The sequence below is a fragment of the Salvelinus fontinalis genome, chromosome 12 (genome assembly GCF_029448725.1).
Source record: "Salvelinus fontinalis isolate EN_2023a chromosome 12, ASM2944872v1, whole genome shotgun sequence".
Classification (NCBI taxonomy): domain Eukaryota; kingdom Metazoa; phylum Chordata; class Actinopteri; order Salmoniformes; family Salmonidae; genus Salvelinus; species Salvelinus fontinalis.
The window spans coordinates 5058875-5203053 of record NC_074676.1 but is presented as its reverse complement, the minus strand read 5'-3'; the positions used below and the strand labels follow the sequence as shown (position 1 = coordinate 5203053).

At 43.6% G+C, this 144179-nt stretch overlaps 4 protein-coding genes across 7 annotated transcripts; 3 read left to right on the top strand and 1 right to left on the bottom strand.

The window, feature by feature from the left end:
• The first annotated feature begins 24147 nt into the window (after nucleotides 1-24147).
• Nucleotides 24148-75799, top strand: LOC129866682 (prickle-like protein 1). Of its 2 annotated transcripts, none has more exons than XM_055939487.1 (8): nucleotides 24148-24723; nucleotides 65207-65404; nucleotides 67286-67399; nucleotides 68619-68756; nucleotides 72149-72352; nucleotides 72536-72722; nucleotides 73012-73929; nucleotides 74121-75799. In XM_055939487.1, the coding sequence occupies exons 2-8, from the start codon at nucleotides 65225-65227 to the stop codon at nucleotides 75065-75067; spliced, it is 2688 nt and encodes an 895-aa protein (XP_055795462.1). In that variant the 5' UTR covers nucleotides 24148-24723; nucleotides 65207-65224; the 3' UTR covers nucleotides 75068-75799. The 2 variants fall into 2 exon arrangements, with proteins under 2 accessions (XP_055795462.1, XP_055795463.1); XM_055939488.1 differs by lacking the exon at nucleotides 24148-24723 and adding an exon at nucleotides 49612-50035.
• A 112-nt stretch (nucleotides 75800-75911) lies between these two features.
• LOC129866684 (periphilin-1-like) lies at nucleotides 75912-114088 on the bottom strand. Of its 2 annotated transcripts, XM_055939491.1 has the most exons (11): nucleotides 113905-114088; nucleotides 113371-113424; nucleotides 110986-111050; nucleotides 110514-110750; nucleotides 110241-110311; nucleotides 98232-98324; nucleotides 97692-97903; nucleotides 97339-97377; nucleotides 93968-94041; nucleotides 92838-92981; nucleotides 75912-77177 (listed from the first exon to the last, which is right to left on the bottom strand). In XM_055939491.1, the coding sequence occupies exons 1-11, from the start codon at nucleotides 113999-114001 to the stop codon at nucleotides 76986-76988; spliced, it is 1278 nt and encodes a 425-aa protein (XP_055795466.1). In that variant the 5' UTR covers nucleotides 114002-114088; the 3' UTR covers nucleotides 75912-76985. The 2 variants fall into 2 exon arrangements, with proteins under 2 accessions (XP_055795466.1, XP_055795467.1); XM_055939492.1 differs by lacking the exon at nucleotides 98232-98324.
• Nucleotides 114089-115793: 1705 nt separating this feature from the next.
• LOC129866685 (YY1-associated factor 2) lies at nucleotides 115794-120563 on the top strand. Its single transcript, XM_055939493.1, has 4 exons — nucleotides 115794-115947; nucleotides 116275-116400; nucleotides 117132-117284; nucleotides 118950-120563. The coding sequence occupies exons 1-4, from the start codon at nucleotides 115922-115924 to the stop codon at nucleotides 119191-119193; spliced, it is 549 nt and encodes a 182-aa protein (XP_055795468.1). The 5' UTR covers nucleotides 115794-115921; the 3' UTR covers nucleotides 119194-120563.
• Nucleotides 120564-122547: 1984 nt separating this feature from the next.
• On the top strand, nucleotides 122548-142123 carry LOC129866683 (glucoside xylosyltransferase 1-like). 2 transcript variants are annotated; one of them, XM_055939489.1, is made up of 8 exons: nucleotides 122548-123265; nucleotides 126725-126805; nucleotides 132490-132679; nucleotides 132842-132973; nucleotides 133233-133484; nucleotides 135591-135714; nucleotides 135976-136148; nucleotides 138954-142123. In XM_055939489.1, the coding sequence occupies exons 1-8, from the start codon at nucleotides 123021-123023 to the stop codon at nucleotides 139113-139115; spliced, it is 1359 nt and encodes a 452-aa protein (XP_055795464.1). In that variant the 5' UTR covers nucleotides 122548-123020; the 3' UTR covers nucleotides 139116-142123. The 2 variants fall into 2 exon arrangements, with proteins under 2 accessions (XP_055795464.1, XP_055795465.1); XM_055939490.1 differs by lacking the exon at nucleotides 126725-126805 and having other exon boundaries at nucleotides 122555-123265.
• Nucleotides 142124-144179: the final 2056 nt, after the last annotated feature.

Sequence of the window (144179 nt, the reverse complement as noted above, 5' to 3'; positions counted from 1 at the left end):
ACAACAAAATCTTTCAACATGTACCTGGCAAGACCTGGCTACTGCTCAAGCTTGGTAAGTCGCTTGGTGTGTCCACAGTCGTATGTATTCATGTATGTGTCCAGAGGACCTACCCTCGTGTATAAAACCGTTGGCGCTTACAGAATACTCACTTCATGTAAGGCTTTTATGTTCTTCATAACTTCAGGCTATAGTAGAGTCTTCCAAAAGCAAGAGAGTTTCCTGGTACATCTCTTCAGCTGCAAAAGAGAGGGTAAAATGGAAAGGGTGTAAATAATCAGTTGCACAACTGAATGCATTAAACCGATATGCGTCTTCCACATTTAACCCAAGCCTTCTGAATCAGAGGTGTGGAGGGCTGCCTTAATTGACATCCACGTCTTCGGCACCCAGGGAGCAGTTGTTGAAGATGAACTGCCTTCCTCAAGGGCAGATTTTTCCACCTTGCTGGCTCTGGGATTCGAACCAGCGACAGTTACTGGCCCAACGCCCTTAACCACTTTTAAGGGACAGTTTCACTCACATTTAGAAATTAAATACGTTGAGGGGAAGGTTGACAAGCCAGGTCAAATGTTTGAACAAAGGCAAGGGAGTGAAGAAGGAGCTAAATGAATAGGGGTGGCAGTAGCTCAAAGATTAGAAAGGCAGACCGATATTCAAACGCCCAAGCTGCTGCGGGGAAATCTGCAGGGAGTGATCCGTCAGTCAGAGGGTTACCAGCTACACCATATCTGTATACTACCTACTGATGTGGTGCCCTTGAACAAGGCACTTTAATCTAAGTGCCCATGAGCTGCTCCCAGCCTGTGATGTGTGTGTCACTGACAGAATATCTGTGCAAATGACCAATATAGCAAGTATGGTAAAAGGAGCGCCAGATTATCTATGGCAGCTGTGCATGTAATGTATCTAGTCCCAACGTGGCTGTCTTTCAACTTCCCATTAAGGTGGTACTATTGGTTATCAATGCTGTTTTACACAGGGTCAATGAAAATCAATGTTTTCTCCTCCCAAAGCTCTGTCCCCACTCTCAAAAAGGAATTTCTCAGTTTTACTTACCCTCAAATTTTGGAATCAAAGAGGCCAGGTTCCACTCATTCAGCGTATTTTTACAAAGCTGTCACTTTATTGGCCTTGACATCTGCATTTAAGTACAGAAATAAAGAAATATTAGAAACATAACTAGCTAGCTAAACTAAATTGACTACATAAAATTTAACTTAAACTCTAATGTTAGCTAGCTAACATAATTTGCATCCATCCTCCTCAACTTCACAAGTCCGACTAAAGGTGTCACTAGCCAGCTCACTTAGCTAACAAGTGAAACAGTGTCCGAGACAGTCCAGAAGAAGCGTCAGACTTAGCTAGCGACCGTTACAGACACTGACATAGTTAGCTAGCCAAAAGTCGACAACATCCATACATTTTAGTTATATTCAGCGACAACACTTCAGTATGGTCATGAGGCTAACGTTAGCTAGCTACTGTAACGTTACCACAGCCAGAGATATTTGCACAGAAAATGGCTAGCTAGCTAACGCTTAACTAGCTATTTCTCAAGTTAACGTTAGTTAGCTACCTAAATATGATAGGAATACCCATTTAACTTGAACGACCATCAAATTCATAATTCGTAACGTTTGTTTCCATTTTCAGTCAACCTTAGCCTGTCAAAATAACATTAGCCATTTTCCACTCGTCAGTCCTCTTTTTCTTCTATGGTATAAGGGCTTCGCAACAATTGGATATGTATTCCACCACTTACTGTGCGGGTGTATAATAAGGATCCCCCAAAAAATAATAATGTGGGTAAAAAAAATATATGTATAGTACCAGTCAAAGGTTTGTACACACCTACTCATTCAAGGGTTTTTCATTATTTTTACTATTTTCTACATTGTATTGAAATGCATTCCGGGTGGCTACCTCATGAAGCTCGTTGAGAGAATGCCAAGAGTGTGCAAAGCTGTGTGCAAAGGGTGGCTACTTTGAAAAATCTTAAATATAAACTATATTTTGATTTGTTTAACACTTTTTTGGTTACTACATGATTCCATATGTGAATGAGTAGGTGTGTCCAAACGTTTGACTGGTACTGTATTTATATATCATACAGACTATCAAAAAATAAATTAAACAAACTCAACCTGCTTTTCTGTAAAAAGAATAATAGATCTAATCGACTCCATACACAGGCTCAGCAGATTCCTGTGAGGTCGGGAGAATTCTTAGCGACAATAACCAAAACATAACCGCTTCTAGTCACCTTGATTGAATCCACCTTTCCCACTGCTTTCTTCACAGTCCCAGATATTACAAAAGGATTTCCCAAATGAACCTCCTTGTCAAAAAAACGGTCCTTGTCTTCTACTACAACTTTGCTAGTTAGGTTCCAATCTTTGATTTTCACTATTTTCCATTCATTATCACTCACTTGCTGCACTTTCAGATTAAAACACATTCAGTATTTACGTCTCTTCCACCAGTCAGTTTTCCTGGCAACGTTCTCAACTGCACATCTCGTCCACTCGTCAGTCACTCAATTGTACCGGAATACTTGCAAGTATTCTGATGGAGTTCAACAGCTGGTACCGGGAGAATGAACCCACTGGCTTGGTCAAATATCCATAGCCCAACCTTAAAAACCCACCACCAACAACCCAACCTTGCTGTATTTACAGAAAACAACACAGCTATTGACCCAATGCCTGCAACCCAGTAATTGGATCACACAAACCACCACTCAACAGCCTCTGTTTGATTGAAGGCGTTAATCTGTATTTTTGCCTTGTAACTGATTGCTTCTAGAAAGAGAGAAGGAACAACACATGATGAAGATGAGCTACTACTTTAAAGCAATGAAGGATCTAATTGTGAGTGGATGGGCTACATTTATGAGAATAATACATGCATTTGCTTAACTTATCAACCTTGAAGAAGATACACTCATCACAAACATATTTCCAGGGTGTTGAAACATCTTCCTCCCAATACAGCCTCTTCCAACACCACGGATAGGGAGGGTGGGTCCATCTGCAAAAGTGAAGTTTTGGTCTGATGTCAAATCAACTGATATTGTTGCTAGCTAACTTAATAAAAGTTGTGCTAGCTAACATGCTACTGAACAGTGACACTAGCATATTGACATGCATATTGATATTAAAATACAGCAACGTATTCGCCTAAAGGTGTATAAGCAAATCATTAGTTAGCTAGCTACCTATTACATGGATTGTGCAAAAATATGATAGCTAACGTTAGCTAGCCAGTCAGTCATTGGTGCTGACAGAATGAAACTGGCACCAACAAAATGTTTTTCACTCTATCCCATTAAAAAAATGACATTGCTAACTAGGCATCATTTAGCTAATAAATGTTGAAGATTAGTTGTTAAGTAAGACACTCACCAGACAACTGTTAGGTACTGTAGCTAACTAGGTAGCTTGGTGTCCATTTTCCAACAGATGTTTCTAAACCCCTTGATTGGTCATCAACGGTTACTGGTCTTGGAACTCATATGTTCACCAGAAACAGCTTCTGGTAAACTGTTTGCAACTAGTGGCAATAAAATTATTGTTGCCAAAGGTTTGATGCAGATTCACAGCAAATGGCAAACGTTTGCAAACTTCTGGCAACATTTTGTGGCACACGATTTAGTTTACAGCACATTTCCCACAAACTTGCTCAGCAACAAATTTATTTTTGTAAGGGTATACCTACTGCTGAACATTATCATTCTTAGTTTATCTTGTGTAAATTGCATTTTGATACTGGTACACTGCCCCTGCAGCCATAAGAAGTTAAATAGGCGATGAGTCGAAAATCGACCAACCTCAGATTTCTCACTTCCTGGTTGGATTTCTTCTCAGGATTTTGCCTGCCATATGAGTTCTGTTATACTCACAGACATAATTCAAACAGTTTTAGAAAATTCAGAGTATTTTCTTTCCAATACTAATAATAATATGCATATATTAGCAACTATGACTGAGGAGCAGGCCGTTTACTCTGGGCACCTCTGTGCACCTTTCATCCAAGCTACTCAATACTGCCCCTGCAGCCATAAGAAGTCAATGAGATTTGTCCCATTGTTCTTGATTTCTTGCCTTTTTAATGTATTTTTCTTTACATTTTAGTTGTTTGACATTTGACTGCATGGTTGGGTGCTAGAAACATAATTATTTTGTGACACCGCTATACCACCTGCTAAACTGTGTATGTGACCAATAAACTTTGATTTGATTTGATGTCAACAATCCTTCCTCCAAAAGACCATTCTATGGATTAAATCTCATGAAAATCATGGTCCTTGTTCTTTTGTCCTGGTTTCTTGGAACATCACTATATTATTCTTAAAGTGAAACCATATACAGTGCCTTCGGAAAGTATTCAGACCCCTTGACTTTTTCCACATTTTGTTAGGTTACAGCCTTATTCTAAAATGTATTAAATCTTTTTTTTCTTCTCATCAATCTACACACAATACCCCATAATGACAAAGCAAAAAACAGGATTGTAGAAATGTACATAAGTATTCAGACCATTTATTCAGTACTTTGTCAAAGCACCTTTGGCAGCGATTACAGCCTCTTGGGTGTGATGCTACAAGCTTGGCACACCTGTATTTTGGGACTTTCTTGCATTCTTCTCTACAGATCCTCTCAAGCTTGTCTTGGCTGTCTGCTTAGGGTCGTTGTCCCCAGTCAGGTCCTGAGCGCTGTGGAGCAGGTGTTCATCAAGGATCTCTCTGTACTTTGCTCCGTTCATCTTGGCCTCGATCCTGACTAGTCTCCCAGTCCCTGCCGCTGAAAAACATCCCCACGGCATGATGCTTCCACCACTATGCTTCACCGTAGGGATGGTGCCATGTTTCCTCCAGACGTGACGCTTGGCATTCAGGCCAAAGAGTTCTTGGATTCGTCAGAACAGAACATTTTGTTTCTCATGGTCTGAGAGTCTTTAGGTGCCTTTTGGAAAACTCCAAGTGGGCTGTCATGTGCCTTTTACTAAGGAGTGGCTTCAGTCTGACCACTCTACCATAAAGGCCTGATTGGTGGGCTGCGGCATAGATGGTTGTCCTTCTGGAAGGTTCTCCCATCTCCACAGAAGAACTCTAGAGCACTGTCAGAGTGACCATCAGGTTTTTGATCACCTCCCTGACCAAGGTCCTTCTCCCCCGATTGCCTAGTTTTGCCGGGCAGCCAGCTCTAGAAAGAGTCTTGGTGGTTCCAAACATCTTCCATTTAAGAATGATGGAGGCTACTGTGTTCTTGGGGACTTTCAATGCTGCAGAAATTTCTTGGTACCCTTCCCCAGATCTGGGCCTCGACACAATCCTGTCTCAGAACTCTACAGACAATTCCTTGATGGCTTGGTTTTTGCCCTGACATGCACTGTCAATTGTGGGACCTTATTTCGACAGGTGTGTGCCTTTCCAAATCATGTCCAATCAATCAAATTTACCCCAGGTGGACTCCAATCAAGTTGTTTTTACATCTCAAGGATGATCAATGGAAACAGGATGGACCTGAGCTTAATTTCGAGTCTCAGAGCAAAGGGTCTGAATACTTTTGTAAATAAGGTATTTCAGTTTTTTATGTTTTATAAATTTGCAAAAATGTCAAAAAAACTGTTTTCAATTTGTCATTATGGGGTCTTGTGTTTAGATTGCTGAGGATTATTGTTTTTTTGTGCATTTTAGAATAAGGCTGTAATGTAACAAAATGTGGAAAAAGTCAAGGAGTCTGAATACTTTCCGAAGGCGCTGTTCTCCCTGCTATATGTCTTCTGCTGTAACATACCATTGGGAGTCTCAAGTCTCAGCATCGAGTCTACCGTTCACTTAACTACAATAATAATAGAATACAATACAACTTCACTTGTCCATTGTGAAACGGCAGTGTCTTTTTGAAACCTTATTACTTTTCCCAACCCCCGACACCACATGCTGTGTTACAGGTCTGTTATGATGTTGAAACTATGATAGACCGCAAGTCTCCAACGATCTTCTCACATTTGTAAGAGCTTAGATAGCCTCTCTCTCTGTGGTTATTAATGTGATGTTCCTCAACCACAAAGAGAGCAGAGATTACATCCCTCCGCGTTTCACCATCACCCTTCTGGCTGCTCCGTTTTACATACTTGCATTTGTTCGTTGACAGATTGCTGTCAGAAGACACAGCCATGTGAAGCCACCATGTAGGTTCAGCTATGGCATGGCCGGGGGAGTTAGGAGTACTACATGGTTCCATGCGAACTCAAAAGCTGCATCCCAAATGGCACCCTATTCCCTATATAGTGCACAAGTTTTGACCCCTATGGGCCCTGGTCAAAACTAGTGCACTATATAGGGAATAGGGTGCCATTTGGGATGCAGGCAAACCGTCTGACGATACCCCTCAGGCATTTGCGTATCATATCTCTGTCTAGAAGAAAAGCTATGCTGGTCCTAACTCTCAGTCCCAACTCTCATCATTATATTAGCCAGATTTGTATCTTATTAAGATAAGACTGCTAACTGAGGCTTACATTAACATTATTCAATGTTACCAACATACTACATATAATTTATATTTTAATGAACTAATCTACACAAAAGCATGGTTAACTTGTCAGCTGTAGAACTCTACTCAACATACAGAATCAGAGAAGTCAGTCAACCATTCTCTACTGAGTAAGAAAGATACTGTAGATTCACTAGAGTTGTAAAAGTGTAGAAATTGAGTGTTTTGCATTTAGATTATTTTTGTGTAATTTCTTTACCAATTTAGAGCAACCATGCATCAATGCTCTCTGAGACAATTGTTTCCATAGGTCTCCTTTTCAACAGATCCTCCCTGTCATTATTCATTGGTGATATTCAATTTGTCATAGTCATTCTGACTCATCTATTCATGTCTGGATGTCTGGATCCAGACCAAACCAGATGCTACCAGAGGGCCCCTGGGCGTACACCATTCTGACACAGGAACATCTCTATGTTATGCAATACCTTAATTCCCTGTGCTTTTGTATTCAATTTTCTCTCTGCCTCTCTATCTCTGTCTCTCGTCCCTCTCTTTCTCCCTCGCAATCTCGCTCTCTCCGTCTCTACGTTTCTGACATAATATCAAAATCACATTGATGTGGCTCAGTAGGGAGAGCGTGATGTTTGCAAGAACAGGGTTGTGGGTTCGATTCCCACAGGGGACCAGTATGAAAATGTATGCACTCACTAATGTATGTCACTCCGGATAAGAATGTCTGCTAAATGACAAAAACATTTTTTTTTTTTAAACATTAAACGGAAACCATAAAGTTATAGTGTCCAATAACAATGGTAGACACAAATCAACATTTATTGCTCAAAAACAAGAACTATGAAAAACTGAATAATACAGTTGACTGTGAGGCACCACATCAGCTGGTCAATCCAGGGATCCACACTACATCTTTTCAGTCAGTCTCTGCCTCCCTGCCTGCATCAGAGGGCCTTACTTGTCAGAGGGGAAATGGACGGGTCAATGGATCTGCACATGTCAACGGCAGAGACTAGAGGAGAGGGAGAGGGCTCTGTGGGCTATACCCCAGCTGACCCCAGCTATCTACTGCCCTACTCCCCAGGCTCAAGTCCCCAACTCCAGTCCCGGTTGCCCGCACTCTCTTCATCCCCAGCCCTAACCACAGCCCACTATCCCCAGCCCCAAACCTATCTATTATCCTACTCCCCTGCCCCTGCCCCTGCCCCTGCCCCAACCTCAAACCCCCAACTCCAGCTCCAGCCTCAGCTCTATCCCCGGCTCCAAACCCCCAGCTTCAGCCCCAGGCCACCCTAAAACATAAAATGGAATTGCTTTTATTTCCAAATTCCAAAACATTCTCAGTAATGCAATAAAAGGTTGGCCGTAATTCATGTCACTTATTACTATACAAGAGTTCAGAAATTAGTCACTGATTGCTTGAGGGGTTTGGAGAGTCGAGGAAAGTTATTTCGGCAGTGTTTTATGTTCATAAACATGCATAAATCCAGAATACACGATCCTGTCATAAACCCAGACATCTGAGCATGCCTTCTACCCTGAAGGGTTTCCCTTTAGGCTGTACCTTTCATAATAACAGTTATTTCTAAATGAAAAATGGAAAACTATTTGGAAGGGGTAGGTTACCACGTACCCAATGAATGAACAGCTGATTAGGCCTAATTGATGAAATGAGCAATGGGACCATTTGAAATGGTCAACTGCATTGAGGCAGTTCAAAGAACAATGACTTGTAACAGCCTGCATCCTATTGATTATTGATGTCAAGTCACTTTGAAATACAGCCTATACCGAATAGATGTAGTCTTTTTCAACAGCCAGCGTAGTATTGTTGAACTGCTATTCATTTAACTATTCGCTTCAATCATTACATTTTATGTACAGCACTTTAGAATGCATCAACACACTATGTTTGTGAACCCATCCTCATCCACACACACACACACACACACGCCACCAATTGTGCAAGTTCTCCCACTTAAAAAGATGAGAGAGGCCTGTAATTTTCATCATAGGTACACTTCAACTATGACAGAAAATGAGAAAAAAAAATCCAGAAAATCACATTGTAGGATTTTTAATGAATTTATTTGCAAATTATGGTGGAAAATAAGTATTTGGTCAATAACAAAAGTTTATCTCAATACTTTGTTATATACTCTTTGTTGGCAATGACAGAGGTCAAACGTTTTCTGTAAGTCTTCACAAGGTTTTCACACACTGTTGCTGGTATTTTGGCCCATTCCTCCATGCCGATCTCCTCTAGAGCAGTGATGTTTTGGGGCTGTTGCAGCAGGAGGGTTAATCGCAGCAGGAGGGTTAACTCAAGACATTTCAGCTTTTCATTTATCATTAATTAGCAACATTTCAAAAAATAGAATTCCACTTTGACATTATTGTGTCTAGGCCAGTGACACAATCCATTTTAAATTCAGGCTGTAACACAACAAAATGTGGAAAAAGTCAGGGGCTTTGAATACATTCTGAAGGCATTGTTTATAGACTGTGTGTAGGCCTGTCTCACACTTGAATCTTCTCTTTGTGCCAGACTGGGTTCACTGTAAATCATTGTAATGTTTGTTTATGTGTCAATTCATCTCGTAAGGGATGACTGGAAATTTGACACGAAAATAAATAAATGAATTCACTCACTCACGCACACGCGCACGCACACGCACACGTTCACGCACCTCTGCCTCGTGAAACTTTCTCGGGGATCAGAAACCCAAACCCAATCTCCAAATAAAATGCAGCAACGGAATTACGTCATGGCTTGAGGTTTTAATTACACCATTAGGCGCTGCATCTTAGTTGTCACAGAATTACTCCATTGCTTGACATCTAAATTACGCCGTGTGGTGCACTATCTTAGCTGTCAGTCAAACTCCGTAAAAGTTAAACTAACATTTTTAAGTTTAGGCATTAATTCCAAATTGTTAAGTTTAGGGTTAAATCAAATCAAATTGTGTTTGTCACATGCGCCGAATACAACAGGTGTAGACCTTACCGTGAAATGCTTACTTACAAGCCCTTAACCAACAATGCAGTTAAGAAAAATAAAAGTGAAGAAAAGGAATTGACTCAATAAACTAAAGTACAAAATAAAAGAGCAACAATAAAAGAACAATAACGACACTATATGCAGGGGGTACCGGTACAGAGTCAATGTGCGTGGGTACAGGTTAGTCGAGCTAATTGAGATATTATGTACATGTAGGTAGGGGTAAGGTGACCATGCATAGATAATAGATAATAAACTGGAAATAGTCAATGCAAATAATCCGGGTAGCCATTTGATTAGATGTTCAGCAGTCTTATGTCTTGGGGGTAGAAGCTATTCAGAAGCCTTTTGGACCTAGACTTGGCACTCCGATATCGCTTGCCGTGCGGTAGCAGAAAGAACAGTCTATGACTAGGGTGGCTGATGTCTTTGGCAATTTTTAGGGCCTTCATCTGACACCGCCCGGTATAGAGGTTCTGGATGGCAGGAAGCTTTGCCCTAGTCATGTACTGGGCCGTACGCACTACCCTCTGCAGCGCCTTACGGTCGGAGGCTGAGAAGTTACCATACCAGGCGATGATGATGAACACCAACAAACTAACAAAGTCCAAGCACACCAACACAGTCGTGAAGAGGGCACAACAAAACCTATTCCCCCTCAGGAGGCTGAAAAGATTTGGCATGGGTCCTCAGATCCTCAAAAGGTTCTACAGCTTCACCATCGAGAGCATCCTGACTGGTTGCCTGGTATGGCAACCGCTCGGCCTCCAACCACAAGGTACTACAGAGGGTAGTGCAAGCGGCCCAGTGCATCACTGGGGCCAAGCTTCCTGCCATCCAGGACCTCTATACCAGGCGGTGTCAGAGGAAGGCCCGAAAAATTGTCAAAGACTCCAGCCACCCTAGTCATAGACTGTTCTCTCTGCTACCACAGACAAAAAAAGTTTGAGGAAAATCTCCCTCAGTCTTCTGAATATCTAACCCTGGGATAGAGTTTTATTTACCAGCTGTACAAATGGTAATGCCAAAGACACCAGAATGGCTTTCTAAGACGTGTTGAGTGCTGCTGAGTGGTCCAGACTCAGTCCTGACTTGAATCTGCTTAAACGTCTGAGACAAGGTTTGAATATGGCTGTCCGTCAATGATTCCCAACCAAATGTACAGAGCTTGAGCAATTTTGACAAAAAACAATGGTTATGTTAACCTAAAAATTGTGCAAAGTTGGTAGAATCTTATTCAAAATGATTCACAGCTATATTGGCTTTTATTTTTTCTTTAAATTTGTATTCATTTTGAAAATGTGGAGCAGGTTGTGTAGATCAGAAGGAAACAAATAAAATATAATCCCTTTTTTTAGATGTCATTTTAAGGCAGCAAAATGTGAAGACTGTCCAATTTGGTGTGAAGACTAGACACTGTACAGCTCAACTTCTCCACAGCCCTGCTGGCTAAACATTGAGTCAGAGGAGACTGAAGAGGAGCAGTCGGGAGTCACAGTCCACGGTTAGGGGGACTCACGTCTTCTCTGATCTGTCTAATCGCTGCTTCACTCTACTATTCACGGCAAGTCTCGTTCAGAATGACGTAAGCCCTGGAGTTGTATTGCACAGTTCACATGCCTGCTTTTTCTTCTACTCATGAAAACTCCGACTGAAGTTCGAAGGTCATGTTTCACATCATACTGCTTACCTGAATTACTGTTGTGTTCCAAATATATTGTTGCGATAGAATATACTGTACTGCATACTATAATGCGATGTAATGCAAGTCAATGTACGTAAGCCAAATATGAGAGGCTTTTAACGCTGACAGTTCTGTAAGTCGCTTTGGAAAAGTGTCTGCTAAATGACCACAATGCACAGAACAGGTTCTTAACCATGTTTACCATGGCCGTACTGCTGTTCTTTTAAGATATTGCTAACGATATAACATCTAGTACTTTAAAATACAGTACTGTAATGTAATGTTTATTAACCATGTTTACCATTGCATGCACAGTGAGTAATGGTCAGAAGAATTCGTCTCAACACTGGCTATAGTATATTGGTTCATTCTGTTATGTAGGTCACGCTATAACTACAAGCCCATCCATCACCCAAATGGCACCCTATTCCCTATATAGTGCACTACTTTTGTCAAAAGTTTGTCTAAAGTTGTGATCTACCAAGGGAATAGGATTCCATTTGGGATGCACAAAACTATATATCTCTCTCTATTCAACGCAGGTTAAAGAGTCCGTAGAACATTTCTTGAGTTGATTAAAAAAAATATATATATGTTGTTCTCTAATAAGTGCTATCTAGCCCTCCTCCTGTGAGGAGACCTTCTCTCTTTGGAACATTTTGAACAGGGAAGTGGACCAGTCAAAGACTTTATCTGTGGTTCTCTGTAGGGTTTAATCTCTTATTGTGAGACTGAACACACTAAAGTAAAACGTCCGTGTCCAAATATAGCCCAGATCAATGCGTACGATTTGACATTGAATTATATTTCCAGGCCGCTGGTCCACCTTACATTTATATCTCCAGTGACAAGGCTCATTAGGCCTATTGTCCACTTCTATTTCTGTGCCGAGGTTTTAAATAGTGTGTGTGTGTGTGTGTGTGTGTGTGCGTGAGAGAATTGAGAGAATAACTGTGTGCATGAAAGAGCAGAGCAGCAGAGAATGTGAACAGTAGGATTTGCTTACACAAGTCTTCTCCTTTGGGGGTTTTGTTGCTTGGTGGGGGTTTTTCTTCCAAGCATAGTTGTAAATCCCATCCCAATATGATGTTGACAGGCTGTATCCCGGGTGACGAACGCAGTTGTAACAGCCCCCAATTGCTGTATTGCTTTTGGTGTGTGTGGTGCGCGTGCATCTGTGTGTAGATGTGTAACTGAAGTCATGCACAGCTGAGAGTCTCAAGTGCTTGTCCCTGGAGGGGCACACAAGAGGGTAACGTAGTCCCAAATACACACACACACACACACACACACACACACACACACACACACACACACACACACACACACACACACACACACACACACACACACACACACACACACACACACATAACAACAACAACAACAACAACAACCACACACACACACACACACACACACAAACACATCCACATCATGGCTGTGCATTATTGCTGAGCTCAGGAGGATCACTCCACACGGTCCTGAAATGTGTGAGACAGCACAGGCTGTGTTTTGTTAGCATGATGGATGGACACTTGGAGAAGAGAAAGAAAGAAGACAGGAGGAGAAACAAATCAGTTGGCAGGAATCTATACACAGCCGTTATGCTACACCACATGAGCGACAACACCTACAGATGTAGGATCTTAATTTGATCACTCTCTTGTTGCTGAGAATTTTCCTGCACAGGAAATAGGAAACGCTAACTTGCAGTGGATTCGAGGTTTAAAAAGTCGTTCACTTTAAAATGCAAGACTTGATTTGCCCTGCCGAAAAATGGATCAACCCCTACAAAAATGTCCATTAATTATAATAAACATAATAACACGTTTCTTTTTGCTGCGGGGTTATTTTCTTGTTGTAGCAAACTGGCTCAAATTAAGATCCTACATCTGTATTGTTCCACTTACAGGGTTTCAGAGCTCCTCATAACTGATCTCAAAGTGCTCTCTGACACCATTGTGAGGCAAACTGAAAGGCTCAACCAAGGTTGGTTGTTTGTTAATAGTTACTGGTGAATAATAGTTTATAAAATTGAATCCAACACTGACTTTTGATGTATGGCATCCACCCCACAGCTTCAGGCTGCCACTATATCATAACCAGAGCCAGACTGCCAAACAAGCTTTGGATCGTCAGAAGTGGAGAGGTCTTGTGTCTGCCTTTATGAGCCAGTAGGAACAGAGAGGATATAAATGAGTATAAATCCATTCCAAAGCTGTGTCCCAAATGGCACCCTACAGATGTAGGATCTTAATTGGATCACTCTTTTGTTGTTGAGCATTCTCCTGCACAACAGGAAATGCAAACATGTAGTGTATTTGAGTTTTAAAAAGGATTCTAAAGTTTGTAATTTCCACTTCCGCTCAGACTTGATTTGCCCTAATGAAAAATGTATCAGCCCCTACAAAATGGTCCATAAATTATAATCCACATAATAATGAACATTTCCTGTTGGGGCAGGGTTATTTTTCTGCTGTAGAAAACTGGTTCAAATTCAGATTCTACATCTGTATTCCCTTTTGTCAAAAGTAGTGCACCGTATAGTGAATAGGGTGTCATTTAGGACCCAAACTATTTAAGTATTATAAGTATGCATTCCATATAAAAATCCACTTTGAGCAATGCATTTCATCAGTGGATACTATCCATCAGTGTTTCCTCCATCAGAACACCCACGTCTGTTTCCTCCGGAACATTCATCTGGTTTACTCCATGTGCCAGGGTTTTGTGAATGACTCATAAATATGATAATAATGTTTGGCTCCAGACGTCACAGGAGACTGGTGGGTAATGGGGCTACACCGTGACCCTGCTGTGTGTGTGTGTGTGTGTGCGCGTGCATGTGTGACTGTGTGTGCATCCATGCGGGTGTGTGATCTGGACAATGAGACTAGTCAGCTGGAGCTGTACAAGTCCCTCTATATACTCCATTTGCATGTTCTGTATTTACTTAATACAGAACATGCTCCTAGGGACCTGGTACATGCACACACTCATCTGGCTCCCTGTCATCAGTGAGTAACAGTGAGTGAGTAACAGACAAAACCCAGATTAAGGGATATGCTTGTTAGTTGGCATATTAGATTTCAGTTATTCCTTAATTGGCGCAGGTGTTGGTTGGTTTGATTCCTGGTTGGGTTTAAGCAACGTTTTGGGTGGGTTTGATCCCCGGGTAGAGTCAGTCTTCTCTGTGGCCAATTAGCGATATCCTCAAAGACACTGAGGAGACCTGTACAGCATCTGATTCCCATAGCGAAGATTTACAAAGGAGACCCTTTAACGAGAGGTAAAGGTCAGTCGCACAAAGGTGGCATGTGACATTGCAATATTAACTGTTCTCTTAGTTTAGTAAACCCACCGCCCATATGTTCGTATTGTCCCCGTGTCACTCGTTCAAATCATGCAAAACGAGAGAGAAGCATGAGCGGTTTTTAAAAGCGAAAAACTTCCAGGCGGCACCAAGTCCGTTGAGTGTTGAGGCACAATGGACTATGGGAAGTGAGGAGTGAGACAGAGACCGGTTCAGATGACGACAGTCCCCCTCCCCCCATTCAGGCTGCGTGTGGCAGAGAGAGCGGGGGATAGACCGAGAGAGGAGACAGACAGAGCCGACCCCAGAGAGAAAGAGAGAGAGGCAGACGGAGACTCCAAAAGAGAGAGGTGTCATGGAAGGGAGGAGAGCACCTGTGTGTGCCACCTGCCTCTATCCAGGGTTCACTCACTCTGCTCTCTGTACCATTTGACACATCTGGTCATTAGCGCTCAGTTGGAGACGTATGTCCCATACGGTGTCCCAGAGGCGTGTCGCTCACCTTGGGAGGGCCTAGCTAGCCTGTGCGATGCTGTATCGTACTAATGTGGCGTTTCAGTCTAATCAAAGCTGAGTGGTATTGCTGTATCAGACCTCTCCAGAGACTCATCCAGCCTCATTACATTACTGCCTGTCTGTCCCCAACCTTATGTGAAACCCCACACCTCCCGGCTTCCACCCACAGTTTTATATATCTCTGACATACTTTCCATTCAGCCCACTGGCTGCCGTAGCTGCTGCAGCATCAGAAACAGTTAGAGCAGGGCCAGAGTGATCCTCTGAGGACGGACTGTTCTGTTCTTTCTCACTCTCGCTCTCTCTTTCTCTCTGTGTCTCTCTCAAACTCTCTCTCTCTTTCTCCTTCACTTTCTACCTCACTCCGCTTCTCTTTCTTTCTAAAGCTGTCTCTTATTTTCTCTCCGTCTTCCGCTCTCTCTTTCCCTGCCTGTCTTTCTCTCTCTCTCCCACATCAGGAACAGAAGGGCAGGGCCAGAGCGATCCTCTGAGGACAAACTATTCTACTCTCTCCGCGGTCCTCTCACTCTCTATTCTCTCTCTCTCTCACTCGCTCTGTCTCTCTCTCTCTTCCGCTCTCCCTGTCTCTTAGAAAGCTGTTTTGATATTTTCCCTGTACTTTCTCCTCTACGGTCACAAGTATTAATGTGATTCTCGACCACAACACGATACTCTTGCTCTGTACCATGACCGCATTCAATCAATTGGACCGCACTATCACTATCACTATCACTCAGAGAAACATATGTAAAGGCATGGAGCAATGCCAAAGTCGGGGGTTCCCCGCAGTGAACACATACAGGGATCACAAAATGTATGCACTCTGTGCTGTAAGATGCCTATGTTTGCTAAGTGGCATCTATTACATATTGTAGCAACGTCACAGGTCTCAAATTAGGACCGAGTGCATTGCTGTGTTAGCCCCATGTACATCCTACTTTGGCCTCGGCTCTTTGGTTGCTGAAATAAAACAAAAGGAGAGCGACTGAGTGGCGAGTCTGTACAGGGACCGGATTATTGATAAATATCTGTTAATGCCATAGCTTTCTGGGTAATGGGAGAAGCTGGGGTAGGAGGGACAGGGGCCCAGTCAGAGCTGTGTTCAAACACTATTTGAAATGATTTTAAATACTTTATCTGTGCTTGCCTGTTGCAATGGAACCAAATCGGAAAAGTTGCACACTGCACACCCCTCCCATTAAAGCCCAAGGCAGGCTAAAGCAAATGCTCCAAAGCATTTAATTGATTTAAAATATTTTTTTCCAAAGCCGATGAGCTGAGCTATGGGGGAGCCCCGCTGTGCTGGGGAGCGACCATGGTCCTCCATGGAAAACACTCTGCTCAGAACTGGAAGGCCACTAGAAGGCCGCCGTCTGGAATGCTGGGAATGGGGCAGATTCCTCAGAGGGGCTGTTAACTCCGGACTACCTTTCCCTACCCCTCTCCTCCCTCCTTCCATCCCTTGTGATGACAACACACACCGCCCTGTAGACGTGCAGACAGAACCCTCCTGGCATATGTCCGGGGCGATGATCTTGATCTACAAGAAGGAGCAAAAGACCCTGCATGGAAAGACACGTTTCATCACTATACAAATTCCAACAACCACACTGCCGCCACTTTAAGTGGAACGGGGGGGGCAATGTAGAAATGCATAGTAGACAGTCGTGTGTGTGTGTGTGTGTGTGTGTGTGTGTGTGTGTGTGTGTGTGTGTGTGTGTGTGTGTGTGTGTGTGTGTGTGTGTGTGTGTGTGTGTGTGTGTGTGTGTGTGTGTGTGTGTGTGTGTGTGTGTGTGTGTGTGCGTGTGTGCGCGCAGGGGTGTGTTAGTGTGTATAAGGGGAAATGTAGGAAATGTGTCCTCCTGCAAGTTCTGATACGCCAAACGAGGTGAACACGGAACCATAAATCCAGTTATTTGGTGTTTCCAACCCTCCTTACGAGTCTGTAAAATGTAACGTGTGATACATAAAGTGTGGAGCTAGAAGCGTCAGTACATGGCGGTGGGTGACCTCATTTGAAGTTTCAACTATTTCTGCGGCGTAACAAAGCCGTTGATGGTATTTCGAAAGCAATGTGACCCGGCGCTGAATTCCACAGACACATCAAATTACAGCCCTGTGCTTGTGGAAGGACTTTAACGTAACGGGATCGTAGACTTTGGTTGGAATTTTATACTTTTTTTGGGGGGAGGAATGCCTTCCATGAGTTTTACATGTGACATTACATAGAAACACATTTTTTTGTAGCCATTTTTGACTTTACCCAGATGAACACACCCGTTCCGTAGAAGCCTTATAGCAGAGGCAGCACATCTAAACTGTAGTTTTCTCAGATTGTATAACATTGTTAACAACATTCCTACTAGCTAATTGGAGTGGACTACATTTGAAATACCCAAGTGGGGGACAACAGGATGACTTTGCAGGACATTCATGTAGCCTACATGAATAAGACATAATATGCATTTAGATCTTCTTACGATATGCAAGACCTTCTCCTATGAGCGTAGCACAAACACCACCCTGTCCAGTTGATCTATCACATCTGATTGAACAATAACCAGGAATAATACAATCAAGATGTGGTCTAAGCCATTTTCCTTGAAACACATGTCACATCAGGTTTGATCTCTAAATCGAATACATATTTCTTCAACTCCTGACCGTTAGCTACAAGGCATCAGGCGTTCCACTGAAGGATGACAAAAAAACCATAACTCTAATTATCATCATACTGAGACATTCCATCATTAGTATTATTAGGAGTCAGCATTGAAAACAACCATGGCGACGGTAACATCTGTTTCTCCTAAAAACTCGGCTGCTTCCACGGTGATCTTCAACTAGGCAGTTGTTCTTTCCGCGAACGCAGTCCGGTTGATGACCTTTCCATTGAAGGCTATAAAGTCAGTCTGATTAACTATTAAAGTGTCTTTTGAAACGACACATTTGTGAGAGCAACATTTCTGAACAGGTCTGATATCCGTGTCTGGACCATCATAGGCAACATTTCTTACAGTAGGTCCCCTTATTCCAGGACTGACCCTATTATCTCCACCATTCTGCCGTAATAGTTCCACCTATCTGCCTTGCAGCCTCTGCATTAGAGATATTATGCATGAGTGTATATCTTTGGGCCTCTCCAGCCTCTTTCTGCGCCTAGCATCCACCAAATGCTGCTCTGTGCCCCCCCCCCCCCCCTCCCACACACAATTACAACATTTAACATCGACATTGTTCCCACATTCACCATAATCACGTTCCCCTCCACGTTTGGGACATCTTTTTTTCATTTGTAGAGAGCTGCTACATGTCCCATTCTTTGGCATTTAAAACACCTTAATGGAGGTGGGACAAGCTCTCAGTGAAAGCCAGGAAGCCCATCTGTACTTTCTTATGTACAACCTTCTCATACATGAATAATAATGAATAACACTTCTCTGCCCCTCTTTCTTACTGAACAGCCTTTTGGCTTCAACCACTATGCCCCCCTCTACATTTATATAATATATGGACATAGATAGTGGAACCCCAGAAATGATCCCCCTCAGCCTAGCCGAAGCTCCAGGGAAATGACTTGTGATTTTTCTTCCTTTTGAGAGGTTTCATTTTCAGAATCTGCCCTTGCTGAACATGGTCAGCGCAGAATATTAACAGTCTACCTTTACCAATGAACCGGTCTAGTGTGATTTCCCCTATCTCTTTCTTAACCGCATTGGTTAATCAAATAGGGTGTAGATGAGACCCCGTGGTCGCATCAAACAGGATTACAACTTTCCACTCCGACACATCATTCCTTTTGTTTTTCACTGCCTTCACCCTCTTCACGTTCTCAACACGAGAAGTGCCACTGCTGTCAGCAGCGCTTATGGCAGGGTCATTCTTTTTTATTTTCCTTTTCACCACAGACCATCCAGGTCCATGACTTTCATCATCCCCACCCATACCATCAGAACTATCATCCATGTCGACCACAGTACAGCACAGCTGTTGCTAAAACCGCCTACCACAATACGGAACGACGGATTCTATTTCGCTTCCTTGTTTGACGTCAAACCAAGCTTACACAGATCCTTCGCCAAAGACTACGCAGTATTCTAACTGTCCTCTACAAGTAGAGCTGGGATTTTATTTCGACCGAAGGGATTTGAGAAATGTGATTGGTTGATGATAGGCCTATGACATTGGCCTACTTCTCGTCTTGCGCTGTGCCGAATATCAGATCTTAACAACGATTGGAGAAGTGTTAACAACACCAGTACCACATCCTTATGATTTATATATTTTCCTGAGTGGCGCATCACTCTAAGTCGCTGCATCTCAGTGCTAGAGGCGTCACTACAGACACCCTGGTTCGAATCCAGGCTGTATTACAACCGGCCGTGATTGGGAGTCCCATAGGGCAGGGCACAATCGGCTCAGCGTCGCCCGGGTTTGGCCGGTGTAGGCCGTCATTGTAAATAAGAATTTGTTCTTAACTGACTTGCCTAGTTAAATGAATAAATTAAAAAAGAGATATATTTTTTTTAATAAGCGCAACATGACTGCAACAGACAGATTGGAATGTCTAACTGCAGGACATAATTGTTTAGATTTGGAGGTCAGGGCCCCGGGCACGTGCCCTGCGTGCCCGGATGGTATTCGGACATGATTACTAGATAGATAGTTTCAGTTACAATTGTATAAATTCAGACAGATAATTTGTCTGTTCCACAGGATGGGATCTTTTTGTGTTGGTAAAATCAATTATGCGAGAAATGGTGGTGGAAATGCATTTATGCGCAAATATTGATATAATAAACCTCATATTGGAGTAAACTAGGAGTCACGCGATGAAATGGTGTGTGGTCATCCCACTATGACTCGGAAAACCATGCAGGTCATTAGGCTACAGATTAAATGAGTTACGATGAACTTCACGGGGTGGTGAAAGTGAACCGTGATCTTCATGCGCCTTTCAAATGAAAATCAAAAGGTCTTATTCTGGTGACATGGTGATCGATGCTCAAACTGTTGTTTGACAAATCCAAATATTCTCGCTCGTATCCGTAGTATTGTCATCATATAGACTTGCCTACCCGCACTGTATCTGCGAGCTGTTGGCTAGAGCGCACGTGCCTAGACCAGAGTAACAACATTTGCTATGTACATTTCTATGTGAGAGTAAAAAAAGCACATTTGTCTTTCCCCAGACACCAACATCCAAGTCCCCCCCCCCCCCCCCCCCCCCGCTCCTTTCACCTGGCTGGGGGCCATTCCGACCGGGGGGCCTTCCGACCTGGCCTGGGTTTTCTGGGATAGGGGAAGCATTGTGTGTCACCAGGTTAGGAAAGGAGGAGGGAGGACTAGCACGGCATGATCCCCTGGTCCCAGGTTGTCTACCACAGCACGTAGAGCGCTAGATATTACCAGGGTGAAAGCCCCAAAGCTGGATGAAGATCAAAGGGGAAATGTGCTAATGTTGGAGGTCGGATCAGCACCTTAGACCATTTAACGCTGTGTGTTTGACTGTTGTCTGTGAAAGTGCCTGATAATATGGGGAACTGTGGAATGTATCAATGTGCAAAGAATATAAGAAGATACTGTATTTCCTTCATATTGGGAAAGTGTGGCGCTGTCAATGGCAAACTCTCCGACCGCTCCTTTCCAGCACCATACATATTTCTTCAACGTTATTTTAATAATCTTGTCATATATTTGACTACGTTGCTCTGGCAAAGACTCTCCATGATCCGAGATGGCCTCCAGGGAAGCGGATTCTAACTGAATATGTATACTCCCTCCAAGTTACGCTGAAAAATCAAAGGGGAGCACTCATTCCATTTCGAAAATATGTTAACTCACTTGCAATGGTGCAGAGCAGCACATATGTCTGTTGGGGGGGGGGGAAGCTTGCCAGACTGATTGCAGACAGGAGTGAGGATTCCAGGAAAACCCATTAATTTAGAGTGACTGTTGAACGGCTCTTCTTTGAGCCTGCAAAACTGGCAAAGGAGAGGAGAACCAGAGTTCCTCCGATAGACCTACCCTATATGAAGTGGGAGAACCACAACTAGCAGCAATCCAGGCACAAATATGCTGCATATTGTAGCTGTCGTGTTTCAGCAGCAGTCTATGGCTACTTCAACAAGCTGAAACCAAAATCCAATTATAGACCACAAAGGCCAAAGTGTAACATATCAATTAATTGCCTGGCATCATGTTACATGTTGGATCAAAAGGGCCAAATTTGCCTATTGTTATTGTACTTCATCCAGAAACACAAGATTCTATTACTCTGCTGTTTTCATGGGTTTTATTTGAGATAATTGAGTGAAAACCAATCGGGCCCTTTCCCCTATTGTATCTCCTCCAACACAGCATTAGCCTTGTTTGTTTCACTAATGTTATCCCATTTGTCATTCTGTGTGACAAGCACTCCGGCCCAACAACAAACCAAGTCAGTCAACTGGCTGAAAGCTGAAAGCCCTGCAGGCCTTTTGGGGCTTTGGCTCGGGGCAGTGTGTTCTAATTGGTCAGACCAGTGTTTGAGCTGTGGAGAAAAGCCAGGTGACTGGTGGACTGGAGAGACTGGCGACATCCAGCTGCTTGGCTCAGACTGCCCTGGTCATTTGTTTGTCTTCCTGCCTTTGTTTGTACTAGAGATTTCCTGTGTAAACTCACGCAGCAACAAGATCCTTCTCTTTGGAAGAAGAAGCCCCTCAATTATGTTCGGATGGAGAATCGTAATACAACTGTATCTTCTTTCTTGCATGGAGTCTCTCTCTCTCTCTCTCTCTCTCTCTCTCTCTCTCTCTCTCTCTCCTCTCTCCTCTCTCCTCTCTCTCTCTGCATTTAACAATTTTGTGTATCAATCTCACAAAATGGCGTGCGAGCGGAAGCAAAACGATGCCAACACAATAAAATGAATGAAGCGGACCATCTTGATTAAATGAGCTGGGCAACACGGGTCCATGCTCACCCTTCCTGTACAGAGACTGAGTCAACATACAGCCACAAATAAAAAGGAGAGCAAACTAACACCACAGCGAATACCCTACCTAACCCGGCAACCAGAGGCATAACCACAACCAAGTTAATAACCAAGTGTGCTCATCTACCCTAACTGTCAGACTAGAATAATCAAATGGAGCTTCTAAACCAGGTCAAAACAACCACAATCTCAGTGCACAGTAACAGCGCGATGTTCTCATCTGTTTATTGTTACGGTATGCACTATGCAATATATAATATAGTTGTACATCATATCTATAAAATATGCAGAGGGGACATTCAGTGTTGATGAATGCTCCATTCCCACCACCACTGTATCTGGGTCCAGAAAGAATCCATTGTTGCAGGCTTGACTTTAAGGCATGACGAAGCTCAGCTATTGTCGTAGCTAGACTCACACCGGAAACTTTCTCTCAATGAATAATGGAAACGGAGAGAGAGAGAGAGAGAGAGACGGAGAGCTCTTTGCTTGAAGTGCAAAGCCTGCCCAGTGACATAGAGAGAGGGAGAGAGCAGCATAGTCACAAAGTTCTTATTGAGGGCCTGTGTCTCAGGCTCAGACCTCCAATAGGAAATGTCTTCCTTCTAATTAGACCAGGTTTGCTGGAAAGCGAGAGAGAGAATAATCTCTGCAGGGGCTGCCCTAAGCTGCCAACCTTGTTTAAAGGATTAAAGATTGAGCCTAATAAAGCGTTCACTTCTGTTCTGTCACAAAACCTAACAAACACAATACACAGCTGCAATGGAAAGTGTTTTTTCCTCAAATCAAATGATGCCTCTCCATAGTGCTGTCCACTCACTGATCAAGTCATTTCGAAACCGGTCGTATATATTGGAACTGCTTAGCTTGGATATGAGTGATTTCTTAACTTGTCAAAGTAGCCCCATTGAAATGATTTGAGCTGTTGGAGATATTCCAATGGAGCATTTTAGTCCAAGGCTTAATTTGTTTATGTGAAACCCTGTATGTAGCAGTGAAGAAGTCTCGCCACATTCAAACACCGCGAAACACTGCAAACTATATGTAAGCCATCCTAATGGTTGACAGCCCAGTGATGCCGCGTTGTGAGAGCCTTTTACAACACTGCCATGAATATCACATTCGATAAGCCAAAGAGAAGCATTAAGAGAGAGACAAGATAAATGTTAGGGGAAAAAAGGGTTTGACATTCTGATCGAACCCATCACAGAGTTTGACATTCTGATCTAACCCATCGTAGAGCATTAGGGCAGTAGTAAATCATATGGCATCTTCTTCAGTGACCTTTCTGGAGACAGCATGCATGGCCAACCAACACAGAACATGGAGAGGATCTGTGTGACTAATTTACAACATCCACTGGTCGAACTCAACAGTTTCTTAACTTCAAGATACTGTCGACATAATAGTTATGTGGAACCTGTTCCACTGTTTTTTTTTTTTTTTTACCTCACAGTCCACACTAAAATACTTTGAACATGATTGGGTGGAGCTCTTTAGTATATATCTCATTGTTGTTTTTCAGCGGAAGAGAAATGGGGGAAAAGAAACACACAGAGAAAATATATTTAACTGAAGTACAACACCACGGAGAAATAGGTTATACACCCATCTGGTCCAGATGAAATCGGTCAGAGCGATGCACTCCCGCCATTGAACTCTGCAAACCGTGTGTGCACACTGGTCGAGATTGATTGACAGGTTTTGGCTTGCAGAACCTGGTCTCACTTATGATGCGTTCACACGGGCCCGAGACGTGACGGTCAGTGGGTCATGACCTGGGTCAAACAATGACGGAGCTCCTTATTCCGATGGTAGGGTCAAAGGTCCTCCAATCAGAATCATCCATTTGTCACATGTATAATACACATCTAGCGTTCAGCTTTGATGTCCCATTTTGGAAAAGCGATGTGGTCCCAAAGACCTTAATACTGACCTAACGTTTGACCTTTTGGGGGTCATTTTAGAGTCGGCCTAGCTCCAGGCATTTTGGTGTATGCTAAGTGATAACAATCAATTATAACATATTGCACTTATGCAGTGCTTTTGCAGATGCTAGTCAATGGGGTGGAGAATGCTGGAAAAGGATGGGCAGCAGTGGGAGTGAGTTCACTTACCAAGAAAGAACTGTCCTGCAGGTGTCATAAGAGGGAGAGACAGAGAGAGAGAGGAAGATTATTTTTAACTTAATTGCAGGCCAATTCATAAATTAAATTAATGAATCAAATAAATAGTCCTACATTTCAAATGACTAACCGTCTATAATATACAATAACAAACACTCTGGAAGAGTCCCAGTAAATGGAAACAGGAGTGAAACTCGCGGTTAAATCTTCAATGTTTTCCAGACTACCAAGAATTCCATCCGTCTCTCTCTCTCTAGGATTGGTTGGGGTTGCTTGTTTAAGCCAATTGGCAGAGAGCAATGCTAATGTCATATCGGTGTCGGTCGTGAGTTGAGATCATTACGAACCGGGCGCAAGTGAATTTATCCGGAGATGCGGTGACATTCACAGGTGAACTTTACAAAGTAGACCCTTCACTCGTTTGTGCCTACAACATGCAGTCGCCAACATTTGGACGAATCTAACCGCTCAGTACGGGACAAGTCTACGGGACAGCGGTGCGCTTTCTGGACATTTCATCCTATGCCAATGCGACGTAACGTGAATCGTTTCTACAATTCAAGGAATATTGGTTCTGAACTCTTTGGGGGTAAGGGTACCATTTATGTTGCGTCCTTGTATCAGTGTATTTCAAGTATCAAATGATTGCGTATAGATGGCATAATGGCAAATGTTTTTATATTGCAATTTCGTTTAACTTTTAAGAGCCTGAATTGAGCTCCCCGGTGAAATGTGTTTATTTCATTATTTATCACGAGTAGCCTCACTTTATTAGGCTACTATTCACAAGAACCATCGGGCTATTTTTCCTCTAGAGAAGTGAATTTTATAATCTATCATATTTAAATGGACTGTTGTTGACTATGAGAGCTTGTCGTCATTTTTTTAGCAAGGGTCTGAGAGAGGGCTTTCTATATCCTATGTTACATAGATATGTTATTCAGAATGTTTTCAGAATCCCCACGGTCTGTTAATCATTATGAATGCTTTCCAGAAATGAAATAGCCTAGCCTAATGGGCAATTAACATAGCCTAGCCTAACCGTCTAATAAGAGATCACAAATACTTTCCTTCTCAGTGGTGGTCTTAGGAACAAACCCTTTCTGTATGTAAGTGTGGCAATGCGGTCTAAAATATAGTGGGTGTATATGTCGAACTTTGAGGTGTGGAGGCCCCCCTGGGTTCCAGATGTATGGACTCAGCTGTTGCCTGTCACTTTCGTGACAACTGGTCGGCCGGGCAGTGTGACTGTGGCCGCTGCTGCTGCGCTGTCTGTCTGTCTGTCTGTCTCTCCCTGCGCAGTTCCATCCCCGTCTCGAAGCGAGCCGCGGTGCGCTCTGCTCAACCACTGAAGGGAGATTGTGTTTAGTCTCTGTTCACAGCGTCACTTTTCAGTCCTTTTCGGTCGTTTCGTGTGTTTGACATTCTTGGTGGATGGATATACTGTTTACTAGACTCTCTCACCGAGGGAATGCTGACACACACTCGTCACAATCTTGTATGATTGCCAAAGGCACCAACACATGGAAGTTTATGTTATGTTTCATTTACAAAAGCCTTTCCTTAAATAATATTTGCTCCCAACGGGGGACAGTCAACATCAACATAAGCCACTAAGCCTGTATGCGTGCTCGCTCTGAAGGCTTGTAGTGTATGTAGCCGAGTGTGGCTCTGTGGCGTTCCCTGGGTTCAGTTTCTGTCAGAGGGAGAGCAGGACGGCACACGCACGTGTGCCCACAGTGACATGAACGGACCTAGGCAGACTGGCTTGAAATCTGTCACTGTGACCACAGCTGGTAGGCTGCATTGGGAAATGAGGGAAATGAGAAACGTATGTTTACATTGCCCCCCAAAAAGTGAAATGGATAAAACAAAAGTAAAATGAACAATCAGAAATGAACACTAAACATTACATTCACATAAGTTTCAAAATAATAGAGACATTTCAAATGTCATATTAAGGCTCTGTACAGTCTCTCGCTCTCTCGATCCATCTGCTGATCCCAGCACAGCCCTGTTTAAATCCTGTCAGCTCAGAGAGGTGAGAAAAGTCGGACCAGTTCTCACACTTCAGATTGGTGTCTCACAGTGTCACAGTGTTATGCACGAGCAGTTTTAACTGAAGGTGTTCTGTCACTCTGTCTTATTGGACACGTGGTTAGTCAGTGATGGGGTACAATCCATTTGGGGTTGAGTTAGTGTGATCTCTGTCCATGTGAAAGTTATTAGTGAATCCGAGAGCAGAAACATGTGTGTTTGAAACACTATGGTGTGTGTGTGTGTGTGTGTGTGTGTGTGCGTGCGTGCGTGTGTGTGTGTGTGTGTGCGCGCATGTGTTTCTTGGGTAAAATAGGGCAGGGAGGGCTCAGAGCAGAAATCAAGGTAGGGGTGTCACCTAGTGGCCAGAAGAGCCACTCACTGCTTTGGTTGGCAGCTTTTTGGTCAGCTCATCAATGGCATTTAACTATGACATAACTACACTGAACAAAAATATGTCTCAGGTCAGTTAGGATCACCAATTTATTTTAAGAATGTGAAATGTCAGAATAATAGTAGAGTGAATGATTTATTTCCACTTTTATTTATTTCATCACATTCCCAGTCGGTGAGTAGTTTACATACACTCAATTAGTATTTGGTTGCATTGCCTTTAAATTGTTTAACTTGGGTCAAACATTTCGGGTAGCCATCCACAAATTTCCCACAATAAGTTGGGTGAATTTTGGCCCATTCCTCCTGACAGAGCTGGTGTAACTGAGTCAGGTTTGTAGGCCTCCTTGCTCGCACATGCTTTTTCAGTTTTGCCCACAGATTTTCTATAGGTTTGAGGTCAGGGCTTTGTGATGGCCACTCTAATACCTTGACTTTGTTGTCCAATTTGCCACAACTGTGGAAGAATGCTTGGGGTCATTGTCCATTTGGAAGACCCATTTGCGACCAAGCTTTAACTTCCTGACTGATGTCTTGAGATGTTGCTGCAATATATCCACATAATTTTCCTTCCTCATAATGCCATTAATTTTGTGAAGTGCACCAGTCCCTCCTGCAGCAAAGCACCCCCACAACATGATGCTGCCACCCCCGTGCTTCACAGTTGGGATGGTGTTCTTCGGCTTGCAAGCCACCCCCTTTTTTCCTCCAAACATAACGATGGGCATTATGGAATTTTCCAAGTTGTTTAAAGCCACAGTCAACTTAGTGTATGTAAACTTCTGACCCACTGGAATTGTGATACAGTGCAATAATCCGTCTGTAAACAATTGTTGGAAAAATTACAAAGTAATTATCCTAACCGACCTGCCAAAACTATAGTTTGTTAACCAGAAATGTGTGGAGTGGTTGAAAAACGAGTTTTGATGACTCCAACCTAAGTGTATGTAAACTTCCGACTTCAACTGTACACCATACACCAACGAATGTTGTTGTGATTTCCTGTGATATAATATGCAACGTTTCTTATATATGAAGTATTCTATACATTTCCTCACAAGCACATCTCCTTAGGCCTAGACTGAACAGCAGTGTTCATTTAGCCGTTTAGATCATCTCGGAGGAGAAATGAAATCTGTAGAAACCAGGCTGGCATACAATGGTTTGCAGAGGGTGCAAATCCTCTCTTATGAATATGCTGTTATTTATGGAGAAAAGATTAACTGAGAAAAGGCCTAGGAAAGAATTTCTGGACCAGCCCCAAACGTCTAGTAATGTTTGGATGTCTCATTTTGGAAGATTTATCTGAATACCATGAATGTATTTATTTTTTTCATTCTTCCATCTAATATGAATCAGAATATAATCCAAGAAGGAAAATAAGAAGTTTGGGTTTGTTATAAATTCTCTTGGACATGGTCTTGGAGACATTGTAGATGCACCATGGCCAACTGAGTGCCAACTCAATAAATCGTAAGTCTGTAGAATAGATGGTTCCTCATTATATTTGAATAGGCAGCAGTGTATTGTTCAGTCCTCACAGGATCAGGATTGTGTAGTTTATAACCCTGCCTGCTTATTCTCATACGAATACCCCAAATTACAGTAAATTAGGCTGGTGCCAGATCTGTTTGTACATTATTGGCCTATATAGCCAACTCCTATGATCTTTACTAATCGCCTGGTCCCATATCTGTTGGCGCAGTAGAACCAATTCTTAATGTCGTTGTCAATGCCAGTAGGAGTTGGACAAACAGATCTGGGACCAGGCTACTCAACTCAAGTAGACCTTTCATCCTGTGAAAGTGACTGGTTCCATCACATTAGTGCCGTGGTGTGCCAGTGCATTAGTGTGTCATCAGCTAGAGGTGTGGAGAGCTGAGGACTGATCACAGACATGAATCCAATCTTAGACACAAAGTCAAACACGTCGGCGTGTGTGTGTGTGTGTGACAGACCCACAGAAAAGTGTGTGTTTGTGCACGTTTGTTTGTGTGTGTGTGGGGGTGCGAGTGTGCTGCTCACGTGTGTGTGTGCGGCAGCCGTCTAGCCGAGTGCGAATGAGCAGAAATGCAAGCCCCGGTGCCTGTATGTGTATACGTTACCTCTGTTGATTTAATACCCCTAGCAGTGAAATGTACACAGAGCTGTGTTTGTGCAGGACTGAATGAATCACCCTCACGTCCGTGTAAATCGCTCTCAAGCCAAACAGTCTGGCACTGGGCTGGCAGGCTTTTATCCCCAGACAGAGTGTGTGTGTCTGTGTGTGTGTGGGCTAGGCCAGCTCTCTGCATGCCTGTCGAATGGGCTAAAAGCAGTAGGGTATTTCCATGTAAAAATCCCCATGAGCACTAACATGTGAAGTTCATTGGATCATCACATTTGGTGTCAAATGAAAGCTGAGAGTCAATATCTTTGAGATAGTAAGACACGTATAAGTTGTTTGACCATTTCCCATCCCAAAAAATGTGTCTTACGCAATGGCTTTGATTTCTGGTAAAAACATATGGAAGATTGGTCTTCGAAAACATCTAGCGGAAAACGTCTCAAAAGGTAGAAATACATCGAAACACAATAACGTTGAAGTGAAGACTCTGGCCAGCTAGTATCAACATTTACATTTAGCTTGGGAGAAATCTTTTGCCGTCTATAAGTTGAATAAATATTGCCCAGTGTCTTGTCATTCTGTTACCAAAAACCCACACATGTTTAAGATATATTCCAAATGTCTCTCCCTCATGAAGAGAAAGGATAAGGCAAGTTCACAGAAGTAACAAGTAAAGGGAGACCTACCACTTAGTTACAGTGTTTTTACTGATAACAATTTGGTTTAGGATTTATTAAATGATTAAAAATGCATCATTCTGTTGCCAAATCATAACGGTTTTCTTTCTCTTTCTGTTGCATGGTGGTCAAAGCAAGAGTGTGAAAACAGTCTGGACAAACCCTCCCTCTCTCTCTCCCTGTCCCTTCTCTCTCTCCAGTTAATGTCATCTCTTATTTTGGAAAGAGGGATCATCAACAAGAAAGAGAAAGGAGGTACTAGACAGAGCAGCAATATTTAGATGTTGACCCGTAATTTATTTATTTTAGTCTTAACAATATTATTAATTTAAAAAACGGTGCAAAACCTTGTCAAATGTGAAAAAAATGCAGAGGTCCGGACCCCGGTGTCCTCATATGTAGCTACGGCCCTGAGCGAGAGAGAGAGATGTGGGGTATAACCCAGTATTTCATGGCCAGACTAGGGAGAGGTGGAAGTCAAACCATGGCGGTCAATACTGCAGAGTGACTGCAGAGCCTGTCGGTGGCCTCGGCCATAAACAGTTTGTGGTAGGATGGCGGGGAGCTGAATGAATTGTGACTTGTTTAAACGCTGGTGGTCCCTACACACGCGGTCACTCACAAACTCACTCCATGTAAACTGCTGTGCTTTGCTGCTTGAGTTATCGTTTGTAGGGCAGTGCAGCTAGAGTGGGCTCGTTGGAAGAGAGGCGATTTAAGATACACTATTATCACCGGTCTTCTGTAGTAGTTTAATCACAGGTTTGCCTCATGTTTGCTTTGTGTTGAAGATGTTCTACTTTAACTTTGTAACTCAAACAGTTACACTAGCGCGAGGTCCTCTATTGGAGTTTTATCAGAAATGTATGTTTTCTTTGCGTTTCTTTCTCAAACGTTCATCTCCCAACCTGCTAAAGCTAAGGCCATGTGAGATCTGCCTGCCTAAGCTGTGGCCCACATTGAATTGACATGCTTAGCATTTTTGTAAAGTGATTAAAGGTAGTTAGTGATTTAGCACTTCCAGACACAACTCTGTTTATTAGGAGTTGCAGGATGATGTGGGGGGAAAAACAGACTTGGCACACACATTGGAGTTTTATGCCGTACCAGATCTGTGGTGCTATAACCACACATGAACACACACACACAAACACACAAAAGTTTAATGCCCTACCAGATCATCTGTTGCCGCTAGAACCACACACACAGCGTAATTGTGGGCATAAACATCAGACCACCACGATGATGAAAGTCATACTCCAGCTCACACACACACATGTCATTATTTCCCCATACATACTCAAGATGCCCAGCTCTGAGGGTGGAATCTTAACCCTTTGACGCGTACAATCACGTATTTGTGATCATTGTTGAGCGGTCCCTGCAGCGTACGATCTCAAATATGTGATTGGAGCAGTAGCAACGGAACGCATGATGCAACAAACACATCTTAACACCATTGTTGTCTGAACAGCATTTTAATATTTTTTTTGTACTGATGGAAAATAAAGGTCTTAAACTTTATTCCTCAATTTGACCTTTTTATTGTAAAAGATAAAAGCGAACGTCATCATCCAAGCATCACACAGAACACATCCACAGCCAAACTCATTCCATAAACCAGTTTAAATAACGAAACGTAAGTTAGCGACCTAACAGCTAGACTAGTTTACAACGTACCACATCTCTGGTGAGCACAAGAGACTAATGTAATGTTGTTTAGAAAATAAATGTGTGTCAGCTAAGCTAACAGCAACTAAATTCTTCCTGATGGCAGCCATGTTTGTTTATGTTTGACTTGGCGAAAACTCCCTAGTCCCAGAATGCGATTCACTATAAAACGCAAATAAACAAAGTTAAGGATGGCTGCGCTCATTGCCTGAAAATATGACCTTAGTTTTGCCACTTTTCAGCATATTACAAAGCGTCAATGTACTTGTTACAGTGTATACAAGAACCGGAGCACATGACTTGACAAGTCGTTAACCGTTTTTGTCAAATCACAAAGCAAATACATTTTTTCACCTCACAGATCATCACACCAAATACAAGCCTACTGCCTAGCCTAACCGTAGTGCGAAAGCTAAACAGGGATGAAAACATTTTAGGGGGTTTGTGGGGGGGGGGGGGTCATTTCATTTGTGGGGGGTTTTCAAGTCCATAGGGGGTAGAGATGGGGGAAGGTATCGTAGGGGGATATGATGCAGGAAATATTACTATGATGGGGGATTTATCAATAAATGGAGGGCAAACGCAAGAGAAGTTTATATGCGAAATAAAAATAAAACCCCTGGAAAGGAGGGGGGTCTGAGCTGGCAACCTTGAGGTACCAAAGTTACAATCTGATGTTGCGTTCAAAACAACTGGGAACTGGGAATTCTCAGACTTCCGACTTCAGTGAATTCAAGACAACTGCCAACTCGGGGAAAAAAACGGTCATCCAACTCGGATTCCAACTTGGGAACTCTGGCCTCTTTCTAGAGCTCTGACTTTCCGACCTGAAGATCATTAACGTCATGATTTTACCAAGTTTTTTTCAGAGTTCACAGTTGTATTGAAAGCGCCATAAATCATTAGAGTGAACTATTCCTTGTTATAACATCTTTGGTCTGACAGAAGCTTACGTGACAACCAGGCCCGCCACAAGAGTCGCTAGTGCGAGATGGGACAAGAACATCCCTGCCGGCCAAACCCTCCCCTAACCCGGACGCAACTGGGCCAATTGTGCACCGCCCCATGGGTCTCCCGGGTCGCGGCCAGCTGCGACAGAGCCTGGACTCAAACCAGGATCTCTAGTGGCACAGCTAGCACTGTGATGCAGTGCCTTAGACCACTGCGCTAGTCGGGAGGCCCTTCAAAAAAGTATTTACACACATTACATATGTGTCCATTAAAATCTATTCAAGAATCGGAATGCATGATTTGTCACCAGTACTTGAAAACATGTAAATAAAACAGTAAATACATTATGATCCATACATACATATGGTGTGCTACAGCAGGAACGACAACACGATATACAGAAAATAAGGCACTTACTTTGATAGGAACGCACACAGTTTGTAAGAAAAACAACCACGAAGGCAATGCGGGCGCCAGACAGAAAATGTGCTGGAGGAAAACTTTGTTCTGTTCTGACTAGAGTCAATGTCTTCATACTTGATCTGGGGAAACACTAGGGAAGTGCTTGGGCTCTCGTTGAAGAGAGAAGTTTGTCCGGCTCAGTAAAGCAAAAAACATAAATTGTACGCAACAGTGAAATGGGCTTATGTGGATTAACGAGGAGGCAGAACACACCTCAATTCAAACTGTTGTTAGAAAATAAAACTTGTTCGAAAATCATTTGAAATTGACAAGTTAAAACATAGCCTATAGATAATTAGCAGGCAGCTTGCCTTGGTTTAAGGGCAGGGCTGGTAACTGTCCTGTTGCGTAACAATCACATTTTGGAACAGTGAGCGCATTCTGCCATCAAGCGCATGAAAAAACTAACGTTGGGGCAACGGTATGAGATATTTGGAACTCACATGTGAAAAGGTTAACCTGATATGCGCACACTTGAGTTGATGATAGCATAAATCATGTGTTGATTGCAATGGAGCATTTGCGCATAAACTTAGATGGAGAGTTGGTCCTGTCCAACCTGATCCAAACACGGACTACACACAGACACGGACTACAAACGGTGCTATCTAGAACATTAAATGGTCCTTTGGCTCTCCCCATAGGGGAACACTACGAATAACACTTTTTGGTAGCAGGTAGAAGAACTCTTTTGGTTCTAGGTGGAACCCTTTTTTGGTTCAATGTAGAGCTTTTTCTACACAGGGTTCTACATGGAACCCAAAAGGGTTCTCCTATGGGGACAGCCGAAGAGCCTTTTTGGAACCCTTTTTTCTAAGAGTGTACTAGCCCCATAGGAGGGCCTGTTTTTCCCTTCTCCTCATCTATGGGGTTCCGAGTCTTACGTGGCCATCCTTCCAAATCTTGTCTCGGTACGTGAGAAGCCTGGGCTTCCGAGGTTATGGGGTTCATACTAGTAATCACCGTAGCCTCACAAGGATAGGAGAGGAGAAAAGAAAACAACATCACCCTGAGACAAAAACACAGCTTATTTACCTGAACCCCAACAGGAAAGTAATCTAGAGCCTTCTGTCCCTGCCGGACCCCTGGCTGGAAGTATGCAAAACACTCTTCCCCTCCCCGGTCCTTCCTGTGTTTCTCATTCCAGACCCGCCGTTCTGTAGTCCAGCCCCCGGTCTGTTGTCATTGTCAGGAGAGGTCATGTCAGGGAGAATTGATGATATGGAAAAGGTCAGGTATTTAATGGATTCGACTGGGTGAGGGGGTTTATACATGCTGCAGTGAAGGTATTTTCTGGGATTTACCAGGTTGCGAGCTCTAGTAGACAATGCAAGACTTTTATCTAGAATTTGGGTGTTATTCGAACTTATGTGAGACGTTCATTTTGCCTATAGGCCTAAGGTAAGTGTTGATGAGGTGTCTTCGGTCGCTGGTAAACATACATAGTGGTCTGGGTCACATTGTCATTATTTAGCCAAAATGCATAATGATGATGCCAAAAATGATAAGGCATAGAATGGAATGATATTCAGTCATTCTAAATGGTTCTGAAAAAGAATCATTAGATTAAAGCCCTAAAATTAGCAGATTTCTTCTTCAAGATGTAAAGCGGCCACTTCTCGTGCATTCCTCCAATGCCTTATACTGCCACTCATGTGACATCATCTCTATCTCCTGGTCCAGAGATAATTCTCTAGTGTGATCTTCAAGCACACGCCTGCCTATAGCCTCCAGTGTGTGTGTGCGTGTGTCTAGCCTCCAGTGCCAGAAGGCCATCGCATGCTTATATAGCCACTTGACCTCATTCACCATTCTCCATGTGAACCTCTGAATTAGATTACAGTCCAGAAGTGTGGTTCAGTGATTCGTGTTGCGTTGGATAAACAAACACAGAACAGTAGTGACTGAGGAGAGGTTCTCACAGGCCCTGCACGGGAGGAGAAGATGAATGATACAAAGACAGCAAACTGTCCCTTACTTCCTTCCTCAATGTCTTGCATGGTCCCATATCCACCTCCTGACATAAGCAAGTGAGTTGTCTCTCTCACTGCACATAGATGAAGTAGTTTGCTCTCTCACTTTCTTTCTGTTACGGGTCATTTCCTCCTGAATCAAAGATTATGTGTCAGCTGATCCAGGAGAGAGCGATGGTATAGTCCATCCCCTCCCTGCCTTCCCCTTCAAAATTAGTTGACAGACAGTGAGATAGAACAACGGAAGGCGTGTGTGTTCTCTCTCTCTCTCTCTCTCTCTCTCTCTCTCTCTCTCTCTGTGAATTATCAATAGGAGCCCATTCAGGGCTCCCTAACACTTGTTGTGGAGCAAACATCTTGCCTTCCAGTTGATCCTTTATGCAGGACATGAATCACCTCATTGCAGTAGGCTTCGTGCTCCACGTGTATCTTCCTTTGTGTGCTAGCTAGTGTTTACCCCCATGTTGTGAATAGACTTATCTTTTGTCATCTGGTGGAAGTGACTATAAGCCACAGTTGAAGGTGGGCTGGAAGCTAACCTAGAGGTGGGTCAATATTGACGCTAGACGAACTGAGGATGACATACCTAGCAGAGTAAACCCCAGGGCCACAATAGCCCCAGCCAGATGACAAAGAGAGGTTTGTTTGCCCTGCTACGACCTCCATGGCAGCTCCTAGAGTGTCGAAGAGAGAGAGAGAGAGGAGTTCAAAGAGCTGAGGCTTTGTTTGGTGTGCTCACACTGTCTTCCTGTTCTGACTGTTAGGGTGGTGGCAGCAGCACTAGCTCCAGATGTAGATGTAATGTGTGTGTGTGTGTGTGTGTGTGTGTGTGTGTGTGTGTGTGTGTGTGTGTGTGTGTGTGTATGCACACGCGTGCGTATGCACAACCACACTAGCCCAACCACAGTACGTTCAGCTCAAAAGATGACTCAACAAAGCAAACAACATAATAACATCTCTTGAAGGCAAATGAATAACAATTTGTTTTTAATCGAATTGCCATTAAAATGTTGCGAAATTCTTCAGCATGTGTCCACAAAGCACATTCCCACATGGTAGACCATGTCACTCCTTAAAGTCGCTTGAAACGTTTAGATGTCGTTAGTGACCTTAGAAGTCACAGCTCCAACAGTAACACAGAGAAGAAGGACAGAAGAAAACCAAACATAGCCGGTGTCCCAAATGGCAACCTATTCCCTACGTAGTTCACTCTAAAAGGGGAATAGGGTGCCATTTGGGATGCGGACCATAGTGGCCTGGGTTCTAAGAATAAGCCCTGTGCCATGGGGATGACATGTGTAATCTGTGAGGTGATAAGACAGGGGCTGGTGTCCTGTTTTCCATTCCTCACATAGCCTAGCCTGCACACTGTTGAAGCTGTGTGTTCAGCTTAACCTCCCGGTGCCCAGGGCACTATAATGGCTATAGCTTGGCCTCCGTCGGCTATGTCTGTTCCTCTGTAATCTCCCAGAACCAAAACGTTGTGTGCACTAACTAGCTAGCTACACACTTTGAGTCAGCATGATATTTATTTGAACAGTCCGTAATGTTCTTCTGATTCAGGGTTCTGTGGTCTCTCGGCAGAATGGCTCTCTGAATGGATCTCTGAATGGATCTCTCTTAACGCTCAGACACACCGGTAGGATTGTCCAACGTTTGCCTGCCGACAGTACACAAGTATGTGGACGGCCCTTCAAATGAACGGATTCGGCTATTTCAGCCACACCGGTTGCTGACAGGTCTCCTGTCAGCAATCTCCATAGACAAACATTGACAGTACAACGGTCTTACTGAAGAGCTCGGTGACCTTTCCAATAAGTCAGTTCGTCAAATTTCTGCCCTGCTAGAGCTGCCCTGGTCAACTGTAAGTGTTGTTATTGTGAAATGGAAGCCGCAATGGCTCAGCTGCAAAGTGGTAGGCCACACAAGCTCACAGAACTGGATCGCCGAGTGCTGAAGCGTGTAGCTCGTATTGTCTGTACTTGGTTGCAACACTCACTACTGAGTTCCAAACTGCCTCTAGAAGCAACGTCGGCACAATAACTGTTTCGTCGGGAGCTTCAAGAAATGGGTTTACATGGCTGATCAGCCGCATACAAGCCTAAGATCACCATTCACAATGCCAAGCGTCAGCTGGAGTGGTGTAAAGGTTGCCGCCATTGGACTCTGGAGCAGAGGAAACGCGTTCTCTGGAGTGACGCATCACGCTTCATCATCTGGCAGTCTGACGGAGTAATCTGGGTTTGGTGGATGCCAGGCGAATTGCTACCTAATCATTAGTCCAACAGTTGCAAACAAGAGTTTCTATTGGATGAATTCAGGTATGTTTATCCCCGTTTCGTGCCATTTGCTTCAGTTTAAGAAACGTTTTTCAACAGAATCGGCAGAATGAATAGACCCCTAATCACAAGCAAACACAGAACTAGCAGCCACATATAAACCGCATGATAACTTTGCTCGTTGTATATATAATTCCTTCTCGCATCTACGCTCTCTCCTCCTCTCACCTTTTCCCTTCACTTGTGGACTTCAGTGTCTGTGACCGGGCGAAAAAACCTTATGAAGCCAACCTTTCATACCATGACCGCTAACTGCTACACACAGCCTACATCGTTTTCACCATATTATTACTATAGCTTTATAAAAACCTGTTTAGGGCTGACCCCAATTTAGTCGACTGGTCAATATCACTTCCCTATTAAATATATCGCCAGTAGTGCATTTACCGTTAATTCCTGTCATTTCTAATCTACAATGTTTGTTTGGTTATGGTAATTTCTGTTAATGCATTCAATATATTATTATTCCAGTCTTACCGTTCTTATTGTCAGAGTGGACACATTGTTTGCAATGTTGAGTAAGGACTCACACCTGATAACGTATAGAAGTATATAGGTCTATAGGCTACCTGGCCAGCGTGCAAATACAGGCATATAAATGTGCCCATTTGTGGATCTGATTAGTATTTCTGATTGGTTTAATGCACCGCCACTAATGAGCTGTGGAGATTCTCAAAGTTATGTTTTCTTCACCTCAAACAGCAAGCAATAAAGTCTGTTTTTACATCCGTCGAGAATGACAATAGTTCCTCAATGTATTTGAAAAATCTTTCCAGCTCTCTTCCTTTCCATAACAATTCCGTGTGAAAGTGAAAAATGTCATGCTTAGATCCAGTGGAAACGACATAAAATAGGCCAACCTGATTTACTTCTTATCAGTCCTTGACTTGGACTGAAATAGGTTCCAGTACTCATTTTGGGTGCTGCTACTGTTTATATTTAGGTGCAGGAGCTCCACAATACTTTTGAGCTAATGTTCTATAAGAGGAACAGGAGCTTAACCTGTAGAACATTTTAGGTGCTGGTACTCAGCTCCGATGAGCTCCTGCCCAAGTCAAGCGCTTCTTCTTATCCCTTGCGCAAATAGCCTACAGCTGTGTCTGTCCCAAGCTCACTGGCACAGGAAACTCCGAGGGCCTAGAATATTTAATACAATGTTGCAAGTTCGCTAGCGCAAACTTCACTTCAGGCTGGACTCAAGTTAATAGTTGATACAATGTTTGAAGTTCGTTGCAGACAGGCCATGGTTAGCCAATGTGATTTATAGGATTCTTTTTTTATCAGGATATTTTCGACCTGCAGGCTGCAATGTTTTTATTTGTTGACTTTATGTGGGCTATTTTTACATAGTTGGCAATAGAAGTAACTTTTAAGATTTTAATCATTTTCATTGAGATTTGGATAGAATTTTGATTATCTACATGACAATGATTTTGAGATGTGAAGACATTATTATAAATTAAATAAAACTGTTCCACGAAAATGTGCATATGAAAATCATAACTGGCACGCAGATCGGTAGAACTGGCAAGATAAATTGGCATTCCACATGAGAAAGGTTGCAGACTACTGTAGTCTATTACCGGCAAATTCTGGAGAGTAATTGCAGAATCTGCAAAAGCCAGCAGGAGCAGGAGGAGAATGGGTCAGGCTAAGTTTTTTTTTCTTCAGGCTATAGATCTCTGGCTCCCTCTTGAGTCATTTGTGTGTTATTTCATCAAACCGTAAGCTTGTAGCATCAGACAAGCTCAATACATATCATTGATTTAATTAAAACACGTAGGATGTGTCTATATATGGAAATTGGTCGAAAGAATAGACAACTTTCGGTCAACCAATTTTTTTTTAGTTGTGGACAGCTCTAAACCAACTACAATCATGCAGTACAGTGTACAGCAAGCAGTTTAGCAGTTACGCGGGCCCCGGTGGCAATAAATTAATAAAACCAAAGGCTTACCTTACTTGGAAGAGTTCCAGTGTTGGATAGCCGTTGCCAGCTAGCTAACCTAGCATCCCTCTCTCTTTGAACCAGGTGTTTGAGTAGACTAAACTAGCTAGCTGCATTCTCTAGCTAAGTAAGTGAAAGTAAACGTTTAAAAAATACTTATACTATGAAATATAGCTCTATCTCTTGCTTCTCCTTAATTTTGGAAGAAATGTATTTGTTCAAAACTGTTCAACTATTGTCTTTCTCTCTCTTTGAGGCAACTACTCACCACATTTTATGCACTGCAGTGCTAGCTAGCTGTAGCTTATGCTTTCAATACTAGATTCAATGTCTGATCCTTTGATTGGGAGGACACCATTTCAGTTCATGCTGCAATCTCTGATAGGTTGGAGTACGTCCTCCGGAAGTTGTCATAATTACTGTGTCTATGGAAGAGGTGAGAACCATGAGCCTCCAAAGTCAATGTACCCAGAGGAGGACAGAATCTAGCTGTCCTCCGGCTACACCATGGTGCTACCCTACAGAGTGCTGCTGAGGCTATGGTAGACCTATTATTTGGTTATGTGAATATATTTATCGTCGTGGCCAAAAGTTTTGAGAATGACAGAAATATGAATTTTCGCAACGTCTGCTGCCTCAGTTTGTATGATGGTAATTTGCATATACTCCACAATGTTATGAAGAGTGATCAGATGAATTGCAATTAATTGCAAAGTCTCTCTTTGCCATGCAAATGAACTGAATCCCCCCAAAACATTTCCACTGCCTTTCAGCCCTGCCACAAAAGGACCAGCTGACATCGAGTGATCAGATGAATTGCAATTAATTGCAAAGTCTCTCTTTGCCATGCAAATGAACTGAATCCCCCAAAAACATTTCCACTGCCTTTCAGCCCTGCCACAAAAGGACCAGCTGACATCATGTCAGTGATTCTCTCGTTAACACAGGTGTGAGTGTTGACGAGGACAAGGCTGGAGATCACTCTGTCATGCTGATTGAGTTTGAATATCAAACTGGAAGCTTCAAAAGGAGGTTGGAATCATTGTTCTTCTTCTGTCAATCATGGTTACCTGCAAGGAAACACGTGCCGTCATCGTTGCTTTGCACAAAAAGGGCTTCACAGGCAAGGATATTGCTGCCAATAAGATTGCAGCTAAATCAACCATTTATCGGATCATCAAGAACTTCAAGGAGAGCGGTTCAATTGTTGTGAAGAAGGCTTCAGGGCGCTCAAGAAAGTCCAGCAAGCGCCAGGACCGTGTCCTAAAGTTGATTCAACTGCGGGATCGGGGCACCACCAGTACAAAGCTTGCTCAGGAATGGCAGCAGGCAGGTGTGAGTGCATCTGCACGCACAGTGAGGCGAAGACTTTTGGAGGATGGCCTGGTGTCAAAAAGGGCAGCAAAGAAACCACTTCTCTCCAGGAAAAACTTTAGGGACAGACTGATATTCTACATATTCTGCAAAAGGTAAAGGGATTGGACTGCTGAGGACTGGGGTAAAGTCATTTTCTCTGATGAATCCCCTTTCCGATTGTTTTGGGCACCTGGAAAAAAGCTTGTCCAGAGAAGACAAGGTGAGCGCTACCATCAGTCCTGTGTCATGCCAACAGTAAAGCATCCTGAGACCATTCATGTGTGGTGTTGCTTCTCAGCCAGGGGAGTGGGCTCACTCACAATTTTGCCTAAGAACACAGCCATGAATAAAGAATGGTACCAACACATCCTCCGAGAGCAACTTCTCCCAACCATCCAGGAACAGTTTGGTGACGAACAATGCCTTTTCCAGCATGATGGAGCACCTTGCCATAAGGCAAAAGTGATAACTAAGTGGCTCGGGGAACAAAACATTGATATTTTGGGTCCATGGCCAGGAAACTCTCTAGACCTTAATCCCATTGAGAACTTGTGGTCAATCCTGAAGAGGCGGGTGGAAAAACAAAACCCCACAAATTCTGACAAACTCCAAGCATTGATTATGCAAGAATGGGCTGCCATCAGTCAGGATGTGGCCCAGAAGTTAATTGACAGCATGCCAGGGCGGATTGCAGAGGTCTTGAAAAAGAAGGGTCAACACTGCAAATATTGACTCTGCATCAACTTCATGTAATTGTCAATAAAAGCCTTTGACACTTATGAAATGCTTGTAATTATACTTCAGTATTCCATAGTAACATCTGACAAAAAATATCTAAAGACACTTAAGCAGCAAACTTTGTGGAAATTAATATTTGTCATTCTCAAAACCTTTGGCCACGACTGTAGTATAGTAGTATAAAAAAAATACTATTTCATTTTGATGAAATTCACTGAGGATGGTCTTCCCCTTCCTCTGAGGAGGTGCTTACACTGGTGGATGTATACGTAGAACGTGTACGTAATTCCTCCCCCATGTGAGGGTTCGTGCTCTCTGATTGGCTCAAAGTCAAGTTGTTGGCCACTGATGAGCATTGCGATTCTACAAGTAGAATCGGTAGATTCATCGCTACCGGGTCGGTACACAGCAGGTACCGCTTTTGTTATAGTGAGAGAAGGAACGGCCTCCCCCTGTGATAAGTACCCATCAGCAGTCTATCGGCAGTGAGATTCTTGGTGTGTTTCATGAATTACCCCTTTGTGGCGGCCTCTGACCTCTTCTGTTGTCCACAATGCAACCCCCAGCTATAGACAGGCCTGGACACTGGTCCCCAGAGCCCAGCCCAGGGCCATGGTCAAACATAGCTGTCTACTCAACCGGCGCAAACTGTCTGGTGACGATGGACGTCTCATACTTCACCCCTGGCCCCTGGACAGAAGTCTAATAATGGAGTCTGGGACTTCTATGTCCCCTGAAGCTTAACGCTAGCCCCCTCTCTAGGCTACCTGTGACCGCTAGCTAGCCATCCACATTTAGAGGTGAAGAGGTCAACGTCAGAGCCAGGGGAGGAAGGCCATGGGGGCTATGGAAGGAGGGGTATAATTCAGCCTCGTTTCCTTTCTCTTCTTCTTTCTGTTCAGTTTTTTTACTACCACCTTAATGAGAATGAAGCATCCCTACTGACTGTGTCAGAGGTCCCTCTGTGCAGTGGTACTGGAGCATGTTAAATTAGCCTGTTATAAAATACTGTAGCTAACAGAGCCAGTGTTCCTCCAGGAATGTTAATGATTGTGTTAAGAATGGCGCCCGGAGCTACTATATGGAAGAGTGACACTCCGCCAAGCAAGCAGATGTGGCTAAAATAACTCAATTCCATCTGAAAAAAGAACATACAATTTACGTAATAAACCCTTTGAATTTACTGATGTCTGGGGAGGACTTTCAGCAGTTGTCACCTTACCTGCCTCATTATTTTCTTCATTAATGTATTATTATTATTATTATTTGTTTTTGAGTTGAATGATTTATTTTCTAGCATTGGATGTGAAAGTCATTCTGTCTCGTTTTTTTCTTGTTAATCATTGAAGTTAATACTGGTAGAGGGGAGGGAGGGGGGTATGCATGTGTTGGAGAGGGAAGGGTTTTGCACAATGTGCTCCCATGTAGCATGCTGTGTAGGTGGAAGGAATAACGGGGCATTATCTGTGTCATATTTTGCTGACGATTGTTAAATTGTAAAAAATGACAATAAATATATTGTTAAAAAAAACAGAATAGCACCGGAGTGGATGGCTGCCATTTTAGTTTTTTGCTGTTTTTTTTTACATAATTTGTCCGCCATCGTTTCATATAACCGAAAGGAGCTTCTGGACATCAGAACAGCGATTACTCACCTCGAACTGGACAATGATTTTTCTTTCATGAGTTGGGTGCGAAGGCCATACTGCTCTTCCCAAACCAGGCCCATATCCCTGACATTCGTATGAAGAGGAGACGCTGTTAGAGGTCGAAGAGCCGGATGCCTGGTGAGACTGCATTGACGAGTGGATAATCCACTTTTACCCTCCAATCTACTGGCGAACGTGTAATAACTGGAAAATAAACTGGATGAGCTCTGTTCGAGACTATCCAATCAATGGGACATAAAAAAACAGTCATATCCTATGTTTCACAGAGTCGTGGCTGAACAAGGACATGGATAATATACAGTTAGCGGGGTTTTCTGTGCATCAGCAAGACAGTACAGCAGCCTCCGGGGGTGGTGCGTGTGTCATTGTCAAGAACAGCTGGTGCGCAATCTCTAATATTAAGGAAACCTCAAGGTTTTGCTCGCCTGAGGTAGAGTACCTCATGATAAGCTGTAGACCACACTATTTACCAAGACAGTTTATCTATATTCTTCAAAGGCTGTCTATTTACCACCACAAATCGATGCTGACCACACTCAATGAGCTGTATAAGGCCATAAGAAAACAAGAAAATGCTCAACCATAGGCGGCGCTCCTAGTGGACAGGGACTTTAATGCAGGAAAACTGAAATCAATTTTACGTCACTTCTACAAGCATGTTACATGTGCAACTAGAGAGAAAAAAAATTCTAGATCACCTTTACTCCACACACAGAGACATGTACAAAGCTCTACCTCGCCCTCCATTTGGCAAATCTGACCATAACTATCCTCCTGATTACTACTTTCAAGCAAAACTTAAACGGGAAGTACCAGTGATGCGCTCTATACGGAAGTGGTCAGATGAAGTGGATGCTAAGCTACAGGACTGTTTCGCTAGCACAGAATGGAATATGTTCCGGGATTCATTCCATGGCATTGAGGAGTAATACCACATCAGTCACCGGTTTCATTAATAAGTTCATCGACGACATCGTACCCACCGTACGTACATATCCCAACCAGAAGCCATAGATTTCGGGAAACATCCACACTGAGCTAAAGACTAGAGCTGCCGAGATAATGCCAAGAGTGTGCAAAGCTGTCATCAAGGCAAAGGGTGGCTACTTTGAAGAATCTCAAATATAAAATATATTTGGATTTGTTTAACACTTTTTTGTTTACTACATGTTCCATATGTGTTATTTCATAGTTTTGATGTCTTCACTATTATTCTACAATGTAGAAAATAGTAAAAAAATAAAGAAAAACCCTGGAATGAGTAGGTGTGTCCAAACTTTTGACTGGTACTGTAGATGTTCCCTCAATTCACTCGACTAACCCGTACCACTTCCCATTGACTCGGTACCGGTACTTGTATATAGCCTCGTTATTGTTATTTTATTGTGTTACTATTTTTCTTTGAGTTTATTTAGCAAATTTTTCTTACTTTTTTAAAATAGATTTTAATACATTTCACTGTAAGGTCTACTACACCTGTTATATTCGGCATGTGACAAATGCAATTTTATTTGTGAGTTTGATGGGATCCCTGACTGTGCTGAGAGAAGAAGTGTTTAACTGTTTGACTCAGAGTATTGTTGAATGCCATAGTTTGCCTTTTGAAGGCCTTGTGGGTCGTCGGGAAAACGCTTCCATGTGTGGGAAGGAAGGGAATGGATCATTTTTTTATTTTATGGCCTCCTCCGTTACAACGACTAGCCTCGGAGCGCTCACACCCTGGCGGGTTCAACTAGGCGGTCCAGAAAATGTGCCAGTTTAGCTTTGGGCTAGAAACGAACAGGAAATGGTTTCCCTCCTCCTTGGTGTGTGGTGTGTGTGTGTCCCTCACCATGCAAGTGGATAACGTGTTTAACTCTGAGGAGAGCTGGAAGAAAAGTAAGTCCCAGATGTGTGATATGTTTAGTTGCAGTTGTTTGTCTTTTTGTGTGTCACATGTTGTGGGTTGTGTGTCCTTCTGACGCTGAGGTCAGCTAGAAGTCTGGTCAGAGGTTAGAGGTCATTCTCAGAGAGCAGGAGTCACATCCTGAACCTGGATGTTGACCCACTGAGTGCTGTTCCAACAGGAACAGAAGCATGCAAACTAAAAGTTGTCTCTCAGAGAAGGAAAGAAATAGCCTTTTTCAAAAGAAAGACATTCGAGTTTCATGTTCACTTGCTATATGTAATACTGTATACATGTTTACTCGCCAGAGTTCTCACAAACTCACCAGAGATCTCAGCTCAACCTTAACCGAACTGTTGAACTGTCATTTTAAAGTCAACAAGAGCAGGACCACACATGACAGGCCTCGTCCTTTGCTCTGTTGCTATGGCAGCAGCTTTTACGCTAGTAAGTGTGTAGTTTACTTCCCATTTAGCTTTTGTCTCTGCTGTGTGTAGTATAAGACATTCTCTTTCAGCCCTAGTCTCTGCTGTGTGTAGACTGCCATGGTCCTTTGTTCAGTGATAGTGTCCTCAAATAAAGGTTATTCCTCCCTTTTAACAGCCCTGAGGAGCTCTGTCGCTCTATACTTCCCATTGTATCCAATGAGCTCCCCACTTTACAACTGGGTGAGAGGGTGTCAAATTGAGGGTGAAATAGATGGCCAACCTATCCCTGACTATCCTAGGATACATCCCAAATGGCACCCTATTTCCTATTTAGTGCACTACTTTTGACCAGGGACCCAAAATGTGTGCACTATATAGGGAATAGTGTGCCATTTGGAATGCAGACCTAGATTGTACTGTAACAGTGTTGGTGATGCAGTTAGACAGGAGTGTTGCCGTTATAAAGCGGCGGGACATCTAGACTATGTATATTGCCCCGAGATGTTTTGACAGGCCACTCACAGATGTGTTATGTAGGCATTGCTTTTGCAATGCAATTCGATGCCATTCAATGCAATGCATGGAGGAGTTCCATGATTGGAACAATATCCTGGTACTCCAGTTACATCTAAATATAATGGAATAGAATATCGCTGTACATTCCATTTCTTTACATATTTGCATTTGGTACATATTACATTTGTTACATATTACATTTACATTTGTTACATATTACATTTACACTGACATCATATACTAGAAACCTTATTTTGCTTGTATAACTTAATACCATTGTGAACCGTAATCCATTTGCAGTCAAGGTTTAAAAGTTCAGATGCAGCTATTGCAAAATAGACGTAAAAAAAATGATTTTCTGATATTTTTCATTATGATTAATGACGCTTGCTGGCGCGACGAATCGCACAATAATCCCTTTCAGAAAGGTTAAGTGCATAACACATTTATTAACGATTACTTAACCAAATGCCCAATCCCAACATGACATTAATACCAATGCATTTTGACATTTCAAATAGCCAGGCAGCGATGTGTTCTCCCTGTTCTCAATGCTCTGTATTCAAAAGCACCGGCGACGTGCCTGCCCAGCTGTGTGAGAACTGTTCAAACGGGTTATCGGAGGGTTATAAGGCTAACAAGCCTCTAAGCCCCATCCCACCATGGTCTATCTGACTTTGGGTTTGTCAGCACCAATCTAGCTAAGTCAATATCAGCGCTGCCTGTTCCACCAATGACTGTTCTGCTACTGTAGCTCCACCACCACTACCAGTTGACCTTTTTCTCCCCCTCTTTCAGTGCGTAAAATGGATTGTTATTACAGTAGAGTGATAGGGGTTTATGGGGTTTATTTATCTTTATGACTCTGGTGCTTTTGTGTCGGGCTCTTCTCCTGGTGATACCCTAGGTGTATTGGCAGGTCATTAAAAGCCCGGAGAATGAGACAGTCAGGCTTCTAGCTTTTATGATAAGGTAACTCGCACATCACTGGGTGCTATTCTCAGCAATGGGCACTGAACGACGACAGTAAACTGTAAACGAACCCTAAACTGCCAGGGTACACCACACTGTGCTGTGCACTGCGGGGGAGAGGAGTCCCATAGCCGAGATTGTCATGACCTTTTCGTTGCCCCTACACTGTTTCCGCTTTATAGCCTCTGTGATGGGGTGGAGTTGAGGATATACGATAGGCTATAGGCCACTTAGCAGACGTTCCTGACGAAAGAAGCCTGCGAGAGAAGCCGTGCACGTTTGTTAGCACGTGATCCCTGCGGGGATTGAACCCGCGACTTTACCAACTGAGCCGCACATGACCACTAGTGTGAAGGCGTGCATTGCGATATACGTAGGTCATGAACTCATACGGCTGCACAGTCGTGAAACATTTTACTGGGCATCTTACAACCCCGTGGGATCGTGCTTGCTACCCCAGACTTTTTGGTTTTACGAGTCCGTGTTCAAGGGCGAGGCCAGTTTGACCGCTGAAGAATGTTGTGTGTTGTTTTATTATTGTTTGGTGTTGGTCCTGCCTCCTGACGTTAGTTCTGTCCTGTCATTGTCGAGGCATGCTATAGCTAGACTCTAACTGGAGGGCAACGACAGCGAGGTGAGCTTGTGGGGTGTCGTTTAACTGCATTACAAGGTGATACGGACCAGAGACCAGGTGTGAGGTGCAGCTTGGTCAGGTGTGTGTGTGTGTGTGTGTGCGTGTGTCTGGGGCTGTAAAGCCCCTGGTGGTAGACATTTATGGATGACCCCTAAGGGTCACAGGTCAGGGGTGTGTGGAACACATACACGAGTAAGGGATGCTGGGCTTGTCTTGTGGTCAAACCTTGAACTGTGAAATTGTCAGAGACCCCTTTCTAACAATAGAGTTGTACCGCAGCCAGCTTCAGAATGTAAGACAATGTTTTACTTTTTTATGTACTGTGTCTGGTAGAGTGGAATAAGAAACATTTACATGAAACACATGATGAACACATGGCCGAAATGGTTTACGTCTTTTGACATTGACTTGAAATGATGTATTGATCGATTCAGTCATAAAACTTAATTAAAAGAGTTGTATAATTGATGAAAGATTGGGCTCGCGAGTGGCACAGCGGTCTAAGGCACTGCATCTCATTGCTAGAGGCGTCACTACAGACCCTGGTTTGATTCCAGGCTGTTTCACAACTGGCCGTGATTGGAATTCCCATAGGGCGTCGCACAATTTTCCCAGCGTCGTCCGGGTTTGGCCGTCACTGTAAATAAGAATTTGTTCTTAACTGACTTTCCTAGTTAAATAAAGGTGAAATAAACAATGTGTGGGATAAGATTCAATTGAATGTATATGGATTCAGGCAAATTTCAGAGCCACATTGAAGTGACTTTGAACCAGTTAGTCAACTTTCTTCCAATCAAGATGGGAACAAAGTCTGACAATTTCAATATCGCCACAGAGCCAACGTAGAAATCTACAGTCAGATTTCCATAGTTTGTAGATAGTACATCCCGTTTAGTGACTTTCTGTTAAAACCACTTCAAAATGTGCATCTGTTTCTTATTGCTATTCTATAGAATTTCTGTACCTGATGTTTTTCCAACTCAACCTTGTCTTGGCCTGAATAGCCTGCAGGCAGGATGCAGAGTTGTCCCTCCCTCTATGACTTGCTAATGAGGAAGGGGCAGAAGGTCAATTGGGTCGGTACAAAGGCCTGTGGCCTGCACTGGGACCTGCTGTGTGGTGTGTCAGTGGGGCTCCCCGGCCTTGGCTGCAACAATGGCTTTGTCCACAGACACAGAGACACACACACACACACACACACACACTCACACACTCACACTCACACTCACACACACACACACACACACACACACACACACACACACACACACACACACACACACACACACACACACTCACACTCACACTCACACTCACACTCACACTCAAACAAAAGCATACACACAATATTATTTTCAGTGAAATCAACAAACATCCATATTAGGATAAAGCCTGATATTTCCCTAACTCTGAGGTGGCTAGGGCATGTGGTGTCCCCCATAATGATGTCCCCAGAGTAGCTAGGAACTTTGTTTAGACATGGACAGACCTCCAGCCACCACAGAGGAAGCCCAGGGTGACAGTCTCCACAACCTCGGCCTCAGCCTGAGGCAATAGACAACAGGAAGAACTTCTACACCTTTTACACATTCCTTTCCTCAGGACAGGAAGGAGACAGAGAGGGAGAGGTCAACTGTCCTGTGGAGTTGGGTTCAATTTCATTTCAATTCAGCCAAGTCAGGGAGTTTGGAATTTCATTTTACTTCCTGAATTGACTGAATTAAAATGGAATTGACTCCAGACCTGCTGTCCTGCTTGCTCATATCGGGGGGAGTTTCTGTCAGTAGTTCTTTAGTCAAAGGCCACCAAACAGGGGCAATACACAATGCTCAACACATCATAAATGCGGTTCAATGGTTCCAGCACATTGGCCAGTGAACTGGTGCCAATGTGACCTTTCAACCCTACACAGATTTCAGAGCTGAAATTGTAAGCTAATGATACTTTGAAAAGTTTATTATCCTCTCTCTGTCTAAAACGTCTGACCTCCTTCCCCCCTGAGACTAGCTGATAATAGAGCTTCCTTGTGGAAGTGGTTCATTTGTAGTGAGACTATAGAGATTACTTCTGCTATTCTTATGTAAAGCACCCCTGTGGATTGAATCCAGAGTTGCATTATTCTTTCTCTGTGATGGGGTCCTGCGGACGTCATTGTTGACTGGGAAAGTGAGGGAGGACTTTCAGCAGGCAGTTCAGCAGTTCAGTATCGTAGGGGACAGGGAGAAGTGGTCAATGGTCATGTGATGGGAAATGTTTTCTTAGCACACTCAAACTGAGACTGCATCTTACAAGACTACCCTCTTTAAAGAGGCTAAGGTCACATTGTATCACATCAGAAAATACAAGACGTGAGGTTCTAATAAAAGAAGATAAACAAAACCTGGAAACAACACTGAACACTTCCCACAGTTCCTGCAACAGTTTTAATAGGGGAAGGAGAGATAGGAATGTCATGTGAGAGCCATTGTCGCTGTGGGGTTGACCACCATCAGTCTGGTGGTAACCCGAGCTGTGGCATTTGTCGCTGATGTGATGCACTCGTCAGGGAAAGAGTTCCTGTGGGGAAGGCTCACTGGTGGTTCTCATTTGATGTGTGTTTGAAGTGTGAGAGGAGGGTCACCAAAGGGCGGAGACACCCTGAGCCTGGCCCTGCCTCTGAGTGGCTGGGTTAGGGGTTAGGGGGTGGGCGGTGGGATACGGGGATTTACGGAGGTGGGAGAGTGTGGGAGTAGTAGGATGGTCATCTGGTTGAACAGCCCTCCATACACACCCTCAAACAGTCAGTTTACACACACAGAACACACACCTCTCTGGTTTTACAGTCTTTCCCTACTTTGATATGGAATGTGGCTGTGCTGACAGCTCTGGAAGAGGGAGAGAAGGCAGAGGAGGGGGGGCTAGGCTGCTGTGAGCCTGTTACTGTCCTGGATTTAGTAGAGCTACAGTAGAGGGAGACTGGAGAGGAGGCTGAGCCAGCAGAAGCTGAAAGAGGAGAGGTTGCTGTCCTGGATCTTTGAGCTACAATAAAGGGAGATTGAAAGAGGAGAGGCTGAGCCGAGAGCCATGTAGCCCAGAGCCAGTGGAGAATAACGGACAGGATTTAGAAGTGATAAGAGCCTGCTCAGGAGAGCTTTCTGCACAGAGGTAAGACCTCTGCCAAAGGAACTTTACAGTAGTGGATTAAAAAAAAGCAGGTTTTCAATTGCATGTATCCTAGTTGTACCGGTATGGCAGAAAAAATACATTTGACATTTAAAATGGGATATTTTGTCATTTTTAAATGTCTCACACTTAGCAGTGACTTTTAAACTGGATAAACCCAATTTAAACTGGATTTAAGTAGTGATTTTAACTGTTTTATTGGTAAAATGGTCGCATTTCTTTTTTTGTACTCTGTCCCTTCTTTTTAGGGAAGAAAAATGATTTAATATGCATGCATTCTAAGTGGTGTGCTAGTATGGACATTGGTAATCAGAATTTAGGCTTACTGACTGAGTCTGAGATTTTGGGTCCTGTAATGCTATATGAATTTGATCAGCAGTGTGGTTGATGTTGAGCTAGCAGTGTGACAGCTGCATGTGTGTTGAGAACCGGGTGCAGGCCAGGCAGGCTGTCGCGTGCAGGTGGTCCTTCTCTCAGTCCATGGCAGGCAGGGTTAGAAGTTCTGAGGGATAGGAGTTCCCCCTCTCACACCCATTTGATCTTGGAATAACACCCCAACTGCGATGGCGGGAGGCAGAGGTCAGCCAAACTGTAGCCTGCCAGCAACTCTTTGATATGGGACAGACAGGGTTGTGAGAAACTCCTATTTTAAAGAGGATGTCAATCGTATTCTCGTGGTATTTTCCAGATGACTTTTTGTAAAATAATTTGGACAGTTCTTTCTGCTCATGTTTTCCGTACATTGGGTAGTTGGATAATATATGTATTGGATGACACGTTTTTATTTAATTCATGTGAAAAAATTGCGCCGTTGATTCACAAAGACCCAATTATTTCCAATCTGAAATACTTCTACCTTTTCCAAGATGGTTTATATGTAGGCTAGTGTTTCTTTATTTAAGTGCCAGGTATCGTACAAGGGGCTGGTTTTATCAAGTGCCAACAGGTGACAAGTCGTAATCTGAGTACACGTGTTCATTTGATTTGAGATCCTCTGTTCTGCACATTGTGACTAGAGAATTATCTTGTTCGACAGACGGAGAGAAAAAAGACTTGTCTGAATATGGAGAACCTGAGACTTTTGAACTGAATATATTGTTTTCTCTGCAAGTAGACCTAGGGTCCATCCTTAATGACACCATAATCCCTATATAGTGCACTACTTTTATGGGCCCCGGTCAAAAGTAGTGCACTAAATAGGAAATAGAGTGTCATTTGGCACGCACATGTAGACCCTATCCAGAATGAGTCTGTGGGTGAGTCTGCGGGTGAGTCTGCGCCGAATCAGACATGTACAGTCCAGACCCGCTGACAGAGTCGCATGTGATCCGTGTGCTTGTTGGGTTGTGGGCTTGTCCGTCACACGTCTCTTTGAGGAATTATGACAGTAATTCAGACCAGCAGCTGGTTATCTCCCCTCTTCCTCTCACAAAGGGTTGTTTGTCTAATGTAGTAGATTATTTTCGTGTGTATGTTCACACAATGGTGTCTATATTTGGAGGACACCTTTTCAATCGATGAGTTTAGACAGGGGATGCCTTTGAACTGAGTGGCTGCCAATCATGGCTCGTGGTTTAAATGATCTTGCGGGACTGTCACTGTCACTGTCATTAAATCTGCAGTGAGCATGAAGCATATGTCAGGACACGTGTGGTATCGCCTCTCTATGCTGGCTGTATGGCAGTAGCACAGCCCCTGTCATTTTCCTCATACCATGACTGAAGTTAACTCTTCATTGTAATTTAGCATTTCCATAGGAGTCAATAGTCACTGGTTACCCCAGCATGGTCTACCTCTAACCTGCCAATCCCCCCTCCTCCCATGCTACCCAGACCCCTGCAGTCTTGAATGTTTAACAGCCTTTGTAAAGATGCTTGTTAACGTGGCTTTACTTAGGGAGCCTCGGATGCATGTCTGATTTGCCAAAACAGAGACCTTGTAGCCCCCAGCCGGGAGGGACTGGGTGGGGGGTGGGCGAGAGAGGGGCACAGGAACTAACCACAAGTCTTTTCAACTCAGCCCGTAAAGGTTTGCGAGTTTGTCAGAATTCAGTGTGTGTACGATGGCTTGTACAGTCAGTCAGTAGGTTGAAACAAAGTTGGCTGACATTTGAGGTGAGAATTAGCATACTTGCCGATGTGGTTCAAGGAATGGCATTGCTAAACACACGAGGCGTTGCCTCAGTATCCTGTATTCATGTTTCACCTATCTGCATCTGGCTATATCTCCGATTTGACATTCTTCTGAGCGAGGCCCTGCTCCGAGAGACCAGTGAAGAGAGGCTTCGTCTCTAACATGTGAAAGCAAACATCTCTCTCTTTCTCTCTAATGAAAGTCACATGTACCCCCCCTTCGTAACGCAAAGCCCATGCTGCTACAGTCATGTTCTCTCTCTGCTCTACGCTCTGGCTGACCTTTCTCTATAGTTAGCCTCTATCTCCCCAACCCACTACACTCTCGGTCCTCAAACAAGGCCACACGCTTTAAAGTTATTTCAGTCTCATTTGCAAGTCAATAGATGTGTATAGAACAAGACGTGTCTTATTCCGCACCTCTGACTGAAGACAAGTTATCTTGGTTTGAAAGACGCCGACCACCGTGAATGCAGCAGAGATAACAGAGATCATCTTCAGGAGAGAAGGGGGGGGGGGGGGGGGCAGAGAGAGAGAGAGACAGAAAGAGAGACAGTAGAGATAACCAGGCTCTCGATGGAACATGCCTTCCACAGTTGATTCACTATGAAAGGCTCTATTGTTGAAGCCTGAAGCTGCTTTGCAAGGTGTTTTAAGTGGGAGGTGTCTATCGTACCAACCCCATCTGCCTGACTTGACACCTCCTGGCACGATGCAAACCATGCATCAGGGTACAACGCTGACGCATCCACTTCTACAGGCGTCATCCATCATGCGCGTGTCTGAGTGGATGCACTGTGTGTCTTGTTGTGTGTGTGAGCAGCCTTGTGGAGGGCAGGTATGCCAGGTGTTGGCATGAGTGAGATATGGGTTATTGGGAAGAAGGGTGCTCAGGCAGGCAGGCTGTCCTTAAGTGGAGTGCTGTTCTGTGGGTATGAATAGCTGTTTGGTAGCTGCCTGTCTGGCTGTCTGCCTGCCCTGTGCTGGGCAGTTAATCACTCATTCCTCAGGAGGTCCAGGCACTAGGCATGCGGACTGTGCTGCTTTGTGTGTGTGTATGTGTGTGTGTTCTGCTATCTCACAGAGAGTCGTAACTAAACGAGAAACAGGACGCAGGGCATACAGCTGACACTTAAACAGTTTGGCCTCTTGTCAGTGGAGGGGTGTGTGTGACCGCTTGCCTGCCTGCTTGCATATCTGTCTTTGTGTGCGTCTGTGTTTGAGAACCACACTCAGGCATCCATGCATATATGCCATTCTGAGAGAGAGAGAGAGAACTAGAAAAACGGAGAGAGGGAGAGAAATAGAAAAATGGAGAGAGGGAGAGAAATAGAGAAACGGAGAGAGGGAGAGAAATAGAGAAACGGAGAGAGGGAGAGAAATAGAAAAACGGAGAGAGAGAGAGAGAGAAAGAAAAACAGAGAGAGAGAGAGGGAGAGAAATAGAGAAACGGAGAGAGAGAGAGAGGGAGAGAAATAGAAAAACAGAGAGAGAGAGAGGGAGAGAAATAGATAAACGGAGAGAGAGAGAAATAGAAAAACAGAGAGAGAGAGGGAGAGAAATAGAAAAACGGAGAGAGAGAGAAATAGAAAAACAGAGAGAGAGAGAGAGGGAGAGAAATAGAAAAACAGAGAGAGAGAGAGAAATAGAAAAACAAAGAGAGAAAGAGAGACTGTATGTAACAGTCCTGACCTATTTATGTTAGTTTTTATGTGTTTATGGTCAGGGCATGTGTTTTGGGTGGGCAGTCTATGTTATCTGTTTCTATGTTGGTTTCGGTTTGCCTGGTATGGCTCTTGATTAGAGGCAGGTGGTTTGCATTTTCCTCTAATCAAGAGTCATATTTAGGTAGGGCATTCTCACTGTTTGTTTGTGGGTGATTGTCTCCTGTGATGTCTTCGTGTCGTTATCGATGTTATTCACTTTCGGAGCTGTTTGGCTGTTCGTTATGTTTCGATGTCCGTTCCTGTTCGTGAGTTTACGTTTGTCTATGTAAGTTTATGTTTCAGGTTGCGTCAACATCGTTTTGTTATTTTGTAAGTTTTGAAAGTGTTTTGTTTTGTTTAGTCTACGTCGTATTTGTAATAAAAATGGCTTATTTCCCTGACTCCGCATTTTGGTCCGAAGATCCTTCTCTCCTCACCTCATCCGAGGATGAGGAAAGCGACAGCTATTGACAGAATCACCCACCAAAATACAGAGACCAAGCGGTATGGGAAAAATCGACGGAGCAATAAGGACTTTTGGACTTGGGAGGAGATTTTGGACGGTAGAGGACCTTGGGCTCAACCAGGGGAATATCGCCGTCCAAAGGAGGAATTGGAAGCAGCGAAGGCGGAGCGGCGCTGGTATGAGGAGGCAGCTAGGAGACGTGGATGGAAGCCGGAGAATCAAGCTCGTAACCGGAATTATGAGGGGACTCGTCTTGCACGGAAGCCGAAAAAGCCCGTGAGTAACTCCCAAAAATTTCTTGGGGGGGGGCTAAAGGGTAGTGGGCCAAGGGCAGGTAGGAGACCTGCGCCCACTTCCCAGGCTAACCGTGGAGAGCGGGAGTACGGGCAGACACCGTGTTACGCAGTAGAGCGCACGGTGTCTCCTGTACGTGTGCATAGCCCAGTGCGGGTTATTCCACCTCCCCGCACTGGTAGGGCTAGATTGGGCATTGAGCCAGGTGTCATGAGGCCGGCTCAACGCGTCTGGTCTCCAGTGCGTCTCCTCGGGCCGGCATACATGGCACCTGCCTTACGCAGGGTTTCCCCGGTTCGCCTACACAGCCCGGTGCGGGTTATTCCACCTCCCCGTACTGGGCGGGCGACCGGGAGCATTCAACCAGGTAAGGTTGGGCAGGCTCAATGCTCAAGAGAGCCAGTACGCCTGCACGGTCCGGTATTTCCGGCGCCACCTCCCCGCCCCAGCCTAGTACCTACAGTGCCTACATTACGCACTAGGCTACCAGTGCATTTCCAGAGCCCTGTTCCTCCTCCACGCACTCTCCCTATAGTGCGTGTATCCAGTTCAGTGCCTCCAGTTCCGGCCCCACGCACTAAGCCACCTGTGCGTCTCCTAAGTCCTGTACACACTGTCACTTCTCCCCGTACTAGTCCTGAGGTGCGTGCCCTCAGCCAGGTGCCACCAGTGCCGGTACCACGCACCAGGTATAGAGTACGCTTTGAGAGTTCAGTGTGCCCTGTCCCTGCTCCACGCACTAGTAGGAGGGTGCTTATCATTAGCCCGGTGCCTCCAGTTCCGGCACCACGCACCAGGTCTACAGTGCGCCGTATCCGGCCAGAGCCATCCGTCTCCCCAGCGCCATCTGAGCCATCCGTCTGCCAGGAGCCTGCAAAGCCGCCCGTCTGCCATGAGCCTGCAAAGCCGCCCGTCTGCCATGAGCCTACAGAGCCATCCGCCAGACAGGAGCCGCTAGAGCCGTCAGCCAGACAGGAGCCGCTAGAGCCGCCCGCCAGACAGGATCTGCCAGAGCCGCCAACCAGACAGGATCTGCCAGAGCCGCCAACCAGACAGGATCTGCCAGAGCCGCCAACCAGACAGGATCTGCCAGAGCCGCCAACCAGACAGGATCTGCCAGAGCCGTCAGCGAGCCATGAGCAGCCAGAGCCGTCAGAGAGCCATGAGCAGCCAGAGCCGTCAGAGAGCCATGAGCAGCCAGAGCCGTCAGAGAGCCATGAGCAGCCAGAGCCGTCAGAGAGCCATGAGCAGCCAGAGCCGTCAGAGAGCCATGAGCAGCCAGAGCCGTCAGAGCGCCATGAGCAGCCAGAGCCGTCAGAGCGCCATGAGCGTCGAGAGCCGTCAGCCTGCCATGAGCGTCGAGAGCCGTCAGCCTGCCATGAGCGTCGAGAGCCGTCAGCCTGCCATGAGCGTCGAGAGCCGTCAGCCTGCCATGAGCGTCGAGAGCCGTCAGCCTGCCATGAGCGTAGAGAGCCGTCAGCCTGCCATGAGCGTAGAGAGCCGTCAGTCTGCCATGAGCGTCGAGAGCCGTCAGCCTGTATGGACCTGCCAGAGCCGTCCAAACAGGACCTGCCAGAGTCCTTCAGCCGGGATCTGCCCCTTGTCCCGGTGTTGCCCCTTGTCTCGGTGTTGCCCCTTGTCCCGGTGTTGCCCCTTGTCCCGGTGCTGCCCCTTGTCCCGGTGCTGCCCCTTGTCCCGGTGCTGCTCCTTGTCCCGGTGCTGGCCCTTGTCCCGGTGCTGCCCCTTATTCCAGTGATGGTCCTTATCCTGGTGCTGCCCCTTGTTCTGGTGCTGCCCCTTGTCCCGGTGCTACCCCTTGTCCCGGTGCTGCCCCTTGTCCTGGTGCTAGCTGTTTATTTAGGGGAAGGTAGTGTTAGGGTGGGCATTAGAAGGGGTAGAAAGAAGAGGGGAGTGACTATGGTGGTATGGGGACGGCGTCCTGAACCGGAACCACCACCGTGGTCAACTGCCCACCCGGACCCCCCCCTGGACTTTGTGCTGGTGCGCCCGGCGTTCGCACCTTGGGGGGGGGGGTACTGTAACAGTCCTGACCTATTTATGTTAGTTTTTATGTGTTTATGGTCAGGGCATGTGTTTTGGGTGGGCAGTCTATGTTATCTGTTTCTATGTTGGTTTCGGTTTGCCTGGTATGGCTCTTGATTAGAGGCAGGTGGTTTGCATTTTCCTCTAATCAAGAGTCATATTTAGGTAGGGCATTCTCACTGTTTGTTTGTGGGTGATTGTCTCCTGTGATGTCTTCGTGTCGTTATCGATGTTATTCACTTTCGGAGCTGTTTGGCTGTTCGTTATGTTTCGATGTCCGTTCCTGTTCGTGAGTTTACGTTTGTCTATGTAAGTTTATGTTTCAGGTTGCGTCAACATCGTTTTGTTATTTTGTAAGTTTTGAAAGTGTTTTGTTTTGTTTAGTCTACGTCGTATTTGTAATAAAAATGGCTTATTTCCCTGACTCCGCATTTTGGTCCGAAGATCCTTCTCTCCTCACCTCATCCGAGGATGAGGAAAGCGACAGCTTTGACACTGTATATATACATAATATGACATTTGAAATGTCTTTATTCTTTTGGAACTTCTGTGAGTGTAATGTTTACTGTTCATTTTTATTGTTTATTTGACTTTTATTTATTATCTACTTCACTTGCTTTGGCAATGTTAACATATGAGACATATGTTAACATTGCCATTAAATCCCTTGCCATTAAAGCCCTTGAATTTAATTTAATTTAATTGAGAGAGTGAATTCTGGCCCACTACTGTCACGCCTGACTTCTTCAAAGGCACCAGTCAAGTGTGGCTGGTTTTCTCAGCTGTGTCCCCACAGCCCTCCCCAGCCCTGTGTGCGTGCCTAGCCGTGGGGGGTGGAAGCAGGGGTACAAGCGGGGTGTGCTGACTACTGGCTGGGGAGGGCTGTGGAGTCTCACAGTCACAGTCAGAGCTGCCCTTCCTTTGAGAAATGGCCACAACTGCCTATTCATTTGCTCCATGCCTGTATGTCATACAAGGCCTTTCAGCATGACTTGTACAGCTCAGAGTAGCATTTGTATAGTATGTAGTAGTTGTAGTCGCCGCCGCTGCAGCAGTACTAGTATTGGTAGAACGGTACTACTGCTACTTGAATGTTGTATTTCTAACGAATCCTTCCATCCTTACAGAGCAAAAATGTCTTGTAGGTCAAAGCTGTTTTGTCACTGCTCTCTTGAAATGTAGGCTACACGCAAAGAACTGAGGACGCCCTGAAACCTTCTGCTGCCTCAGCTCAGTGGTTTCAGTGACAAGACAGAGTAGTCCCCTTGCTTTTCCACTTCTCCATTTATCCCCCTAGACGCACACTGCTCTCCTGTGTGGCCGGTCAGCTGTGTGTGTGGGTGTGTTTGTGCATGCGTGTGGTGGGTCAGCGTCGCGGCGAGTCATTATTTGATCCCATCTGCCCTATTTCTATCTCTCCGTGTCAGGGTCCACTCTTCTGTCGTCCCCATCTTTCCATCCATCCATCCATTTCTCTCTTCCTCGTCCCTGGCCTCCCCCGAGTCCCCTCTTGTCTCTTCCCTATATCCATTCCAAAGAATAAAGGATGATCAGAGAGACAGACAGACACCCTCTTCCCTCTCTCGCTGTTGGCAGGTTGAAAAACAAAGAGCTGAGGAGAAGAAGCGAGGGAAGGAAAGAAAAAGGAGAGAGAGCGGGGCAAAGAGTAGGGGCTTTGGACATTCCTCATATGGCTCTGGGATCCACAGGGATTTGTGCCTACTAAGGCCAGGGTACTGTTGTTTAATACAGAGCTACAGCGAGGAACCCTTTATCTTGAGATCGTACATCCTATCTATTAGCCTCATATAGAGAGATCACATTTGATTTGTCCCATGCTTTGTAAACAACCGGTGTAGGCTACCAGTGAAATGTTTACTTACGGGCCCTTCCCAACAATGCAGAGAGGGGAAAAAATAGAAATAATAGAGAAACAATAACACAAAAGAATAAATACACAATGAGGAACGATAACGTGGCTATATACACAGGTTACCAGTAGAGTCATTGTGCAGGGGTACGAGGCAACAGGATTGATAATAAACAGTAGCAGCAGTGTATGTGATGAGTCAAAAGAGTTAGTGCAAAAAAGGTCCAAGACAAACTATTTAGCAGTCTTATGGCTTGGGGGTTGAAGCTGTTGAGGGTCCTGTTGGTTCCAGACTTGGTGCATCGGTACCGCTTGCCGCGCGGTAGCAGAATGAAGAGTTTTTAGGGCCTTCCTCTGACACCGCCTGGTATAGAGGTCCTGGATGGCAGTGAGCTTGGCCCCAGTGATGTACGTGGCTTCACGCACTACCCTCTGTAGCGCCTTGCGGTCGGATGCCAAGAAGTTGCCATACCAAGCGGGGACGCAGCCAGTCAAGTTGCTCTCAATGGTGCAGTCGTAAAGCGTTTTGAAGATCTGAGGGCCCATGCAAAATATTTTCAGCCTCCTGAGGGGGAAGAGGCGACTGTGTTGATGTGAATGGACCATGATAATTCCTTAGTGATGTGGACACCTAGGAACTTGAAGCGCTCAACCTGCTCCACTACAGCCCCGTCGATGTGGATTGGGGCATGCTCAGCCCTCTGTTTCCTGTAGTCCACGATCAGCTCCTTTGTCTTGCTGACGTTGAGGGAGAGGTTGTTGTCCTGGCACCATACTGCCAGGTCTCTGACCTCCTCCCTGTAGGCTGTCTCATTGACGTCAGTGATCAGGCCTACCACCGTAGTGTCGTCTGAAAACCTAATGATGGTGTTGGAGTCGTGCATGGCCACGCAGTCGTAGGTGAACAGGGAGTACAGGAGTGGACTAAGCACACCCCTGAGGGGCCCCCGTGTTAAGGGTCAGTGTGGCGGATGTGTTGTTGCCTACCCTCACCCCTGGAGGTGGCCAGTTAGGAAGTCCAGGATCCAGTTGCAGTTAGGTGTTTAATCCTTTACTTAGCGATGAGTTTGGAAGGGAACTATGGTGTTGAACAATGAACAGCATTCCCACGTAGGTGTTCCTTTTGTCCAGGTGGGAAAGGACAGTGTGGCGTGCAATAGAGATTGCGTCATCTGTGGATCTGTTGGGATGGTATGCAAATTGGAGTGGGTCCAGAGTGTCTGGGATGATGGTGTTGATGTGAGCCATGAGCAGCCTTTCAAAGCATTTCATGGCCAAAGATGTGAATGCTACTGGGCGATAGACATTTAAACAGGTTACCTTGGCGTTCTTGGGCACAGGGACTATGGGAGTCGGCTTGAAACATGTAAATATTACAGTCTGGATCATGGAGAGGTTGAAAATGTCAGTGAAGACACTTGCCAGCTGGTAAGTGCATGCTCTGAGAACGTGTCCTGGTAATCCGTCTGGCCCTGCGGCCTTGTGAATGTTAACCTGTTTAAAGGTCTTACTCACATCAGCTACGGAGAGCGTGATCACACAGTCGTCCGGAACATCTTGTGCCCTCATGCATGGTTCAGTGTTGCTAGCTTCGAAGCAAGCATATAAGGAATTTAGCTCGTCTGTTAAGCTCGCGTCACTGGACAGCTTGTTATCCGTGATAGTTTGCAAACCCTGCCACATCCGAAGAGCATGAGAGCCGGTGTAGTAGGATTCAATCTTGGTGCTGTATTGATGCTTTGCCTGTTTGATGGTTCGTGGGAAGGTGTAGCGTGATTTCTTAAAAGCGTCCGGATTAGCATCCCGCTCCTTGAAAGCGGCAGCTCTAGCCTTTAGCTCAGTGCGGATGTTGCCTGTAATCCATTGGTTCTGGTTGGGATATGGACGTACGCACACTGTAGGGACGACATCATCAATGCACTTATTAAGGAAGCCGGTGACTGATGTGCCTTAATGCCATCGGATGAATCTCGGAAACATATTCCAGTCGCTGTAGCTTAGCATCTGCTTCATCTGACCGCTTCAGTCATCTGGTACTGGTACATCCTGTTTGAGTTTTTGCTTGTAAGCAGGAATAAGGAGGATATAGTTAGGTGATCTAGTTTTTTTTGCCTCTAGTTGCACAGGTAACATGCTGATAGAAATTAGGTAAAAGGGATTTTAGTTTTCCTGCATTAAAGTTACCGGCCACTAGGAGCACTGCCTCTGGGTGAGCATTTTCTTGTTTGCTTTTGGCCCTATACAGCTTGTTGAGTGCGGTCTTAGCATCGGTTTGTGGTGGTAAAAATAAAAATGGTAAGTATTTTGGTAAATAACATGGTCCACAACTTATCATGAGGTATTTTAACTTCTCTGCGCTACGGATCCCTTTTACAGGATCATTTTCCTAAACAACCGCTGAATTGCAGGGCGCAAAATATTACTAAAAATATTTATAATCATGCAATCACAAGTGAAATATACGAAAACACAGCATAGCTTGTTGTTAATCCACCTATCGTGTCAGATTTTTAAAATATGCTTTACAGAGAAAGAAATCCAAGCTTTTGTGAGTGTATCAATCAATGCTAGAACAGCTAGCCCAAAATTAGCATGGTCACGAAAGTCAGAAAAGCAATACAATTAATCGCTTACCTTCGATAATCTTCGGATATTTGCACTCACGAGACTCCCAGTTACACAACAAATCTTCTTTTTGTTCGATAAATATTACTTTTATAACAAAAAAACGCATTTTGGGTTGCGCGTTATGTTCAGAAAACCAAAGCCTCGTTCCGTTCGACGAAAATTCCAAAAAGTATGCGTAATGGCCGTAGAAACATGTCAAATGTTTTTTTATAATCAATCCTCAGGTTGTTTTTAACAAACGTAATCGATAATATTTCAACCGGACGTAACCTACTCAATAAGAGAGAAAAAGAAAATGGAGGAGCCTCCCGGGTGGCGCAGTGGTCTAGGGCACTGCCTCGCAGCGCTAGCTGTGCCACCAGAGACTCTGGGTTCGCGCCCAGGCTGAGGACACCTGACTGCTTTTAAAAAATCAAAATAAAAGCCTGAAACTATGGTCACAGCCTGAGGAAGCCATTGGAAAAGGAATCTGGTTGATACCCCTTTAAATGGAAGAAAGACGGGCCAGGAAACACAGGTAAAAATAAATAATAATAATCACTTCCGGGTTATATTTCCTCAGGTTTTCGCCTGCAGAATCAGTTTTGTTATACTCACAGACAATATTTTGACAGTTTTGGTAACTTTGGAGTGTTTTCTATCCTAATCCGTAAATTATATGCATATTCTACGATCTGGACCTGAGAAATAGTCCGTTTACCTTGGGAACGTTATTTAAAAAATATATATATATGACCCCTAGAGTCAGAATTCAGGCGAGCAGAACCTTCGAGACTCCAGAAGCTCTTTTCGGTCATAGGAAACGCTGGCGGAAACATTACGTACAAAAAAGTTGAGATCAGCATGAAAAAATACACAAAATAGAACAATTGGTCAGGAGCCCGTAAAACTGCCACTATTCCCTCCAGCGTCATTCTTCAGCTGTAGAGAATATTCCCTATATAGTGCACTACATTTAAACATAGAGCTCTGGTCAAAAGTACCACACTATATACTGTAGGGCACCATTTGGGATGCGACCATTGCTTTAGCCTTACATATGTTACCCAAGAGAGAGAGAGACATAGCTTCATGATGAGCTACACTGAGTGTACAAAACATTAAGAACAACTTCCTAATATTGAGTTGCACCTCCCCCTTTTGCCCCCAGAACATCCTCAATTTGTCGTGGTATGGACTCGACAAGGTGTCGAAAGCGTTCCACAGGGATGCTGGCCGATGTTGACTCCAATGCTTCCCGCAGTTGTGTCAAGTTGGCGGGATGTCCTTTGAGTGGTGGAACATTGATACACACAGGAAATTGTTATGCGTGAAAAACCCAGCAGCGTTGTAGCGCTTGACACAAACCGGTGCGCCTGGCACCTACTACCATTACCCATTCAAAGGCACTTACAGTACATTCCAAAAGTATTCAGGCCCCGTGACTTTTTCCACATTTTGTTACGTTATTATTCTAAAATGGATTTTTTTTTAAATGACCATCAATCTTCACACAATACCCCATAATGACAATGCGAAAACAAGTTTTTAGAAATGTTTGCTAATTAAAAAAACAGAAATACCTTATTTACATAAATATTCAGACCCTTTGCAATGAGACTCAAAATTGAGCTCAGGTGCATCCTGTTTCCATTGATCATCCTTGACATGTTTCTACAACTTGATTGGAGTCCACCTGTGCTAAATTCAATTGATTGGACATGATTTGGAAATGCACACACCAGTCTATATAAGGTCCCACAGTTGACAGTGCATGTCAGAGCAAAAACCAAGCCATGAGGTTGAAGGAATTGTCCATAGAGCTCCGAGACAGGATTGTGTCGAGGCACAGATCGGGGGTAGGGTACCAAAACTTTCTGCAGCATTGAAGGTCCCCAAGAACACAGTGGCCTCCATCATGCTCAAATGGAAGAAGATTAGAACCACCAAGACTCTTCCTAGAGCTAAACTAAGCAATCAGGGGAGAAGGGCCTTGGTCAGGGAGGTGACCAAGAACCCGATGGTCACTTTGACATTGCGCCAGAGTTCCTCTGTGGAGATGGGAGAATCTTCCAGCACTCCACAAATCAGGCCGTTATGGTAGAGTAGCCAGACGGAAGCCACTCCTCAGTAAAAGACACATGACTGCCCGCTTGGAGTTTGCCAAAAGGCACTTAAAGGACAGAGCTTGCTCAGGAATGGCAGCAGGCAGGTGTGAGTGCATCTGCATGCACAGTGAGGCGAAGACTTTTGGAGGATGGCCTGGTGTCAAGAAGGGCAGCAAAGAAGCCACTTCTCTCCAGGAAAAACATCAGGGACAGACTGATATTCTGCAAAAGGTACAGGGATTGGACAGCTGAGGACTGGGCTAAAGTCATTTTCTCTGATGAATCTCCTTTCTGATTGTTTGGGGCATCCGGGGAAAAAAGCTTTTCCGGAGAAGACAAGGTGAGCGCTACCATCAGTCCTGTGTCATGCCAACAGTAACGCATCAGGATTAAATGGAATGAAGATTAGGGGTTGCTTCTCAGCCAAGGGAGTGGGCTCACGCACAATTTTGTCTAAGAACACCATGAATAAAGAATGGTACCAACACATCCTCTGAGAGCAACTTCTCCCAACCATCCAGGAACAGTTTGGTGACGAACAATGCCTTTTCCAGCATGATGGAGCACCTTGCCATAAGGCAAAAGTGATAACTAAGTGGCTCGGGGAACAAAACATCGATATTTTGGGTCCATGGCCAGGAAACTCCCCAGACCTTAATCCCATTGAGAACTTGTGGTCAATCCTGAAGAGGCGGGTGGACAAACAAAAACCCACAAATTCTGACAAACTCCAAGCATTGATTATGCAAGAATGGGCTGCCATCAGTCAGGATGTGGCCCAGAAGTTAATTGACAGCATGCCAGGGCGGATTGCAGAGGTCTTGAAAAAGAAGGGTCAACACTGCAAATATTGACTCTGCATCAACTTCATGTAATTGTCAATAAAAGCCTTTGACACTTATGAAATGCTTGTAATTATACTTCAGTATTCCATAATAACATCTGACAAAAATATCTAAAGACACTGAAGCAGCAAACCTTGTGGAAATTAATATTTGTGTCATTCTCAAAACTTTTGACCACGACTGTATATCTTTGGTCTTGCCTGTTCACCCTCTGAGTGGCACACATACACAATCCATGTCTCAATTGTCTCAAGGCTTTAAAATCCTTCTTTAACCTGTCTCCTCCCCTTAATCTACACTGATTGAAGTGGATTTAACAAGTGCCATCAATAAGGGATCATAGCTTTCACCTGGATTCACCGGGTCAGACTATGTCAGGGAAAGAGCGGTTGTCCCACTCAGTGTATAACTCATCTGTCTCTGAAGCATGTGCTGTACAGATACGGTGACAAGGTGAGATTTTAAAGTGTGAGTCTGCTCGGCCTGGTTTTGCTCTCACGTCTGTGCTGAAAGCAAAAGTAATTACAGTATGAAGGTGGAATGTGCAGTCCATTGTCGAAGTCGATGTAGAATTCAGGTACTGTAATACAAGCAGTCTGTAAAGGTCTCACGACAAGTCAAGACATCACCTCATAAAATGAACTTGCAAACTGGGAGGGGTTTTATAATGGTTTTCGACCCAAGCCACATGAGGGGGGACTCATCATGACGAAACACTGCCACAATGACTAAAATAGTACCATTGTGATTTGTGAATCGTAAAGGCAAATCGTCACCAGAAGAACTTAAGTGTTACCCAGATCCCCTCAGCGCCTTTCGGGGAAAACATCCCACATGAAAGTGGTGGTATAGTGACTCAGTGACTGCTGAGACTGAGATTCCAGGAACGAAAGGGGGGGGGGGGGGGGGGGGGGGGGGGGGTTCAGCGTGTTTTATAGCAACTATAGTGGATGGGTTACCAGTCCATATCAGTACAACTTGGTTTGGCTCAGTTCGATTCAGTAGTGTGAAGAGCTTATACTTTCGCCCTGAAGTAACACATCCCTCTCTCTCTCTTCCTCTCTCCTTCTTTCTCCCTGCAGTAGAAGGCGTGGTGTGTGATGAACCTGGAGAGTGCGTGTGGTTACCAGGTCGGGGTGCGGGGCCCACGGGCTGTGATGGAGCAGAAGGTCAAAAGTCGACTGAACTATGGCTTCCAGAGGAGCTCCACGTCAGACGACGACTCCGGATGTGCCCTGGAGGAGTACGCCTGGGTGCCGCCCGGCCTCAGACCCGAACAGGTGAGACGCGCCAGAATCTACACAGTTCTAATGCATGCCCCTTAAATTCAACACTATATGCCACTAATATGTCACGTATGCAATACAACCGCTGTTCCACAAAATGACACAAAGCAGTATGTGATGATTACTTGTGGGAATTGAACCCAGGACCTTGCCGTTTCTAGTGTCATGCTCTTACCAACTTTTTATTTTTTATTTTGTTTTACCTTTATTTAACTAGGCAAGTCGGTTAAGAACAAATTCTTATTTTCAATGACGGCCTACCAGGGAACAGTGGGTTACCTGCCTTGTTCAGGGGCAGAACGACAGATTTTTTACCTTGTCAGCTCGGGGATTCGATCTTACAACCTTTCGGTTACTAGTCCAACGCTCTAACCACTAGGCTACCTGCGCAAAAGGTCCGGAAGCAGATTCGCTTGTTTAGATAGGAGCTGAAAAATACCACAGTAGCTTTCTCTGTCATTATTCTCCCTTGTCATAACTCCATTAGGTAAATTACCAGGCCTCCTCAGGTTTTTGGGGTGGTGGGCAGTGCAGCGGGAGGGCTTGTCAACCTGAAGCAGGACAAAGCTGCCTGTCTTTAACTGTTTAACTGTCACCGTGGCACTTTGACCCCTTGGGGCCCACTGGGCTGGTTACTACTTTGCCCCTCTGGGCCGTTGACCACCACTGAAGGCTACTTTACGAGGAAGGGTCATTACAGACACCAGATAAAAAGGTGGGATGTTCTTGTCTCCTGTTAAGAGGGGGCTTCCTGCTGCTCTATTGCCCCCTATATCCACCTCCCCAGGCCAAGGGTTACAGAACAGTACACTGACAGACGCCCTTCCTCCAGGGCTGTGTGTTTCTCCACTGTAGTGATCACCCCATAACGGGCACTACAGGGCTGTTCCACAGAATAGCTGCTGTAAAGGCATTACAGTTAACCCATGCATTTACACACAAAGGGGAGAGGCTTTAGAGGCAGGGTGTCCCTGTTGCTTCGGTCCCTTCTCTCCCCTTTCTCTATCTTTCTCTCCCCCGATCACCATTCATTGCTTCCATGTGTGCTTTTTAAAAGGGAGAGAGAGGGGGATAGAGTGAGGGGAGTAAGGGAAGGGAGGGAGAGAGTGAGACCGATGAGAGAAGGAAGGGAAGGAGGCCTCCCCAGTATTTGGGAGAGTGCCACATAACACAAGTGGACTCTGTTTGTGACAGGCCTGTAAAAGGCAGCCGTGGCGATGCCCGCTCCAAGCTGAGCCTGGTGTTGCCAGCAACCAGCAGGACGGGGTGAGCAATGGGGGCCTGATCCACGACTAAAGGCCTTCTCCAGCATCTGATCTGCCAGATCTCTACTAATCACTAGCAGACTTTTCCATGCCGAGTGTGTAAATAAAAATATACACATCCTGTCTCTAAGTGGCTTTGGGGTGGTGCTTGACAAGTCTGTCTGTCTCGCAAGAAAGGGGCCCGCGATGTGCTAGCTTTTAGGGTAGGGATACACAAACGCACGCACACACCCACCGCACGAACATACATGCACGCAGCCCATTATCCAGGGACAGTCTGGGTAGGTATATTATTATTCCTAATGTACTGAATAACATCTATCTGGGACAGTGAAATAGGTTAAGAGAAATATGTGAAGGTGCTCTTCTTTAAACAGGGAACTAGAAAAAGGGTCAGGGCTGTTTTTATCTTCGTGACCAAGAACATTTGACTTTCGTGTTACTTCACAGTATAGGCAACCCCCCCGGGCTAATTTGTTTGTGTGGTAGGTGGAAGCATGGCGCTACCAACGCCAAGGTTCAACCCTCGCAAGGATCAAATACACATGCTAAAAGAAAGATGAATGTGTTACTGTCTCTAAACATCTCTCTTTTGCCATCTATGGTCCAGGTCCAGCTGTATTTCTCCTGTCTGCCTGAGGACAAGGTCCCTTATGTTAACAGTCCCGGAGAGAAGTTCCGAATCAAACAACTCCTGTATCAACTGCCTCCACATGACAACGAGGTAAGTGATAGACCCCAAAGAGTTTGTGTGTGTATGTGCATGCATGGCTATGTGTAGTTCATAAACTGTGTGTGTGTCTATAGTGTGTGTGTGTGTGTGTGTGTGTGTGTGTGTATGCATGTGTCATAAAATGCATCCCAGTGAGCCCTCTCATCAAAGGCATCGTAACAGTGCAGGTCTCACAGAAGGACAGCACCCATTTCCCCCAAATCCATCCCCTTTTTTTTGGTCTCAATGTTGTTTGAAGAGCTGTGTCCGACCCTTGTCCTTCACTGCCTTTTAGTTAACCGCTATTTACGACCACCTTACTACGTACCAGGGTTGGTGTCAATTCTATTTCAATTCAGACCAGAAATAAACTTCAAGTCCAATTCTCCAAGCAACGACAACATTTTATTTGACTTCCAGTTGCCTGAGTTGAAATGGAATTCACTCCATCCCTGTCACCTATAGCTCCACGCCATTCTGGTCATGCGTGGGAGGACAAGACATTCGCGTCGGCGGCGTCACAGAGTTTTTAGTCCCTTGGTCCCACGCTGGGTCACAGACTGAAATGGCGTGGGCACAATACATCTTTTGACTTACAGATTTGACGATGTTTGCTGGGAGCCCCCGCTAGCAGGATTCCTGTCATAGCTGTGGTCTTTATGGGGACAGAACTGTGGGACGGCGGGACGCTGCTGAAAGAGAAAGTCTTTATGCCACCACCACTAACAGTGGCACCACTGCCTGAGCTGCCTACCCTGTGTCTCTTTGTTGCTCGCCCTCTCGTGATTTCACTCTAAACACACCCCTTGTTTGTGTAAACTGTTCATGTCTGCTTTCCCTTGTTAGCGGTTTCGGAGGGAGACATCAAAAAGGGGGTGTTAAAAAATAAAATTGTTCTCAGTCAGAGCTAAGCCAGGCTTAGGTTTAGGGTGGAGGTTTGGAGTGGGGATGACGGAGGTGGAAGGGCAATGAGGAGGGCAATAGATGGCTTTGTTGAACATGCCCTGGTATGCAGCTCAACTCTCCCTCTGTCTTATGATGATTGAAGGACTGATGTGTGTGTGTTTTACTAAAACACTAAGATACCTATTTCCTCCTAGTTTGACGTCGACTCCACTCCCTCATGTTGGTTCTTTTGCTCTGTTTGTGTTGTACAATAAAAGTCCACTTTCCCTTGTGTTTGACTGTTTCTTCTCTCTCCCTCCCTCACTTTCCCTCCCTCCCCCCCCAGGTGCGGTACTGCCAGTCTCTCAGTGAGGAGGAGAAGAAGGAGCTCCACATGTTCAGTGTCCAGAGGAAGAAGGAGGCACTGGGGAGGGGCTCCCTGAAACTGCTGCCCCGGGCCCTGCTACACAGCGTCTGTGAACACGTACGTCCCCGCTCTGCCTCTCTCACCTTACCGCAGTCCCTGACAGGACACACTGATCCACATTACTCAAGTAACTTATGTATACTATTGAGAAACAGATTACAGAGAGATGTAGCCTTTTTATTTATCCCATTATGAATATAAGGCTAAAACACAGACAAGAAGCTCCATGTCAACCTTGCCATGCCAGAGATCCCTAAACATATGCTGGATTTTCAGCCATGCAGTCTGTAATGTAAAAAGCCTCTCAGTGGTTTGGAGAGTCGCTAGAAGGTTGTCGGACCGTACTGCACTCTGCTGTGATTGCACCACATTGTGTTTTATTTCGTGAATTTACAATGGGTCCTGAGCAGCCTGGGGTTGACCATCATTTTTTATTTAATTTCTTTAGATTTAACCTTTTATTTAACTAGGCAAGTCGGTGAAGAACAAATTCTTATTTATAATGACGGCCTACCCCGGCCGACGCTGGGCCAATTGTGCGCCGCCCTATGGGACTCCCAATCAGGGCCGTATGTGATGCAGCCTGGATTCGAACCAGGGACTGTAGTGATGCCTCTTGCACTGAGACGCAGTACCTTAGACCGCTGCGCCACTCGGGAGCTCTCTTGTCAAAACACAGCTCTCTGGTGGCTCTCCCTCCAGTCAACATCACTCCACTCCAAGATAAAGGCTGTTTTCTCGTCAACGCTGACGCTTGCTCACTGCCTGCTTTAGCTTTTGCCATGTGTGAGTACTGTGTGTGTAAGAGCGAGAGAGAGAAAGAGAGAGAGTGTGTGTATGTTAAAAGCAAGGCCTGTGTGTCCCCCACATGGCATACAGAGACAAACAAGAGCCTGACCGCAGTGGGACCATAGTGGACCACAGTTAGCCTCACGGTCATAATTCCCATAATAACACCAGATGCCATGTTCTGTACTGACGCGGTCTCAACACAAATGGAAGGGAATTGGCGACGTCTCTCAACCCCCCTTTTCTCCCCAGTAGGACATGGGGACTTAGTGAAGCTACTCTGAAAATACTGTATAGTTTAACAAGCTACCAATTACTTCACACTGGAATAAGTTAAGCTGCACTAAAGCTACCCTTCAGAAAAATATATTTTACTGTGCTAAAGTTACTTTGAAAAGGTACATCCAAACTACTTTGTGATAAATTATTATATCTAAATCAGAAATGTCATAGACTCTGCAAGAACAGATCACTCTGGAGTTAAATGTTACCAGAAAGTGTAATTTAGCCTATTAAACACAAAAATGAAGTTAAGTGAGAATTATGCAGATATGATGCTGGAAAATAAATTCTTGCCTTCAACCATATTTTTATTTTTGTAAAATAAGTAGTCTGTAGTTCCAGTAGTTAGCTACACTGCTACATGGCAACAAAAAAGAAGGAATTGACTACTGAAAACGCTACCACCAAGCTACTGCAAAATGTCAATTAAATGACTAGTTGAACTAAATGTAATTCACTACTCCCCAACTCTGCACCATAGATAGCATCCAGGGTAGAGGCAATGCTGTAGGATAGGATAGAAAGGATAGGCCACAGGTACACACTCCAGACTGGAGGTTACATAAGCAGGCCATTTAGCCATAAATTAGGACATGTGGCAGTCAACCACACATCGAATTAGTAATGGAATTCATGTTTTCAAAATGTCAGTACTTTGATATTTAAAAATACAACATGCACATTTTACTGGTCTTGAATGGTCATTTTAATTAAAATGTACAGTACCAGTCAAACGTTTGGACACACATACTCATTCAAGGGGTTTTCTTTATTTTTTACTATTTTCTACATTGTAGAATAATAGTGAAGACATCAAAACTATGAAATAACACACATGGAATCATGTAGTAACAAAAAAAAGTGTAAAACAAATCACAATATATTTGAGATTCTTCAAATAGCCACCCGTAGCCACCCTTTGCCTTGATGACAGCTTTGCACACTCTTGGCATTCTCTCAACCAGCTTCACCTGGAATGCTTTTCCAACAGTCTTGAATGAGTTCCCACATATGCTGAGCACTTGTTGGCTGCTTTTCCTTCACTCTGCGGTCCGACTCACCCCAAACCATCTCAATTGGGTTGAGGTCGGGTGATTGTGGAGACCAGGTCATCTGATGCAGCACTCCATCACTCTCCTTCTTGGTCAAATGGCCCTTACACATCCTGGAGGGTCATTGTCCTGTTGAAAAACAAATGTTAGTCCCACTAAGCACAAACCAGATGGGATGGTGTATCGCTGCAGAATGCTGTGGTGGCCATGTTGGTTAAGTGTGCCTTGAATTCTAAATAAATCACAGTGTCACCAGCAAAGCACCATCACACCACCTTCTCCATGCTTCATGATGGGAACCACACATGCGGAGATAATCCGTTCACCTACGCCACGTCTCACAAAGACACGGAGGTTGGAAACAAAAAATCTCAAATTTGGACTGATCAGACCAAAGGACAGATTTCCACCGGTCTAATGTCCATTGCTCGTGTTTCTTGGCCCAAACAAGTCTCTTCTTATTATTGTTGTCCTTTAGTAGTGGTTTCTTTGCAACAATTCGACCATGAAGACCTGATTCACAGTCTCCTCTGAAGAGTCGATGTTGAGATGCGTCTGTTACATGAACTCTGTGAAGCATTTATTTGGGCTGCAATTTCTGGGTCTGGTAACTCTAATGAACTTATCCTCTGCAGCAGAGGTAACTCTGTGTCTTCCTTTCCTGTGGCGGTCCTCATGAGAGCCAGTTTCATCATAGGGCTTGATGATTTTTGCAACTGTACTTGAAGAAACTTTCAAAGTTCTTAACATTTTCCAGAATGTCTTAAAGTAAAGATGGACTGTTGTTTCTCTTTGCTTATTTAAACTGTTCTTGTCATAATATGGACTTGGTCTTTTACCAAATAGGGCTATCTTCTGAATACCACCCCTACCTTGTCATAACACAACTGATTGGCTCAAACGCATTAAGAAGGAAAGAAATTCCACAAATGTACTTTTAAAAAGGCACACCTGTTAATTGAAATGCATTCCAGGTGACTACCTCATAAAGCTGGCTCAGAGAATGCCAAGAGTGTGGAAAGCTGCCATCAAAGAAAGGGTGGCTACTTTGAAGAATCTCAAATAAAAACTATACTTTGATTTGTTTAACACTTTTTTGGTTACTACATGATTCCATATGTGTTATTTCATAGTTTTGATTTCTTCACTATTATTCTACAATGTAACAAAGTAAAAATTAAGAAAAACCCTTGAATGAGTAGGTGTGTCCAAACTTTTGACTGGTACTGTATAAATATTTGATGAGCTTCGTAAAATACTACAGTATACAATCTCTAGTTTGAGAGTGAAACTCTGTTCCTGTCCGTGTTGTTGTTTTCATTACAGTGTGGGGAGAGCGTCAACGGAGGAGAGATGGCGGTGTTTGCCTCCAGAGCGGGTCCTGGGCTGGTCTGGCACCCAGCATGCTTTGCGTGCTCCATGTGTAGCGAACTGCTGGTGGACCTCATCTACTTCTACCAGGACGGAAAGATCCACTGTGGCCGACACCATGCTGAACTGCTCAAACCACGATGCTCAGCCTGCGACGAGGTGAGACGTTTGTGTGTGAAGAGCCATTGTGGCGCACACCAAGCATTGTTCCTAAAACCACGCTGGGTCGGAATTGAACTCACACCAACACTGGCATATGTTCTCTGAAGGCAACAGCAATAACCGCTAGACCAAACCAAGCCACGCACTTCTCAAACTATTTGTTTATGTGTCTGTCTGCAGGTTATCTTTTCTGATGAGTGCACAGAGGCGGAGGGGCGTCATTGGCACATGAAGCACTTCTCCTGTTTCGAATGTGAGACGGTGCTGGGGGGACAGCGTTATATCATGAAGGATGGGCGGCCATATTGCTGCGGCTGCTTCGGCTCACTCTTCGCTGAGTACTGCGAGGCCTGCAGAGAACACATCGGTAAGCCCTGACCACTGCAGACAAGCAGACAGACGACTGCTTCTGCCATTGTAAAAGAAATGCCAGAAACTACAATAAACTGAAATAGTGAAGTGTTAGACATCAACGTTTTTTAGGCAGTGAGAGAGAGTCATCCAATGCAAAATATCCAAATAAGGTAACATGTCATTATTCTCAGCCAGTATAAACATGTTATATGACATATGCCTAGGAGGAACTTGACAATGATCCAGGGAATCACGCCACAAAAGTGTTTAACAAAATACACTAACAAATTTCTCTCCACTAGGGGTGGACAATCCCCAGATGACGTATGACGGTCTCCACTGGCACGCCACCGAGGGTTGTTTCTGCTGTGCCCAGTGTAAGAGCTCTCTACTGGGCTGTCCCTTCCTGCCCAAGCAGGGCCGTATTTACTGCTCCAAGGCCTGCAGTCTGGGCGAGGATGTCCACACCTCTGACTCCTCCGACTCCGCCTTCCAGTCTGCACGCTCCCGCGAATCGCGCCGCAGCGTCCGCATGGGCAAGAGCAGCCGCTCGGCTGACCAGTGCCGCCAGTCGCTCCTCTTCTCGCCCTCCGTCAACTACAAGTTCCCTGGGTTCACCGGTGATGCCGGCAACACAGACACACTCACCAACAAGCTGGCCCACCTGGGTTTAACCAACGAGGAGCAATTTTGGAAGGGGAGGGAGGGCACTGAGGCCCCCGAGGATCGGGAGGAAGAGGAGTGGGCCGAACACGAGGACTACATGACACAGCTGCTGCTCAAGTTTGGGGAGCAAGGTGTCTTCCAGCAGGGTGAGGCAGTCGACTCCAGACCCCCAACAGATCTGTGGATGACCGAGGCAGAGGTCAAGATGAAACAGTGTGAGCCTCAGGGCTCAAGGGCTGGTAGAGGAGGAGGTGGAGGAGGGTCAGGCAGCCAAAGCCTGGCCAGTAAGAAGTACCAGGCAGATATGTACTGGGCTCAGTCCCAGGATGGGTTAGGGGATTCAGCCTATGGTAGCCACCCAGGCCCTGCTAGCAGCAGAAAGCTCCAGGAGCTGGAGATGGAGCACAGGGCTGGTAGCATTGGGGATAAAGGCTTCCAGAGGGAGGAAAAACAGTGGTATGATGACTCTCTGGAGTGTATCATAGATGGGCTGAAACAGACGGATCAGAGCGTCAGGGACTCGATGGACTCACTGGCACTGTCCACCATCACCGGTAAGACATGTTACATCTCCATTGGAATAGCCTTTTAGTCCAGGACTAGGCTTAACCATTTTTTGATCTGTGTAGCATACCACTTTTCAATGTTCTGTGACGGCAGATTGCTATTTGAAACAGCATTGTGGTGAATAGACACCTTGTACAAACATATATCCTCATTCTCCCTCCTTTTCTTCTTCTTCCAGCGGCATCAGTAAACGGAGACAGTAAAGAGCGCCCTCTGGTCTATTCCTTACAAAACTTCCAGGAGCTTGAGGCAGAGAACTGTGAGAACACAAGCAACATGGGAACTCTCAATTCCTCCACGTTACACCGCAGTGCCAATTCCCTGAAGAGCCTTACATCTGAGCTGGAGCAGGTGGAGGAGAATGTACCAGAGGAAGAGGCGGCTCCTCTTCCCTCTCCCCCAAAGCCACCTCACGTCCCGGAGTTGAGGAGGACTCGCTCCCAATCCCGACCCCAACAGGTCAAGTTCTCCCCAGACGTCGTTGACAACAGTCGCTATGGTGACCTGCCAGTGCGCCAGCCCCCCATGAGCGAGAGGACGCGGCGGCGTGCCTACCACTTTGAAGAGCAGGACCCGGAGCTTCTTGGCTCAAGCTCCGGCCGCCATCACAACCACCACCATCACCACAGGAGGCGCCGCAGCCGCAAGTCCCGCTCCGACAACGCTCTCCACCTGGTGCCCAAGGAGAGGGCCAACCGCATGTACTTCAGAGAGGACCATAGAGGCCATAGGAGCCACGGCCACAAGGGTCCCCAGCAGCAGACCTTCCTGCCCAACCAGCAGAGGTATGACCAGGGCCAACCTGGTCACACCCATCCCCACCACGCCACCTCAGATTACGGGCTCCAGCAGGGCCCAGCCATGGAGAGGTTCCTGGGGCTGTGTGGGGACAGGGGCGAGGATGACTGGTGCTCCACCTGCTCATCTTCCTCCTCAGAGTCTGAGTCTGAGGAGGAAGGCTTTTTCCTGGGGCAGCCCATCCCCCAGCCACACAGACACTACTATGATAACCTGCCCAGCCCTAGCCACGTGGCAGGTCTACCCTCCCCACCTTACGGGGGAATCCCACGGACTAAGTCCAAAAAAAAGAAGGGGCACAAGGGGAAAAACTGTATAATTTCATAACTTTTTTGTGGAGTACCCTTTTAAATTATACTCGGTCTGCATTGCAACCCCCCTCTAGATCTCCTGTTGCCACTGTTCGGAATATGGAAACAGCCTGCCTGCTTGCTACAAATGCCAAAATGATCTTGCCAACTGGTTGTACTACATGTCTTCTCGAGATGGATTACAAAAAAGACATGTTTGTAGTGGAATGGCATTGAAAGACTAAACAAACAGATTGCATATTCTTTTTTTTAACCTTTATTTAAGTAGGCAAGTCAGTTAAGAACAAATTGTCATTTACAATGACGGCCTACCCTGGCCAAACCTTAACAACGCTGGGACAATTGTGCACCGCACTATGGGACTCCCAATCACGTCCGGTTGTGATACAGTCTGGAATCAGGCTGCACCACCCGGGAGCCCCAGTTATTAAAGGATCTATTTTGCTAACCAGGGTTTTAAAAATGAAAGTATGATAGTTTCTGCTAGCAAAGGTATTATAGAATACAGTATGATGACATCAGCTATTTCCATGTATGTGCTTCTTTTGTATTTAGGCTTACCAGTATGCATTTGCAGCCCTGACAAGTGGGGATAGCATATGTACTATAAAGAGGCTGGTTGGGTTGACTATTTTATTTATGGGTCATATTATATTGTAAACAGATCACAGTCATCTGTATAAATGTAAAAACTGGAATATAAAAGGCTAAGATTGATAATAATTGTAATAAAAAACATATTATAACATGTCAGGTTTTTTGTTTATTCCAAAAGGAGAGCAATGTCCCCCAAAAGTTTGTACAGAATGAGTATGTGTATGAAGAATGAATATAGTGTAGAGGAACAGAAACTCCGGAAAGCTTGTTAAATTACTTTTATTACCCAACAGAAAAAGTAACACAAAGAACATATACAGTACCAGTCAAATGTTTGGTTTGCGCTTAGTGGGACTATCATTTGTTTTTCAACAGGACAATGACCCAGGGAACTCCTTCAAGACTGTTGGAAAAGCATTCCAGGTGAAGCTGGTTGAGAGAATGCCAAGAGTGTGCAAAACTGTCAATGCAAAGGGTGGCTACTTTGAAGAATCTCAAATATAAAATATATTTGGATCTGTTTAACACTTTCTTGGTTACTACATGATTCCATAGTTATTCTACAATGTAGAAAATAGTAAAAATAAAGAAAAACCCTTGAATGAGTAGGTGTGTCCAAACTTTTGACTGGTACTGTATGACAGTAAACACCATAAAATATGCAAAACATTTGTCGTCGGACAAGTTTTCTGGAGAGCACTAAACGGTATTGAAACCACTCAAATCTCTTCATTTACGGCACACTGATAAATGAACTCCAAAAAGCGTATTCTTACCATTCCTTCTGTGTATACATATTTGGTTGTTTAACAGTTGGTCAGAAGGGGAATTCAGCAATGTGTCTAAGGAGTGAAGAAATGACTGCTGGACATGAGGTTTAAAGAACGACACCTGAAATCTATATAAACAGCATGGGGGAAAAAACATTCCTGAAAATATTAACTCCCTAAAGTGACCTCAAATTCTATAAAATATTTATTCTCAAATAAGCATGTTTCCAATAATAAAATATTTTAGTGAACAATTGTTAGTGTTTTTTCTTGAAAATGTACTTGAATATCTTGGCAGGGTCACGTTTCAGAGGATGCATGGCTCTCGACATTTGCCTCTGAGTCCGTACGGGAGTTGCAGCGATGGCGACAAGACTAACTATCAATTGAATATCACGAAATTGGGGTGAAAAAAGGGGTAAAAAAAAGTATGATTTTTTCTTAAATCACAGTGTGGAGAGGATGCCACACTAGGTTGCCTCCTCTCACAGTCTTCTATGCCACCACACAAACTCCACCTCTGGTCCATCAGTACCTGCACGTAATAAGGGCTTTTGTGGTTCCCCCTCATGCTGACGGTTCTGGCGTCATGACCTGGTCCAGCTCTATGATAAAGTGTCGGAGGTCGTCAAGGCAAAGCTCCCTGATCTCAATCAGGTTGTCCTTCAGAGGGTTCTGGAGCAGCTTCTCCAGACTGGGCTCCTTGACCACCAGCATCTTGACAACCGTGCCAAACGTCTCGCAGTCCTGCTTGTATTGCTATAGACACACACGGCAACAACTCATTACATTAGAAATGTGTACAAACCATTCAAACCATAAAGTGAACACCGTTCTGAAACATAGTATTAGTAAAATAACTCCATTAATATCAAGAAAGGAAATTGATTGATCACCACAGAAATCGACAATACAAAGTACAAAGACAGACATCAATCAATCAATAACTGATAAACACATCGAACGGTGAATAAAACAAATCAACACATGCACTATTAGAAGCAGGAGAAGCCAGCGTCGTACACAAATAGAATTGAACAAAGTTGCGCAGTGACACCTTTGCTTCAAAGTGCATTTAATAGCCGTAACACAGTAAATGGGTTCAGACTTAGTCCATGCTCCCAACACTTCACTGTGAACTTCATGAACCCACATTTCTGGCAAGTAGGTGCATTCAACGAAACAGGCGTGCGAGCGAGCCTGCGTGTGTCCAACCATCCATTGGTACAGAAGGGAGTGAAGGTGTTATATTAACAGTCTGTTAGCGTTAGCTGCTCGGTTCTTTCACACCACATGGTAACAAAAACAGGCCCTCGGGTCCAGGAGGCAGCTCTGGTTTTACTACCACACTAGAAAAGGGCTGTTAACCTCTATTAAAAGCAGGGCTGGGGTCCCAGCCAGGTGCTCGCCCATTGGGCACTAGGTCTTAAACACCTGGGGGTTGACGTGAACAGACCCACTATGTGTGTATACTATGTATTACCCTTATTTGATCCTTCCTGGAGGTCAGCACTCAGTAGGTCTGGCCCTGGCTTTCACACCAAAGTGCCTTGTGAAGTGCCCTTAGAAAAGGAGCCGCCTGGGACAAGGGTTCAGCTCCAGGGTTGAACGAACGCTGCCAATCTTTCTCTGAAGTGCCCTATAAAGTGCCCTTACAAAAGGGAGGGCACGGGGAGCAGTCTGGGACAAGGGTTCAGTGGATTCTAACAAATCTCCTCTGAAGTGTACTATGAAAGTGCCCTATGGAGTGCTCTTCCAAAGAGGGCACAGGGCACTCAAGGGTTCAGCTAATCTAATCCTGCCAGGTTTCCACCGTCCTCACCATTCTTCACAGCACAGCGAAAACGCTTGATGAAAGTTCACTGGAGCTGGCTGGTGCTAAGTTGAACTTTACTGTTCCTTTTACCACCAATAAACGCGTTGTACCGTGTGTGTAATGTGCTTTGAATTCAAGCCGTGGCGATTTAGTCTCCCTAAAATAATCACAATAACTGTATGCTAGCTTCATTAAACATTATGGAGATAGTGACTACAAAATTCTTTGAGTCTGAAACTATTTTTAGTCAGTGGCAAGCTTTTTCTCCAGTGGTAAAAGCTTTTTCATTACAGGAATAACAGACTTCAATTACTTTGTCGTCAGACAGTGCCATTCTCCGCATCAATTTTCACAAAACAGCAAGAGATTCCTGTGACCTATTTCTTTACAGTAGTGATCTAATCAAGAAGTCCCAGGAAGCTTCCTTAAGAGGTAAAAGTGTGTCATGTTAAGACCCTGTAGCCATTTTGGGAATCTGGGCTTTATTAGTCTTTTTTTCTACTTTAGAACAGCTTAAGCAGATTTGTTATCTTCTGCCTGCGCAGACTAAATATATTAGTGCGTTTGCGGCATAAATGAGGAGTTGCTGAGTGGTCTAAGGACAGATGGACTTGACCATATAAAAAAATAAAAACAGCCTTGTTTGTTGCAGGACCCTTTCAGCTAGGAGCAAAAAAGTGTGAGTGTGTGTGTGTGTGTGTGTGTGTGTGTGTGTGTGTGTGTGTGTGTGTGTGTATGTGGGGGGGGGGGGGGGGGGGGGGGGGGGGCGAGACTGACAATGCGGTCCAGATAAAGAGGAGGATGTGATGTTTAAGATGCTCTGTCATACTACATCCTGGATGAAACGAACTGCGCCATGGTCACTAGCAAACAACCACATGCTTCTCAGAAGGCCAAACTCTGACACAGAGGCCTTCAGCTGGGTGGGCCAAGCAGCGCCATACAGTACTTTCAAAGGTCAGGGGAATAATAGAACCCTGAAACAATAAGTATGTCCCAATAAACCAAGCTAGATGCATGGGGGGAAAAAAAACCCTCTGTTGTATAACATTGTTCTACACAATAGAACGCATAACAACAAGCACATTCCAGGTAGAGTAACTACAAAAGCACAGAAGTAAATCATGCTGCTCGTTAACTGACCATTTGGCCTACATTGTGGTTTAAGCGCATCTTGAGCCGTATGCTACTGAAGATTCCTGTTCATGAACCGTCATCAAGCACAACTACCACCTGAGGGAGTCTTTAGGGTAGGCTGGGGGAGCGCAAAGTGGGGCAAACTAGATGAAGACGGTTAGCTGAAATGATATACTCTCCACCATACTCTCCAGAGAGACTAAATGAGGGTGTCTCTCTTCTCTGCTCTACCTGCCAATTAACTAAATGAAAAGAGAATCAATGACTCCAAAGGTCTCCAGTAGACTTCTCTCTCCCGCTCTCATCATTCCCCCTCTCTTGTCTGAGTCTCTCCTCCACCCTGAAAATACCCCCAGCTCAGCTCAACTAGCTGCAGCATGTTGAGGTAGTTAACACAGACGCTGCTATCTGCTCATTCCCCAATCTCTAACCCACATTCTCCTCCCTGTAGACTGCTCTTCAAACTGGAGTAGAACTGCTATGACCCTGCAGAGGTGTCTGCTGATCTAGACAAGATTCTAGAACAAATAACCCGGGTTCAATTCTCGAGAGAAAATTCGACACGATTGTCGAGTAAAACCTGCACACAAAGTACCAACAACAAAACACTGACAAAATGTGGCATATGTTGGCCTGAGAGACTGATGCTTTAATGTCTGTAGCCCATCATGTCAACCGTAGCCACTGGGCCACATAATGACAGTGTTGGACAGGCACCAACCACAGAGAAGTGAGAGACCAGGAACACACTGTGTGACCAAATAAGCCCAGGGTCAAGTTCCTCTTTAAACAACTTTCTCCTACAAGTCAGAGGGATAAATCGTTTCTACTTCATTTGGAACAGTTTTAGCAAAACATGGAATATGCACAGTGTGCAAAACATTAGGAACACCTTCCTAATATTGAAAGCTTTCTTTGTTTAACTCAGAGGGAATAAGCATAACTGTGAAGAGAGAGAATTGGTTCCGTGTTTAAAGATGCATAAAGAAACCAGTGACATTAACAAGACAAACGCATGCAGCGCCGTGTCACATCTCATAGTACTCACTACTCACCATTAGGGCGGTGATTGTCAAGCAAATAACTGCCGACAGACATGACAGCTCTGCTTCTAGCTCCTAAGCAACTTTTTAGTATTTTGTATGTTATTTCTTACATTATTAGCTCAGAAAGTTTTTGTGTTATTACATACAGCCGCAAAGAACTTTTGGATATCAGAGCAGCGGTAACTCAGCAGCATTATGACCAGGAATACGACTTTCTTGAAATGTATCCTTTGTTCGTACAATTGAACTTATCCCAGACTCTGCTCCAAGACGCCGCCGGGAGAGATGAGCTATTCGGAGGCAACTAGTAGTCTGACTGAGGAGGCGTGCACACCATCCACCGCGTCAGAGTATATTACTCGCTAATGTTCAGTCTAAGGACAATAAAGTAGACAAGCTCAGGGCGAGGATCTCCTTCCAGAGACATCAGGGACTAACATACTCTGTTTCACGGAATCATGGCTCTCTCTGGATATACTGTCACAGTCCATACAGCCAGCTGGGTTCTCAGTACATTGCGCGGATAGGAATAAAGAACTATACGAGAACAAGAAAGGCGGAGATGTATGTTTCATGATTAACTACTCATGATGTTAAAATTGTTAACCTCCTCCATAAGTTTGTTTTATTCACTGCTTTAGCACACTCCGCCAACCCTGATGTCATAGACGTGTCTAAATCCTGGCTTAGGAAGGACATTTCCATCCCTAACTACAATATTTTCAGACAAGACAGAACTGCCAAAGGGGGCGGAGTTGCAATCTACTGCAGAGATAGCCTGCAGAATTCTGTCATACTGTACAGGTCTGTGCCCAAACAAATAGAGCTTCTACTTTTAAAAATCCACCGTTCCAGAAACAAGTCTCTGACCGTTGCCGCTTGTTATAAACCCCCTTCAGCCCACAACTGTGCTCTGGATACCATATGTGAATTGATTGCCCCTCATCTATCTTCAGAGATCGTACTGTTAGGTGACCTAAACTGGGACATAATTAACACCCCAGCCGTCCTACAACCTAAGCTAGATGCCCTCAATCTCACACAGATGATCAAGGAACCTACCAGGTATAACCCTAAATCGGTAACCATTGGAACCCTCATAGATATCATCTTGACCAACTGGCCCTCAAAATACACCTCTGCTGCCTTCAACCAGGATCTCAGCGATCACTGCCTCATTGCCTGCGTGCGTAATGGGTCCGTGGTCAAACGACCACCCCTCATCACTGGCAAACGCTCCCTAAAACACTTCAGCGAGCAGGCCTTTCTAATCGACCTGGCCCGTGTATCCTGGAAGGATATGGACCTCATCCCGTCAGTAAAGGATGCCTGGTTGCTTTTTAAAAGTGCTTTCCTCACCATCTTAAATAAGCATGCCCCATTAAAAAAATGTAGAACTAAGAACAGAGTATATTGGTCAGCTTCCCTGAAAAGTCTATATTGAGAGTATATTGGTCAGCTTGCCCTTGACCAGCACAAAAACATCCTGTGGCGTTCTGCATTAGCATCAAATAGCCCCCGCGATATGCAACTTTTCAGGGAAGCTGACCAATATACTCAGTTCAGTTAGGAAAGCTACGGCTAGTTTTTTCAAACAGATATTTGCATCCTGAAGCACTAATTCCAAAAAGTTTTGGGACACTAAGGTCCATGGAGAATAGAAGCACCTCAGCATTTTTCTACGGCTGGCCATGCTTTCCACCTGGCTACCCCAACCAACAGCTCAGCACCCCCTGCAGCAACATGCACAAGCCCCCCCCCCGCTTCTCCTTCACCCAAATCCAGACAGCTGATGTTCTGAAAGAGCTGCAAAATCTGGATCCCTACAAATCAGCTGGGCTAAACAATCTGGACCTTTTCTTTAAAAAATTATCCGCCGAAATTGTTGCAACCCCTATCACTAGCCTGTTCAACCTCTCGTATCGTCTGAGATCGCCAAAGATTGGAAAGCTGCCGCGGTCATCCCCCTCTTCTAAGGGGGAGACACTCTAGACCCAAACTGTTATAGACCTAAATCCATCCTGCCCTGCCATTCTAAAATCTTCGAAAGCCAAGTTAAACAGATCACAGACCATTTTTAATCCCACAGTACCTTCTCCACTATGCAATCTGGTTTCCGAGCTGGTCATGGTGCACCTCAGCCACGCTCAAGGTCCTAAACGATATCATAACCACCATCAATAAAAGACAGTACTGTGCAGCCGTCTTCATCAACCTGGCCAAGGCTTTCGACTCTGCCGATAAGAACGAGGCGATTGACAGACTCAATGGCCTTGGCTTCTAAAATGACTGCCTCGCCTGGTTCACCAACTACTTCTCAGACAGAGTTCAGTGTGCCAAATTGGAGGGCCTGTTGTCCAGACCTCTGGCAGTCTCTATGGGGGTGCCACAGGGTTCAATTCTCAGGCCGACTCTTTTCTCTGTATATATCAGTGATGTCGCTCTTGCTGCTAGTGACTCTGATCCACCTCAACGCAGACGACACCATTCTGTAAACATCTGGCCCTTCTTTGGACACTGTGTTAACAAACCTCCAAACAAGCTTCAATGCCATACAACACTCCTTCCGTGGCCTCCAACTGCTTTTAAACGCTAGTAAAACTAAATGCATGCTCTTCAACAGATTGCTGCCCACACCCGCACAACTAGCATCACTACTCTGGACGGTTCTGACTTATGTGAATATGTGGATAACAAATACCGAGGTGTCTGGTTAGACTGTAAACGCTCCTTCCAGACTCACATTAAGCATCTCCAATCCAAAATTAAATCTAGAATCGTCTTCCTATTTCGCAACAAAGCCTCCTTCACTCATGCTGCCAAACATACCCTCATAAAACTGACTATCCTACCGATCCTTGACTTCGGCGATGTCAAACTGGATGTAGTTTATCACAGTGCCATCCGTTTTATCACCAAAGCCCCATATACTCCCCACCACTTGCGACCTGTATGCTCTCATTGGCTGGCCCTCACTACATATTCGTTGCCAAACCCACTGGCTCCAGGTCATCTATAAGTCTTAGCTAGGTAAAGCTCCGCCTCAGCTCACTGGTCACCATAGCAACACCCACCTGTAGCACGCGCTCCAGCAGGTTTTCACTGGTCATCCCCAAAGCCAACACCTACTTTGGCCACCTGTCCTTCCAGTTCTCTGCTGCCAATGACTGGAACGAATTGCAAAAATCACTGAAGCTGGAATCTTTAATCTCCCTCTCTAACTTTAAGCATCAGCTGTCAGAGAAGCTTACCGATCACTGTACCTGTACACAGCCTTTCTGTAAATAGCACCCCCGACTACCTCATCCCCATATTGTTATTTATCCTCTTGTTCTTTTGCACCCCAGTATCTGTACTTGCACATCATCATCTGCAAATCTATCACTTCAGTGTTAATGCTAAATTATTTCACCTCTATGGCCTATTTATTGCATTACCTCCCTACTCTTCTACATTTGCACACACGGTATATAGATTTTTAATTTGTGTTATTGACTGTACGTTTGTTAATGTGTAACTCTGTGTTGTTTTTGTCGCACTGCTTTGCTTTATCTTGGCCAGGTCGCAGTTGTAAATGAGAACATGTTCTCAACTGGACTACCTGGTTAAATAAAAAAAAATAGTGTGATTGTGATAACGTACAGAAACTCAAGTCATTTTGTTCACCCGACCTAGAATACCTCACAATTAAATACTGACCGTATTACCTCCAAAGAGAATTCGCTTTGGTTATAGTCACAGCCATCTATATTCCCCCTCAAACCGATACCACGGCGGCCCTCAATGAACTACACTGGACTTTGTGCAAACTGGAAACCACATATCCTGAGACAGCATTTATTGTACTTGAGGATTTTAACAAAGCAAATTTGAGGAAAATGCTCGCGAAGTTCTATCAACAAATTGACTGTAGAACTTGCGCTACTAAAACACCCCTGCTACTCCAACTTCCAGGATGTCGACAAGGCCCTCCCACGCCAAATCAGATGACTCAATTTTGCTCATCCTTTCTATAGGTAGAATCTCAAACAGGAAGTACCCGTGCTAAGGTCTATTCAACACTGGTCTGACCAATCGGAATCCATGCTTCAAGATTGTTTTAAACATGGGGACTGGGATATGTTGCTATTGGACCAGGTCTCTTTTGGAAAAGAGATGTTATCTCAATGAGAAAAACCTGTATAAATAAAGGTAAAAATAAATAAATAAAAATAACATCGAGAATAACATCGACGTATACACTGATACGGTGACTGAGTTCATCAGGAAGTGTATAGCGGATGTTGTTCCCACTGTGACTATTAAAACCTACCCAAACCAGAAACCGTGGATAGATGGCAGTATTTGCGCTAAACTGAAAGTGCGAATACAAACAGTGTAGTTATTCCCTGCATGAGGCAAACAGGCAAAACGTCAGTAGAGAGACAAAGTGGAGTCGCAATTCAACAGCTCAGATACGAGACGTATGTGGCAGTGTCTACAGATAATTATGGATTACAAAGGGAAAACCAGCCACGTTGGGGACACCAACGTCTTGCTCCCGGACAAGCTAAACAGTCTCTGCCCACTTTAAGGAAAACAGTGCCACCGACACGGCCCGCTCCCAAGGACTGTGGGCTCTCGTTCTCCGTGGCCAACGTGTGTAAGACATTTAAACATGTTAACTCTCGCAAGGCTGCCGGCCCAGACGGCATCCCTAGCCGCGTCCTCAGAGCTCGCGCAGACCAGCTGGCTGGAGTGTTTACAGACATATTCAATCTCTCCCTATCCCAGTCTGCGGTCCCCACTTGCTTGAAGATGTCCACCATTGTTCCTGTCACCAAGAAAGCAAAGGTAACTGAACTAAATTACTATCGCCCCGTGGCACTCACTTCTGTCATCACAAAGTGCTTTGAGGCTAGTTAAAGATCATATCACCTCTACCTTACCTGACAACCTAGACCCAATTTAATTTGAATACCGCCTCAATAGATCCACAGACGATGCAATCGCCATCGCACTGCACACTGCCCTATCCCACCTGGACAAGAGGAATACCTATGTAAGAATGCTGTTCATTAACTATAGCTCAGCCTTCAACACCATAGTACCCTCCAAGCTCAACATTAAGCTCGGGCACTCGGTCTGAACCCCGCCCTGTGCAACTGGGCCGCCCCCCAGGTGGTGAAGGTAGGAAACACCTCCACTTCGCTGATCCTCAACACAGGGGCCCCACAAGGGAGCATTCTCAGCCCCCTCCTGTACTCATTGTTCACCCATGACTGCGTAGCCACGCATGCCTAAAACTCAAATCATCAAGTTTGCAGATGACAACAGTTGTAGGCCTGATTACCAACAATGATGAGACAGCTTACAGGGAGGTGGTGAGGGCCCTGGCAGAGTGGTGCCAGGAAAATAAACCTTAACCTCAACGTCAACAAAACGAAAGAGCTGATAGTGAACTTCAGGATACAGCAGAGAGAGCACACCCTTATCCACATCAACAGGACCACGGTGGAGAATGTGAAAAGCTTCAAGTTCCTTGGCGTACACATCACCGACGATCTGAAATGGTCCACCAATACAGACAGTGTGGTGAAGAAGGCGCAACAGCATCTATAGCATTTCACTACACCCGCAATAACATCTGCTAAATATGTGTATGTGACCAATAAAATTTGATTTGATTGACCGTTAATTAACAAACACGTTTAGCATCTCCTGGATTCCACGCATAGCCTACAAGTCACTGATGCAGACCTTTGGAACATTTACATTAACATTTTCAAAAGTCTAATAAATCCATTTAATATAGCCTACAGCATCACAATAAATCCATTATTTATTTTAGACAAATCTAAAAAAAACATGACATGAAGAAAATGTAGTCTATTTCAGAACAGAATAGCATAACTTGAGTTGTCCTTATGTTAGGCCCTGATCTGGCTATGCCATATGGCTGATGGCTACACTACTTAATTTAGCAGACAATATTTGCTTAGAATTCAATGGCACTCGTTTATAGTATTAAGAATACAATTGAACATTGCTGAATGAATTAGAAAGGATATTTTCTCCAAACGATTTCCGAGTGACTGCGCACATGCGGCTATTCTGTGTTGAGTGTTTAACAAAGAAACAGGTCCTACTATATGCTTAATTTAGAGTTACGTATTACACTTTAGTTGTTACACAAACACTAGGCTATATGTTTTGATTTTTAATACATTCTAAGGCTGCATGATGCGACTCATGAGGATTTGAAAAAAGTCACACGAAAGTCATGAACTCTGCTTTGTTTCTTGTGCAGGCTGCACACACTTCATCAGTCTCTCATTCACAATTTGACTAGCACTTGATAATAGTCTCATCAGGACTTGAAATTTTACGCCGGCATACCCCCTTTGCGGCAGTAATGTACCCTAAAACAATTAAAAATATATATCAAAATCGGCCAGTAGCCATTAGGCTGAAAATAATAATTATAATTCCCTTCTCCCGGCAGCTAATTTCCGTGCTCCGAAGCACCTCTCACTCACATGGCTCTCTCATATATCTCAATTCTTATTAGCCGCTAATGCAGTCACTTGATTGGGTCCTTCTCACAGTCATCTCAGCACCGAAGTAGGCTACACGTGAAGACTGACATGTCGGGGAGGAAACTGCACGCATCCTTCTTATTAAATTCCGAGGTGCATATTTAAGATGTTAGAAGACCTATCCACATTTACTTTGTCAGCCAACATGAGTAGGCCTAACGAACAGCAAAAGCACTAGCCTATGTCAATCTACTATCCCCCATAGTACAACAGTTGACCTGTTCTAATCTGTGCGAGAAATAAATACTCCAAACATACTCTGGGACAGTTGTGGGATGCGATAGATACCAAATTAATACAGCCACTCGCATATTTTTTTTTTTAAAGCAATGAGGCTAACGCAACAGATCAGAACACATGATAAACTATTAGGCTATTTCTTAACATTATAGGCGCAGCAATGCGCACACAGCTGTAGGCTATACGTGTGAATGTTCCAAAATGCAATCAAATCGCGGTAAAACACCATTCTCAAAGTGACCGCAAATGTGATTATGCATGTAATACTTTATAATTAAAAGGTGCATTTTTATGGTGAAAATGATCATCTCTAAACTTGGCTCACACATCACCTATGTACGCCAGTTAGGCTCTACACCGGTTGTAAAGCGTACTAATGCTCCATTTTAAGAAGTTATTTGGCCACTTTAGTGGCATAATGGGCTTGGTTACATGAGATGGGCAACTGATTTGAAAAAGTAGCACAAAAAAAAAATGCATGCACTGTTTCTTGCCTTACTGCACACGCTGGGCATCATTCACAAGTGATACGCTAATGTCACCCATCAGACGATTCTTAATTTAATCTTGAACAAAATAATTTATCAAATTTGTCTTGATTTAGAATGGACCACTATCAAGCACCTGTCTCGGAACAGGGGCAAAAAATACATGTCATCTATGCACTTAAATAGCGAATGGAGGATGCGTCCCATAGTGCATTTTCACGCCAGCCAGGTAGGCCATTGCTTTGTTTTACAACAGGGCAAAGTCCATAATATTAGGAAAGTTGAGAAATAAATATAGTAGGCCTAGCCTATAGACAGCTTATGGGATCCTCTTTTTAATAAAGGCCATCAAAACAAAGTTGCGCAACATGAATTCATGGGCTCTCATGAAGTGTTTGATTCGATTTTTCATCACATTTGCATCGATGTCAGAGTGATTGGAGTGACAATAGAGTGCTGAGTAGCAGGCAGTTACCAAGTTTGGTGGGCTACTAATGACCATCAGCAGCATCAGAGCTTGGAGAACCCTAGTTACCGCGACTAAATGGTCACGTGGAATTTGACTGCGGTCATGACTCGTGACCGCCGGTGTGACGGTAAAACAGTCACCGTAACAGCCCTACTCACCATTCACTTAGAGTTGATTATGTTTGCCATCTTTCAAAACAAAACCTTCCCTAAACTTTTCTACAGTGTGTTGACACTGATTACATTTTCACAAATTTACTTCATATATATATATATATTATATATATATATATATATATATATATATATATATATATATATATATATATATATATATATATATATATATATATATATATATATATATATATATATATATACACACTTCTTCTACATGCTTTGAAGCTTTGAGGAAGAAGTGGGAATGGGTGAAAAAAAGGGCCTCAAAATGAAATAACTTCCCTCGACATCACTGGAGCTTACAAAAATACTGTTTCTTAAGGATGCACACACACTTGGAGCGTTTCAATGCATGTGTGAGGAAGTGTCACGCTGTATTTGTAACAATAGAGAGTATTTAGGGAGTAGTGTTTCCTCAAACTGTACTGTGAACTCTCAGACAGAACCGGTCCCTGGTTACTTAACCAAACAGGAAGGGTGGCTTGACCTGAACCTGCTCTCTGTGTGTGTGTGTGTGTGTGTGGTTTTTTCCTGGGTTCCCTCCCTATCTCCCAGCGGAGGGAGCCAGGGACTGATATCCAGACCTGATACTAGAGAGAGGTAGGGCCACACAGGACGGGTTAAGAAGCCATGGCTGAGAAAAGGGAAGAAGGGATGAGGGGGCGTTTGGAGCGGACACGGAGGTCTGAATTAGAGGGGTACAGTGGGTGTGTGTGTGTGTTTGCTTGCTTGTGTGTCTGCATGCGTGTAAGCGTAACGGATACAGAGTTGGGGGTTTCGTCTTTAGGAGATTATACATACAAAGCTGTGATTCTATACTGGAGCTCGGCTCAAATGAGCCCCGATGTAGGCAGAGAGGCAGGGGTCCTGAGTTAATAAGGGAAGTGGAGTAATGAGTGGATGTAATGACTGGAGGGCCTGGTACACAGAGGATATCATTAAAACAGCCATTTAATCACTCAGCCTGGACTGGATGCAGACCGGACTGGACCGCTTAGTCTAGGTTCCAAATGGCACACTATTCCCTTTATAGTGTACTAATCTGGTCAAAAGTAGGGCACTGTAAAGGCAATAAGGTGCCATTTGGGAAGCAGACTTCATCTGATGGACTAATAGGGAAGAAATGGATAAGTTTAGCTTACAGTGATTGAAATGATGAATGGAGGGACTCCTCAGAAAATCACTGGCAGCAACGCCGATACTCCCATTACGTTAAATAGTTTCTCTGATACTTAATCTAGGTTCCTAACCAAAATGTAAATAGTCGTACATCCATGTACGACTATTTACATTTTGGTTAGAAACATGTAGGCTAATGCTTTACAGTGTAGTACCATCAACCAAATTGGAGAAGATGGGATACAGGCTAACAAGTTCAAGGGTTGCTGCTAGCTTGTTTCCTGATGAATTTGATTGGCGTTTTCAAGAGTAATTCCTATAATGTAACACAGGAGCCTTTCAAGAGGAAGTTACTGGAACATAGCATTAATAAATGTCTTGGCTTTCTCAATTGCTTTCCTAGCCCGTAATCGGCCGCATATTACATAGGTACGGTAGCTCTACAGTGAGGTATTTTTAGAACATGAACCAGACATAAACATCTCCCGACACGACTGACCCCACTGAGTATCCAAATCATATGGAGAGTTGTGTATATTTCATAGTCCTCATCCTTCAGCGTTACCGCAAACGTGCTCATTCAAACCAGCCTCCTCTGAAGATCCGTATCGGATACAGGAGTGAGTGCTCATGGCTCAAGGGTGGTAAAAGGACAGTCTCCTCCCTCCATGTGGAGTTGAATAGACAGCTATGGACAGGAGCCATCACACTGAATCAGCCTCAACGGAGGTATGAACCTCGTGCCAGCGCCCAGTCCCATCCTCAGTCAAAGCACCAGCCACCCAGCGCCAGCTCTATCCCAAACACTATCCCCATGCCCAGCTCCAGACTTTCTGCCCCAACCACATCCCTGGTGTTAGCCACATCTCTATTCCCATCCCCATCCCCAGCCGTAGCCCTGTACCCCGGCCACATCCCCATGCAAACCCGGCTCCCTCCCCATGCATCTTGGTCTCCGTTTGGTCTGGTGAGTTTGGCTTGGCCCTCCGCTGTACAGGGATGGGGATCAGACTGCATTTGGCTAAGGTCAATATAGACGTTACAAGCCAGTGCCTCTCCACACAACTGCTGCTGTGAACTGGTTAGGAAATGGCAGGGTACGCATGTGTGCTATGTGTGCGTAAGCATGTTTGTAATGCCAAAAGAAGTACCCACACCGTGGGTGGCCCTGCCCTGCAGGGCAATTCCTGCCCTGGTTTAACGGGAACAGATAAGTGGTAGTGTAGTGTAGCGCAGTGTGTGTGTGTGTGTGTGTGTGTAGGGAAGGGCCGGGAAGGGCAGGCAGACTCAAATAGCAGGCCCTGTGTAGAGCATCACAACCTGAGATGCTGAAGTCCTTCCTGCCAACTCATCCTCCCTCCCTGTGCGCTCTCTCTTTCAAATCAAAATGACATGTTTCCCAAGCCGCCATCTGCAGGCAATGGTGCTTCAGAGAGCCACTAATCCAAATGGAGGGAAGGTTCAGGCCTAGGAGTCGGACTAGAGATAGCATTCTTGCACGGGTCAGTTCTTTGGAGTCACACCCGCCCCACACCGGCCACAACAATTCCAAGCCCTACACGATATCCGACATCAGGACTAGGGCTGCAAATGTGTACATTTTGCTACCGACTAAATTTTGTTGCCGGTCAACAAACGGTTACATTTTTCCAAAACAGTAAAATGACGTGACCAACAGAAAAGTACTATTTGAGATCTGTACCTAATGACGCGATGCTTATGTTTCCGCGCTAACAATGGAAGTCGGCCCTAGGCGGGAAGGCAGGTAACAAGCTGAGGCCCAAAACAAGCCCATAGAAACCTATTGGGCTTACTCTGGTCAGATTTCGGCGAAAGAAAAACCTCTCGCTTTGCCTCTTCCTCTCTGACACCATGCATGCATACACGGACCGAACATTCTTCCTTCAGAGCTTACTGGGAACATGCAACAACGGTAAGCCTTATCGTCTAACAGTTCAAAAGGCTATAGTCCATTGTTGAACATGCAACCTCTGTGATGAAGCAGCTAATAAAACATTTTCAAACATTTGCCAAAAATGCAATTTGCGGAAAGCACCGCTCTTAACCTAATGCGAACAGTTGTGACAGAGATAAAAATCTCTGTTAGAAATGTAGAAAGAGGGAAAATCTAATGGTTGTTGCAATGATAGGTTGCTAATATGACTAGGATTGTAGCATTGGCTTCTGGACAACAAAATGAAGTTGATATGAAAATCAATAGAACAGGAGAGAAATGCTGGTTAATGGCATGAGGAAGTCTTCATAAAATAATTGCCTCCATGTTTCTTCAGATGGATTTTTCGCAAGGCTACTTTGAAGCAAAGTAAGACATGCCTCATTATTTGAAGTAAAGTAAATCGCTCAGGTTTCAAACAATTCCACTGCCTCAAGCACACGTTGCAAAGTGGTGGGTGATGCGCTGGTAGTCAACGCTAGGCAGGCTATAGCCTACACACCCGAATGGGAGGCGCGCTTTAATTACGAGTTAGAAAAATAGCAACTTTTAAAATCGTGGCCACCAAAGTTAACACGCGATTGCTATTTGTTGCGCAATGACTGGGCATGCAGAAGCAGGTTTCACTCCAGTAGCCAAAAGACTTTGAGGAGCTACTCTCACACTGTCTGACAGGTGGTAGGCTATTCCACTCCTCAAACTAGGCTCTGTATGCTGTGTGTGTGTGTGATAAATTAGATGCATGGCCAGTAACGAAAATACAAACGCGCCAATTGAATTCCACAAAATTATGCAAATGCTCCTATAGACTTGATAAGGATGACCGGTCAAATGTATTTTCAGCAGCTAACCGATTAACAGTTAGCATCCCTAAAATCAGGACATGTTTTTCTACGCAACCTGACCCACCTGCATAGAATTGTTCCCGAGAGCCGATCAGTGACCAGCCAAATAACACATTTCATTAATTGTTTTTATGATTCCAGAGTAGTAGGCTATTATTCCCCTTCCTGCATGAATTAATTTGTCTGCATGTCTACATTTGGATAAAAGGCTACTCAAACCTTTACCGGCGTACCGTTTTTGGACATATGGCCTGCATATGGTCTAAATGCACGAAAGCCTGAATTAACCTAACGATTAACTGATATTAAACTGAATTTACCTATCGTAAACAAATACCTGCTTGCACTTTTTGCTGGCTGTATATCCATCTACTGGCTTGTGGTCCTTGTCCACAATGACACAAGAATCCATCCAAAACAGGTGATTTTATGCGGGTCAACCGCTGGGAACCGCTGGTATCCAACCCGATGCAGGACTCTACCACACAGCCAGCAGAGAATGACTAGCTAGCAGTTGAGTGTTGTTGGATAGTGGGACCTCGAATTACCTTCTCAATTTCGAGGGCTTTAGCTGCGATGGCTTGAGAGCGCCGTGTCTTGAAGTTGGCCTTCTGTGTCTGCTCGGTCTCATCCTTGGCCGGCACGGTGTCCTCAGGCTCTGCTAGCAGGGCTGGGGTGGGGTCAAGTTCCTCCTGGCAGGGTAAAGGTTAAAGCTAATGGGTTAGAGCGCCAGGCAGGACACAGCAGTTCAAATGGCTTAACTGATTCAGGTTCCAAATTCAAAGTGTGTGAGGGCAACACTGATTAGAGTCAACGAGATTGTTGTTGCTGTCATTTTTTCCCAGCACATCAAACGCTTTAATATGCATGCAGCATCTCAACAGTGATCTAGAATGTTTCTCCTTCAACATCTTTGATCAAAGACCGTCGACAGCTGAAGATGAAGGCCCACGCCCACCGACGTCAGCGCATCATACTGCATCATTTAGTGTTAAAAGGGAAACGAGACACAATACATAACATCTCTGAGTGTCAATTTGAACAAGAGGAGGCCTTTTGTGACCGCGTTAGCATCGAAAACAAACGACTTTTGAAACGCCCATTACTTTTAGTTTACAGAATCCAGAAAGCTTTCATCCATGGCAAGGAAATGGGTCATGCATGGTGAACGCAGTCTTCATCTATCGTGGCCTCATCAGACCACAAGAAAGAGACAGGCCACTTAAGGTACATCAACTGTTCCTACTGTTCCTGTGGGTTCTAGAATGAATGACATGAACAGGGATTTGCAACAGATTCCATACACCATGACAGGGCAATGAATTGTGTTGATAAATGATGTATCCATAGGAAGGCATGTGAAATGTGATGGTCAGACAATGTTGAAACGATGACACAAAAGAAAAACAGCCTGTATGGTAACAAATCGGACTTCAACTATGTATCGAGTCTCACGGACTTCCATAATCCAACCAAGTGATATAAAACAGTTGTGCAGGTCTTAAGAGATTCTTCTACCTTTTAGGACTAGTATTAAGCTAGTAAAGGGTATGCTACTGCTATGACAGGTAGCCTATCGTTTCGATATAGGCCTAATGAATGAATGATCCTATCAACTGAGAGGCTGAGCTGAAATCAGGAGCAGCGAGCTACGTCTTACATAGTTACGCAGTCGTACCTTGATTGAGACAGCGCTGTGTGGAGAACCGTCTATGGAGGCACTCTTTGTGTGGCCTAGCAACCTGGGCTTATCTGTGGAGTGAGGGAGAAGAGGAATGAAGGAGAAAGAGAAAAAGGAGACGAAAGATATAGAAACAGTCAAACAGAAACACTCGCAACTCATGCATACGCAGTAAACTAAGAAGCATTGTAAAACAAAAAGGAAACGTTTAAGAAAAAGGAGGGCACTCAAAATAAAAATCAGGGCCACCAGGCGCAGTACAATTCCATTTAAATGCTCTCAGTATTAAAAACACACTGGGGAACTACCACCACTTATTCTATATTGTCCTCCACCGTGCAATCACTCATTGCACTCTTACAGTAAACAATGGATAGGACACGATGCTACGGGACTGACGACAAGCAGAGCCCAGACAAATCGCTGTTAAATTTTACGTTCTTGTTGGAATAGCTTGCACAATAGCGGTCGACAAGTTCAGCTGTGACTAAATTGAAATATTGTGCTCCGCCGGCTCCAATATGTCTATAAAAAAAACAAATATGGCTGGGTGGAAATGTTTGTTTTCATTCCCATGGCGATGAGACTGAGCCAAGGTGAAATTAAATACACATTTCTTCCAGGAAGTTATGAAAAAAATTCCAAGTAACCCATGAAAAAGTAGTTTGTTAGTTCAAAATGCAGCAACATTTGAAATTTATTGAGTGCTGGATTTCCTATGATACTATTAACAGATGATTCTTTGAATGAGAGATGTTTCCTTGGGCAAAAATGTTTGTAGGCTGAATTTCTACTAAAATGGATATTTGCCGTGTTAAAAGAACAGAGTAGCGCAGACATAGAACTCTCTGTCTATGACAGACCAGGCCTTTGCATTTTGAGGAAAACCTGGTAACTTGGAATGACAAGAAACTAGGCTGCTGTTTAACTTAAATGATTAGGGACAGATGCTCATGAATTGCAAATCCAGAAGAGGAGCATCCAGACGATTGTGTGTGTTCCATCAAAGAGAAACGTAATGACATTAGTTAAACAGCAGCAAAGGAATCTAAGCAGATTAAACATCAAACCTCGCTAACGGGTAATGAATGAATGAAAGTCAGAAACAGAACCCTGCGGATAAGACTAATCCCTACCAACAGTCAATGTATTAGAGCAGGGGATTTCTGCCGGCTTAAATTGGCTAATTGTTTTTGTGTGTTATCAATCCAAACAAAGAAAAGTTAGGATATATGGTACAGTCTAATCATTAGGGCTGGGAATTGCCAGGGACGTCACAGTAGGATATCATGATACTCACGATTCTATATGTATTGCGATATCGAGACCGCAATTTTATTGCGATTTGATGTTCCAAATACATTGCTTACTATATAGTATGTCTGCTGCAGAGAGACAAGGGGCCGTGAGAGAAAATGAGCTTTAAGATCAGTAATGGAAGTTTAAAAAAAACTGCTAAAAACATGTTGGCTCACTATTTCATAAGAAGATGGAGAACAAGCTATAGGATGTTAAATACTAGAGGTGTTACACGGGTTCAGCATACACACACATTTCTTATTTTACAAATCTATACTTGGGAGTCAAAGTATCAATATAATATTTGACCAAAATAATATTGTAAACATATTCGGTTTTTCTCCCCCCCACCACTACTAATCATGAAAGCTAGGCTATCCTTCGCCAAAAGATTCTGGACACATGCTCGTCAAAACATTTCATTCCAAAATCAAGGGCATTAATATGGAGTTGGTCCCCACTTTGCTGCTATAACACCCTCCACTCTTCTTGAAAGGCTTTCCCTTTCCACTAGATTTTGGAACACCGCTGAGAGGACTTCCTTCCATTCAGTCACACGAGCATTAGTGATGCTGAGTCTTGTGCTGAAGTCGCTTCCAGAGGCAGTTTGCAACTTGGTAGTGAGTGATTTTTTACATGCTTCGGCACTTGGCGGTCTCGTTCTGTGAGCTTGTGTGGCCTACCACTCCATGGCTGATCCGTTGTTGCTCCTAGACGTTTCCACTTCACAATAACAGCACTTACAATTGACCAGGGCAGCTCTAGCAGGGCATACATTTGACAAACTGACTTGTTGGAAAGATGGCATCCTATGACGGTGCCACATTGAAAGTCACTGAGCTCTTCAGTAAGGCCATTCCACTGCCAATATTCGTCTTTGGAGATTGCATGGCTGTGTGCTAGATTTTATACACCTGTCAGCAACAGGTGTGGTTGAAATAGCTGAATCCACGAATTTGTCCACATACTTTTGTATATATAGTGTAGAATAGTCTTCTTCAAGAGGTACTTGAAAAATACTATTTGGGAACAAAAAACCTGAACCATAACCTATAGGCAGGAGGCTTTCTCTAAGCCATTGTACTCCTAATGCTCAATCAGAAACATTGTACAGGATTCTCTACAGTTAAACTAGGCCTACAAGACCCTATGTGGTGTGCATTCCTTATCGTCCCTCCTAAACAGTTTCTTTCTGTGCACTTTGATGTGTTGACCTAGCCAAATTAGTGTTCCAGACAGGGGTGGAGGGACAACCGTTTTCTACCTGTTTTACTGCATCTTCCAAAGGGGATAGAATATGCAGCCCAAATATAGGGGGGGGGGGGGCTTCTTCAGGCTAAACTGAAGGCTTCCTCTGTGCTCTCTTTACGCAGTAGCATAATGGAGGAAAATAAGGACTTTAAAACCCCTCTGCAGTGATTATGAGAAAGGACTTCTTCAGTCAAAAAACAACATGTGAAATGGCTGCATTAGGCATGGGGATATTTAAGGACACCCCCTGTTACTTTCCTTTAGTCTCCTACTGTCCCAATATTCTTAATCTCAAAATCTCCTCACTTCAATTGAAGGTAGGCCTAACTTAACCCACGCAGATTCCTGGTTAATCCACATAGAGAAAAGGTCATAGTTGTCTTTTTACTTTCCCAGGTTGTCCATTGAGGTCAGAAGACCTCTATGACAAGGGAGACCTGGCAAGACCTGACTGAATCATTTTGACGCTCATAAAGAAAGTTAGGCTACAACATAATGGTATGCTCAAAGGGGAAGGTAATGGGACTGGGAGTGAGTGCTGGTTTGATCTTGAAGACATCTGCTAGCTCAGTGCGCAAGCCAAGCAAAGGTTAGACCTTGAATCAAAAGCCAAATCACCTCAATAAAATAAGGCTATAGCCTTATAGAACCTGCGTGTGTGTGTGTGCAATTAAAAATGTTCCAGCACCTCCATTTAATACACACCTCCACTGAAAACAGATGCTCCTCTCAGAGAGCGGCCGGGCCTCTACATATTAGTTTTAGCATCACTTCAAAACGTGCCAATTTTCGTTTAGGGATATGAAGTGCAGACTTACCAGGCTCTCTGCACTGGCTGTGAGGCTCTTCTTTATACCCTGGAGAGGGGCGAGAAAGAAAAAAGGTCACCAAAATGACTGACAGCAGATACAAACACCAAGGTTACAGTATCCACACTAGTGGAGGCACGTCCTTTACATTGCGTCATTCCAAGTGATATGCTAGAATGGACACTGGAACAGAGCCAGACTCTAAAGTGATTGATTAAAATGTGATATTATTAAATCATTGACAGCTGAACTAAATGCCTCAGTAGAGAAACCAAAGGAAACTTAGGATTCTTCCCTATGAGACCTGGTCAAACTAAGTGCACTATATAGGGAATTTGGTGCCATTTGGGTTGCAAAATTACTCTTCTGATGGTAGGGGAAGCCCTTCTGGTCCATGTCTGGGGAGTAGCTCCTTCTGCTGGTGTTGGACCCAGAGCGCATGAGAACGGAGCCTGTTATTGCTGGAGTATCCCTTCTGATGGGAGAGCGGTCCCGTAATCTACTGTAGGAGTCCCCGGCAGGGCTTGCAGAGTAGGGGCCCAGGACCCTCCGCCTGATACCCTCAGGGTTCTCCCTGAGAAAACAGAGAGAGCGAGAGAAGGGGATTCAAGGGCCCATCCATTCAGGTCCACTCAATGACAGAACCAAAGCCACGGCTCTTCACACGATGAGCGCCTGGATTCTAATTACCTCTAAGTGTAGAGTGAAAGAAGAAAACCACTTGATATGAAAAAATTCAGTTGCTGGACTTAGAACAAAATAAGTAGTGCCTTGGATTTTGAAAAACAGTATACAACAACTGAAGTCACCGTGTCAGTCCATTGGTGCTTTGCACTTGGTCTATTAACTAAGTGCACTAGAAAGAATGGGTCTACCTTCGGCCAAAGTACATGAGGCCCTACCTCAGGTTGGGGTAGGCTGGAGACACGGTCCTCGAGAGAGGAGCTATCACTTGAACTCTGCTGCTGGGGTGGGAGCCCACTCTGCTGCTGTTCCTAAAATTTCAAAATAAAAACAGACTTTGGTAACACTTTACTTGACACCCTGCGTCATAACCATGTCATAATATGTCAACGGCTGACATAACCTGTCATTGCTGGACTTAGAACAAAATAAGTAGTGCCTTTTATCTTGAGAAACGGTATACAACTGAAGTTGCCGTGTCATTCCACTGCTACATCCGCAATAATCTGATAAGCACATGTATGTGACCAATACAACTTGATAACACATTTAGACCGGTTGTGACATGGATTGCGTTATTTTATGGCTGGTTAAGACACCTACACAAGAGTGTCAAAACCCACAAAACCACACCAGGCAAAACATTTCATTACACGATAGCCTACTTGTCAACAGTATGCTTGTTAAATAACGTTTTCTTAAAATGGACCATATTAAATCATCATTGTAATTGTGCATTGGGTTAGGTCAAACATGCACCGAAGCCAATGCTCTGTTGCTGACAACTGCGTTGAACACAGGAGCAGATTTCAGGTACAGGACAAGACACCCTCTTTTGATTTATGACTGACATAAGGGCATGTATGTGATAGGCATATCTGGCTTATTTGATGAAATCTGTCATAATGCTTCATGACAGTGTCAAAGTGTATTTTCTTAGTCCAAGTAGAGTGACAGGATCGTCATAAGGCTTCATGACCGTGCCAAAGTATATTTTCTGCAAGTTAATTAAAATATGATGAAAAAAACATGACAAAATAATTCATTACAACAGCAACGGACTTAAGAAACAAACTTTCAGAACGAAAGGAAACTTCTTGCCAGGGAAAAAACACATTTGAATAAATGTGGGTTTTCTGCAGAGACGTGTCATTATCAGCCATAAAAAAATTTAAAAAAAGTAACAGCTGTAAATATACTGATCGTGACAGTGTTTTGTCCATATTATGACAAGTTATTTGTATTTATTATGGTTCCCCATTAGCTGCTGACTCTTCCTGGGGTTCGGCAAAATGAAGGTAGTTATAAAATTTCAAAAACATTACAATACATTCATTACAGAATTCACAACGCACTAAGTGTGTGCCTTCAAGCCCGCACTCCACTACCACATATTTACAACACAAAATCCATGTGTACGTGAGTGTATAGTGTGTATGTTATCATGTGTGTGTATGCATGTGTCTGTGCCTATGTTTGTGTTGCTTCACAGTCCCCGCTGTTCAATAAGGTGTATTTTTATCCGTAAAAAAAAAAAATCGGATTCTACTGCTTGCATCAGTTACCTGAAGTTGAATACAGTTCCATGTGGTCATGATTCTATGTAGTACTGTGCGCCTCCAAAAGTCTGTTCTGACTTGGGGACTGTGAAGAGACCTCTGTTGGCATGTCTTGTAGGGTATGAATGGGTGTCTAATCTGTGTGCTAGTCGTTTAAAACAGACAGCTCGGTGCTTTCAACATGTCAATGCCTCTCACAAATACAAGTAGTGACGAAGTCAATCTCTCCTCTACTTTGAGCCAGGAGAGATTGACATGCATATTATTAATATTAGCTCTCTGTGTACATCCAAGGGCCAGCCGTGCTGCCCTGTTCTGAGCCAATTGCAATTTTCCTAAGTCCCTCTTTGTGGCACCTAACCACACGACTGAACAGTATTACAGGTGTGACAAAACTAGAGTCTGTAGGTCCTGCCTTGTTGATAGTGCTGTTCAGAAGGTTAAGCAGCGCATTATTATGGACAGACTTCTCCCCATCTTAGCTACTGTTGTATCAATATGTTATGACCATGACAGTTTACAATCCAGGGTTACTCCAAGCAGTTTAGTCACCTCAACTTGTTCAATTTCCACATTATTTATTAACATATTTAGTTGAGGTTTAGGGTTAATTGAATGATTTGTCCCAACCAAATACAATGGTTTTAGTTTTTGAAATATTTAGGACTAACTTATTCCTTGCCACCAATTCTGAAATTAACTTCAGCTCTTTGTTATGTGTTGCAGTCATTTCAGTTGCTGTACTAGCTGACATGTATAGTTTACGCAAAGCCAGTGGCATGACGTTAGTAACGATTTACTTTTTTCAAGGGGCCTAGACAGCTGCCCTGGGGATTTCCTGATTCTACCTGGATTATGTTGGAGAGGCTTCCATTAAAGAACACCCTCTGTGTTCTGTTAGATGGGTAAATCTTTATCCACAATATAGCAGGGAGTGTAAAGCCATAACACAAGCTTTACCAGCAGCAGACTATGATCAATAATGTCAAAAGCCACACTGAAGTCTAACAAAACAGCCCCCCCAATCATCAATTTCTCTAAGCCAATCATCAGTCATTTGTGTAAGTGCTGTTCTTGTTGATTGTTCTTCCCTATAAGCGTGCTGAAAGTCTGTTGTCAATTTGTTTACTATAAAATAGCATTGTATCTGGTCAAACAATTTTTTTAAAAACTATACAAAGGGTTGGTAACAGGCTGATTGGTCAGCTATTTGAGCCAGTAAAGGGGGCTTTACTATTCTTAGGTAGCAGAATGATCTTTGCTTCTCTCCAGGCCTGAGGGCACACACTTTCTGGTAGACTTATTTGGAAGATATGGCAAATAGGAGTGGATATATTGTCCACTATTATCCTCAGTAATTTTCCAAATTGTCAGACCACGGTGGCTTATCATTGTTGAAAGACAATACGTTTTTCACTTCTTCCACACTCAATTTACGGAATTCAAAATTACAATTATTGTCTTTCATAATTTGGTCAAATATACTTGGATGTGGTGTCAGCATTAGTTGCTGGCATGTCATGCCTAAGTTTGCTAATCTAATAAAAAATCAAGGACATTCATGTCAGCTGTGTTATTTGGAAAGACCTCAAGCCATGAGGTCGAAGGAATTGTCCATAGAGCTCTGAGACAGGATGGCGTCGAGGCACAGATCTGGGGAAGGGTACCAAAAACATTTGTCTGTAGCATTGAAGACCCCCCAAAAACACAGTTGCCTCAATCATATTTTAAATGGAAGAAGTTTGGAACCACCAAACTGAGCAATCGGGGGAGAAGGGCCTTGGTCAGGGAGGTATATATTAAACAAATTTACAACAGACTTTCAGCACGATTATCTGGTCTGATTAAACCAAGATTGAACTTTTTGAGACAATTCAGGACCTAGGCAAAGATGAACGGAGCAAAGTACAGAGAGATCCTTGATGAAACCCTGTTCCAGCAGGTTTCTCTGTGTACTTTGCTCCGTTCATCTTTGCCTAGGTCCTGAATTGTCTCCCAGTCCCTGCCACTGAAAAACATCCCCACAGCGTGATGCTGCCACCATCATGCATCACCGTAGGGATGCTTCCAGGTTTCCTCCAGACTTGATGCTTGACATTCAGGCCAAAAAGTTCAATCTTGGTTTAATCAGACCAGATAATCGTGCTGAAAGTCTGTTGTAAATTTGTTTAATATATACCTCCCTGACCAAGGCCCTTCTCCCCCGATTGCTCAGTTTGGTGGTTCCAAACTTCTTCCATTTAAAATATGATTGAGGCAACTGTGTTTTTGGGGGTCTTCAGGACCTCGGAAGGTGAACCTTCGCCCCAGTCTAACAGGATAACGACCCTAAGCACAAAGCCAAGACAATGCAGGTTTGGCTTCGGGAACAGTCTTTGAATGTCCATGAGTGGCCAAGCCAGAGCCCGGACTTGAAACCAATCGAACATCTCTGGAGACCTGAAAACAGCTGTGCAGCGACACAAACCATCCAACCTGACAGAGCTTGAGAGGATCTGCAGAGATTAACGTGAGAAACTCCCCAAATACAGGTGTGCCAAGCTTGTATCATCATACCCAAGAAGACTCAAGGCTGTAATTATTGCTAAAGGTGCTTCAACAAAGTACTAAAGTAAAATTTTAATTAATACATTCGCAAAAAAATGATATTAGGCTGTAACGTTTTTTTTTTTTTGAAAAAGCCAAGGGGTCTGAATACTTTCCAAATGCACCCTATTAGAGGTTGACAAATTATGATTTTTCAACACCGATACAGATAATTGGAGGACCAAAAAGAGCCGACAATGATTAATCGGCCGATTTTAAATATATATACACACATATATACAGTTGAAATCGGAAGTTTACATACACCTTAGCCAAATACATTTAAACTCAGTTTCACAATTTCTGACAGTTAATCCAAGTAAAAAATTCAGCTTTTATTTCTTTCATCACATTCCCAGTGGGTCAGAAGTTTACATACACTCAATTAGTATTTGGTAGCATTTCCTTTAAATTGTTTAACTTGGGTCAAACACTTCCGGTAGCCTTCCACAAACTTCCCACAATAACTTGGGTGAATTTTGGCCCATTCCTCCTGGCAGAGCTGGTGTACCCGAGTCAGGTTTGTAGGCCTCCTTGCTCACACACACTTTTTCAGTTCTGCCCACACATTTTCTATAGGATTGAAGTCAAGGCTTTATGATAGCCACTCCAATACCTTGACTTTGTTGTCCTTAAGCCATTTTGCCACAAATTTGGAAGTATGCTTGGGGTCATTGTCCATTTGGAAGACCCATTTGCGACCAAGTTTAAACTTCCTGACTGATGTCTTGAGATGTTGCTTCAATATATCCACATAATTTTCCATCATCATGATGCTATCTATTTTGTGAAGAGCACCAGTCCCTCCTGCAGCAAAGCAGGACCTCATGGAGGTCAGGGAGGGAGGGCTAAGGGCCCAGGGATTGCCTTTGCGATGGGGGTTCGAGGTCAACACTGTCCTTTCTGGTTAGGACAGTGGGAGGAAGGTCTGGCGAGGGTGAGTTTAACCTGACCAGAGCCCATCCAACCATCTATAGCAGGTCACGGTAAATTTCTCCTGGCCATTTGGAAGGCCAATTTGCCTTTTGGTCCATGGACAAAAAGAATAACTGATTTGTCTTTGTTAATCAGGTACTTAGCTACACTGATGTCACCTGGGAGCCTATCATTGCTAGCTCTGTAGCTTTGATGATTTGAATTGCTGTATCCTAGTCATTAGGTTTGTTAGCATGCTCAGCCAAGATCTTTGCGTTGTATGCTGCAGCAGGTTCGCCATGTTGAGCGCGCAGCTAGCCTGGCCACAAGCCAGATAGGCCTTCTCCAGGCAAGTCAAATTTAGCCACAGCCAACCACCTCTTGCAGCTCATAATTGATTTCTGACCATTGGAACGTTGCTTTGGCTGGTGTGATGTCTCACTTTTCTCCCTCTCCATGGACATTACAGTTGAGAACTGATCCTCTTTTACAGCCAGCTAGAACTTCTTAGGCAGTATCTGCTGTGCTTCTTCTCCATAGCGTCCCGGTGCGCAGTACAGGCACATCAAAGGTCAGACTGGGATCTGCTACAGACACTCTCTTAGGTGACAGTACAGGGACCAGATGGAGGCAAACCGTTTGCGGCGCAAGTGTGTGTTTCTTCTTTCCCCGTGTACACACTTGGTTCAGCAGACACTGTCACCATACAGGGACCACCTACAGAGGTTGTGGTTAAACGTTTGCGGTGCAAGTGTGTCGCTTCTTTCTCCTTGTGGTACACACTTCCCGTATTTATAGCACCCTGACGGTTAATCTCAACAACTGTTCAGAGGAGACTGCATGAATCAGGCGTTTTGGTTCCAACCACTGTCTTCGTGAGACGCAGAGTAGGTAAACGGATGATCTCCACATGTGTGGTTCCCACCGTGAAGCATGGAGGAGGTGTAATGTGTGTGGGTGCTTTGTTGTTGACACTGTCTGTGATTTATTTAGAATTCAAGGCACACTTAACTGCATGGCTACCACAGCATTCTTCAGCGATACGCCATCCCATCTGGTTTGCGCTTAGTGGGACTATCATGTTTTTCAACAGGAGAATGACCCAACACACCTCCAGGCTGTATAATGGAAATGGGGATACCTAGTCAGTTGTACAACTGAATGCGTCTTTGACATTTAACCCAATCCCTCTGAATCAGAGAGGTGCGGGGGGCTGCCATAAATCGACATCCACGTCTTCAGCGTCCGGGGAACATTGGGTTAACTGCCTTGGTCAGGGACAGAACGACAGACTTCTACCTTGTCAGCTAATGGCTATTTGACCAAGGAGAGTGATGGAGTGCTGCATCAGATGACCAGGCCTCCACAATCACCCGACCTCTACCCGATTGAGATGGTTTGGGATGAGTTGGACCGCAGAGTGAAGGAAAGGCAGTCAACAAGTGCTCAGCATATGTGGGAAATCCTTCAAGACTGTTGGAAAAGCATTCTTCATGACGCTGGTTGAGAGAATGTCAAGAGTGTTGCCAAGCTGTCATCAAGGCAAAGGGTGGCTACTTTGAAGAATCTAAAATATATTTTGATTTGTTTAACACTTCTTTGGTTACTACATTATTCCATATGTGTTATTTTCAGAGTTAATGTCTTCACTATTATTCTACAATGTAGAAAATAGTACAAATAAATAAAAACCGTTGAATGAGTAGGTGTGTCCAAACATTCGTCTTGTACTGTATGTCTTTTTTTTTTTTTTTTTTACCCAATTGGTGCTCTTCTTTGCGTTGGAAAACCTCCCTGGTCTTTGTGGTTGAATATGAACCCAGTGCTCAACCTTACAAATAATTGCATGTTATGGTTACAGAGATGAGGTAGTCATTCAAAAATCATGTTAAACACTACTATTGCACACAGAGCCCATGTAACTTATGTGTAACTTATGTGACTTATTATGTGACATTTTTACTCCTGCTTATTTAGGCTTGCCATAACAAAGGGGTTGAATACTTATTTACCCAAGAGATTACAGCTTTTCATTTTTTAATTGTTTTGTAAATTACGAAAAACATAATTCCACTTTGATAATATGGGGTATCGTATGTAGGCCACTGACCAAAACATCTCAATACAATCAATGTTAAATTCAGGGCTGTGACAACAAAAATGTGGAAAAAAGGGGTGCGAATACTTTCTGAAGGCACTGTATGACATGCATTATCTGAATTAGGCCACAGAATCATACCGATGGAGGAACGGCTTCTGTGGAGGAATTTTCTAATCTTTGAGCTTCCGAGTTGGTTTAATGTTAGACCAGAGCAAGCTAACAAGCTTGTGTGTGCAGAGCAGCACTATAATTAAAAACACGTCTTCCCTTTTTGTAGTTAATAAATCCAATGTGAAACGTGATAACTATAGTATCCCTACCTAGCATTGAAAAAGTCAATTCATTCTTCTCTAATTAAAACATCTCCCCCTAATTTCTGAATTACACTTGTAACGTTGTCAGTAGGCTACAGTTAACCTATGCTTCAGAGGGGAGGAGTAGGTAGACTACACACACACACCCACTGGCAAAGATTTCCAGCTGGCAGGCAGACGCTGGATGGAATAAGTTTGAGTGACAGAGTGAAAGCTTTGCAAAGGCTCGTTATTGTGATTTTTGTGGGATTGGAAAAAAATGCCCGGAGCATAAAATAACGTCAGTAAACGGTGGCCAGCGAAGAGTCCAAATCTGAATCACATCCAAGCACTATGGCGAGAGCTGAAAACAGCAGTTAGCGGAGGGCACTCCATCAAACGTTGAAGAATTATAGTAGTTTGCTGCTGAAAAGTAGGCCAAATTAACAATAAAAAGGTGCAGTAAGCACAGTGATGGGTACAAGAACCGTTTGTCTGTAGTTATTTTTGCCAAAGCCTGTGCAACCAAATACTAACTCAGGGGCACCAATAATTCTGCCCATGACGTTTGTCTTTATTTTCTAAATAATAAATTGTAAACTTAAAAATTTACTAAAATACATTTGGTTCTGCAATGTTGAAAATCTAAAAGGTGTGGAGACCAAAAGTTTTTTCAATTTCAACTTATTTTTCAAGAAATTGTGAATTATTTCATGTCCAGGTAGCAGATAATGGAACTTACTTGGTTCTAACTTGAAAAAGTATGTTCATTTACAATTGTACAATTTATTCTCCCCGAATATAAAAACCACAAAGGAAGCCCAGAATGCAAGATGTGAATCATAGAAATTACTAAGGTGGAGTACTCTCTCTCTCTCTGAGGACCTGAGCCCTAGGACCATGCCTTAGGACTACCTGGCCTGATAACTCTTTACTGTCCCCAGTCCACCTGGCCGTGCTGCTGCTCCAGTTTCAACTGTTCTGCCTGCGGCTAAGGAATCCTGACCTGTTCACCGGACGCGCTGCCTGTCCCAGTCCTGCTGTTTTCAACTCTCTAGAGACAGCCGGAGCGGTAGAGATTCTCTGAATGATCGGTTATGAAAAGCCAACTGACATTTACTCCTGATGTGCTGACCTGTTGCACCCTCGACAACCACTGTGATTATTATTATTTGACCCTGCTGGTCATCTATGAACATCTTGGCCATGTTCTATTATAATCTCCACCCGGCACAGCCAGAAGAGGACAGGCAACCCCTCATAGCCTGGTTCCTCTCTAGGTTTCTTCTTAGGTTCAGGCCTTTCTAGGGAGTTTTTCCTAGCCACCGTGCTTCTACACCTGCATTGCTTGCTGTTTGGGGTTTTAGGCTGGGTTTCTGTACAGCACTTTGAGACATCAGCTGATGTAAGAAGGGCTTAATAAATAAATGTGATGATTTAGGATGAACGGCGAAAATAAGGTCTGTGGTAAACACAGGTTTAGGACGTCATACGTTTTGTTGATTTAAGAGTAAGTAATTTAGGAATGTTTTCTTGGGATGCTCGAAGTTACTATTATCTGCATTTCTGGAATTAAGAAATAGGTAACACACTGCCTTTAAGAAAAGTGCAAAGATGCCAATATATTTGGCAGCAACTGTATAAATGAACCAACCAGCGGCACCTGGTTTCCATGACCCCTGCTTGAACTTCGAGGGCCATGTCCCAAAACAAAGATCAGGCCTAACAAGGCCTCCAGCATTTACGCCCCCAGGCCCGTTTGAAGTAGCCAAGGCTCAGCCTGCCAAATAAAGTTAATTACCACCGTTGCAGTGAGTGATCCTACATCTGCAGTGCTTCTACATCTGCATTGCTTGCTGGTTGGGGTTTTAGGCTGGGTTTCTGTACAGCACTTTGTGACATCAGCTGATGTAAAAAAAGGGCGTAATAAATACATTTGATTGATTCCTCCTTAAAAACTCACCTCACGTCTTTCCATAAGAAAGCTATGAAAAGGGAATTCTGTGGTCACTATACATAAAATGTCACCTTTTGAAGAAAATTCCTAGTTGTAATGGTTGATTAAGTAGGTCTATAGCTGCATCTTCAAAGCCGTTCTTCCAAGCATAGGAACAGGTTCTCTAAACGCAGGTTATATCCTTACAAACCAAACAGAAGAAAACACGCTGATCTGAGAGCAAGAATAAACCCCCCCAAAAAAAGACAGTCAGAGCAACTGGGTGTCATAGTCCCACCTGCAATAACAGGAAAACTAAACACTAGCTCTTTCAGGTCCAGGAAGAAAGACAACTGCAGAATACCAGAGGGGGAAAAGGAGACCCTGGCCTGACTAAGCTAGAAAGTACTCAAGAGGTTCTGAGAGAGTGTCTCTCTACAAGGTCAGCATCCTAAATGGGCACCCTATTCCCTATAGTGCACTACTTTTGACCAGTGCCTCTACACAGGGAATACGTTGCCATTTGGTGCTCAGCCTCCCTCAAAAAGGTCATGCCGTTAAAGCCAATCCATTACATGGAAAGCGTTACACAAACAAATTAAACATGAAATTAACTCATTTTGAAAACAAAATAACATGAAACCCAATATCAATCTAGGTAATTGGTTTTAGTCATAAGGTTATTACAACCAATGCCTCCCTCTCATCTTCCTGAATAGTGAAATCAATAATATATCATTGCAATCAGCCCTGTGCACAAATTTAATATGAGTGCACTTAATGGGATTCCCATTTCACTCATTATCTGCTAGCGTGGCATGAGGTCAAGAGCTCCACAACGGAGCGGATTGAGCAACCCACCCACCGCCGCCCACCTGCCTATATTGCAAAGGCACACCTGCAGTGTGCACCCCCCCCCCCCCACCTCTCAAAACGTATGTGTGGGAGTCTAGTGAAGGCCCATGAACAGCAGCCCCCAGGCCCAGGACTCTCTGTCTTGTGTTGAGGGGAAAGGGATAAGGGTGTGGTGCTGGAGAGGCCTTGCTGTTCATCTGGTGTCTAGCCACCTCAGTCTGACACCTCCGGCCAAGCGAGAGAGACGCAACAAAGAGTTCCTGACCGCTGCTTCCTGTGGGCTACACTGCAAGGGTGAGGCCTCCAGTCAACCTCCTTGCCACACTAATGGCGGAAAAACGGACCCAGATGCCCGCCTGCTGCCCTGTCAAAACCACACCATGAGTCTCTCTTTTAGGCTCCATTGCAGCTCCCTGGACTTGTAGGCAATGACATTGGTGAACCGACTCGAACCAACGTGGGAGACAGAATTGCAAATGTCGGTGATAAATATGCGAGGTGTCATACTATGGATCCTAAAAATAATTGGACTGGTTGCGGTAATGAAGGAAGAGGTGAGAAACCAGACCGTAGTTAGCTTGCTCTCCCACAGAAGACAGCATAGAGAGCATGTACGCCGTACAGAGAGTCTGAGGATAGCAGAGAGTGTGGTGGAGGTTGTCTGGCTGGAGAGGGAGTGGTTAGCGGCCCAGATGGTTTTCCTGTGGGGGTTTAGCCTTGTTGGCTCAATGAGTTGACACTGGTGCCCTTTGTCCCTGTCTGGAGTCTGGTATGACACTTGGGTAGGAGTGAATGGGGAGGGGTGGGTCTTAGCCTGTGAACTGTTGGCACCCTGCATTGGGTCACTGCTAGACGGCTGTCTTGGCAGCACAGGGGCAGAGCAGATCCACTGGCTTTAGCTGTGCTCTGTGTGGGGTCGGGCTGACAAGCTCCCCAAGGCAAGGAGTCTGGTGGTTGATAAGTGGAATATGGTATGAAACGAGAGCCAAGAACCTCCTCTCAGTCTTTCCCGCCCAATCCCTCAGAGACAGGTTGGCAAATTCGCTTCAGTGTATTTTCAATCCCTCTTCAAAAAGCAGTGACTGTGCGATATATGTCAAATGTAATATCTTGAGTGGGAATTTACACTGAGTACACAAAACATTAATAACACCTGCTCTTTCCATGACAGATTGACTAGGTGAAAGCTATGATCCCTTATTGGTGTCACTTGTTAAATCCACTTCAAACCAGTGAAGATGAAGGGGAGGAGACAAGTTAAAGAAGGATTTTTAAGTCTTGAGACATGGATTGTGTATGTGTGCTATTCAGAGGGTGAATGGGCAAGACAAAAAATGTAAGTGGCTTTGAACGGGGTATGGTATAAGGTGCCAGGTGCACCGGTTTGTGTCAAGAACTGCAAGGCTGCTGGGTTTTTCACGCTCAACAGTTTCCCGTGTGTATCAAGAACGGTCCACCGCCCAGAGGACATCCAGCCAACTTGACACAACTGTGGGAAGTATTAGAGTCAACATGGGCCAGCAACCCTGTGGAACGTTATCAATGCCTACCAAGCTGCAATAATTAAAAGCAATAATTTCAGAGTTGAATTAATGCTCCAAGTTGTGCTCTACACAAAGACACATACATGATATGAAAAATGCTGCTCAAAAACGTGGTTAGAGAGGCGAGCCAACAACCAGCAAATCCTAGATGCCATTGCATACCGCTGTGCCCTTGAGCAAGGCACTTAACACCCAACAACAGCAGCTCCCAGGTGGCCCAGTGTGGCAGCCCCCCGCACCACTCCAAAACCTGTATATACTTGTGTCTTTCGGAGGGGACCTCGTGTGCAATTGACCAATAAAGGTATGGTGGCTTCAGAAATGTAGAACTCTGCTGCCATCCGGTGGTTCATACCACCACAGTATTTTAAAACAGGTCATTAACAAAGTATTACTCAACGTCTCTCAATCTTATAGATGTGGTCAAGCCTGATTTACCTCATCTCTCCTTGACGGCCCATCTGAGAATCAACTCTGGATCCCCTGTAGCATGGATCCCTGTAGTCCTCCTGCATACAAAGATAGTGTATGTGTTGAAATTTGTGTGAATAATAAAGACGGCTGAAAAAAATAAAAATACTGATAATCAACATACATTCAACAGCTAGGCTACCGCCTAAATGATCCGTTTTATATTAGTCCAACTGCAAAGAAAGTAAACAAAATCTTAGTTTTCTGAGATCAATATGATTATTATAAAGCGTCACCAACCTGTCGGGGAGATGGGGAGTTCCTCCCTCGGATGCTCCCAACCACGTCACCGTGGTATCCACGATCACTTCCTGTGTGAATGTTGTCGCTAGGGTATCCTCTCTGGTCATCGTCATGGTAACTTTGAATGCCACCATACCGCTTGGTTTCATATTCAAATTCTCGGTCGTATTCTTGCTCCGGTCTTGTCACAGCCGTCCTCCTCTCGACAACATTCACAACTCTCTGGTACATTCCCTAAACAAAAAAAATCACGACATGGATTAGTTCCTTTCAAAAACACAAGTGCAGAGAGACAATCTACTCTATGCATGAACAAATAAGTTATACATCTCTTTACATTGACAACTCCATGAAGGATGGTCGATGGCCTAATAAACACTCAGGTGATGACAATACATACGTGAACATAATCTTCACTGTCTGCCCAAAGAGTGCATTGTGCAAAGTGCTAGAATGACCAGTCACTTACCGCTCTCTCTGAAATAAGCTCATCGGTGGCCTCTCCGATTCGGCTTCGGTCTCGCCTGTACGCCACTGCAAGTAAGGGACAACAAGCATACAATCACAGCCTTGACAATAATTAACACAGAGGGACGCAAACTAAAATGTGTTAATTTTGTATTTTTTACTAGGCAAGTCAGTTAAGAACAAATTCTTATTTTCAATGACGGCCTAGGAATAGTGGGTTAACTGCCTGTTCAGGGGCAGAAAGACAGATTTGTACCTTGTCAGCTCAGGGATTCGAACTTGCAACCTTTTGGTTACTAGTCCAATGCTCTAACCACTAGGCTACCCTGGCGCCCCATTGTCCACAAGTAGCTCACGTTTCAAACAAGTATGTACACTAATGCGGCGTTCACATGCTGTCGGAGTAATCGGAAGTTCGGAGTTCCAACTGGGAAGTTTCACTTGAACGACCCTCCAAGTCATAAAAACAAGTGGGAAACTCAAAGAAAATGTTGTTACAAGAGTTGTTACCACTGACATTTCAACTTTTTGACCAAAAGAGGACAACAAAACGGGTTTGTGGAGCAGGTAAAAGTAAAATACTTCTCATTCCTCCTTCGTATGGCGGCGACTGCTAGTCAAAACAGTTATTTGGGCTCCACGGGAACATCAAGGAAGTCTGGGTGCAGATGGAGCGAGTGACGCAGTCCACGAACCTCACTGGCTGTGCTCTTGCGATGGGTTGTAAAATCATTGGCTGCAGAGCAACTCTGCTGTCCTCAGAACTGGATCATTATAAACTGATTCACATTTTCGCCTCCTCCTCCCTTTAGGCCACTATAGGTGTTGTAGGTAGGTTGCATGTTGCTATAATAATATGGATATAGGCATAAACCAACTACGCATAATTTATTTCACAAGCTTTCCTCAGCTGTAGCCTAAGTTTTTTTTCTTCTTCTCCTCATTAGATTTTTCCATCTTGGTATTGTTTGCTCAATTTCACTTCTTGTGGCCGAACATACAGTTGAAGTCGGAAGTTTACATACACCTTAGACAAATACATTTCAACTCAGTTTTTCACAATTCCTGACATTTAATCCTAGTAAAAATCCCCTGTCTTAGGTCAGTTAGGATCACCACTTTATTTTAAGAATGTGAAATGTCATAATAGTAGAGAGAATGATTTATTTCAGCTTTTATTTCTTTCATCACATTCCCAGTGGGTCAGAAGTTTACACACTCTCAATTAGTATTTGGTAGCCTCGTCTTTAAATTGTTTAACTGGGGTCAAACGTTTCAGAAGCTTCCCACAATAAGTTGGGTGAATTTTGGCCCATTCCTCCTGACAGAGCTGGTGTAACTGAGTCAGGTTTGTAGGCCTCCTTGCTCGCACACGCTTTTTCAGTTCTGCCCACAAATGTTCTATAGGATTGAGGTCAGGGCTTTGTGATAGCCACTCCAATACCTTGACTTTGTTGTCCTTAAGCCATTTTGCCACAACTTAGGAAGTATGCTTGGGGTCATTGTCCATTTGGAAGACCCATTTGCGACCAAGCTTTAACTTCCTGACTGATGTCTTGAGATGTTGCTTCAATATATCCACATAATTTTGCTACCTCATGATGCCATCTATTTTGTGAAGTGCACCAGTCCCTCCTGCAGCAAAGCACCCCCACAACATGATTCTGCCACCCCGTGCTTTACGGTTGGAATGATGTTCTTCGACTTGAAAGCCTCCCACTTTTTTTTTTAGGATTAGGCTTTTAGTCGTTTGGTTTGTAATGGCAAGGAAGGATTTTTTCCCCAGGCTTGAATGCATGTTTCATTTGTTTTAATGCTTTGCTCAACTGTAAGGTTTGTTCAAATTTCTCATTAGATTTGTATCTCTCTCTCTCTCTCTCATTATTACCGTAGGCCTCCCATGTTTATGGGTTATTAAAAAAAAATTAACTTTCGGAGATTCATTCAATGTTTGATCATGAATACGATAACACGGTCACCACGACAGCCCTACTTGTGTGACAAGAAGCTGTAATCCTACGGCCGGCAACTAAATCCTTGACGTTTCGCCTGTGAACAGTTAAGTAGGAGACTGAGGTTGCTCTGAGATCAAGCTAGCTAAAATCCTATTGGTTGAAGAATTGGTCCGACTTCAAAAGCAATAAAACACAATCATGTCAGAATACCCAGTTTCCCTCAAGCACATGAATGCCTCATTAGACAGTACACAGTGTAGTGTGTGCACTAGGGAGACTTAAGTAACGTTTATACTCTGACAAACAGATATCGCAAATCAAACTCTGAAAGTATCTGAGCTAGGCATCAGGGTTACAGTATAACTGTCCCTTCATATTGTGCACACTGATTTTTCAGTTACTGTAGTGTGGTAGAGCTATAGCTAACTTACTCCAAGTTGCTGAAGGGCTCCTCAATGTGGTGTGGGACCTGGAGAATGTAAAACCTGCAAATATTGATGAATATTTAGGAATTATTGAGTTGTCTATGGAGTGTATTGACACAAATGTGGTTGATATTCAAAAACTAGGATACAAGACACAGAAAGAAAAATTGCACATGTAAACAAAATCAACTGGGGCATATTCATTACGTCTCTTAAAACAGAAGGACCTACCTGAATTCCCCTTGGGGTGTAATAATTACGCCACAGTTGCTAGCGACAGAATTCAGGCAACTAGGGCCCTTAGTTTAATTACGTTTGCTTCCGTTTAAGAAACGTTTCGCAACAGTGTGTAACGAATACGACCCTGATGATTAATAATGTTTCTATATGAACATCCCAAGTAAATTGAAATGATAGCGTCTCTAGCTAGTAATTTACAAACAATTGGACAGTTACTGAAGTTAGCCTAGCTGCAAAGAGATGCTGGCCAATGCTAGTTAGCGTACACTGAAGCTGTTGTTGCTAGGAAAACGAACTTACCAGTTGAACGTGCTCTGTGTATTAGTATTAAAGGTAGTCTTGCACTTTTTGCGATAAAGTAGTGTATTTTTTTATATAGTTCCAAACCTTTCTGCATGTGCTACATTTGACAACAAACACCACGAGCAAAATTCAACCTCTTCCTCGTCGGTGTTTGAATGGCGGAGTGCAGTATGTTACGCTGCGTTTACCGCCGCCTATCTGCTTATTCGACCTTTTTTTCTTCGGCGGCGGGTGGTAGCCAAAGTATAACTCTCTTATACTTTGCGTGAATAAAAATATATATATAATAATAAAATAAACAAATACCTTACCATCTAACAATATACTTACAAAAAATAAAAATAATAATAAATAAACATCATACTCCACAATTTAAAAATATTTTGGCCTACTTCAGGCCAACAGTCTGAAAGGACGGGATACCATGGCTTAACACACTCTTCCGATGTCAAGTCTCGCACAACCAAATACCTCTCTGCAGCTGCCACCACAACATCAATTTTCAGAGACGTACGTTCCGTCCCTGCAGTACAGTTGATAACCATTGCAATAAAAGCTAAAAATGCAATCTTACTGAAACATATATCTGGGTGGCAGGTAGAGCCTTGGGCCAGTAACTGAAAAGTTGCTGGATCGAATCCCCGAGCTGAGGCTGTCATTGTACATAAGAATTTGTTCTTAACTGACTTGCCTAGTTAAATAAAGGTTAGAAAAAGCACTTGCTGGTTTATCCTTCTGTACCGGTAGAAATCTACTATGCAGGATCCCTACACAGATGAACTGTCTTGGGTTAGTTATGAACATCTTTGGTACCGTCAAAAAGGAAACCCTCATGCACACACCAACTGATTAATGGAATGCTGAATGTTTTAGTTGTCCCTCTAGTTCTACAACGTTTTAGTTGTAGTTAATACAAATATTGTTGATGATCATTTTAATGTACACAATGAAGGAGTAAGTCAATTTAAAGAGTGGCTACAAAAGACGCAAGACTCAGGAGTCATTTGGAGGGTTGCTGTCACAAAACCAAGTAAAGGACAGCATGTGCTTTTTAAAGTAAGGCCACATCAGGAACACTGTCATGCCACACACAGTCTCTCTCTCACTCACTTTCACTCACTCACTCACTGACACACACATTTCTTGTTTGTTTAGTCTCTTGCTATGTATGGTATCCTATGCAATCCCAGTAAATAGTTTTGCTGTTTTGAAGAAATTAAAGAATAAACTCCATACATTTTGTTCAGACTCATTGTAAGTGTCAATACAATGTTGCCGTCAGTTCCCAAACAGCCAATGACAGAAGACTGTCCATTGTCAAACTAATTAATTACTGTATTTAATTATAAAAAAAAATGTGTAACAACATTCCAAACTTGTTTAACATTATCTAGTCCAAATATGGCATGATTACGCTCTGTGTCGGTTTGCGACGCTTTCAATTGGGGACTTTTATTTTGAAGGCAACCCGCAAACTCAACACCGAGGACGACGACCACTAGTGACCATGGCAACGGAGTAAACAAACATTTTCAACGTGTGAAAAGCATGCATAAAACGTTTTTACAGTCAACAAAAATGATTTACCCAAAAATAGATTACAAAACAATAGTGTGTATTGTTATACGTTATTCTGTAAACCTGTAATGTAATGTTAGACTGCTAATTTGCTAGCTAGTGTGGCTAAAATTCCGAGTTCCCAGATGTCTTCAACAATCTGAAATCGGAAATCAGAGATTTCGGAGTTCCCCGTTTTTATGAACGCTGCACAAACATGTTACGTTGTGTGGAGCGTGGGTAATGCGAATGCACCTCAACCAATAAAAACGTGTGATGTGCGGGACCGGTACGTTTAGTGTGCGGCGGCGAGTACTTTGAGTGCCTTGAGAGAGTGATTGGGTAGGCGTTGCCACGTGATCATCATCCTGGAGTTCTACGACAGTAGAGAGCGGCGTTGGTAATTTCCCCGTCAAATTAATCTATATTGAGTTCAAACAAATAAAGGTTTCATACGATGGGAGACAAGAAGAGCCCCACAAGGTAAAATTACATATATCTAGAAATATTACCAGAAAATGTGATGAACACTTGTAAACATAGGGTGCGACCAATGGATGCGTAGCGCTAGCTACATTGTAGCTTCATGGCGGCTGACTGGCTCTTTTATGCTGGGGCCACCGTGTGTCAAATAGAAGCGTTTTACCTCGTAAATCTGACCATACGGCTCAAATAAGAGTAATTTGTATTGTTGTGTTTTTGTACAAATACACATCAATGAATGTTACCTAAAATGGCAATGCTGACAGTGTCGCTCCCCTTATCGTGTGTGTGTGGTGTGGTTTGTGTGTGTTGTTTTTGTGTTTGAAGGCCGAAGCGGCAACCCAAGCCCTCTTCTGACGATGCCTACTGGGACTGTAGCGTATGTACTTTCAGGAACACCGCCGAAGCTTTCAAGTGTATGATGTGCGATGTCAGAAAGGGAACGTCAACACGGTAAGGGTTTCCACTAGATACCACAGCCACAAGTCTAAATAGTCTATATCGTAACAATTTATGAAAATAAACATTTGCTTTTTGGTCTTTATTTAAGGTTAGAAGTGTGGTTGATAGGTTTAAAAATCACATTTTAAGAACATTTCAGAAATATGCTGGTTTATAACTTTGTGGCTGTGGTAACTAGTGATGACTGGGAAGAAGATCAAAGATGATGTCCAGACAGTTTGACTTTTGGGTGTAAACCTATTGTGCAGATTATTCATAAATCATTGTAATTGTACCCTAAATTCAAGTGGTTTATTTTGAGCGAGACATTTCTATTATGGGGACATTATTTGACAGATTCTATGGTGTAGTTCATCTGACAGATTGTGTCAAATGTGTTGTTTTTATCAATAAAGGGTATAAAACAACAACTTTGAACCCTTCTAAATGAACATTTCTCAAGATGTCCGGAGCCATGCACAGAACTGAGCACAAATGTCAGGCATATGCATTCCTGTACCCTCAATATGTTGTCGCTATGCAGTATTTGTCTATGTGCAGTGTGCTTCCTTATGATAGTTTTTCCCTCATACATACAATTCATCAGACTAAAAATCTAGCAAAACAAGTCACGGGACCCCTGTATATTTTCAGTGTGCATAAATATGCAGTGCATATATATATATGTACCTGCTGCTCATGGCCTAATATCCAATATTAATAACCGCTCATCTGTTTTGTAGGAAGCCTCGCCCTGTCTCCCAAATGGTTGCGCAGCAAGTCACTGCACAGTTTGCTTCACCCACACAACCCAAAAAAGATAAGAAGGAGAAATCGGACAAAGAGAAGAGTGAAAAGGAACCGACACAGAAAAAGAACAGCCACAAGAAGACGAGGTAAGGAGGGAACTGTTTGAACAACATATTCTCAAAGATACTATGAGGGTTGGAGAATATTTGAATCATCTCGTTTTATTATGATTATTACATTCTATCAAAATCATTTACAGGTTTTTTTAACAAGGACATTTCTAAGTGACCCTAAACTTTTTTTTACGGTAGTGTACATCTGTAAGGTCCCTCAGTCTAGTATTGCATTTCAAGCAAAAATTAAACTACAAAGACCAGGGAGCTATTCAAAAGCCTCAAAGAAGGGCACTGATTGGTAGATGGGTAACAATAACAAATCAGACACTGAATATCTCTAAGCGTGGATGATGTATTAAACTACCCAGACAAATCAAAGATACAATCGAACTGAGCTGCAGGACAGGAAGGAGACTGCTCAGGGCTAAGTTACAGTTTTGACTTTAATCTGCTATAACATCAATGTCAAGACTTAAAAATTGCTGTCTCGCTATGATCACCAACACCTTGGCAGAGCATGAAGAATGTGAAAATGTCTTAGATTTAGGGCTCACAAGCTGACCAGACTGGACACGTCGCGTGCGTCACAAAATAAATGTAGAAATCCATGTTATTCAATTATTGCACCCACACTGCTCGCGCGCGCTAACCAGCGTCTGCGATGCCATGGGCTAAAATGGAACTCCTTTCTATTTCTGACGCAGATTGCGCTGAAAGTCCTGCCTCTCCCATCTCCTCATTGGTTTATAGAAGCAGGTACCCACGTGCCATCTCCTCATTGGTTATACCCACGTGGGTGATTGAAAGGCAAACTGTTTTGCCGGTCGTCGTGGTAATACTATGACAGTTTAGATGCCGATCACCATATAAGTTCAAAGATGGAAAAAGCCTGGAAGGAGGAGAGATGACTAGAAACAATTCGGTTGGCCGTTTTATTTGTGGATTAATTGTCGGAGTAGAGGACCTTGTGCATTTCAGGTAAAATAACAACTCAATGTTTATATCCCAGGACAAATTAGCTAGCAAGTGCAAGCTAACTAGCTAAATTGGCATTGATGTTTAATGCTTTTCGACCTGTCCCCAAATTAATGTCATTGGTTCAGAGTTTGTTTTGATATTTTAACCTGCGTGTCGTGATCGCGTTTGGTGTAGGGGGACAAAATTTGCGCACGATGGCGCATGCGCGCAGCCGGTTTGGGTTCCATGTTACACACCAATAGCGCTTGCTGGCCAAGAGCACTTAGCACCTCTGATTTGTAATTTGTGCACCGATTTTACTAAGGCCAAACTTCTTTAGGAAAACAGCCCTAATGTTGGAAACAAATCTCATTACGTTGTCATCCAGTCACATTTTATTTAGTTTCCAAGCTAGAGCACACTATTTTACAGCAGGTTTTTAAAGGACCCACCCAGGTTTGGTCTGCTTCATGTATTCATTTTTGTCATGGAAACCATATTGTAATGCTAGTATCGTTCCGGGCCTAGATTTTACATGTAGTGGGTGCGTGCGCGCAACTCAATATTAGGAAGATGTCTTTAATATTTTGAGAGTATTTTGTGTAGATCTTTGACAAATTACAATTAAATACATTCCAATCCCACTTTGTAAGACAGTAAAATGTGAATAAATCCAAGGGGATGAACACTTACGATACCTACTATATATCCATCCATACTTCTCTGTCTCCATCCCAGGCCCAGGTTAAAAAACGTGGACCGGAGCAGTGCCCAGCACCTAGAGGTAACGGTGGGTGACCTTACGGTCATAATCACAGACTTTAAGGAGAAAACCAAGCCCGCGTCCACTCCTTCCAGTGCCGCCTCGGCAGACCAGCACAGCCAGAGCGGCAACACCAGTTCTGACAACACTGAAAGGGGGGTGTCCCGGTCGTCCTCGCCGCGGGGGGAGGGGTCCTCAGTTAACAGCGAGAGTCACTAATCTCCCATTTCCTCCCTCCTCGCCTAACATAGTCTTGCGGAACCAGACAAGTGTGTCTCTGAATATTGCATACATGTCTGGCATGCAAGATTACACCCAACGCTACATACACCCTTATGTCTCCCCCATATCCATCACCCCACACTCCAACCCAGCATTTCAACATGCACACATTGTAAAAAAAAAAATATATATATAATAATAAAACGTATCTATTATGAGGCTGGTGCTGGGAGGACGCTGTGTATCATCAATGAATTGGTTTCAGCCAATATCTGGGTCGTGTTCAGTAGGCAGCAAGCAGAAGAAAATTGACTGAAACTGGAAGGTAATACCTGGACTTATCCAATAAATAAGAAACGATCATGTTTGTTTTCTGTTGCACAACGTTTTAAAACATTTTGCTATGGTGAGCCCTAATGAAAACGACCATGGCCTGAGTGAACTGAACTGAAGCTGGATCTTGACTGTGTTGAATGAACCCTGCCTTGCCTGCACAGCTAGCTGAGTGATGCCATGGGATCTGATGGTATTTACTTACAACACCTCAGTGTTCTAGTGTCATCCCTCATCACACACTTAGTGGTTGGTTTCTGTCTCTTACCAATGTGGACTATTGCAGAGTAAAAGAGTGCTTTAGCTACAGAGGAATACGAATATGCATTATGAGTAGGGTTGCAAAATTCTGGTAACTTACCCGAAATCCATAGGTTTTCCAGAAATCACCTGGACGATTCCCCGACTCCGAGAATAAGTAGGAAATTCAGGATTCCTCCAACTGAGAGAACTGGAAAACCTGGGAATTTTGGCAAAGTTACCAAAATTTGCAACAACCCTAGTTATGAGAGAATAAATGTGAAGCGAGTGGTCCATCTCTTGATTGTAGATTGACAAATATATTTTTTGTTAGCAGCAGATTGCACCTGCTGGCATATGGTGTGCATTAATTAATGAGAAGATATTGGACCAGTTTCCCAGATGCATAGTAGTCCTTGACTAATCACTTTGAATGGAGAATCTCCATTGAACCTTCTTCTTAGTCCAACAGTAGGCTGAATCTGTGTCTGGGAAACAGGCCCATTGTTTTATAAAGCATTATAAAGCATTTCAGTTTGGCCAAAATTTTACTGCCCATGTTACTGAATATTATCAGTGCTTTATGTTACTGGTTATAACCAGCCATGTTGTCATATGTACATCAATGAGCATCTCAATTATTGCGTTACTATTTAATGTTTGATTCACAATTGAGAATATTGTTATGAAATATGCTTCTCTTCCACAAGTTTGTAGAGTCAAGCATGCTGTCATCCAACAGTGGTTTATATTGAAAATATGAAATAAAACTAAACTGATAGGTTCATCAGTCAGACTTGAGTTTCCTCCGTTTGTGCTCAGTGGATGGCAGATGGGTCTTAACCATAGACTTTTATGGCTGCGTTTACACGGGTAACCAATTCCTGATTTATTTTTTTCTGTGAATTCATGACTTTTGACCAATCAGATCAGCTCTGAAAAAGATCTGATGTAAAAAATAAATAAAAAACTATTAGTGGAAAACATTCGATTTGGGCTGCCTATTTAAATGCAGCCTAAGCTCCTCACACAGGAGACTGTATTTGGGATATTCATGGATAGCCCTCATTTTTATAACCTATTTACAAGTACTGTATCTGCTAGAGTCTGGATAACTTGACATGCTAAGGAATTTTGTTAGAAATAGGTCTTTATGGGCCTCCTGAGTGGCGCAGTGGTCTATGATTCACTGCGTCGCAGTGCTTGAGGCGAAGCTACAGACCTGGGTTTGATCCCAGGCTGTGTCACAACCGGCCTTGACCGGGAGTCCCATAGGGAGGTGCAAAATTAGCCCAGCGTTGTCTGGGTTAGGGAAGGGTTTGGCTGGGGAGCTTTACTTGGCTCATCGTGCTCTAGCGACTCCTTGTGGTGGCCTGGGAGCCTGCAGGCTGACCTCTGTAGTTAGTTGAACAGTGTTTTCTCTGACACATTGATGCTTCCGGGTTAAGCGGCCGGGTTATTAAGAAGAGTGGTTTGGCGGGTCATGTTTTATAGGACGCATGCCTCTCCCAAGCCTGTTGGAATTGCAGCGATGAGACAAGATCGAAAAAGTGGGTAAAATAAAATGTTTTAAAAATATATAGATAAAATAAATAGGTCTTTATTTTAGTTAATGTATGTTAGAAACGTGTACACTGGTATACATGAGGCGGTATTGTATTGCAGATGTTTGTAAGGCTAATATTTCCTAATCTCTTTCCTTCATATCTAATTACTAGGTATTTAGCTAGCTAGTATCTAGTAGGAAGCTATTTGATCATAGTTCAACTTGTCCTGCAAGCCAATGGGTGCTTTCCAGACAACCAGATACTTTTGGCCATACTTTTTTTTTGTGTATGTGTATTTGGACACCCCTTCAAATGAGTGGACTCGGCTATTTCAGCCACACCCGTTGCTGACGGGTGTATAAAGTTGAGCACACCGCCATGCAATCTCCATAGACAAACATTGACAGTAGAATGGCCCGTACTGAAGAGCTCAGTGACTTAACGTGGCAACATCATTGGATGCCACCTTTCCGATAAGATAGTTTGTAAAATGTCTGCCCTGCTAGAGCTGCCCTGGTCAACTGTAAGTGCTGCTATTGTGAAGTGGAAATGTCTAGGAGCAACAACTGCTCACCACAAAGAGGTGTGCCACACAAGCTCACAGAAAGGGGCCACCGAGTGCTGAAGTGTATAAAAATTGACTGTCCTTGGGTTGCAACACTCACTGAGTCCAAACTGCCTCTGGAAGCAAAGTCAGCACAAGAACTGTATGTCGGGAGCTTCAAGACATGGGTTTCCATGTCCGAGCAGCCACACACAAGCCTAAGATCACCATCCTCAATGCCAAGCATCGGGTGGAGTTGTGTAAAACTCGCCGCCATGGGACTCTGGAGCAGTAGAAACACGTTTTCTGGAGTGATGAATCATGCTTCACCATCTGGCAGTCTGACGGACAAATCTAGGTTTGGCGGATGCCAAGAGAATTCTACCTGCCCGACTGCATAGTGCCAACTGTAAAGATTGGTGGAGGAGGAATTATGGTCTGGGGCTGTTTTTCATGGTTCGGGCTAGGCCCCTTAGCTCCAGTGCAGGAAAATCTTAATGCTACAGCATACAATGACATTCTAGACGATTCTGTGCTTCCAACTTCGTGGCAACAATTTTGGGATGAATTGGAACGCAGACTGCGTGTCGGGCCAAATCGCCCAACATCAATGCTCAACCTCACTAATGCTCTTGTGGCTAAACATCCCGACAGCAATGTTCCAACATGTAGTGGAAAGCCTTCCAAAAAGAGTGAAGGCTGTTCTTGGAGCAAAGGGGGGACCAACTCCATATTCATGCCCGTGATTTTGGAATGAGATGTTCTATGAGCCGGAGTCCACATACTTTTGACCGTGTAGTGCATTAAATAATATCTGGAACAGTAATTAGGGGTGTATTCATCACGCTAATTCTGTAGCACAACGTTTGCTATAGAAACGGTTTACTCCAAACCGATAACGTGTTTGCAACGAAGACGACAGTTTCTATTGGACAAATGTAGGTAAGTCCCTCCGTTTCGTCCCGTTTGCTCACATTTGGTTCTTAAACTGTAAACGATTTCCTTTGCAAGACGTAATGAATACACCCTTGTGCTTTGGTTTCTTGACAGAAGGTGGAGCTCAAAGTTGACGTAAACACAACGCTAGTTAGTCAATGTAAATCCATATCTGAAAGAATGTTACGGTAGTACGGTTAAGTGCATTTTTTTTTATTCACAAAATGCGATGTTATCTTCATGCACTTCTACTGTGCATGGTCTTTGCTGTCTTTTCGGTGCTGTATGTTTTTAATCAACTACCGGTAGCCTCGTCTTTTGAGTCGCAATACGAAGACGGATGGACCGACAGAAGAACAAAACAATCCAGTGGCAGGCAACCCCGATTTGGGGCCCAAGACACTGGGCACGTAGTCAGGAAAGGTGGAGTGGCGAGCCTTTTCGACCATCAAGAAGATGACAGGACCAGGTAAAATAACAATTGATTAGCTAACTAGGTAGGTAGTTGGCTACGGAAGTCAGCCAAGTCACTAGCTAACACGCTAAAGCTAGCCACACTTGTAAAACACTAGCCACAACTCTTCGCTAGTAGGATTACTAGCTAACGTTAGCTAACCAGCTAATCTGTTGACTTTACAGATAAAACATTGCCCCGTACCATAAGGATGACGATGTACAACCACAGATCAATGAGCCAGTGGGTTAACTAACAATGGGTTACCAAAGTCATAATGCCATGGGGAGGATGTTGATAATCATTGCCTGCTATAAATCCATTAACCTGCTAATTCACAATTATCCACATTGCAATTTGTTGATTTTTTCCCCCCCATGTGAGCTAACGTTACCTAATCAAGAAATGTCCTGCTTAGTTCAAGAAGATGGGTACTTACCTAATTAGTTATCTATTTCTACAAATATTAGAGAAACTCCAGCAGTTTGCTAGATAACAAAGTAGCTCTCTAATCTACCCCTATCAGGGTTCAATCACCATGGAACCAAAAGGCATTCAACTTGTTCTGCCTTATTGTTCTGTCTTGTGTAAGGCATTGTCAGTGTCTTACTGGAATCCCTATTGTAAACTGCCTCCTGATGTTTGTGGAATGAACTGATTATTGGGACCAATGTATGCATGGCTGGGGCAACCCCTTGAAAGGCAGACAGTGGCCACTTTACTCATTTTAAAATCTGGCAGTAGCTGTGCTGGGTAAAATCACTGGGGAAGCCAAGCCAGAAAAAAAAGCCATGTTACAACCTGGTTGTGGAGTTTGCTCTATAACCTGTTAGTTCATATGCCTTGACACCGTGATATATAGGCCTAAGGTCGAGACAATAAGAAGACAGTGGCAGAATAAATGTTGTTTCATAACAAAACCGGTGAGCGAACTCTGTCCGGTGAAGTCCATAAACCATATTGCATGTAACAAACAGTTAGGTTACCTACAGCAAGTTAATGTTTGCAACATTTTTGGACTACTAAACAACTGTTGAGTTAGAAACACGAAGAGTAACTGCAAGTCGCAAAGAAAACAGGTGGTGCACCGTTTCAACATCATCAAATCACCGATGCTTAGTCTAAAATTAAAAGATACCAAAAATAATGTAGTCCAATCAATGTAAGCTAAATATTATTTGGCTAAATATGATTTGGCTGTCTATGGTTCTGATTTGTGTGTGTGTTTGTGCACGTAGAAAAACATTTTGACTCACCCTACTTGTAGAGCAGGGGTGGGTGACAAATATTCAAAACTCATGAGGGGCTGCAGTTGCTCGTGGGAATCATGAGAAATGCAAATGCCTTCCTCTTTCTTGTTGACTAAACAGTATATGACTTCGTCATACAGTACGCTTTTAGTTTTTGTTGCCATACGCTAGCGAGCAAGAATTTTATCCAGGTAGCCTAACTTCCTTTCATGAGCAACAATGAGCCAGCTAGTTTAGGAAAGGGCCTATTTTAGCTAGCTAGCCACCGGAGGACAACAACACAATGAGATGCAAAAATTATATTTTTTTCTGTAAACAACATTTTGCTCTCGATGGGATTGGTGTGAAGCCAAATCCAAACTTGCTTCCCTCGACAACATTCACAGTTGAGCACACACAGCTCAACGCTGATTGACTATTTTCTGCTTTTTTTTTAAATGTATCAAGGGAGGCCAAATGTTCGCTGGCTTCCCTTGCATTCAAACCTACATGCTGCAACAGTGTCCTAACTCTTTTTGACCAGACAGCATCAGATAGATGGGCTACACAAACAGAGACAGAGGGGCACTGTTTCGCTTGCTCTGACGCTTTTTCCGGTGAGATACATTCAGCCTCTTGCGAATTAAAGGAAAGTTATGAAACACATTTGAAAGATGAATTGTTTTTTTCTTGGTAAATGTTTTGGGGAAGCCTGGCTTCCCTTGGCGTCCATGAATACACACCACTGCAACCTGGACCCGGTTTCCCAAAACCATCTTAAGGCTAAGGCATCTTTAAAAAAGAGGAGTGGGAGGCCCCGGTGCACAACTGAGCAAGAGGACAAGTACATGAGAACATGAGCCAAGATGGCCAGCATCCCAGAGTCGCCTCTTCACTGTTGATGTTGAGACTGGTCTTTTGCGGATACTATTTCACATATCTGCCAGTTGAGGACTTGTGAGGTGTCTGTTTCTCAAACTAGAGACACTAATGTACTTGTCCTCTTGCTCAGTTGTGCACCCCACTCTTTCTATTCTGGTTAGAGCCAGTTTGCACTGTTCTGTGAAGGGAGTAGGACACAGCGTTGTACGAGATCTTAATTTTCTTGGCAATTTCTCGCATGGAATAGCCTTCATTTCTCAGAACAAGAATAGACTGATAAGTTTCAGAAGAAAGTTCTTTGTTTCTGGCCATTTTTAGCCTGTAAATGAACCCACAAATGTTGATGCTCCAGATACTCAAATAGTCTAAAGAAGGCCTGTTTTATTGCTTCTTTAATTTGAACAAGTTTTCACCTGTTCAAACATATTTACGAAAGGGTTTTCTAATGATCAAATAGCCTTTTAAAATTATAAACTTATTACACTACATCTGAGCTGCTTCAATATTTATATATATTAGGCCTTTAGGCTACAACTATCTAAAAACTCTAAAATTTCACTGTAGCCTAACCAATAACCTAAACGTTACCATATTAGGTCTATGCCAATGTTGCTTGACTTGGTACTTAATATTTAATTGTAGAATATCTGTAGGCCTACTTGAAGCTCAATTCCTGCCTGCCGTTAGACTACAATGATTTGTTCAGCAATTGCTAAAACCATTGTCATATTTTATTTTTAGGTCACTTTGATATTTTCTATAGCAACGAGGGAACGAGCGATTGAATTTGGATTTATTTATTCATTCTTGCGCACAGTTTGCACACACTAAAGAATTGACTAAATCAAACATTGCATACAAAATAGCAGGAGAAAACAGAATACATGGCAAACATACTAATACAAAAACATGAATACATAATAGGCTATATTCTGGAGTCATTTTCAACACGTGACAGCTCCTGTAACGACAGTTAAGTTTCACTTTGTATCGAGTGCACAGCATGGTGTTTTGGGAAACGAGTGTGTCATTTTCGGCCGTTTTTAAGATGCATCATTAAAACATTTTGTAAATTCCATTGCTATCGGGAAACCTGGCCTTGTAGTGTAGTCTACCACAGTAGGAGTCATAATACCCATGAAACCTAGCGGTCAAACACAGAAATGGTTCCAAAATAAATGCCCACCATTCATTTGATCCATTGTGGATTTCAGAAACACTTCAAATAAGGGCTGTGTTTCGTCTTACCCTGGCGTGATGTTTTGAAAACCGTGTAAATCTCTCTGACAATGTGACTTTTTAATAAATATATTTGCCTGTATTTACCCCCCAAAATTGAAATGTTAATGTGGCTATCATACAGAACTACAAATGCCTGTCTCAAGCTTCACATCACTCACCAGGGCTATGATGATCTGGAAGAGACTGCCAAATCGAGGCAAAGGTAAGAATCTCTGGATTAACTATCTAATGTTAGCTAAATGTAGTAATTAGTCAATTGTTTAAATTGACAATTCTGTTAACTGTCTTGAGCAAGTTTTTTAAACGGAAAATGCCTGTTAGCTAGCTCATGGTTAGCAACATTATCCTGGCTAGATGGCTACGTTATCAACGTTATCCTGTCTCGATAGCTACGTTAGCCATATTTGTCTAGCCATTTAAATGCTTGAGACATTCTTAAAAACGATTTCTAGCTTAATTTGGCCTTTATAAAGAAACAATCTAGCTTGCTAGTTAATTGAATTTATCACAGATGTTCTCCAAGTTGTAGAAACATCTCAATGATTATCAATGGAAATAGGATGCACCTGAGCTCCGTTTCGAGTCTCATAGTCATAGCAAAGGGTCTGAAAACGTATGTAAATAAAGGTATTTCTGTTTTTTTTCGCTTTGTCATTATGGGTTATTGTGTGTAAATTGCTTAAGATTTTTTTATTTTTTTTATCCATTTTATAATAAGGCTGTAAGGGGTCTGAATGCTTCCCGAATGGACGTACGTCGCAAATAAAAGCCCTGGGTAGCGAGTTGATACAATTCCAAGTCTGGAAGGTTAAAACCACCTTCAGGCCGTGTCTAGACTTGACAGGTCATGCAGCTTTAGTATTCTGATCATAGAGGTCTGATCATGGAATTCTGAGCGCGTCATGCATCGACACCTACATTTAAATGTCTACCGTGTCCAGATTCCTTTTTCCCGCGCCATATTCAAATGCCTAGAATGCATTCAACAAATGGTGTAATATAGGCAAAATATGATAACACAACAACTCATGGCTGTGGGAAACTACTGTGGCAAACTAGCCAGCTAACCTCTGTAGCTAGCCAGCATGCTAGCAAGCGATGGTAAAGGGATTGTAACTGGGTTAGCATTAGCTAGCTGGCTAGCATTTATGAGGCCAGCAAACACTTTCCTCACACGCTAGGAACGTATGTCCCCCAACGTCACCCACTGTATGCGCTTTCGGTAGGTAGCCTGATTTGCGTCCAGACAGGATAAATCTGGCCATCCAGATCTAAACACAATCAGTCCACGAAATGAATTTTGTGCGACTAGACCCGTGTTTTTAATATGATCAAGTGAGTGTCAAGTGTATAAACCACTTCAGACTTCGGAATATGCGCAGCGTTTTTTATTTGTCTGTTATGACCGAGTATACTTTTTAACAATTTTTTTAAAATGTCTTCAGTGGGGTAATTGGTATTGGATTTGGCAGTCATGCCATTCTAAAGAGGTTTATTCTACCTGATTTATGGGAAGATTATTCAATTTAATTAAATCTGCTTTCATATTGTTGAGTAATAAATGTAGCAAAAAAAAGAAACGTCCTCACTGTCAACTGCATTTATTTTCAACAAATTTAACATGTGTAAATATTTGTATGAACATAAGATTCAACAACTGAGACATAAACTGAACAAGTTCCACAGACGGGTGACTAACAGAAATTGAATAATGTGTCCCTGAACAAAGGGGGGGGGAACAAAAGTAACAGTCAGTATCTGGTGTGGCCACCAGCTGCTTTCAGTTATGCAATCCATCTCCTCCTCATGGAATGCACCAGATTTGCCAGTTCTTGCTGTGAGATGTTACCCCACTCTTCCACCAAGGCACCTGCAAGTAGTTCCCGGACATTTCTGGGGGGAATGGCCCTAGCCCTCACCCTCCGATCCAACAGGTCCCAGACGTGCTCAATGTTATTGAGATCCGGGCTCTTCGCTGGCCATGGCAGAACACTGACATTCCTGTCTTGCAGGAAATCACATACAGAACGAGCAGTGTGGCTGGTGGCAATGTCATGCTGGAGGGTCATGTCAGGATGAGCCTGCAGGAAGGGTACCACATGAGGGAGAAGGATGTCTTACCTGTAACACACAGTTTTGAGATTGCCTGCAATGACAACAAGCTCAAGCCGATGATGCTGTGACACCGCCCCACACCATGACGGACCCTCCACCTCCAAATCGATCCCGCTCCAGAGTACAGGCCTCGGTGTAACGCTCATTCCTTCGACGATAAACGCAAATCCGACTATCACCCCTGGTGAGACAAAACCGCGACCTGTCAGTGAAGAGCACTTTTTGACAGTCCTGTCTGGTCCAGCGACGGTGGGTTTGTGCCCATGGGGGACAGGCGTCTCACAGTATGGACATTGCAATTTATTGCCCTGGCCACACCTGCAGTCCTCATGCATTCTTGCAGCATGCCATTCTTTTGATGTTTTTAAAAGTCAGTAGAAAGGCCTCTTTAGTGTCCAAAGTTTTCATAACTGTGACCTTAATTGGCTACCGTCTGTAAGCTGTTAGTGTCTTAATGACAGTTCCACAGGTGCATGTTCATTAATTGTTCATTGAACAAGCATGGGAAAGTGTTTAAACCCTTTACAATGAAGACCTGTGAAGTTATTTGGATTTTTACGAATTATCTTTGAAAGACAGGGTCTTGAAAAAGACACATTTCTTTTTTTGCTGAGTTTATAATAAAGTTACCTTTATATATTTGTCACATATTAATCATCCTAAGTATTAAATATTTGTTGTGGTCCACTTAAAGGATCGCTAGATTTGAGTTATTTTTCCTATTGCCATTTATTTTTATTTTTTAATTTTTTAGAATTGCCAGTGCAAACAGGAAGGGGGTTGAGGGGACATCAGTCTTGTGCCCCTTTGTAAAGCAATTTAATCAGATATTGTTTGTGTATATTTTAGCTTTAGGACATTTTATACAATATTTTTTATAAAATGTATTATTTAATCTGGAAAGTTGAAAGCTTCCAAAGTTTTTAGTAGAAAAGGACATTCAAGATTGTCAAGCCTTTTCGGCATCAACAGCAATTATTGCTAGATCTATATCTAGTTTTTTTTGCATAGTTTATTAAACTGAAACTTGCTCTTGAATGGAATTCTATGGGAAAGCCATCCATTCCTGGTACTTTTCTCTGTGCAAATGTTTTAACAATATCTAATATTTATTCTTGGGTGATCTCAGTTTTTAGTGATTATTTTTTGTCTGCTGATTTTAAAAATCTCATTATGCCAACTCCTATGGTCAACGGGGTGACAAACAGTGACCATTTAGTAGTTTGCAAGATATCATAAAAAAATCTAGCTTTATTTATACAGCACATTTTCGACATGGAATGCAACGCAATGTGCTTTACAGAAAAAATAAAATGAAAAAATAAAAGCTGAACTATTTACGACACAACAAAAATACGATTTTAAATAAATAAGAACTAAAAATCACCCTAAGGATAAGCAAAGCTAAAAATTTGTTTTTAAGATCTGTTTTAAATATGTCTACAGTTTCAGCCTCCCTCAGGTTCTCCGGCAGGCTATTCCAGAGGCTGGGTGCATAATACCTAAAGGCTGCCTCTCCATGCCTCTTGGTTCTAGGCTTTGGGATAGTTAAAAGACCAGTGCCAGAGGACCTGAGGCACCCGCTGGGTACATAACTTAAAAGCATGTCTGACATGTATTGGGGGACACAATCGTGGATTGATTTTAAAAACCAATAGAAGACTCTTAATTAAAAAACTCACAGGCAGCCAGTGCAGAGACCTTAAAACCGGTGTAATGTCAGTACCCGTGCTGCAGCATTCTGTATGTTTTGCAGTTGACCAACGGCTTTCCTGGGTAGACCAGACAGGAGAGCATTACAGTAGTCAAGCCTGTTTGTAATAAAAGCATGGATGAGTCTCTGTGTCGGCCTGAGAGAGAAACGGCCGCACCTTGGCAAAGTTCCTTAGGCGGTTAAAAAGCTCTTTTGGTCACATTCCTGATGTGTGATTCAAAATTTTGTTCAGAATCTAAAACAACACCTAGGTGTTTTTGCCTGCTGTTTTATCTTCTTATCGCTTGTGAATTAAAATTTGCAGATAGATTCTCTCATTGCTTTGGCTCGAACAACACGTACCTCGGTCTTGTCTTGATTTAGCTGGAGGAAGTTGTGAGCCATCCAAGTATTTAAATCCCCAATACAGTCTCATTTATCCGTGGAGATAAAATCCTCTGGTGACACAGAAATGCGAAGTCGTGTATCGTCTGCGTAGCAGTGAAAATCAATGCTGTGTTTTCTGATAACGCTGCCAAGAGGTAACATGTATATAAACTGAACAGTACCGGAGCCAAAATCGAGCCTTGTGGAACGCCACATGTAATATGTAGTTTCTCGAAGTTATGTTCACCAAAGTTTGACAAACTCTCGACCGGTTAAATGGGTCCTAAACTAATTTAGAACTGGACCGGAGAGGCCAACCCACCTCTCCAGTATGTCCAGAAGGACATCATGGCCAACCGTGTCGAAGACAGCCTTAGTTAAAGTTGCGTATGTGGTGTGGACAAAAAGCAGACTTGAAATGTAAAAAATGTTGCCACTTAAACACATTTTTTGTTTGAAAGCCAATTTCTCCAGAATTTTGCTTTATTTCTCCAGAATTTTGCTTAAAAATGGAAGGTTGGAGATTGCCCAAAAAAATCTAGTTTTACTTTTCTTCAGAAGGGGTTTCACCATAGCAGTTTTTGGTGCAGTGGGGAAAGTGCCTGTGAACAATGAGTGATTTTAACAATATCTTGCACTTCAGATATACAATTAAAAAACAGTTTTGATGAAGGTGGTGGGGATAGGATCGAGAAGGCAGCTACAAGGCTTAAGTTGTGATATCACTTTCCTGAGCATGTCTGTGTCGACCAGGGAAAATAAATCCGTCGTGCCTTTGCGTGGTAGTCTAGGGCACATATCATCAAACTTCTCATCAGGTCTTGCTTGAATGATACCCAGCCTAATGTTGGTTCTTATCTAATCTCTGAAATATGCTGCAAGCTCATCCCATTTAGATGAGGGAAGTCCACATAAATTGTACCCCGGCAAACCTATCAGGCCGTCAATGGTCGAGGAGCACTCTCAAATTATTTCCGATTTTTAATAGTGATCAAGTTAGAAAAATGAGCTCGTCTGGCATTTCTTATTGCCTTGTTAAATATGCCAAGTTTCTCTCTTGAAATATCATGAAGTACCTGCAACTTTGAATTTCTCAAGTTCCGCTCTGCCTTTCTGCAATTTCTCTTTTTAATTGATTAGTTTCCTCACTCATCCAAGGGGCTCTCCCATTTGGATGAGGCCCTTTTTCAACTTTACTGGCGCTATGACGTCAATGGTCACCCTTTTAATTTGCTGTTAAAGTTATCAACTAAATCATCACAAGAGGAAGGCACAATAGGTGATGGAGTATTGTTCATACACTCAATAAAATCTGTAGCAACTTCAGGGGTAAGATAGCGTTTCTTAGTGATGCGTTCAGTATTACCCTGTGCTATGTGCAGCAAGGTAGTAAACAAATCCACAGTGGCGATCGGATAAAGCAACCTCAACAGTAGAGGATATGTCATTAGAAAGCCCCTTGGTAATAACCAGGTCCAGAGTATGGGTGGGCCCAGTAACATGTTGGATACAGTTCATAGAGCTCAAAAGTTTAATACATTCAATGGCCTTGGAGTCAATTTAACAATGTTGGGAATTCCCACCATCCAATACTTCACCCAATCCAATGCTTCTAAATCCACGACGGGGACTGTGCAAGTGGTGCCCTAAGATGCTGCCCTCCTCCCTTTTCTTATCTCTTACTATCTCAGGGAGAAGCCAGCCTCCGGCAGCGTCCAGGAGGCCACTAGAGATGAGCGGATCCATCTGGCTGTGGTGGCCTGTGGTCCCAGACTCGAGGAGACTCTCACCATGTTAAAGTCTGCTCTCCTCTTCGGCGCCAAACCGCTACACTTTCACATTTTCGCAGAGGACCATCTGCATGGCAGCTTTGGACAGTCTGTAAGTGTGGAGAACAGGTTTTAGTGGCAGGATGAATATTCGTACTAAGTGATATGGCCCTAGCAGTTAAGAGGATGGAACTAGAATGAAAGAAGCTGTGTGGTTGTCTCTGTCAAAGCGAACCTGTTCACCTGTGTCTGTTCCCTGTGTTTTTTCCCTCAGCTGGACTTGTGGCCTAGTGTCTTCCAGACCAGGTTTAACTACACCACGTACCCCATCACCTTCCCCAGTGAGAACGCCAAGGAGTGGAAGAAACTCTTCAAACCCTGTGCTTCTCAAAGGCTCTTCCTACCGGTGAGTCCTCAGGGTTTGATGAGACTGGCCATAAAATAAAATAACACTGTTCAGTGTCCCCCTTGCTGAGAACAATACACGTTTATTTATGAGATATTGGATCCAGATTAAGCCCATTCCTGGACCTAAACAACTTTCATTGAAGATTCTCCATTTGAAATCTGGGTCGGGGAATCTAGCACATGGCGTGCTGTCAGAGTAATGTGTGTAATGTTTGACTATGTTCTTGGGCATTCTAACCTTTTTGTCTCCTCTCCAGTTGATCCTAAAAGACGTAGACTCTCTGCTGTACGTGGACACCGATATCTTGTTCCTTCAGCCTGTAGAGGAGATCTGGTCCCTGCTCTCCCTCTTCAACTCCACTCATCTGGCAGCCATGGCCCCTGAGCACGAGGAGCCGCGCATCGCCTGGTACAACCGCTTCGCACGGCACCCTTACTATGGAAAGACCGGGGTCAACTCTGGGGTCATGCTCATGAACATGACCCGGATAAGAGAGAAATACTTCAAGGTGATGGTGTCAGTGAGAATGCGCATCTTTGTGTGTTGGTGTATATGCTTGAGAAGAGGTGTCAGGATTTCTTGAACTTTCTCAGCTTATTTTTTTGTATGTTCTGTTAAAAGCATTTTGAGTCTAGAAAGGCCAACCTGTTGAAGGTACAGTAGCAGTCAAAAGTTTGGACACACCTACTCATTTAAGACATTTTCTTTATTTTTACTATTTTCTACATTGTAGAATAATAGTGAAGCTATCAAAACTATTAAATAACACATGGAATCGTGTAGTAACCAAAAAAGTGTTAAACAAATCAGATTCTTCAAAGTAGCCACCCTTTGCCTTGACAGCTTTGCACACTCTTAGCATTCTCTCAACCAGCTTCATGAGGTAGTCACCTGGAATGCATTTCAATTAACAGGTGTGCCTTTTTAAAAGTTTATTTGTGGATATTCCTCCTTAATGCGTTTGAGCCAATCAGTTGTGTTGTGACAAGGTAGGAGTGGTATATAGAACATGGCCCTATTTGGTAAAAAAAACAAGTCCATATTATGGCAAGAACAGCTCAAATAAGCAGAGAGAAACGACAATCCATCATTACTTTAAGTCATGAAGGTCTGTCAATCTGGAAAATTTCAACAACTTAAAACAGTGAAGTCGCAAAAACCATCAAGCGCTATGATTAAACTGGCTCTCATGAGGACCGCCACAGGAAAGGAAGACCCAGAGTTACCTTTGCTGTTGAGGATAAGTTCATTAGAGTTACCAGCCTCAGAAATTGCAGCCCAAATAAATGCTTCACAGAGTTCAGACACATCTCAACATCAACTGTTCAGAGGAGACTGTGTGAATCAGGCCTTCATGGTCGAATTTCTGCAAAGAAACCACTACTAAAGGACACCAATAAGGAAAAGAGACTTGCTTGGGCCAAGAAACACGACCAATGGGCATTTAGACCAGTGGATGGTCTGAGTACAAATTTGAGAGTTTTGGTTCCAACCGCTCTGTCACAGAGTAGGTGAACGGATGATCTCCGTATGTGTGGTTCCCACCGTAAAAGAAGGTGTGATGGTGTGGGGGTACTTTGCTGGTGACACTGTCAGTGCTTTTATTTAGAATTCAAGCCACATTTAACCAGCATGGCTACCACAGCGTTCTGCAGTGATACGCCATCCCATCTGGTTTGTGCTTAGTGGGACTATCATTTGTTTTTCAACAGGACAATGACCCAACACACCTCCATACTGTGTAAGGGCTATTTGACCAAGAAGGAGCGTGATGGAGCGTTGCATCAGATGACCTGGCCTCCTCAATCACCCAACCTCAACCTAAATGAGATGGTTTGGGATGAGTTGGACCACAGAAGAAAAGCCTACAAGTGCTCAACATATGTGGGAACTCCGTCAAGACTGATTCCAGGTGAAGCTGGTTGAGAGAATGCCAAGAGTGTGCAAAGCTGTCATCAAGGCAGAGGGTGGCTACTTTGAAGAATCCAAAATGTATTTAACACTTTTTTGGTTACTACCTGATTCCATGTGTTATTTCATAGTTTTGATGTCTTGGCTATTATTCTACAATGTAGAAAATAGTACAAATAAACTCTTGAATGAGTAGGTGTGTCTAAACTTTTGACTGGTACTGTCATTTGTAAATTATCTTAGCCAACATTGCAAATTCAAGAACACAACTAAGGCATTTTCTGTAAGTCTTCTGCAACCCCATTATTGACCAGATGAGGGCACTGTTGCCATTCTTCTGCGTAGCTCACCAGCTGTGGCTCACCAACTGTGTACTGCAGGGTTTCCCAAACTTGGTCTTTGGGACCCCTGTCAGCTAATCATCAAGCTTTGAATGAGCTGTGTAGGGTTAAGGCAAGAACCAAAACCACTTGGGGTCCTGAGGACCAAGTTTGGAAAATGCTGGTGTACTGTAATAAACATATCGCTATGCCTCAGACACAGAAAGGATTAAACTATTTATTAATTGTTTGGTGTCGGTCAGGAGTTTGGCTGTTTCAGTTTTCCATTTATATTGTGTCACATTACCCACGTAAGAATGAATGTGGTTCACACTGTCATTTAACATTTTTGTTTCTTTCTTTACTATGACTTGTCGTAACAGAATGACATGACGTCAGTCCCCCTCAAATGGGTGGAGCTGCTGATGCCACTTCTCCAGAAATATAAACTCAACATCACCTGGGGAGACCAGGACCTGCTCAACATCATATTCCATCATAACCCAGGTGAAACTCACCTTCATTATGTCCCACCGCCTCAAAAACCGTTGTGCAACCAAAACAAAAATGTGCATTTCTTACTGAACGGGTTCAGATAGTACTTCCATGTTTCTGATCTTTTTATTTAGTTTAATTCAAGTGAACATGATCCAGACAGACACGTTGCTTTATTGTTGAAACGATCTATTTTCTTTGTCTAGAGGAATAACTGTTTTCTGTAACAGAAATCCTCAGCTAACTCTCTCCCTCCTGTATTTCCTTGTGCAGAGAGCCTGTATGTGTTCCCGTGCCAATGGAACTACCGTCCAGACCACTGTATCTACGGCAGCAACTGTCTCGAGGCCGAACAGGAGGGCGTCTTCATTCTCCACGGAAACCGAGGCGTTTACCATGACGACAAGCAGCCAGCGTTCCGGGCCGTCTATGAAGCCATCCAGAAGGTAACGACACCCTCAACTATGCCTGTAACCTGGGAATTCAAACGGGGGGGGGGGGGATATTGAAGTAAAGAACATCAGAACTGAGGGAGGATGTGCTTCCTGATGCATTTACCTAAACTCAGCAAAAATGGAAACGTCATCTCCCTGTCATCTGCGTTTATTTTCAGCAAACTTAACATGTGTAAATATTTGTATGCCCATAACAAGATTCAACAACTGAGACAGACGTAAACTGAACAAGTTCCACAGACATGTGACTAACAGAAGTGGAGTAATGTGTCCCTGAACAAAGGGGGGTCAAAATCAAAAGTAACAGTCACTATCTGGTGTGGCCACCAGCTGCATTAAGTACTGCAGTGCATCTCCTCCTCATGGACTGCACCAGATTTGCCAGTTCTTTTGCTGTGAGATGTTACCCCACTCTTCCACCAAGGCACCTGCAAGTAGTTCCCGGACATTTCTGGGGGGAATGGCCCTAGCCCTCACCCTCCGATCCAACAGGTCCCAGACGTGTTCAATGGGGTTGAGATCCGGGCTCTTCGCTGGCCATGGCAGAACACTGACATTCCTGTCTTGCAGGAAATCACGCACAGCACGAGCAGTATGGCTGGTGGCATCGTCATGCTGGAGGGTCATGTCAGGATGAGCCTGCGGGAAGGGTACCACATGAGGGAGGAGGATGTCTTACCTGTAACGCACAGCATTGAGATCAATCAGGCTGTTTGTCAAATACCCTTAGTGTGGGAGTTAACATTTCCTCTCCTGTCTTTCTGTCCTCTAGGCCCAGGGCAGTCAAACATCATTTTCCTATGTCTTATAGACATTTCCACACTGAGGTTGAAATACTACCATGAAATTGGGAAAGTTAATAATGCCTTTTTTGTGTAAGAGCTGTTTGAAATTTCATCCCGATTTGGTGCGATAGTTTTGGCCTGCCTGGTGACATCACCAGGCTGTAGCCAATTGACCAATAAGAAATAGTTCCGAACCTCTCTGCCAATAACAGCTCGTCTTCACTCAAACCACTCCCAGACAGTCCTAGCAAAATTCTGGCTTGAGATATCGCTTCTAATAAGCTATTTTTGTTTGTTCCCATTAAAACGGTCAAAAATACGAAGCACAGCAAGGTACTTTAATTGTTACCCCAAAATGATTTGATATTGAGATAAAAACTGCTGCATTTGGACCTTTTTAATACAACAAGCGATCCTCTAACATTTGCTCAATTCCATCATCAGGGCACTCCGGGCCAAACCCTTTATTCAGTACTCTGGACTTCCATCCATCCAGATGAAAATTCTAAATTGATAGTCCCTTTAACTTCTCTGTAAATCGGCCTCCGCTCTCCCAAAGCCAGGCTAATCCCTACCTACCTACTACCCAGACCTGTGTCCACCCACCGATCACTCCTAGTACTGGAATTTTTAGAGCAGGGCTCCCTAACCGGCGGCCCATGGGAGATTTTTGTATTTAGCCCCAAAGTTTTCTGAGCAAAAACAAATTGACATAGAAGAATGTAAAAACACCAGCAAATCAGCTCCATGTGATTCTAATTGATTATAATAATACATGAACACATACACACACACACACAAAAGAGCATACACACAGCACACACTCCTACAGCGGGGATGCCCAGGTGCATTCTAACCCAGAGTCCACTCACAAGCAACTGAGATGGAAATAGTTTGATAGTGAAACATGCTGCGTGTTAAAACTTAAGCCAGGTTGGTTGAGAGAATTATTTCTCCGTATTCCTTATAGTGAAGCTGTGTTTACCCAGCCTTTCGACGGCTTGTGTTCCGTCTGTTGAGCATTTGGAAGAAGCTCTTACCAGGTCTTCCTTTGCTGCCGCTCTGTCTTTCATTCTCTTCCGTTACACCTCTTCCAGTTTCCTCTCTCCCTGCTCCCCCATTCCCTCCCCTCCCAGTCCTTTGAGGACAGCAGGCCTGAAGCCCATACTGTAGCAGGCATTTCTGGAGAACACTCTCGTTCTCAGCACACAAAGAACTCAGTCAGTGTCTCTCCCTAGACGACCTATCCCAGCTTGCACTGAGGCTGCTTGGCAATAAACCCGGGCTCACCATTACTGATATGAGCCAAGCCCACAGAAGAGTTGTAAAAAGGTTAGTGCTGATGATGCTATGTTGAGACACAATGATGGGATGTTGTGGAGAATGAACAGAAAACACACACACACACACACACACACACACCAAGAAGACCACCATCACCACCCAACAGCATCCACATAAAAATCAATAGGAGACAGTTAATGCTGCTTTATGGCCTGCTGTTGTGTATGATAGATGATAAAGCAAGTGTGTGTGCATCCTTTGAGTGACCTAATGCTTAGCCAAACTGGGTTCCAATGAGCCCTCGTAAAAAGGTAATTTCCTCTTTACCGTGCCTGCTGTAAAAGTGCAGCTCAGCCACGGAATGTAAAAAAGCTTGATTCTTTATTCATGGATATGACTGAGGAGATTGGGTCTGCAGTGACTGAGAGTCTTGGACGTTTGTGTTGGGTTGTGGCACTTGCATGACTAAACCAAACAACCGCCAACTCTTGAGTGCTTTGTCCATAGTTTTCCATAATGCTGCATAGTTTATTAATCCCAGTGTCCTAAGAGCGGCGGGAGAGATGGGGTGGAGGTTCCGTGGTGAGAGTAACCGAAGCGAGGGTCGACGCCTGATCTTTTGGGGCAATTTGTGGTCACCCAGAGTTGACCGCAGCGGTGCTACCGCTAAACCAAACTCCTGCACTGACACGTGATCAAATACATGTCTTTTTTTTCTTCTCCACAGTACACATTTGGGGACAACCTAGTCCAGTTCCTACTCCTCCCCCTGGAGGCAAGTCTTCAGGAGACCAAACACACCTACTGTGGAAGAGCCAGCCACATGTTTACTAAGAGGTTAAAACAGAGCATCGGTGTACTTCAACAGGAAACCATAGAGGGAAGGTGATGTATACCACTAGACTACCACTCTCCTCTACCATCAATGGCTGACTGACACTCTGTGGCACACCTCTAAACGATGTCCCCAGGTGTACAGGGAGGGCATACATTACTGGCATGTGTATATGATCCCGGGCGGGATTTAGCCCACACTCTTTCCTCAACCGACCATGCCCAAGTGAGATGAATCCGTCATCTGTTTACAAATGGGCAACAGCTACCGGTGCGTCAACACTCCTCCAAAGACAATTTCGAGGGTGAAGATGATCAGTGTAATACATTGTCTGTTTTCCTATGGAACCGTTGTTCCTCATAAAGTCGTCCTGTTAACGTGATCATCATCAGGTTAGATAACTGCAGTCAAAATGTGTGGGAAAGCACTGAAATTAAATCTCTTTGCCCTCGACAGAATTGGACATTTCTATCATCTGACTGCTAAAAATGGTACACTTCACAGTCGGCGTTGCTGTGTGATTTTCACCGGTGATGAGAATGTCACGTCTGACAATCGCATTGTAATCCTCAGAAGTATTCAAGGAAGAGAACCCATCACGGTTCTTTGTGTGCTCCGCATGATCAAAAAGTATATATTTTATTTAAAGTATATGTTAATATCATATCAATTAGATTTAAATGTTAGAATTGGATTTAAATATACGTCTGCAGTGTCATGAAGAATGACAACACATTGGTTAAAGCTTGTCATAACTATTCCATGAATGCAGTTTCATTTGTACAAAACTTGATTGTAAACAAATGCTAAAGGGAAGGGTTTTGAGGTTAGAATCTGAGGATATCAATATTGGTGTTATTGATATTGAATGTTTTTTTGTTTTTTTTTCACATTTTGTTACGTTACAGCCTTATTCTAAAGTGGATTAATTTGTTTTTTCCCCCTCATCAATCTACACACAATACCCCATAATGAGAGAGCAGGTTTTTAGATTTTTTTGGCAAATTTATAAAAAATCAAAAACTGAAATATCACATTTACATAAGTATTCAAACCCTTTATTCAGTACTTTCTTGAAGCACCTTTGGCAGCGATTACAGCCTTGACTTCTTGGGTATGACACTAAAAGCTTGGCACACCTGTTTTTGGAGAGTTTCTCCCATTCTTCTCTGTAGATCCTCTCAAGCTCTGTCAGGTTGGAAGGGAGAGCATCACTGCACAGATATTTTCAGGTCTCTCCAGAGATGTTAGATTGGATTGAAGTCCGGACTCTGGCTGGGCCACTCAAGAACATTCAGAAACTTGTCGCAAAAACACACCTACGTTGTCTTGGCTGTGTGCTTAGGGTCGTTGTCCTGTTGGAAGGTGAATCCTTGCCCCAGTCTGAGGACCTGAGCGCTCTGGAGCAGGTTTTCATCAGTGATCTCTCTGTACTTTTCTCTGCTCATCTTTCCTTTGATCCTGACCAGTCTCCCAGTCCCTTCCGCTGAAAAACATCCCCACAGTATAATGCTGCCACCACCATGCTTCACCGTAGGGATGGTGCCAGGTTTCCTCCAGATGTGATGCTTGGGAGTCAGGCTGAAGAGTTTAATCTTGGTTTCATCAGACCAGAGAATCTTGTTTCTCATGCTCAGAGTCCTTTAGGTGCCTTTTGGCTAACTCCAAGTGGGCTGTCGTGCTTTTTACTGAGGAGTGGCTTCCGTCTGGCCACTCTGGCCTGATTGGTGGAGTCCTGCAGAGATGATTATCCTTCTGGAAGTTTCTACCATCTACCATTGACAGAGCTCCAGAGTTCCTCTTCGGAGTGACCATCGGGTTCTTGGTCACCTCCCTGACCAAGGCCTTTCTCCCCCGATTGCTCAGTTTGGCCGGAAGAGTCTCGGTGGTTCCAAACTTCTTCCATTTAAGAATGTGTGAGGCCGTTGTATACTTGGGAACCTTCAATGCTGCAGACATTTTTTGGTACCCTTCCCCAGATGTTTCTCGACACACTCCTGTCTCAGAGCTCTACGGATAATTCCTTCAACCTCATGGCTTGGTTTTTGCTCTGACATGCACTGTCAACTGTGGGACCTTTTTATAGACTGGTGTGTGCCTTTCCAAATCTTGTCCAATCAATTGAATTTATCACAGGTGGACTCCAATCAAGTTGTAGAAACATCAGAGAGGATGATCAACGGAAACACGGTGCACATTTCTAAAAACCTGTTTTTGCTTCGTCATTATGGGGTATTGTTTGTAGATTAAAGATTTTTTTTTTTATTAATTAAATTTTAGAATAAGGCTGTAATGTAACAAAATGAGGAAAAGGGGAAGGGTCTGAAATACTTTACGAATGCACTGTAAATGAGATTACACCTATCAACAGAATGCACTTTTAATGTCTGCCATATTATAACTCAATAATGATTATAACTACTGAGTAAATGATCCGAGAATACGTCCATAGTCTCCATGTAAACATAGATAGAATTCTATAATAACCGTTAATCAATATTTGTGTGGAATTAGGAATGAAGGTTTACTAAAGAGATTTAATCATGACATGTTTGGTTTTAGCTCAAGTTTACATGCGATAGGTTGTTGTGCTCTGTGCATTGAACTTATCCTCCAGGTTTATGCTGTATCTGTAAAGTACGTACTGTACTTCAATATAACTTCATTCATATTTTTGGATTCACATGTGAATTTTATAGATCGTATAGGTACTTAATAGGTACTAAACAAGCAAACATACAATCAACTGAAAATACCTTTTTAATATGTATTGAATACATTTTAAATAACATACATTTTCTCCAATTGTACATTGACTTAACACAACCAAACTGTATTAAGGGATTTTTGTCACTCTTTCCCTCCATTTCTAACTAATGCTAAAAACAGATTTTGCACTATTGATTGTACAAATCATAGATTATGTCTTAAAATGTCAATGTTAAAATCTGCCAGTGTATGAAATGTTTTATTGAGTATATCAAATCTATGGTGAAACAAGTTTGTTCGTTGTGATGTTATAGCCATATATTGTTTATAATAAATATTACACTTAAATAGTACACCTTGTTGTGAACTTGGTTGTGCGGCTTGACCTACAGTCAATGTGCAATGTTTCATATATAAAAGGCTACAATCGATAGAACAGTGTTGGTGGAATTAAGCATGAGTCTTTTTGTAGTAGTCGTCTTGGGGGTTTGCAAACGGACTAAGAGAAATGGAAGGAGATAATTAGTTATGAATATGGTAATCATGGTATAGACATGGTATTTTTGTTAATTAAGTCTACCTCAAAGTTGATATCATGTGTATTGGCTAGAATCATTATATGGCGTATATACAGTGGCAAGAGAAAGTATGTGAACCCGTTGGAATTACCTGGATTTCTGCATAAAATTGGTCATGTAACTTGATCTGATCTTCAAGTCACAACAATAGACAAACACAGTCTGCTTAAACTAATAACACGCTAACAATTATAGGTTTTCATGTCTTTTTATTGAACACACCTTATAAACATTCACAGTGCAGGGTGGAACAAGTATGTGAACCCTTGGATTTAATAACTGGTTGACCCTCCTTTGGCAGCAATAACCTCAACCAAACGTTTTCTGTAGTTGCGGATCAGACCTGCACAACGGTCGTGAGGAATTTTGGACCATTCCTCTTTACAAAACTGTTTCAGTTTCAGCAATATTCTTGGGATGTCTGGTGTGAACCGCTCTCTTGAGGTCATGCAACAGCATCTCAATCGGGTTGAGTTCAGGACTCTGACTGGGCCACTCCAGAAGGTGTATTTTCTTCTGAAGCCATTCTGTTGTTGATTTACTTCTGTGTTTTGAGTCGTTGTCCTGTTGCATCAGCCAACTTCTGTTGAGCTTTAATTGGCGGACAGTTAGCTTAACATTCAAAATGTATTGATAGACTTGGGAATTCATTTTTCCGTCGACAATAGCAAGCTGTCCAGGCCCTGAGGCAGCAGAGCAGTCCCAAACCATGACGCTCCCTCCACCGTACTTTACAGTCGGGATGAGGTTTTGATGTTGGTGTGCTGTGCCTTTTTTTCTCCACACATAGTGTTGTGTGTTACTTCCAAACAACTCAACTTTAGTTTCATCTGTCCACAGAATATTTAGCCAGTAGCGCTGTGGAACATCCAGGTGCTCTTTTGCGAACTTCAGACGTGCAGCAATGTTTTTTGGGGACAGCAATGGGTTCTTCCCATGGTGTCCTCCCATGAACACTATTCTTGTTTAGTGTTTTACGTATTGTAGACTTGTCAACAGAGATGTTAGCATGTTCCAGAGATTTCCTTAAGTCTTTAGCTGACACTCTAGGATTCTTCTTAACCTCATTGAGCATTCTGCGCTGTGCTCTTGCAGTCATCTTCGCAGGATGGCCACTCCTAGGGAGAGTAGCAACAGTGCTGAACTTCCTCCATTTATAAACAATTTGTCTTACCGGGACTGATGATCATCAAGGTTTTTTGATGATCTTTTGTAACCCTCTCCAGCTTTATGCAAGTCAACAATTGGTAATCTTCGGTCTTCTGAGATCTCTTTTGTTCGAGACATGATTCACATCAGGCAATGCTTCTTGTGAATAGCAAACTCTCAAAAAAAAATTTAGGGCAATGCAGCTCTAACCAACATCTCCAATCTTGTCTCATTGATTGGACTCCAGGTTAGCTGACTTCTGACTCCAATTAGCTTTTGGAGAAGTCATTAGCCTAGGGGTTCACATACTTTTTCCAACCTACACTGTGAATGTTTAAATGATGTATTCAATATAGACAAGAAAAATACAATAAGTTGTGTGTTATTAGTTTAAGCACACCGTTTGTCTATTGTTGTGACTTAGATAAAGATCAGATCAAATTTGATGACCAATTTATGCAGAACTCAAGGTAATTCCAAAGGGTTCACATATACTTTTTCTTACCAGGTGAAAGCTATGATCCCTTGTTGATGTCAATCAGTGTAGATGAAGGGGAGGCGAGGGGTTAAACAAGGATTTTTAAGCCTTGAGACAATTGAAACCTGGATTGTTTGTGTGTGTGTGCCATTCAGAAGGTGAATGGGCAAGACAACATTTTTAGTGCCTTTTGAATGGGGTGTG

What these genes read in the sequence shown, in the direction of transcription:
- LOC129866684 (XM_055939491.1), bottom strand. Translation starts at nt 114,001, where the DNA reads ATGCAGAAAGGTTTGGAACTATATAAAAAAATACACTACTTTATCGCA. An exon ending in GGCCGTCAAGGAGAGATGAG is followed by an intron (nt 98,325 to 110,240) that starts GTAAATCAGGCT and finishes TTGAAATTTTAG; the next exon opens with GAACAGCAGCAGAGTGGGCT. An exon ending in AAGCCCTCGAAATTGAGAAG is followed by an intron (nt 77,178 to 92,837) that starts GTAATTCGAGGT and finishes GTGTGTCTATAG; the next exon opens with CAATACAAGCAGGACTGCGA.
- LOC129866682 (XM_055939487.1), top strand. Translation starts at nt 65,225, where the DNA reads ATGAACCTGGAGAGTGCGTGTGGTTACCAGGTCGGGGTGCGGGGCCCA. An exon ending in TGCCTCCACATGACAACGAG is followed by an intron (nt 67,400 to 68,618) that starts GTAAGTGATAGA and finishes CTCCCCCCCCAG; the next exon opens with GTGCGGTACTGCCAGTCTCT. An exon ending in GATGCTCAGCCTGCGACGAG is followed by an intron (nt 72,353 to 72,535) that starts GTGAGACGTTTG and finishes GTCTGTCTGCAG; the next exon opens with GTTATCTTTTCTGATGAGTG.
- LOC129866683 (XM_055939489.1), top strand. Translation starts at nt 123,021, where the DNA reads ATGCGATGTTATCTTCATGCACTTCTACTGTGCATGGTCTTTGCTGTC. An exon ending in ACTGCCAAATCGAGGCAAAG is followed by an intron (nt 126,806 to 132,489) that starts GTAAGAATCTCT and finishes TTACTATCTCAG; the next exon opens with GGAGAAGCCAGCCTCCGGCA. An exon ending in TAAGAGAGAAATACTTCAAG is followed by an intron (nt 133,485 to 135,590) that starts GTGATGGTGTCA and finishes TTGTCGTAACAG; the next exon opens with AATGACATGACGTCAGTCCC.
- LOC129866685 (XM_055939493.1), top strand. Translation starts at nt 115,922, where the DNA reads ATGGGAGACAAGAAGAGCCCCACAAG. An exon ending in GACAAGAAGAGCCCCACAAG is followed by an intron (nt 115,948 to 116,274) that starts GTAAAATTACAT and finishes TTGTGTTTGAAG; the next exon opens with GCCGAAGCGGCAACCCAAGC. An exon ending in AACAGCCACAAGAAGACGAG is followed by an intron (nt 117,285 to 118,949) that starts GTAAGGAGGGAA and finishes TCTCCATCCCAG; the next exon opens with GCCCAGGTTAAAAAACGTGG.